The 144,179-nt window shown below is 41.1% G+C and overlaps 7 protein-coding genes across 14 annotated transcripts in view; 3 read left to right on the top strand and 4 right to left on the bottom strand.

Annotated features, from left to right (window-relative positions):
* Nucleotides 1-15,635: 15,635 nt before the first annotated feature.
* On the top strand, nucleotides 15,636-33,609 carry LOC143030328 (uncharacterized). The gene is made up of 6 exons (XM_076193481.1): nucleotides 15,636-16,589; nucleotides 16,890-17,031; nucleotides 31,452-31,610; nucleotides 31,776-31,961; nucleotides 32,893-33,190; nucleotides 33,534-33,609. Exons 1-6 carry the CDS (start codon nucleotides 15,669-15,671, stop codon nucleotides 33,607-33,609), a joined length of 1,782 nt encoding a protein of 593 aa, XP_076049596.1. The 5' UTR covers nucleotides 15,636-15,668.
* Nucleotides 33,610-36,448: 2,839 nt separating this feature from the next.
* Nucleotides 36,449-102,493, top strand: LOC143031368 (uncharacterized). 4 transcript variants are annotated; one of them, XR_012966998.1, is made up of 3 exons: nucleotides 99,541-99,745; nucleotides 101,834-101,996; nucleotides 102,170-102,493. XR_012966998.1 is itself a non-coding variant. In XM_076195096.1 (2 exons), exon 2 carries the CDS (start codon nucleotides 39,413-39,415, stop codon nucleotides 40,865-40,867), a length of 1,455 nt encoding a protein of 484 aa, XP_076051211.1. In that variant the 5' UTR covers nucleotides 36,449-36,567; nucleotides 39,351-39,412; the 3' UTR covers nucleotides 40,868-42,186. The 4 variants fall into 4 exon arrangements, 1 of the variants encoding a protein (XP_076051211.1); XM_076195096.1 differs by lacking the exons at nucleotides 99,541-99,745; nucleotides 101,834-101,996; nucleotides 102,170-102,493 and adding exons at nucleotides 36,449-36,567; nucleotides 39,351-42,186; XR_012966997.1 differs by lacking the exon at nucleotides 99,541-99,745 and adding an exon at nucleotides 36,461-36,567 and having other exon boundaries at nucleotides 101,834-102,493.
* Nucleotides 60,953-74,887, bottom strand: LOC143030665 (uncharacterized). 4 transcript variants are annotated; one of them, XM_076193841.1, is made up of 2 exons: nucleotides 74,412-74,887; nucleotides 60,953-63,645 (listed from the first exon to the last, which is right to left on the bottom strand). In XM_076193841.1, the coding sequence occupies exon 2, from the start codon at nucleotides 63,499-63,501 to the stop codon at nucleotides 62,122-62,124; it is 1,380 nt and encodes a 459-aa protein (XP_076049956.1). In that variant the 5' UTR covers nucleotides 63,502-63,645; nucleotides 74,412-74,887; the 3' UTR covers nucleotides 60,953-62,121. The 4 variants fall into 4 exon arrangements, with proteins under 4 accessions (XP_076049956.1, XP_076049955.1, XP_076049958.1 ...); XM_076193840.1 differs by having other exon boundaries at nucleotides 74,422-74,887; XM_076193843.1 differs by having other exon boundaries at nucleotides 74,506-74,887.
* On the bottom strand, nucleotides 95,366-104,899 carry LOC143031370 (uncharacterized). The gene is made up of 2 exons (XM_076195097.1): nucleotides 104,154-104,899; nucleotides 95,366-98,262 (listed from the first exon to the last, which is right to left on the bottom strand). Exon 2 carries the CDS (start codon nucleotides 98,230-98,232, stop codon nucleotides 97,294-97,296), a length of 939 nt encoding a protein of 312 aa, XP_076051212.1. The 5' UTR covers nucleotides 98,233-98,262; nucleotides 104,154-104,899; the 3' UTR covers nucleotides 95,366-97,293.
* Nucleotides 104,900-105,946: 1,047 nt separating this feature from the next.
* On the bottom strand, nucleotides 105,947-113,649 carry LOC143031367 (uncharacterized). 2 transcript variants are annotated; one of them, XM_076195094.1, is made up of 2 exons: nucleotides 113,010-113,649; nucleotides 105,947-108,868 (listed from the first exon to the last, which is right to left on the bottom strand). In XM_076195094.1, exon 2 carries the CDS (start codon nucleotides 108,723-108,725, stop codon nucleotides 107,955-107,957), a length of 771 nt encoding a protein of 256 aa, XP_076051209.1. In that variant the 5' UTR covers nucleotides 108,726-108,868; nucleotides 113,010-113,649; the 3' UTR covers nucleotides 105,947-107,954. The 2 variants fall into 2 exon arrangements, with proteins under 2 accessions (XP_076051209.1, XP_076051210.1); XM_076195095.1 differs by lacking the exon at nucleotides 113,010-113,649 and adding an exon at nucleotides 110,521-110,958.
* A 6,382-nt stretch (nucleotides 113,650-120,031) lies between these two features.
* LOC143031366 (uncharacterized) lies at nucleotides 120,032-130,095 on the bottom strand. Its single transcript, XM_076195093.1, has 2 exons — nucleotides 130,050-130,095; nucleotides 120,032-122,921 (listed from the first exon to the last, which is right to left on the bottom strand). Exon 2 carries the CDS (start codon nucleotides 122,829-122,831, stop codon nucleotides 121,512-121,514), a length of 1,320 nt encoding a protein of 439 aa, XP_076051208.1. The 5' UTR covers nucleotides 122,832-122,921; nucleotides 130,050-130,095; the 3' UTR covers nucleotides 120,032-121,511.
* Nucleotides 130,096-138,031: 7,936 nt separating this feature from the next.
* Nucleotides 138,032-144,179, top strand: part of LOC143030664 (uncharacterized) — a 9,635-nt gene continuing 3,487 nt past the window's right edge. Inside the window, exon 1 of the mRNA XM_076193839.1 lies at nucleotides 138,032-138,088. The gene's annotated coding sequence lies outside the window, so the exon portion shown is untranslated. The remainder of the gene's footprint in view (nucleotides 138,089-144,179) is intronic.

Genomic DNA, 144,179 nt, shown 5'->3' with positions numbered 1-144,179 from the left:
TCCTAAGATAAAAAGTTTCACACGTCTACCTCGTGACAAGAAGAGTCCTCCCCTCCAATTTGGCCACGTAAAGATCCCTTCACAATATCACACGCTGTCCAACTTGCACAACACTCCACACCACGCACTCTGTCATCTACCCCTTCAAGCAGCACTGATTCCTGGGCAACAAAACACGAATACCTTAAAAATCTCGTTACTACATCCTAAATACATACATACATATACCAAGGCTTTTTCCCCCTTACAAGGGGGGCAGCCAAAAAGGGAAAGGCATAAAAACACTCCCACCCATTTCATCCCTACATACACTCCACACCCCTCCCACCCTCCCTCTCATCTGAGCACCTCCTGGATGACGGGTCATCCCTGCCCACCGCCCTGGGTCAGAAGCAGTGTCGCAAGACACAGCACATCCACAGCAAGGCCGCTTCATTTAATCGGCGACCCCCCTCTCCGTCCCCCCTTGCATATAAGGAGAGGACGGGGAGAAATCCCTTCGGGCTGCGTCAAAATTTACTCACACATACTACCCCACCCCCCTGCCCATTCCTCCTCATGCAATCACAACATCCATATACAACCATTCTCCACTCACCTCTGTCTTCCGTCCTCTCCCTTCCTTCCTCAACAGACATTCCCCTCTTCCCCAAAGCCCCCTTCACCCCATCCATCCACCTCATCCTAGGACGTCCCCTCATGTTCACTCCCTCCACATCTGCCTTCCACACCTCTTTTACTAGTCTTTCTTCACTCATTCTTTCCATGTGTCCAAACCATCCTAATATTCTTTCATCAACCCTATCTCCCAGCTCCTTTTCCACCCCTGTTCTCCTCCTCACCTCCTCATTTCTCACTCTATCCAGCCTAGTAACCCCCACCATACTTCTCAGACACCTCATCTCAAACACATTCAAACTCCTTCTCTCTTCTTCTCTTATGTTCCACGTTTCTGCCCCATACAGTGCTGTTGGCACAATCACTCCTTCATACAGTCTCCTCTTCGCATCCATTCCCAAATGTCTATTCCTCATTACACTCTTTAATCCACCAAGGCATTTACTCGCTTCTCTCAATCTACATTCTACCTCCACCTTCACTCCACCTTTTCCTGCTACACTTGCACCCAAGTATCTAAAACTATCCACTTCCTCCAGTCACTCTCCCATAATGCTCACTTCCAGCCTGCTGTCATTCTCTCCCCTTGTACATATCATCACCTTACTTTTACCCACATTTACCTTTAGCTTTCTTCTATCACATACTCTCCCAAACTCTGCCACCAGCTTCCTCAATCCCTCCTCTGACCCTGCCACAAGCGCAGTGTCGTCCGCAAACAACAGCTGGCTCACCTCCCACTTTTCTCCATTTTCTTTAACCATCTCCAATCCCTGACTCACTACCCTAGCAGTCACCTCTCGCACCACCCCATCCATGTATAAGTTGAACAGCCAGGGCGACATAACGCATCCTTGACGAAGTCCCACCTTTACTTCAAACCACTCACTCTCTCCATTTCTAATCCTGACACAAGCTCTACTACTCTCGTAAAAACTCTTGACAGCTCCCAGAAGCTTTCCTTCTATCCCATATATCTGCATAACCTCCCACAGTGCCTTTCTGTCTACCCTATCATAAGCCTTTTCGAGATCCATAAAAGCCCAAAAAACATCCTTCCCCTTTCCTATAGCTTTCTCACATATCTGTCTTACCACAAAGATCTGATCTACACAACCTCTACCTGTCCTAAATCCACACTGTTCCTCACCAATTACTTCTTCTGTTCCTCTCCTAAATACAGCTTGAATATATATATGTATATATATATATATACATATACACACACACACACACACACACACACACACACACACATACACACACACACACACACACACACACACATACACACACACATACACACACACATACACACATACACGCACACACACACATACACATACACACGCATACATATACACACGCACACACACACATACACACGCATACATATACACACGCACACACACACATACCACACACACATACACACACACACATACACACACACACACATACACACACACATACACACACACACACACACATACACACACACACACACACACACGACTCGGTGGCGTAGTTGGTAGAACGCTGATCTGCCACCATAGTGGCCCGCAGTTCTTGGTTCGAATCCTGCCCCGGGGCGACATTATTTCGGTACCGCTGCGCTTCGGGTCGTTACTCTGACTCTCGTTGGCGGGGAGTTAGGTGTGTGTGTGTGTGTGTGCAAGGTCATAGCATTACCCATAGATCGGACATACGAGCTCTGAGCTCTCTTCCAGGAGGGAAATAGCTGTCGATCGCGAGTCCAACACATTATCCAAAGACCAAGTGAATACACACACACACACACACACACACACACACACACACACACACACACACACACACACACACACACACACACACACACACACATACACATATTTTCGGACTAGGAAATAAGAACAGATTAGAAGGTATCCTTAATAAACCATATGGTTCAAGTTTTCTTTGTTTTGTAAACAATATTTTCTTTGGGGTAGGAGTAAATAATGTGGAGCGAGATGTGAAAGTGGCCTTGTAGAGTTGCAACGATATTTCAAATTCATTGGGCATTTGTGAGGCGCTGAAGAGTGACGAAGATTGTGAACAAAGAAGGTAGCCACACAGGTAATAGAAAAACAATTTCAAGGCGTTCGCCGGTCAGCTACATCTTACATGGTTAGTTTGATGCCTGGAAGTTGCAGGTAATTATGTTTGTAGGTAATTACGTGTTGGATACTTTAGATCAGTAATGAGAACGCAAGGGCGTTGGAAAAAGCCCAGTGTCAAAACTTGTTCAGTTGTATTAGGACACTCAAAATACAATGGAAGCATTTCAAGGAACATTAGCCCTTAAAGAACTGGAAAGTAGCTTACATTATATGCTTGCGTTTCAGAACACTTTCAAATTACAATTAAAGAGAAAGTGAAGTCGAGTAACTAAAACTGGGTAGATATAGAGATGTTTGCCAGTCTATTTTTTTTTTATCGCAACCGATGTTACTGTTAATTTACGGCAGTTACATATGCGGTTTCAAATAATTGAAATTATAAGTAGTAACTGATTATATAAATAAGTATTTTTACCTGTGAGACAGATTTACAATAAACATATATTCGGCTGTCATAATTTTTTTTTAAATCGCTACAGACGTTGTTATTAATTTGCAATACTTATCATTGGGGCTAGAAATGGTCAGAATGATGAAAGCCCAATGATATTGGTAATAATTGCAGCGGTGATATCTAACGTAACATAGCCTAACCTAACTCATGGTAAATATAAAGATGTTCGTCACAATTGTTAAAAAAAATCACTGTTGACGTTACTATTAACTTGCTGTAGTTTTGCATGGTTTGAAACGACTCGGAATGATAAGAGCTAGCCAGTGATATAGGTAAGAAATGCAGTTGTGAGACTGGCAAACATATCTATGAATACCTAAAATGATGTAGATAATATGCATGACTTATTATGACTACACGTTATTTAATGAAAAATTGAAGTGGAGATTGGAATTTATCTTAGGGTAACGACCTAAGGATATTTAAGCATTATATTTGCTTCCCAGGGGAAGCAAATGGGATGCTGGGGTTTGTGGCTAAATTTATTTACTTCCAAAGTTCAGCTCGTCCACCTAGACTGGTACATTCGTTTTGGTATGGACTACAAACCTTGTTAAAGACTGTTAGATGGGAGAAAGAAAAATAACAAGCCATAAAATTTGTACCAAATACAAGAAAGAAAACATACATATAATACCTATTTCCGTGAGAGAGAAAGAGAGAGAGAGAGAGACTGTGTAGGTTAGGTATGGTACGAGTAGGGGGAAGAATGTGCTTGTTATTATAGCTTATTCTAACAAATTTCTTGTGGTTTTTCTCTTAAATCACTGGGTTTGCACTCTTTTCTTACTCAAAAATTGTATTTCTGAGACATTAGTGGTAGGGACTGGGGGAGGGCGGGTCAGTACAAACAAGTTATTTCCAATAGAAACACAACATCCGATCCGATCAACAGGAAGACGGCTGTAAAAATGTGTTTTCCAAATTAATTAGCCTGTTGGATATTTCGCAAATATTAGAATGTATATTCCTAAGTGGAATGTAATTTTAGATAATACGACATGTTGATATTTCACCCAATTTCCTTCCAGCCCATTGTGTGAAGCTCTTGTAGACCAGTAAGGTGATATTTTCTGAAGTTAGGTATAGTTCCTCGTTACAAGGGAAAAGGGGACAAGTGTGAATGTAGTAGTTTCAGAGGGATTAGCTTGTTAAGTGTAGTTGGGAAGGCTTATGGGAGGATCTTGATTGAGAGGATTAGGAGAGGAACAGAAGGAGTAATTGGTGAGGAACAGTGTGGATTTAGGACAGGTAGAGGTTGTGTAGATCAGATATTTGTGGTAAGACAGATATGTGAGAAAGCTATAGGAAAGGGGAAGGATGTTTTTTGGGCTTTTATGGATCTGGAAAAGGCTTATGATAGGGTAGACAGGAAGGCACTGTGGGAGGTTATGCAGATATATGGGATAGGAGGAAAGCTTCTGGGAGCTGTCAAGAGTTTTTACGAGAGTAGTAGAGCTTGTGTCTGGATTGGAAATGGAGAGAGTGAGTGGTTCGAGGAAAAGGTGGGACTTCGTCAAGGATGCGTTATGTCGCCCTGGCTGTTCAATTTATACATGGATGGGGTGGTGCGAGAGGTGAATGCAAGGGTAGTTGGCAAGGGATTGGAGATGGTTAAAGAAAATGGAGAAAAGTGGGAGGTGAGCCAGCTGTTGTTTGCGGACGACACTGCGCTTGTGGCAGGATCGGAGGAGGGATTGAGGAAGCTGGTGGCAGAGTTTGGGAGAGTATGTGATAGAAGAAAGCTAAAGATTAATGTGGGTAAAAGTAAGGTGATGAGATGTACAAGGGGTGAAAGTGGCAGTAGACTGGAAGTGAGCATTAAGGGAGAGCGACTGGAGGAAGTGGATAGTTTTAGATACTTGGGTGCAAATGTGGCAGGAAAAGGTGGAGGTAGAATGTAGATTGAGAGAAGCGAGTAAATGCCTTGGTGGATTAAAGAGTGTAATGAGGAATAGACATTTGGGAATGGATGCTAAGAGGAGACTGTATGAAGGAGTGATTGTGCCAACAGCACTGTATGGAGCAGAAACATGGAACATAAGAGAAGAAGAGAGAAGGAGTTTGAATGTGTTTGAGATGAGGTGTCTGAGAAGTATGGTGGGGGTTACTAGGCTAGATAGAGTGAGAAATGAGGAGGTGAGGAGGAGAACAGGGGTGGAAAAGGAGCTGGGAGATAGGGTTGATGAAAGAATATTAGGATGGTTTGGACACATGGAAAGAATGAGTGAAGAAAGACTAGTAAAAGAGGTGTGGAAGGCAGATGTGGAGGGAGTGAACATGAAGGGACGTCCTAGGATGAGGTGGATGGATGGGGTAAAGGGGGCTTTGGGGAAGAGGGGAATGTCTGTTGAGGAAGGACGGGAGAGGACAGAAGACAGGAGTGAATGGAGAATGGTTGTATATGGATGATGTTGTGATTGCATGAGGTGGAATGGGCTGGGGGATGGGGGGTGAGGTAGTATGTGTGAGCTTAATTTGACGCAGCCCGAAGGGATTTCTCCCTGTCTTCTCATTTTATGCATGGAGGGACGGACAGGGGGGTCGCCGATTTAATGAAGCGGCCTTGCTGTGGATGTGCTGTGTCTTGCGACACTGCTTCTGACCCAGGGTAGTGGACAAGGTGCAGGGATGACCCGTCATCCAGGAGGTGCTAAGATGAGAGGGAGGGTGGAGGGGTGTGGAGTGTATTTAGGGATGGAATGGGTGGGAGTGATTTTATGCCTTTTTCTTTTTGGCTGCCCCCCTTGTAAGGGGGAGGAAGCCTTGGTATATGTATGTAGGTATCACATATGTACAAATGTTTTTTTGTGGTTCTTATTTTGGTTAGAGCCTGATTGTAGATCCTACAGGCATTGTTTTCATCACCACCTCTACCAGTTAACATATTTTTGCCACTAGTGACGACCAGGGTTGCCAGATGTAAACTGCCGAAAGTCGCGAGCTGCAGGACTAAAAGTCGCAAATTTCTGGCTAAAGTAGCCCAATATATAAATATCCATTCACACACACACACACACACACACACACACACACACACACACACACACACACACACACATATATATATATATATATATATATATATATATATATATGTATGTATATAATACGTATATATATATATATATATATATATATACATATGTATATATGTATATATATATATATATATATATATATATATATATATATATATAAATTGCAGGAGCCCGCACTTGCTGTTGATGGCATTTCTACTTTCAAGAGCTCACTCAGATGATCAATTGACTGAATAGAAGAATGACATGCTACATATACAGAGAGACGAATTTCAAAATTACTAAGTTTATCTTCCTTCTTTGATAGAACAGGCTTGATGCTCATCTGCTTGTCACTTTCGATACATTTTGTTTGTGTTTTAACGACTCACTTTGTTTTTTTAAATCCGTTCTGTGAGCTCTCATGTCCGCTCTACAAACTTTACAACGTGACTTATGTCCATCCTCTTTCACTTCCGCTAAACATTTTTCAAACAGGGGATCCTTTAACCAGGCAGACTGAAACGTTTTCGAGTTGTTTGACCACCTCTTCATTTCTAGATCTGTGGAGCTCATAACACTATGATCCTCACATATAAGATGACTAATCGAATACGTACATTTCGTACTTAGCCTCTGCGGGCCGAGATGCGAGCGGGACGATCTAGCACGTTGAATACGTTCCTGTTAATTTTCATATTCGAATACGTACATTTCGAACTGCCCGTCTGCGGGCCGAGAAGCGAGCGGGACGATCTAGCACGTTGAATACGTCCCTGTTAATTTTCATCCTACGTAGCAGTCTCAAATCGGACTAGGGTTGCCTGGTTGGTTTTACCAAGAAAAAAAAAAGCCAACTATCGTCAAAAATATGCCAAATTATGCCAAAATTATTTCCTGAATGCAGAAATAATCACTACTCTATTAGTCTTCATGATGCAGAAATAATAACTACCAGTCTTCTCATTAGTAGCCCAAAATGTCGCAAGTCGCAAAACTCAAAATTAAGTCGCGCCGAGCTTTCAAAAGAAGCCCAATTTGCGACTTGTAGCCCAATCTGGCAACCGTGGTGACGGCCAGAAGGCTGAGTACATTTCCATGTCAGCTATGTTTTTTTTTCTATGCCGCCAAGTAGTTGTCTTAGCTGAATGTCAGCAAAATTGATAGCTATCATCAGGACATCACAATCGGAAGGGGCACCTCGCGCACCTAAGTCACCCAAAACTACCACCGAGCAATTGTATGATGGGGAGCATCACTGAAAAGCTGGTACCCCCGGGAATCGAACCCCGGGACCTCCCACTGCCCGGACAGGCGTGCTTACCGGTAACACCACGGTCGCCTCTAGTGAGTACTGGCACAGTAGTTCATTCCAACGCTTCCCACACAAACCGATAAACCCCACAATTCTTTCACACCCTTATGTTAGGTTTGTTATTGAAACTTGGGTCAATGCAGATGTAGCACACGCCTGTAGTAGAGGGATTTGAGAAGTTCAACTTGTCTGTCGGTCTGCCATTGTTTGTCTGTCAGAAAACTCCTCCGACACTGTGGGACCAATTGTTGCCAAAAATTGGAACCTAGATTGGTCGTTTTACTTATAGATTGGTTATCACGAATGTCTAATGACAGCAAACAGACTTTGCTCTCTCTGTTTGCTAGGAGCGTTGGAGAGCATTTGGTAAGGTGTAGGTAGTGTCAAAAGGCAGCAAACATATTCTTCAGTTTACTTTTCAGTATTTCATGCGACATATGGATTTATCAGGGTGTGTTTAACTTTTCATTTTTAATTCCAACACATTTCTTATTATTTACAAAGTATTGCAGACGTATAAAAGCTTTATTTTTTTATTTTCAGGACCAGGACTTAGCAATCAACTTTTCGGTAGGGGAGTTGACCGCAAATTCTATTTCATTTGCTATTGACGGCGGAGAAAAAGCATCCCATTGAGGCTCACGTGATGCAGATTTCTCCAACAAGAGCAGCAAGAGCAGTCTCAAAAGGTATATAATCAACCACACAGGAAAGAAACTTTTCCATTTTAACCTTTGCGACGCAATCTTCACAACAAAAGCAAGTCTTGGACGTCACGTGATGAACCACACAGGAGAGAAGCCTTTCCAGTGTGACCTTTGCGACGCAGCTTTCACAACAAAGACAAGTATTCGATGTCACGCGATGAAACACACAGGAGAGAAGCCATTCAAATGTGACCTTTGCGACGCAGCCTTCAAATTAAAATCACATCTTAAGCGTCACGTGATAACCCACACAGGAGAAAAGCCTTTCAAGTGTGAACTTTGTGATACAGTTTTCAGTATGAAGCATAATATCAAAAAGCATATGGCGACCCACACAGGAGAGAAGCCTTTCCAGTGTGATCTTTGCAACGCAGCTTTCATTGCGAAACGTGACTTCGAATATCACCAGAGGACCCACACAGGAGAGAAGCCTTTCAAGTGTGAGCTTTGCGACGCAGTTTTTAGAAGAAAGTATCATTTCAAAAGCCACATGATGACTCACACAGGAGAGAAGCCTTTCCAATGTGACCTCTGCGACGCAGCTTTTACAAGAAAGTCAAATCTTCGGTGTCACGTGATGATCCACACAGGAGAGAAACCTTTCCTTTGTGACCTTTGCGATTCATCTTTCACAGGGAAGCCCGGTCTTCGATATCACATGATGACCCACACAGGAGAGAAGCCTTTCCAGTGTGATCATTGCGACGCAGCTTTCAGAGCAAAGTATTCCCTTAGAAGTCACATGAGAATCCACACAGGAGAGAATCCTTTCAAGTGTGACCATTGCGACGCAGCTTTCAAAGGAACGAGTGCTCTCAAATATCATATGATGACTCACACAGGAGAGAAGCCTTTCAAGTGTGACCTTTGCGACGACGCAGCTTTCAAGACGAAACATCATCTTAGAAATCATATGAAGACTCACACAGCAGAGAAACCTATCCAGTGTGACCATTGCGACGCATCTTTCAAGGGATCGAGTGGTCTCGATTATCACATGATGGCCCATACAGGAGAGAAGCCTTTCCAATGTGACCTTTGCGAAGCTGCTTTCATAACAAAATCAGGTCTTCGACGTCACATGATAACCCACACAGGAGAGAAGCCTTTCCAATGTGACTTTTGCCACGCTAATTTCAAGACAACGAATGGCCTCAAAGGCCTCATGATGACGCATAAGAGAAAAACTCTTCAAGTGTGAGCCTTACGACGCATCTTTTACATCAAAGGTAAGTGTTCGACGCCACGCGATGACTGACCCACACTGGGTAGAACCCTTGCCAGTGTAAACTTTGCGACCCAACTTGCACAACAAAGGGTTCGACATCACATGACCCACACAGGAGAGAAGCATTCCAAGTGTGATCTTTGCAACTCATCCTTCACGGCAACGTTAAATCTTTGACGTCATGTGATGACCCATACAGGAGAGAGGCTTCTCAACTGTGATCTTTGTGAATCTGTTTTCAGAATGAGGCGTCATCCCGAAAGGCACACGGAGACCCACACAGGAGAGACTTTTTAGTGTGTCCATTGCGACACCATGTGATGACCTTTCAAAGGTGACCTTTGTGACGCAGCTTTGGCAATGTAGTCAAATATTCGAAATCGTACCCTGACCCACACAGGAGAGAAGTGTGAGCCTTGTGACGCAGCTTTCATGATTAAGTTAGATATCCGATATGATGCCATGGCCCACACAGAAGAGAAGGCTTTCAATTGTGATTTTTGATACGCATCTTTCTTAAACTAGAATCTCCGATATTATGTCACAACCCACACCTGAGAGAAGTGTGAGCTTTGGAATGCACCTTTCAGAGGAAGGCATCATCTCAAAAACCATATGGTGACCCAGCTCTCATACCGAAATATGACCTCAAATATCACACGATGACCCACGCAGGAGAGAATCCTTTTAACTGTGAGATTTGCGACGCAGCTTTCAGAGGAAAGCATATTCTCAAAGGGCACTTGGTGACCCACACAGGAGAGAAACCTTTCTAATGTGACCATTGCGAAGCAACTTTCAGGGGAATGGGTCCTCTCAAGTATCATATTATGACTCGCACGGGAGAGAAGCCTTTCAAGCGTGACTTCTACTGCACAGCTGTCATGACAAAGCCTCATCTAAAAGCTCGCACGTGGACCCACACAAGGGAGAGGCCTTGTGTGACCATTGTGATAAATCATTCTTACACACACTAATTTGAAGATTCACCCAGGAACAAAAAAAAACTTCAATGTGACATTTCCATTGCAGCTTTCAATAAAGAATCTTGACAGACATGTGAAGATCTGCACACGATAAAAAAGTATTTTAAATGACCTTTGCAGGTTTTTTTTTCACAAAACATCAATATTAATGTTATACAGTGACCTATACAGGAGAGAAACCTTTCCTAAGTGTATTCTCAATAAAGGTGTGTTAACCTGTAAGTCTAAATAAAAAAATTCTTCTAAAAAACGCTGTGGAAGTCGGGGACAGGTGGTATTACTGTGACACTTTGTCCTAAAAATATTCTTGAAAAAGCGCTTGGGTAAGTCGGGGTCAGGTGGTATTCTTCGCGTTCCTCTTCGCGTTCTTCTTCTTTGCGTTCTTCTTCGCATTCTACTTCGTGTTCTTCGCGTTCTTCTTCGTGCTGGGGATCCCGTGTTGGGGTTCCGCCCCGAGGCCGAAGGGTAAAACGAGGGATTAGAGCGCGGAAAGCTGGGGCCGTAGGCCGCTGTTTGCGCAGCCAAGCTCCCGGCGAAGCCCGCGGCTTGTATAAAAAAATGTGCATGTTTTCTTTAAAATGTTATGAAGCATCAACTCAAAAGGCACATGGCAACTCACACAGGAGAAAAACATTTCTAGTGTGTCGTTTGCGACACAGCTTTCTAATGTGACATGTTATCTATATGGGAGGAGTATATGGTTACTTAAAAACACAATGCATACGTGGAGTTGAAACTTTTCCATTAAATACTAGAATATTACCTATTGTTAGTTCTTGAATAAATGTATTTTTCTTCTAAAAATAACAAAGACGTTGTGACTCTAGTACGTTTAGGAATGTATTATTCAACCTATCCATCAATATTTTATTTCGGCCGAGAGGAACCCACTACACATCGAAAAAATTAACAGAGCATGTGTGCTGTAGTTTCCTTTCAATTACGTTTCATTAGCCCAGGACATAAAACGCCACCTATCTAAGAAATGGGTTTATGTCCTGAGCCCAAACGTTCGCACAAGTGGTGGTTGGCGAGTGTTGGATTAAGAGACCTAGTTGTACCGTCTTAGTGGCGTGTGGTCAGTGTGTTTCTCACAGTGCTAATGTAGATGTAAGTTTTGTTTTGATGTACAAATGAAGGCTTAGGATGGTTGGCCTCTGTAGGTCCCGGGACCTCGTGCAGCGTCCCTCTGCTACTTCCAATCCCCTTTGTAGGGTTGAGATGGGCCAGTCAAGGCCAAGTCCATTACTATTCGCTTCCGTTGGTGACTCGTCTTATAATGATATATAATACTTTAGTTTGGTTCATAATTATTTTCACAGTAGATGTTTGAGAAAATGGAACGTATTGTCGAGGAGATAACAAAAAAGTCTGTTGCTGTAATTTGTTGAATTTTAGAGAGATGGCATGAGAATCATGGGGTAGGTATAAAAAGAGCGGAAAATCGATGAGTAAAAGAGAGTCAAAATCCGAGTTGGAGTTCCTACCTGGAGTGGATTCTGCTGCACCAGTACCCGGTGGGAGTGCATGGTTGGTTTGGCGCTTGGTCGATTGTACAGGTAAGTTGTTCTTTAGGCTATGTGTGTGTTATAGAATTATAGAATTCATATTTTAAAGTATGTTAAAGGTAAAACAGTGAAAGCAACATTTTCCTTTAGTTCCCCTCTCCATTGTTGGTTGTATTCGTTGTGTCAGCTCCTGTGCATAACAAAAAAAAAAATCCATAATCCTCGTGGACACGGGTATGGGTGTGAAGTACAATGTCAGGTGTATTTAGGTGTCAAACTAACTGAGATTAGTAGCTAAACACGCTTAACATAAAAAATCCCGTTTCACACGTCTACCTCATGACAATAAAAGACCTCCCCTCCAGTTTGGCCACGTAAAGATCCTTTCACAATGTCACACATAATGTCACGCTGTCCAATTTGCACAACTACTGCAATAACTACTCTGTCATCTATCCCCTCAAGCAGCACTGACTCCTGGGTAACAAAACGCGAATACCTCAATGATATTTCTATTTCCTCCTAAATACACCTTGTTAAAGGAGAGAAAGAGAAAAATATTTTCGTTCAGGAAATAAAAAACAGATTAGGTACCCTTAATAAATCATGTGGTTCAAGTTTTCTTTGTTTCGTTGTAAAAAAAATATATATATATTTTGGTAAAAGTGAAAATGCCCTTGTAGATGCAAGAACATTTCAAATTGTTTGAACATTCGTGGGACGATGCTCAGGAGTCACAAGATTGCGAGCAACGAGGGTAGCCCCACGGGTAAGGAAAAGGATATTTGTAGGCGTTCGCCAGTCAGCTACAGCTTGCATGGTTAGACTGATGCCTGGAAGTTGCAGGCCATTATGTTTGTAGCTGTTTTGGTGTTGGATACTTTTGAAAGAATGCTGTAGGTCAGTAATGCAAGGGCGTTGAAGGAAGCACAGTGTTTCAAAACTTGTGCAGGTGAGTTGGGATACTCGAAATACAAAGGAAGTATTTCAAGTAATATTAGCTCTTAAAGAACTAGAAAGTAGTTTACAATATATGCTGGTGTTTTAGAACAGCTTCAAATTACACTTGGAGAGACATTTATGTGTAAAATTAGGTACATACGTGTTTGCCAGTCTTTTTTTTTAATCGCTACCAATGTTTCTATTAATTGGCGATAATTACATCTGGAATATAAAATACTTGGAATGATAAGAACTAAGCAATGACAGATAAGAATTTTGCAGCTTTGAGACCGGGTTTTTAGTGTATAATGGACAAATGTATCTATGAATACCTAAAATGATGTAGATGATATGACTTATTACGACTATAAGTTATGAAAAAAATAATGTAAGGCCAGAAACCTTATATGAATATTCGTTTAATTTTTTTTTTTCTAGCGAGTGTACTTAGGCTCCGCCCATCCGTGACGTCACTAGGACGCGTTCGGACGAGGACCATTAGATGTAAGAGAATGAGAAAAATTCCCAATCTCCAGTTCAGAACTTCACTAGAGGAATAGTTTAGGGGGGGGGGGCTGTGATGGCTAGGGATTGACTTGATAAGCGAGATGGAGTCCCATGTTATAGCACGAACGGGGAGTCAGGAGTTTGACAAACAGATACGAACGCGTTCGCCAATCTTTCTGTTTCTGCACATCCCAACTATTCCCATCAATAAGTATGTAAGTGCGTTGAAAATATAATAGGTAGGTATTAGTATTAAATATTTAGAGGAGTCTCAAGCCCCAACTATTCCCAGTAACAGGGAAGAAATGGGTTGAGGGAGTGTAAACAAATGTTACATAGTGTAGGTGATCGAAGGAATCTCGTATCTCTCGGGTGAAGAAGTTGTGAAATTTTGTCCGGAATCGTTCTATACTAAGGACACAAGAAATCTGAGGCTAGGTATGATAGAAATTATTGAACATTGAATTCCATAGCCTTCATAACTGCGTCGTAAGCTACCTCGAACATCAGGTTATTGTCCCAAGTCAGTTGAATTACAAACTTGTTCAATAACTTAATAAGACCTACATTTATTTTTGTCGAGTACAGTAATTAGTTAATAAGATCAATATACATTTTATTACTATTTTTATTACAATGTAATGACTCTTGAATAAGATCCACACATATCTTTTTTTACTGTCTTTGTTACAATTTAGTGACTGTTGAATAGTATCCATATATAGTTGCTTACTATTTTTGCTACGATTTAATAATTACTGGAGAGAAAAATCGGATCTTTTCCATTTTAAGGCAAGCAGTTGATTTCAACAACTTAAGAGAGGTATGAAATGAATATGAACCTGAAACCTAACCTGACCTAATCTAACGTAACCTAACAATTCTGCATGCTATAAAATGGAAAATATCCGAAAACTCGAAATGTTCTTTCGTTACCCAACCTGGATACTGCTAGTATAACATCACCAACAGCCTTAAAAGAGGGGAATGGAATAAAATATGGTTTAATTAAGAGCAGCTTCAATTCCAAATCATATTCGCACATATGATCGACTCCTACTAAATAATTAAGCTTGATATAATATTTCCCACGTCACCATTATACATTTATTTTTCACATAGGAGATGCTCTTGGTTAAATACTATTCTACAAAGGCATTATAAACATCTTGCCATTTCCATTCATCAATTGAATGATAATGATACTTATAGTATTGGAAAGTGTTAAGAAGGTGTTGGTTGTGTCAAATGACAGCTAATATATTCTTCTCTCTGTTTATTTCCCACTATTTCACACGACATGTGTTTTCATCATGATGTGTTCCCATGGATTTCAATAAGTTTGGGCGTTTTGATGTTTGATAACAGCTTTATATTCAATATTGTTCCGTTGACACCCAGCTCTGGTGTCAGCTCTCCACATCCCTGTCTTGTTTGGTCTGAAAGATTTCGATTGCGACAGCAAAGTGGTTTCATGTGAACATGACCCTTTCTTGTTACCTACCACACCGAGTGAACTGTGGAGACGTCCGATCAGGTTGTCAGAAATAAACCGCAGAACTGCATTTACATATATTTGCATGTAAGGTTTATATGTACATGCGTCATCAAATATCAATGGAACATAAACATATCTCACCACTCAGACCTTAATTCTCAGAGATCTAGCCGGCTGCTTAAATTGGACAGCTCACAAATAGATGAACAGCTAACAATCCTCTACTGCGTCTTTTATACTTCATATGTCCATCCAGCTGTCTTGCTCACCACAATTGTCTGGTAGCCTTCCCTTCAGGACTCGGCTAACAACCTCGACCATCAGAAGAGAACTGAACTGGTCACCGAGTCGTGCGTACCAACTTCCCAAGTCGTAACAATGGTTTTCTTGAGGAATTTCACATTTCCTTTGCACATCAAACAATCCTACATACTTTAATTTATCATTTGTAACAATAGGGCACATAAAGTAACCATAGAAAAATTCCTATAACAATAATAATATAGAACTCTTCACTATTTCCAAGTGGTGTCAAAACAACCTTTACCACTCGAGAAAGGAAAAATGCGCAGGGACGATTATAAAACAGTATAAAATATGCTAACACCCTAACAATAGTTACTACATTATGATTTACAAATGCTTGCAAACGTTTAAAAGGTTACGTATATGTTTTCAGATCCAGGATTTAACCATCTATATTTCATTTGGAGAATTGCTCTTCAATTCTATACATTCGCTATGGACGCAGGAGAAAAATCGTCCCAGTGTGGCTCATGCGATGAAGATGTCTCCCACAAGAGTCGTCTCGGCAACCATATAACGAACCACACAGGAGATAAACCTTTCCAGTGTGATCTTTGCGACGCAACTTTCAAAAGAAAATCACATGTTCAACATCACATGATGACCCACACAGATGAGAAACCTTTCCAGTGTGACCTTGGCGAATCGACTTTCAAGACAAAGTCAAAGCTTCGATGTCACATGATGACCCACGAGGGTCATCAGTGTGACATTTGCGACGCAGCTTTCCAAACAAAGTCAACTCTTCGAGGTCACATGAAGACCCACACAGGAGAGAAGCCTTTCCAGTGTGACATTTGCGACAAAGCTTTCACAATAAAGTCACTGCTTCGACGTCACATGATGACACACACAGGAGAGAAGCCTTTCCAGTGTGGCATTTGCGGCACAACTTTCCCAACAAAGTCATATCTTCGATGTCACACGATGACCCACACAGGAGAGGAGCCTTTCCAGTGTGACATTTGCGACGCAGTTTTCATAACAAAGTCAGGTCTTCGATGTCACACGATGACCCACACGGGAGAGAAGCCTTTCCAGTGTGATATTTGCGACTCAGCTTTCACAACAAAGTCAATTCTTCGACGTCACATGATGACCCACACTGGAGAGAAGCCTTTCCAGTGTGGCGTTTGCGACGGAGCTTTCCCAACAAAGACACAGCTTCGAAGTCACGTGATGACCCACACGGGAGAGAAGCCTTTCCAATGTGACATTTGCGACTCGGCTTTTACAACAAAGTCAATGCTTCGACGTCACATGATGACCCACACAGGAGAGAAGCCTTTCCAGTGTGACATTTGCGACTCAACTTTCACAAGAAAGTCAATTCTTCGATGTCACATGATGACCCACACAGAAGAGAAGCCTTTCCAGTGTGACCTTTGCGACGCAGCTTTCAATGTGAAATCAGCTCTTCGACGTCACGTGATGACCCACACAGGAGAGAAACCTTTCCAGTGTGACCTTTGCGACTCAACTTTCACAAGAAAAGAAAATCTTCGATGTCACATGATGACCCACACAGAAGAGAAGCCTTTCCAGTGTGACCTTTGCGACGCAGCTTTCAAGAGAAAGGAAGTTCTCAAAAAGCACGTGATGATCCACACAGATGGGAAACCTTTCCAGTGTGACCTATGCAGCGCAGCTTTCACAACAAAGTCAAATCTTCGATGTCACGTGATGACCCACACAGGAGAGAAGCCTTTCCAGTGTGACATTTGCGACAAAGCTTTCACAACCAAGTCACTGTTTCGACGTCACGTGATGACACACACAGGAGAGAAGCCTTTCCAGTGTGACCTTTGCGACGCAGCTTTCATGAGAAAGGAATTTCTCAAAAATCACGTGATGACCCACACAGATGAGAGACCTTTCCAGTGTGACATTTGTGACGCAGCTTTTCGAACAAAGTTAAAGCTTCGAAGTCACGTGATGACCCACACAGGAGAGAAGCCTTTCCAGTGCGACATTTGCGACTGCTTTTAAGAGAAAGGAAGTTCTCAAAAATCACGTGATGACCCACACCGAAGAGAAGCATTTCCAGTGTGACCTTTGAGGCGCAGCTTTCACAACAAAGTCAAATGTTCGATGTCACGTGAGGACACACACAGGAAAGAAGACTTTCCTGTGTGACATTTGCGACAAAGCTTTCACAACAAAGTCACTGTTTCGACGTCACGTGATGACCCACACAGGAGAGAAGCCTTTCCATTGTGACCTCTGCGACGCAGCTTTCAAGAGAAAGGAAGTTCTCAAAAAGCACGTGATGATCCACACAGATGGGAAACCTTTCCAGTGTGACCTTTGCGGCGCAGCTTTCACAACAAAGTCAAATCTTCGATGTCACGTGATGACCCACACAGGAGAGCAACCTCTCTAGTGTGACCTTTGCCGCGCAACCTTTAATTAAGGGAACAAGTGGTCTCAAATATCACGTGATGGTCCCACATGTTACGGTCTCAACAATCACCTCAAATACCTAAAATAGAGGATTGATAAGAGATCAAGGAGGACAATACTTATCCTTATTAGTGCTGCCTCATCTCTTAAAGGTGGTCGAACAAGTTTAATATATCTAGACTTTGCAAAAGCTTTTGATACCGTCCCACATGAAAGACTACTTACTAAATTAGCTTTATACGGAATAAGTGGTAGCCTATTAGGTTGGACTAGTAATTGGTTGAATGGTCGAAAACAGAGTTTTAAATGGGATTTTTTTTTTTTATACAAGTGGAGTTCCTCAGGGTTCCGTTCTGGGGCCACTTCTAATTATAGTATATATATAAATGATATAGACCATGGACTAAAATCTACTGTTTCCAAATTTGCTGATACAAAACTGTGCGGAGTGGCAAATGATCACTCAAACTAATTAGATAATCAAGAAGATTTAGATAAATTACAGCAATGGTCTGAAAAGGGGCTAATGAAATTTAACAAGTAAATGCAAGGTAATGCACATAGGTAAGAATAACAGTAAGTACGATTACAAGTTATTTGGAAATTCGTTAACAAAAGTGGATAGTGAAAAAAATCTCGGCGTAATTATCAGTAACAACAACAAATCATCCAAGCAGTGTATTTCAGCCTCTGAGAAAGCAAATAAGATTCTAGGACTGATTGCACGATCTATTGACTTCAAAAGTCCACCACTCATTAACAAGCTATATAAATCGTTAGTTCGTCCACATTTGGAATATGCTGTTTCCCTATGGTCACCGAATCTCATTAAAGACATTGACAGACTGGAAAAAGTACAATGGCGAGCCACAAAACTGATTCCAAATATAAAAAATAAATCATACGAAAATCGACTAAAACATATGAATCTGTTTTCCCCAAAAAAGCGTAGACTCAGAGGGGACTTGATACATGTCTTTAAGATTTTAAAGGGAATTGGCAACATCAAAAGTGACAAAATTTTCACATTGAATGAGAATCAGACAAGAAACAATGGTCTCAAACTGTCCGGAAATAGACTCAATTTGGAAGTAGGTAGAAACAATTTTGCCAACCGTGTAGTTAATGAATGGAATAAACTTCCTGCACAGGTAGTGCAATGTAGTTCAGTTCGAAGCTTTAAGAATCATTTAGATAAACACCTAAGCAAGATGCTGTAATGATTATAATTTATTTTATTGTTTTTGTTTTGTTATCATTTGTCTGTCTGATTTTCATTTATTATTAGTTATATGTCAATTAATGATTATTTACTATTTACCTGTTTATTATTTAACTATACCTATGCATCTATTTGTGTAATTTATTTGTCATTTACATCCGACCTAGATATGGACCAAAAGGTCTCCTGTCGGCATGCTCCGCCTTTGTTGTCATCAACTACTGAGGTTAGACAAAGATGTTGATATAAAAATACATATATTGAACCCTAATAATAGTATACGGTCACATTTCCTCATTAAATGCAAAAAAGATTACCCAACATAGGCACTCATTCAAGTTTGGAAGATCAGAAATAATCATTTCTATTAGCTCAAAGTATGTAACTTGCACATATAGGACATAGAATGACATTACCACTGCAGTCCTTCAGTAGATCTGTACTCTGATCTCCACATTCCTATTTCTTTGGACTTGAATTGACATTGTAAATAGCACCAACATAAACAAATTGACATAATCGGCACACATATGATATGAAATAGATGGGTGCACGACAATTGGCCGAAAGACAATTGGTCGAATGGGACAATTCGTCGACACGACGTTTCGTTGAACGTGATATTTCGTCGACACGTAAAAATTGTACTTTTGGTGTTATCTTTCTAAAATATTTGGTCATATTTGTGTTCTGTGTGAAATTTCCGATCATTTGATGTATTATTCAACATAATTGGATTACCAGGCTCATAGTTATAAATGTTTGAAGTTTTAGACAATTGTACTTTTCGCCGACACCTTACTTTGTCGCCATTTGAGCCATCTTGATTACCTAGATCAGCAGTAGATCATCACCAGAGCCAGCCTATTCTCCAAGCAGATCAGCAGATTTTCTTGGAAGGATCAGCAATGGAGCGTAAAATTTGATTGGATATTTGCAATTTATTTCTCAACTTCAAACAATATTGTGACATAAAAGTCAAAATAATAAATTGCATACAACATATTTCAGAATAGTACACAATTTCAACAATAATTTCAACCAATGTAAGACAGTGAATTGCAGTACAATAAAAACAATAACAATTTGAATTGCAAACACTAAAAACAATTGCAAAGTACAAAAACAATGATCGCACATAGCCAATGTTGTACGCCAGGCCCCGATGGTAATCGTGGGTAGACCTCTCAGCGTACTGGTTCACACACAATGTTAGCAATACGGTTCTTGTACAGGCGTATTTTCTTGCGTGGTGGCTCCGGATCGTCGCCAGCAAGTAAAATGATCCTCGCCAAAACTTAAATTGATGTATTTAACATGTAATGTGTAATTATTTGATCTTATTGCAATGTCTCAGTGTAACCAATCAATGAACAAATGGTGGCATAACAAGTCCTAAATACTCCTTTTAATTCATTTGATATTGTAACTTTTTCTCATGAAATGTCATCTAAACTACTCTAGCATTCCTCCAAAATGAAAATATATAAATATATTTATTAGATTAGTACTTTAAATGTATTTTTAATGTCTGTCGACGAAATGTCACGTTCGACGAATTGTCCTGTCGCCCAATTGTCGCTGTCGACTAACTGTCACTTAATATCAGTCACTGTATTAAAGTGTTCACCATTAATGTGACTAAATAGAGATAATGCATACACATGATATGGGATAGATATCACTGAATATCAATTACATCCTCAATAACGCCTGGATAATTATTAATCCTTGACGCAATACCTTGATTATATGCTCTCTCTGGCACAACGAATCCCGGAAAAAAGCCCCACGAAGCAGGCCAGAAAGAAGACATTGAAGCGTTTCTTAAGGCTGTGCCCACTGCATCTACTTTTAATCCGATTTAGATTTATTTAAAGTAGTGCTAACTTTCAAATGTACTAATTCATAACTTAGTGCTGACTTTGTATTTTTCTATACTAAAAATCTGCTATTCATAATATTTAGTATATTGTAGTATTTTCATTTAATATCATGTAAACTGGTGTTGACTTTGTATTATTTTATACTTAATACTTTTATGATTTATACTGCATAGCTAGCCTCAATTATATCATTTATTTTCTATTGTCATGTATTATTTGTGTTGAATTGAAGTAATTTTCGATTGTTTTATTAATATTTAGTATATTGTATTATTTTCATATAGTGTCAAGTGAACTTATCTTTTAAGCAATAAACACACAGTTTTATTTTTAGATTGTTATCGTGTTTTCCTAAATTGGGGCTTTTCTAGATTTTTTTTTTTTTTCGCCTGGGTATTTTCAAGGTGGGGCTTTTTTCCGTCAGGGAATTTCCTAAGTGGGTTTTTTTTCCTAGGCATTTATGGGGCTTTTTTCCCGGTGGGGCTTTCTTCCGAACTATCAAATATGCCACAACAAAGCACATGTTTTGAGTTTCTGTTAGAGTTACATGTTACTAGATCGGCTAACAGGGAGAGTATTAGCGTACAGGAGGGAACTTATACAAACGTGACCATCACGATGCAGGTTTCAGCGCGAACTACCACATTTGAGGTTACATGTCGACCTACACACGAGAGATTCCTTTATAGTGTGACCATTGCGACGTAGCTTGCACAATAAAGTTAAATGTTCGATATCGTGTTATAACCCACACAGTAGTTTGGAGTGCCATCTTTGCGACGCAGTTTGCAGGAGAAAGGATGATCTCAAAACCCACACGGCGATCCATAAATGATAAAAAAAAAAATGTCAGGTGACCTTTGAAACAAATGGTTACGATTAACGTCACACTGTTATTAAATGCGGCTTGCACAGCAGCCCACGATTCCGTGCCTCTTGAGTTTCACTGTTACCACTTTTGTGTTTGCTCTATTATTGACAATATTGTTAGTGATGGTGGATATTATATTACACGTCATTTGTATCATTAAATATAACTATGCATTTATTATTATTTATATTTTTATTTTTTATAATATTTTTCAGCATCCGACCCAGTTATGGACCAAAAGGTCTCCTGTCGGCATGCTCCGCCTTTGTAATCCTTTGTAAAGAAGTTTTGTAGGATAACTCGAATAAAGGTCTTGCTTGAGTGGGTGACTCCTTTATCTGTAGACCTTTACATGTGGGTGGGCAAACTGGAACTGGCTTGTGATTGAAGAAACATTGTGTGCTTTAATTAATCCCACACTGGGCTTGGAGGGACGCAAACGAAGGAAAAAGTAAACGAACAGAGACGTCAAAAGGAATTGCGTTGTAAAATTCGTCAGCCATCTCGGCTATGAGATGTACCTTGTTGAGCGTTGCTACTGCGTTGCTGGTCCCGCCCCAAGTGTTAGTGACCTGATGCTAAACCCAGACGGTGGCTCTTGTATCTCTTTATATCTCAATATTAGATAAGTTTTGTATAGTAATTTGAATAAAGGTCTTGCTTAAATGGATGACTCCTTTAATTGTAGACTTTTACCACTTGGTGGGCAAACTGGATCTTGCTGGTGATAGAATAGTGTTGGCCTGATAATCTGACAAACACGTAAAAGAAATGGAAGGGCTTAAGAATATGCGCTTTAATCTCATACTGGGCTTGGAGGGAGGCTAACGAAAGAAACTGTAAAACAGAGACACCAAAAGGAATTGCATTATATAATTCGTCAGCCATCTCGGCTTTGATATGTACCTTGGACAAAATATAATTTTAGGAAGGGATGCCGGACATAATATCAATGAACGACGGGAGGCCGGCGTGAATAAAAAATGATAATGTAAGACATGATATTGAAACTCAAAATGTGTCAAAAAGAAATAATCACGAGTTTCTTAAAACCATGTACTTTAATACTCGTAGTGTTAGGAACAAATTTCAAGGAATACAGGCGTTTGTCAAAAGCGAAAATCTCGATATGATAGGAATAACTGAGACATGGTCAAATGGTACAGAGTTCGAAGCTAAATTTAATATTGCCGGATTTAAACACTTTCATCAGGATAGAAATCACAAGAAAGGTGGGGATGTTCTGTTGTACGTTAAAAACAATGTTCACGCTTGTGTTTTAGAGAAAGTGAAACATGATGCATGTGATAGTTTGTGGGTTGAGTTAACCCAAATAAATGGACAAAAAATTAATATAGGTGTAATATATAGGTCAAAGACATTATCATCAGCAGACGACAAACTGTTATTTCAAGAACTGTCTATTTTCTGCAACCGGGATTTATTGATAATGGGTGATTTCAATTTTATTGATTGGATGACCCTTGAACATGACCATATAGGTAGTCGCTTGATTGATTTTCTTGGTGACAATTACTTAATTCAGCATGTAAAAGAGCCCACAAGATATGGAAACTTACTCGATCTATTGATCACTAGCCGCGAAAACATGGTAACTGATGTAGAAGTCGGTGAATCTGTTGCAAATAGCGATCACAATTTAGATTCAAAATCCTAAACAATTTTAGAATAGATAATTGTGTTTCTAGAATACCCGATTTCAGTAAAGCTCAGTTCATAGGACTACATCAGGAGCTTCAGCTTACAGATTGGGAGGCAAAATTAAACGAAAGACCTGTAGATCAGATGTGGGAAATATTTCAAAATACGCTCACTAAGGACAGACGTCCCCCAAATCAGGCTCGCCCAAAGTGGCTCGACAAAGAAACTGAAAAAGTATTGCTTATAAGAAATACAAGTGCTCGGGTGCATCTAATGACTATGAAAGCTATGTATCAATACAGAGAGATTTAAAAAAAACAATAAGAAAAAGAAAACGACAATACGAAATAAACATCGCTGATAAATCCAAAGAGAATCCCAAAGAATTCTATAGTTACATTAGAGATAAAAAAGGTTGTTAGGAATCACATTGGTCCACTATTATCTACTGACGGTCAACTTCAATATTCAAATGAAGGAATGTGTAATATCTTAAACAATTATTTTAGCTCGGTATTCGTAAACGAAACACCTCAAAGTGAATTTCAAACTGAAACCTGTGAAAAGTCAAGGGTAAACTTACTACGGTAAATATAACAAAAGAAAAAATTAAAAGGTGTATAGATAAACTCAAAGTTAATAAAATACCAGGGCCTGACGGTTGTCATCCAAGAATCTTAAAGGAAATGAAAAATGAGATTGTTGTTCCATTAGAAATTATTTTCAAGAAATCCATCATATCCGGAGATGTCCCAAGAGAATGGAAGCTAGCTAACGTTACTCCCATATTCAAAAAAGGTAACAAAAAGAAACCAAATAACTATAGGCCTATAAGTTTGACTTCAATCGTAGGAAAAATAATGGAAACTATCATCAGAGATGCTATCGAACATCATTTAGAAAGTAACCGTTTGATCAATGATAGCCAGCATGGTTTCAGACGGAAACGTTCTTGCGTGACTAACTTTCTCGAATTCTACAACACAGTTATCTCGAATTATGACAAAAGAAACAATATAGATTTAGTATATCTAGACTTTGCAAAAGCTTTTGATACCGTCCCACACGAAAGACTACTTACTAAATTAGCTTTATACGGAATAAGTGGTAGCCTATTAAGTTGGACCAGTAATTGGTTGAATGATCGAAAACAGAGTTGTGTTTTTTTTTATGGAAAAACTTCTGGATGGAGAAATGTTATGAGTGGAGTCCCTCAGGGTTCCATTCTTGGGCCACTTCTATTCATAGTATATATAAATGATAGACCACGGACTAAAATCTAATGTTTCCAAATTTGCTAATGATAAACTGTGCGGAGTGGCAAATGATCACTTAAACCAATTAGATATTCAAGAAGATTTAGATAAATTACAGCAATGGTCTGAAAAGTGGCTATTGAAATTTAACACAAGTAAATGCAAGGTAATGCACATAGGTAAAAACAACAGTAAGTACGATTACAAGTTATTTGGAAATTCGTTAACAAAAGTGGATAGTGGAAAGGATCTCGGCGTAATTATCAGTAACGATCTCAAGTAATCTAAATAGTGTATTTCAGCCTCTGAGAAAGCAAATAAGATTCTAGGACTGATTGCGCGATTTTTTTTTTTTACTTCAAAAGTCCATCACTCATTAACAAGCTATATAGATCGTTAGTTCGTCCACATTTGGAATATGCTCTTTCCGAATGGTCACCGAATCCCATTAAATACATTGACAGATTGGAAAAAGTATAACGGCGAGCCACAAAACTGATTCCATATATAAAAAACAAACAATACGAAAATCGACTGAAACATATGAATCTGTTTTCCTTAAAAAAAAAAAAATGACTCAGAGGTTACTTGATACAGGTCTTCAAGATTCTAAAGGGAATTGACAACATCAAAAGTGAAAATTTTTCACACTGAATGAGAATAAGACGAGAAACAGTGGTCTCAAACTGTCTGGAAATATATTTAATTTGGAAGTGGGTAGAAATAACATTGGCAACCGTGTAGTTAATGAATGGAATAAACTTCCTCCAGAGGCAATGCAATTTAGTTCAGTTCGAAGCTTTAAGAATCATTTAGGTAAACACCTAAGCAAGATGCTGTAATGACAATAATTTATTTCATATTATTTTTATTTGTTTTGTTATTATTTGTCTGTTTGTTATTATAATTTGCTTTATTCTAATTTATTATTAGTTATATGTCAATTTATTATTTACTATTTACCTGTTTATCATTTAACTACACCTATGCATTTATTTATGTAATTTACATATCAATTACGTTATTATAGTTTTATTTATTTACTTATCATTATTATGATTTTTTCGCATCCAACTTAGTTATGAACCAAAAGGTCTCTTGTCGGCATGCTCCGCCTTTGTAATCCTTTGATTCGTTACGTGGTACAAGGCAAAAGGCAACTGCCTGAAACTGCGACAGAGAACGAAAATCCAGGAAAAATGAGAAGTGCAAACTGCTAAGAATGAGGCACCTGCAAAAATATTTGTTCCCTTTTTGTGCTTCCTGCAACAAACTACTATGGTTATACAAAAAAGCAACAGTTTATCCTCGAAGCACCCGTTCCTTACGCAAGAGTTGCACCATTACCCAAGGGACATCTCACCGAGTTCTTGGAACGTAGTTTGCGGAATATCTTGGCATTTGCGATGGTACCACTTTGAAAGCTACAATGGGATTTGAATATAATTGGTGCGTTATCCCAGTCCATTCTGTGGTCTTCTTGGTTGGCATGATGGAACACGGCGAAGTTGACGTCAATATTTAATAGAGTTTTTGTATTCCTTTTTTATGCATATATAAAATATGTATTTCTATTCAACTATGTCGTCTTTGCATTGAATATGTAATATACGAAAGCGCTCTGCTTCGTTAGTTTCTTTTTTCAAGTGGTCTACTTTGCGTAATACAATGTACGCAATATCATATTTCATAGCTTATAAATTTTGTATAGCGTATCTTAAATAAAATTTAATGAAAATTATGTATTTAATTGTATGCAATATTTATGTAATCTTTGTATTGTAAAGAAATAAACAACAACAGTTTTTAAAATAAAAATGTTCACTCTACCACATGTTCGAACCTCACAAGAAATTCTAAAATTATTATGTTTTTGGCCAACTTCATCAACCACGCTTAGCAGGGTTGCCAGGTTTTCTACCAGGAAAAATGCCAACTTCTGACAAAATGCTGCAAAAATGTTTTTAAAACATGCCCCAAAAATGCCAACCATTACATTTTCTAAGATTTTTTTTTGTATTTTGGTTTTACATGTGTAGTTAAAAATAATGTATATAAATACAATTACAATATGAAAAATAGTTTTTTACGGTTGACTAGCCAATATAATACAATACCACATGATATAACCAAGATCAACTAGTTAAAGATAATGTGTATAACTACAATTACAATATAAAATATTTTTCTACTGTTGACTAGCCAATGTAAAACAATGTCACATGATATGACCAAGATCAATTTATATAATTCATGTACATCATTTAATTCTAGCGGTACTGTAATAAACCACCATCCTCTGAAATAAATCTACTTCAAGACTGTGTGAAAAGGAAAGAAAGATATGAACTTCCAAAATAAAATATATTATGTGAGAAATTATGTGAGAAAGAAAAAATACCAATAACTAAAATAAAATGTATTACTCCATACATTACGTTTAAGTTCCTAAGTAAACTTTTTGGTATCCTCTACAATAAATTAAACCAGTTTATTAAACAACCTCCTAGAGACTCAGATGTACATAAATAGAAAATACATTTGTGACTTTTCTATTGTGTCTAAATATAATCAAAAGCATCATCAGATTTAGAAATGTTTGATGCACTACTGCGTTATTACATATTTTCACTAAAGAAGAGCTGAAACATCCTTTGGCTAGGCACAAAATCTTTACATTTCCCACATAACCAAGATAAATTTATATCATTCATATACATCATCATTTAATTCTTGATACAAGTAAAAGAGTGATCTCTAATCACGACCGGGTATTTAAAAACGCCCCCCAAAAATGCCAAATTCCCAAAAATGCCACCCAACAAAATTTCCTGCCAAACACAGTAAAAACATTCCAAAGATACAAAATTTGGCATTAAAAACGCCAATCTGGCAACTCTGACGCTCAGTGATGATCTGCATTCGCGGAACATAGATGGCAGGCTAGCGGTAACCATGAATCGTAACCACGAATCGTAGCTGGAGTCGGTAATTTTGCAGAGGATAAAAACGTTACTTCTCTTTGATCAAATTACATGAAAATCACACCTTTTAAAGAAAATAGTTCAAATAATGCAACCATATGCTAATTTGTTACGGTATATGTAGCTGTGGTCGGTCATACTGCAGAGACTAAAACATAACTTCTCTTTGGTGAAATTACATAAAAATCCACACATTTTAAAGAAAAGAGTTTAAATAATTCAACTATATGTAGTCTATTACACTAATAATACAACAATAAGAAACTTAAAAGTGTAGTTTGATCCATACCACCAGTAATCATAGACGGCGGGCTGGACGAGTCGTAGCCGGGGTCGGTAAAATTGCAGATGATAAAAACGTAAGTTCTCTTTGATCATATTACATGGAAATCACACACTTTAAAGAAAATAGTTCAAATAATGCAACCATACATATATAGAAGTGTGCATTTGAGCAAAACCCGTCCTTTTTTGTATTTTCTCTGTTTTCTCCGTTTTCTCTGTTTCTCTGCAATTAGTGAGACCCGTTTGTAGGTATTTAGGTGTTGGACAATTTGGAAATAATGCTGTAGGTTAGTAATGAGAATGGAAGGGCGTTGAAAGATGCCCGTGTTTCAAAACTTGGGCAAGTGGGTTGGGGTACTCAAAATACAATTAAAATATTTTTGGTAACATTACCCCTTTAAGAACTAGAAAGTAGCGTACATTTTATGCTGGTGCTTCAGAACACTTTCAAATTACAATTGAAGAGAAATTATTTAAGTCGGGTAAGTGTACATACATACATACATACATATACCAAGGCTTTTTTTTCCCTTGCCAGGGGGGTAGCCAAAAAGGACAATTGAAGAGAAATTATTTAAGTCGGGTAAGTGTAAAATTAGATATAGATATGTTTATGCTGGTGCTTCAGAACACTTTCAAATTACAATTGAAGAGAAATTATTTAAGTCGGGTAAGTGTAAAATTAGATATAGATATGTTTGCCAGTCTTGTTTTTATAATCACTACCGATGTTATTATTAATTCGTGGTAGTTACATCTGGGGTTAAGAAATTATAAGCACAAACCTATGATATAAAAAAGAATTTTGCAGCTTTAAAACGTGTTTTATAGTGTATAATAAACCAATATATTCGGCTGTCTCAATTTTTCAAAAATCACTTCCGACGTTGTTATTAATTGGTGAAACCTATATTTGGGAGAAATGGTCAGAATGATAAGAGGGCCAATGGTATTGATAAGAATTGCAGCCGTGAGATCTAACGTAACGTAACCTAACCTATCTCATGGTAAATATAATTATGTCAGGCTTATTTGTTAAAAAATATCACTGCCGACGTTAATATTAATTTGCTGTACTGTTGCATGGTTTTTAAATTACTCAAAATGATAAGAGCTAGCCAGTGATATAGGTAAGAAATGTGGTTGTGAGACTGGTAAGCGTATCTATGAGTACTTAAAAGTATGTAGATTATGAAACCCGTTATGAAAGAAAAATAATTATAAATAGAAGTAGAAATTGAAAATTATTTTGGGTTAACGACCTAAGAATATTTAATCATTGTATGTGCTTCTCAGAGGAAGCAAATGTGATGCTAGGTTTGTGGCTAAATTTACTTCCAATGTTCAGGTTGTCTACCTAGACGGGTATATTCTTTTTTTGTGTGGCCAACAAACCTGTTATATGTGAGAAAGAGCAGTGATGATCCACAAAACTCGTATCATGTACAAGAAGCAAAACATACAAATAACACTAAAAAGATTAAAAAAAGATTCCGTGAAAAGACGAGAGAGGGAGACAGCGTAGGTTAGGTATGGTACAAATAGGGGGATGAATGTGCTTGTTTTTATAGCTTATTCTAACAATTATGTCGTCGTTTCCCTCGTAAACCATTGGGTTTGCAGGATTGTCTTAATAAAAATGTTGTTTTCCCAGACGTTACTGGTAGGGACTAGAGGGGGGGGGGTTAGTACACACAAGTTATTTCCTATAGAAACCTCCTATCCGATATAAATCAACAGGATTTTTTTTAATATGTTTTCAAAACGAGTTAGCCTGTTGTGTCTTTTACAAATGTTAGGATTTATATCCCTAAACAGAATGTAACTGTAGACAATACGACATGTTGTTTTTTCACCCAATTTCCTTCCAGTCCATTGTGTGAAGCTTCTGTAACAAGATGATATTTTCTGAAGTCAGGTATTACATACTCTATGTGCAAATGTATATTGTGATTCTTATGTTGTGGTTAGAGCCTGATTGTGGATCCTATAGGCATTGTTTTCACCATCTCCGTCGGTTAACATATTTTTTCAACTAGTGACCAGTAGGCTGAGTACATTCCCATGTCGTGACTGGCATCCAATAAATGTCAGTAAAAGTGATAGCTATCATCAGGACATCAAGATTGGAAGAGGCATCTTCCAATGTGTTTGGATAGCATGAGCCAATAAATGGGCAGAATTTACAGTGAAAGAAAATAGATCTTGTCCATAACGAGGACCGGTGGTCTCTCGCAGGATAAAGTCCATAGAGTCGCCAACCAGCAATAACTCAAGATATTCAGGCCTTTTACACGTCAATAGAGAAAGAATATTGACAGAGGTCGCGTGATACATGTTCGTTGAGCACTGGCTAGACTAGGGGTCTCCAAAGTGGTCTATGCGAGTATCCAAGGGGTCAAAAAATGCTCAACCTATCATTGCTTGCAACCACCATCTGCCGTTCCACACACTTCTCCAACCATTTCTCTCCATTTCCGTTTCTTCCCGGCATACCATATCTTCCAGCTACATAATAAATTTGTTCATCAACTCGCGCTTTCAAGTCACCCAACACTACTACCGAGCAATTGTGTGATAGGGAGCGTCACTAAAAAGCTGGTACCTCCCGGTAATCGAACCGGAGACCTCCCACTACCCGGATAGGGGTGCTTACCGATTACACCACTGTCGTCTCTAGAGACCACTCGTACATCTCCCTTCCCTGCTCCCCGCCAATCCAGGAATGTGCACCGCTGCAGGGATCCTACTCACTGCGCCATGTGTGATAGGGTGATAGGTAGCGTCACAGAAAAGCTGATACCGCCCGGTAATCGAACCCGGGAACGCCAAGTGTCCTGGTAGGTGTGCTTACCGTTTACACCACGGTCGCCTGAAGTGACCATTGGCAAAGCAATTCATTCCAATTCTTCCCCACGCAAATCGACAAACCATCACAGAATTCTTTTACACCCTGATATTAGGTTTGGCATCGAAACTAGTGGCTTGTCTGTCTGCCTGCCATCGTTTGTCGAAACTGTTCCGACACTATGGGACCAGATGTTTTCAAAATTGGAACCTAGATGGTTATTATATTTAGAGATTGATTTTTATACTTATACCAGTGACAGAAAACAGACTTGGATCCCTGTTTCCTAGGAGTGTTGGAAAACATTTGTTAAGGTGTTGGTTGTGCCAAATGACAGCAAACATAATATTCTGTTTATTTACCACATGTGTTTTTATACAAAAATCACTAAGCACACGTGATAACAATACTTGCATAAACCACTCGGAAAATAAAATGATTAAATACCGAACGTTTTCGTCTATTCAAAATATCATTAGGGTACAAAGAATACAGAAAATGACCAAAGCTCGTAATATATAGTGGGAGAGGAACTGGGAAAAGTCCATTGTTACTCAACTCCAGAAGAATTATTTACATTTTTTTTTTTTTTTTTTCTGGAGTCGGGTAACATGGGACCTTTCCCAATCGTTCGGTATTCAATTCTTTCATTTTCCAAGTGGTTTCTGAAAGTATATATTTTTATCATGTGTTCCCACGCATTTCGATAAGTTTGGGCGTTTTGATGTTTGATTACAACTTTATATTCAATATTTACATTATTGTTTACAAACGTTTAAAAGCTTACGTTTATGTTTTCAGGTCCAGGATTTAACCATCCATATTTAATTTGGAGAGTTGCCCTTCAATTCTGTACATTCGCTATGGACGCCGGAGAAAAATCATTCCAGTGTAGCTCATGCGATGCCAAATTCTCCCACAAGAGTAGTCTCAACAGGCATATAACGAGCCACACAGGAGGTAAACCTTTCCAGTGTAACTTTTGCGACGCAACTTTCAAAACGAAGGCGAATCTTCGACGTCACATGATGATCCATACAGAAGAGAAACCTTTCAAGTGTGACCTTTGCGACGCAGCTTTCAAGGGAACGAGTGGTCTCAAATATCACGTGTTGACCCATACAGGAGAGAAGCCTTTCAAGTGTAACCTTTGCGAAGCAGCTTTCACAACAAAACCAAGTCTTCGGTATCACGTGATGACCCACACAGGAGAGAAGCCTTTTAAGTGTGACCTCTGCGAAGCAGCTTTCACAACAAAATCATACCTTCGATGTCACGTGATGATCCACACAGGAGAAAAACCTTTCCAGTGTGCTTTTTGCCACGCAATTTTCAAAAGAACGAGTGATCTAAAATATCACATGATGATTCACACAAGAGAGAAGCCTTTCAACTGTGACCTATGCAATTCAACTTTCTCAACAAAGAGAAGTATTCGACGTCATATGTTGACCCACACAAAAGAGAAACCTTTCAAATGTGACCTTTGCGACGCAGCTTTCAAGAGAAAGAGTTCTCTCAAATATCACATGATGACCCATACAGGAGAGAAGCCTTTTCAGTGTAACCTTTGCGGCGCAACTTTCAAAACGAAGGCGAATCTTCGACATCACATGATGACCCACACAGAAGAGAAACCTTTCAAATGTGACCTTTGCCACTCATCTTTCAAGGGAATGAATGGGCTTAAATATCACATGATGACCCACACAGGAGAGAGGCCTTTCCAGTGTGACATTTGCGACGCACCTTTCAAGAAAACGAATGATCTCAAATATCACATGATGACCCACACAGGAGAGAAGCCTTTTCAATGTGACCTTTGTGACTCGGCTTTCACAACAAACTCAAACCTTCGACGTCACGTGATGATCCACACAGGTGAGAAACCTTTCCATTGTGACCTTTGCGATGCAGCTTTTACCAGAAACTCAAATCTTCGATCTCACGTGATGACCCACACAGGAGAGAAACCTTTCCAGTGTGACCTTTGCGGCGCAGCTTTCACAAAAAAGTCGAAGCTTCGGTGTCATGTGATGACCCACACAGGAGACGAACCTCTCTAGTGTGACCTTTGCCACGCAACCTTTAAGGGAACAAGTATCACGTGATGATCCCACAGGAGAGAAGCTATACAATTGTGACCTTTATGATGCAGCTTTCAGGTCGAAATATTAAATTGGAGATGACATATGGACATACTTATGAAAGATTCCTTTGAAGTGTGACCATTGCAACACAGCTTACACAATGTTAAATCTTCGATATCATGGTATGACCAAAACGCTTTTCAAATGTGAGCTTTTTGATGCAGTTTTCAGAAGAAAGCATCATCTCAAAATCCAAATGGTAACCAGCACAGTAGACGAGCCTTTGCGACGCATTTTGCAGGAAAAACGCATCATCTCAAAAACCACATGGCGACCCATACCAGATAAAAGGTCGAGTGACCTTTGCGATGCAAGATGCTCACAAATTATTAAGATTAACGGCACACTGTTATATGCGGCTGGCCATATTGCACACCAGCTCGCGATTCCGTGCCCCTTTTGTTTTAACTTAGATAATGTATTTTATGTATTATATATTGACAGTATTATCAGTGATGACGCATAGTTAAGTGAAGTGCAAGTACGTAGGAAACGGAGGATGCAGTTCTTATGAAATATTTGCGTGTTGGCAATGGTGACGATCTGGGGGCTAGAGTAGGGGACAGAGACAAGTGAAGTGGAATGATGTTTGTTGCCGCCATGATTGTTTCCATCTTTAATAATATTGTCATCAGTGCAGTGTACATTATTAAAATGTTCTTGTACCTCTTTATGTCTCAATATTAGATAAGAATTTTTGTCTAGTAACTTGAATAAAGGTCTTCCTTAAAAGGGTGACTCCTATTGTAGACCTTTACAACCTGGTGGGTAAACGGGAACTGGCTGGTGATAGAACACTGTTAGCCTGATAATCTGACAAACACATAATAGAAATAAATGGGCGAAAGGATGTATGCTTTAATCTCAAACTGGGCTTAAAGGGACGCTGTAATAATATGGTGCCATTGTGTACATATTATAATTACGCACAGCATTATACAAATATTATGTTGTTGCTAAGTGTTCAATTGTTTTTTCGTTGCATAATTATAATAGATTTTATTGGAAATTTATTATGTTGTCATTGTGTTAGTTACATTTACGTGTGCGTTTTTGCAAGGAGTTTTGTAATTTACATCTTTATTCTCACCCACCGTGTTTCATTTGAGCCATGCTAACGAAAGAAAAGGTAAAACGGACATAGAATGGAATTACATTACATAATTTGTCGTCCATCTCGGCTATGATATGTTCCTTGCTGAGCGATGCTTCTGCGTTGCTGGTGGTGTTGGGTGTCTGTCCTCTGAGTTCTTGGATCCTGGCACAGCCTCTATGGTGCAGCTTCATGCAGGTGTTCGCGGTGCGGAGTGATATCATGCCACTCCAGTCAATGTACGCAGCATATTTCTGGCGTGAGCGCCAAACGATGTGCCTCTCTTGCTCCGAGTGTTGGTGGCCTGATCCTAAACCCAGACGCTGGTTCTTGGTTGTCATTTGTGTCGCCAGCGGCGTCGATCACCCCTCCGTTCCAATACCCCCATGTGTTATTGGACTATTTACTTCTCCCTTGCCCTCAAAGTCTGCCGCCATTGAGGATCGATTTTGCAGTACTGCCTGACCATGTGTACGTTGCCCCACATTTGCCCGTAAGTAGCTGGGCCACAGACCTATTGGTACCACGGGGAGGAGTATACTGGTACAAGAGGGCGAAGGATACCTTATCATCATCCAAGCTGCCGCCAGGTCCCGTCTGGTTCCACAGCACCCTTTTGGAGGTATTCGCCGTTGCCTTGGCTCTGGTATTGGACTGACTGTGGAAGAGAGACGGGTCATGACACCCCTTTGTTTGAGGAGCAGGTCTCTGAAGTGCGCTGTAAGTGGGGTGGTGGCCAGGAAGTGTACCAGTTGGACATCTTAAAGTTCGGAATGAAAGCCAGTTAGTTCGTTCCTCAGTGAGCTTGCAAGTGTCTCAGTCCAACCGTGTACCCAAAAAGTCCTATCTCCTCTAGAGGAACCGAAACTTCTCTAGCTTCAGCATCACCCTCTCCTTTAGTACACATCTCTGAGAATTGGTGGGCACGCTAGAGCGTCTTTTTTACACTCACATCGTAGAGCAGGGTGTCGTTTACAATCTTGTACTTCCAAGGCAGGTCATGGATGACGTCGTCGAACCTTTTGGTGTAAGTGTCGCCGGCTGAGCAGTGCTCCATAGGTTTCCGGCAGTAGTGGTACCGGCTCTAGTGCGTCATGAAGGTATTAAGGGGCCTGCTCACTTTGTCTAGCTACATATGGTTGAAGCCCGAGTGAGCGTCGGCCAGAGTCTTGTATAATTTGGCTGAGATACCTGAGGCCACGTCGAATGTTGCTAGCGTGTGGTGAGTCTCCCGGAGGCACCATGCATTCAGCTCCTGGAAAACCACTCTGCTCCAATGTTGACCGATTTTTTTTTTTTACCACCGCGACCGTCCTTTCGCACCGCTCTGTGGTCTCTCAGGCAGCTATGGCCGGGCTGGATGACTCCTTTTCTGACATCTTCGTCGAACTGCTGATTGACTTCGGCTTCCCAGTGCCGGTAGACCGTGGCTGGGCGTTCGCGGATATATTATTCTTTTCCTAGAGGCGGTGGAGCGTAGTGTTAATATCAAGTTGAGCAAACACTGTAATGTCAGCCAACTGGTTATTTCATTTTGTTTGTGTTTCTCCCTCCCCCTGTCTCTCTCTCTCTCTCTCTCTCTCGTTCTCTCTCTCTCTCTCTCAGTGATCTGATGATAATGATTCAGCGTAACAACTACAAAATAACACCTGAAATTTTTGTTTCAATTGGAGAAATTTAGGTTTAAGAAGGAAATAGACAAGAATTGGTTTGAAAATCCATGTGAACAAATTGCATAAACATGGCAAAGGAAACATGGACTGGAAGTGAAACGTTTATTCCTGACGTTTTGTCTATTGACTTTCTCAAAGGAATGAGCATACTGGATACGTGCAGAGTTTATATACATGCTTTGCAGCTCAAGGGGGTATGCGAGCGTAGAACGCTGTGTTCTGATTGGCCCGCTGAGACAGCCAATCGTGAAGCGAGTATAGCGCTTCACAAAAACCGATCCCGCGCAAGCGGGTGGTCTTACCTAACAAATAGCAAATCGCAATTCCTTTGAGAAAGCCAATAGACGAAACGTCAAAAATAAACGCTTCATTTCCAATCCATGTTTCCTTTGCCGTGTTTATGCAAAGAATTGGTTTACCAACAGAGTGGTTAATGAATGGAAGACATGCAGTGACCGTCAAAACAATTGATTGTTTTAAAAGAAGATATATTTATGGATAGGAATGACAAGTGGCAAGGGATAGCGAATTGTCTGGTGTAGGCTTAATGGTCTTCTGTAGTCTCCCCCATTATTATGTTCTTATGACCAAACCCACACAGAATTTTGCAAGAAAAACACCAAGAGCCCATCGTTACTCCATCTTCCTTTTTTAATAATTTACCATCCACTAATATAGCAACAGTGTCAAAGCCCCAGATACATTCCAGGCATTCTAATAACTATGGTTTCTCAAACTCATGAGTAGTAAGGAAAAAAGCGTTCCAGCTTGCAAAATAGTAGATTCCCGAATAAGGAAGTAAAAAGTGTAGCTACCCCCTCATAGAGCATATGATTTAAGTTTTCTTTTTCTCTGATAAGAACATTTTCCTTGGGAAAGTGTAAATAACGTCAAGTCATTTCTAAAGGAGATAACATTAGAATTGCAAGAATAATTGAAACTCCTTGGAGATCTTCGTTGAAGTGTCACAAAGATTGCAAGCAAAGAAGGAAGCCACACAGGTAATGAAAAATATTATTTGTGTTTACCAGTCAGGTACATGGTTGGATATACCTGTAATTTGCAGACCATTATGATTGTAGCTATTTAGGTGCTGGATACTCCAGTAAGAGTGCTGTAGGTTAGCAGGAGACTAAGTCAAGTAGTGAAAGAAGCCAAATATTTCAAACTTGTGGAGGGGAATGGCTGCAGGAGCATTAGCCTACAAAATACAATGCAAACTAATAATCATACCCCCATAAAAAAACAACAACTAGATTATATTCCAGTATTACGCAAACACATTCACTTGTTTATTTTTTATTTTTTATTTTTCTCTTGAATTTTGTCCCCTATGGAATTGTGTTAGGTTAGATTATATTAGTTTAGAAGCTATTGGACAACATAAGTTTCATGATAGATATTCGTGCTTGCGTGTTTCTGGAATTTTACTTGAAATTGAACCCAAATAAATGTAAAATTATGCGCAAAATAAGACAAAGTATGACTACCCGTTATCAGGAAAGAACGAGGTCCGGTATTCTGTCGTGAGATGAAGTTCGTGGTGTTCCCATTCAACCGTTTTAAACGCCAATAGAATAAAACTTGGCAGAGGCCGTGTGATACATATTCGCCGAGCACTGGATAGATAGGGGGGGGGGGGTTCCAAGGTGGTTGATGTGGGTATCCAAGGGATTGATAAATGGAGGTTGAGAGGGGGTCGATAATACCTAACCTAACATTTTGTAGGGGGTTGTATCCAATCACTATCTCCTGTTTCATACACATCTCCAACAGTTTCTTTCCACATTCATTTCTTCCTGGTGGTATACCATATCTCCCAACTACACCATCAATTTCTACATCACCAACTCACGCTCCCAAGTCTCCCAACACTACCACCGAGAGGAGAGAATACTGGACTTACTATTAACTAAATATGAGTATCTAATGAGAAGCGTAAAAATGGGAGATAGTCTAGGGCTAGCTCTGGAGATCATCAAAATTATTTGATATATTGAATAGTACAACTAACGTCCTAATACCTGACTTGAGGAGAGCCAATTCTGATTTTTTTTTTTTTTTTTTTTTTTTTTTTTTAGGACAATTGGTCATAAGACCAACCCAGAGGACTATAACAGAATAAGATACGCGGTCAATACGAACGTCATTAGCTCAGTCAGGTGTCGGGTCACGGAGGGTAGTATGCGTACCTTGGGTCAGGTCACTCTCAAGCGTGAGGTCAACAGCAGGGTCAGCGATCTGAATGAAATGTACAATATCCTAACAGCTTTGATTTTGAATGCATAAAATATATTTATTATTCCCCTCAAAACAATAAGATCCAATACTAATACTGTCAGATGGATGACGGATAGGCTGAAAATCGAAGTTGGAATAATAAGGAGGCTTCACGGCAGAAAAAACGGGGAAACACACATTAGATCTAAATATAACGATGTGGTTAGACTAGTTAAAAAGAACACGCGCGCAGCGAAACGTAACTTCGGAATTAAGGTTGCCAGACAAGCGAGATCCAACCCAAAAGGTTTCTCTCATCTCTTTCAGTACAAAAAATAATGAAAGGATAGGCTCAAATAAAAACGTCGAAGATGTTATGATAGAAACGGAGGGAAATGAGCGAGACGTGTTTACAAATGAGAAGTTAGATGTGGTACCTGACTGCGATCCGATTGTCATTGGAGGTGAAGTAGACTAACATCAGCATTAATAAGATAGTGAAACAGATTGATAGATTTAAAGCCACAAAATCCCCGGGTCCAGATTTTTTTTTTTTTTTTTTTTTTTTTTTTTCAGAGTGCTTAAAGAATGTAAAGATGAAATCTGGGACCGGTAGACACTAGTTTTGTGCTTACCTATTTGTGTAGGAGGCAGACGTCCTGGAACTCGTCGAGGAGATGTGCGACGTGGTGTCCTTTGGCGTTGGTTGCTGAAGGAGAGTATGGAGTGGTGAGCGTTTATATCTCCCTCAAATACGATGCAGTAGTTATCGTAGTTCCCAAAAATCAGCCTGTAAAACCCTGCTGCCCGAATTGCAAACAAACGCACCACGCCTGGAACCCAAGATGCCCAGCAAAGTTAGTGAAGATGAGTAAAAGCAGCAATGACTGCAACAGCTCTGTAGGGAAGAGGCCAAACGCAGAGTATGGGAGTCCTTATACTACACGCATACACTGGGCGAAACGTAAAATATATTGGACTGCCATACTCTGCGTTTGGCCTCTTCCCTTAGTGAAGATGCAATGCCCTGCCACACGCAAAACAACCGGAAAGGTCGGCTATCACGAAAATATCTCCCCCATCAACGCCAGCCTCAAGGAGAAACTAGGGGCAATGCAAACATAGTGTATGCGTGTAGTATAAGGATCTGAGAAGTTCAGATTGTTTGTCTGCCTGCCATAGTTTGTCACGAAATTCTTTCGACACTATGGGACCAATTGTTGACGAAATTGAAACCTAGATTGGTCATTATACTTATAGTTTCATTATTGTACCTATCCCAAATGACAGCAAACAAATTTTTGGCTATCTCTTCTTCTGTTTGCTAGGAGTGTTGGGAAACATTTTGTAAGAGGGTGTTAGCTGTGCCAAATGACAACGAACATATTCTTCTCGCTATTTTCCAGTATTTCATATGACGTATGGATTTATCGTGTATTTCTACGTATATCGATAAGTTTGGACGTATTGGTGTTGAATTATAACTTTATATTCAATATCCAATACATTTCTTATGATTAAAACATGTTTACAAACGTTTAAAAGCTTATGTATATGTTTTCAGGTCCAGGATTTAACAATCTATATTTCATTTGGAGAATTGCCCTTCAATTCTGTACATTCGCTATGGAAGCCGGAGAAAAATCATTCCAGTGTGGCTCATGCGATGCCAAATTCTCCCACAAGAGTAGTCTCAAAAGGCATATAACGAGCCACACAGGAGGTAAACCTTTCCAGTGTAACCTTTGCGACGCAACTTTCAAAACGAAGGCTAATCTTCGACGTCACATGATGACCCACACAGAAGAGAAACCTTTCAAATGTGACCTTTGCGACGCAACTTTCAAGGGGACGAGTGGTCTCAATTATCACGTGCTGACCCATACAGGAGATAAGCCTTTCAAGTGTAACCTTTGTGAAGCAGCTTTCACAACAAAATCAAATCTTCAATATCACGTGATGACCCATACAGGAGAGAAGCCTTTTAAGTGTGACCTTTGCGAAGCAGCTTTCACAACAAAATCAAATCTTCGATGTCACGTGATGGCCCACACAGGGGAGAAACCGTTCCAGTGTACCTTTTGCCACACAACTTTCAAAAGAACGAGTGCTCTCAAATATCACATGATGACTCACACAAAAGAGAAGCCTTTCAACTGTGACCTTTGCCATGCAACTTTCTCAAGAAAGGGGAATATTCGACGTCACATGATGACCCACACAGAAGAGAAACCTTTCAAGTGTGACCTATGTGACGCAACTTTCAAGGGAACGAGCGCTCTCAAAAATCACGTGATGACCCACACAGGAGAGAAGCCTTTCAAGTGTGACCTTTGCGAAGCAACTTTCAAGGGAGCGAATAGTCTCAATTATCACGTGATGACCCATACAGGAGAGAAACCTTTCAAGTGTGACCTTTGCGACGCGGCTTTTACAACAAGGTCAAGTCTTCGACGTCATGTGATGACCCACACAGGAGAGAAACCTTTCATGTGTGATATTTGCGACGCGGGCTTCACAACAAAGTCAAGTCTTCAACGTCACCTGATGACCCACACAGGAGAGAAACCTTTCAAATGTGACCTTTGCGACGCAGTTTTTAGAGGAAAGCATCATCTAAAAGACCACATGATGACCCACACAGGAGAAAAACCTTTCCAATGTGACCTTTGCGACGCAGCTTTCATAACGAACACAAATCTTCGATATCACGTGATGACCCACACAGAAGAGAAGCCTTTCCAGTGTGACTTTTGCGACGCGGCTTTCATAACAGAGTCAAATCTTCGACGTCACGTGATGATCCACACAGACGAGAAATCTTTCCAGTGTGACCTTTGCGACGCAGTTTTCAGAGAAAAGCATAATCTCAAAGACCACATGATGACCCACACAGGAGAGAAACCTTACCAGTGTGACCTTTGCGACGTGGGTTTCAAATTAAAATCAGCTCTTCGACGTCACGTAATGAACCACACAGAAGAGAAACCTTTCCAGTGTGACCTTTGCGACGCAACCTTTACAAGAAAGTCAAATCTTCAATGTCATGTGGTGACCCACACAGGAGACCAACCTCTCTAGTGTGACATTTGTCACGCAACCATTAAGGGAACAAGTGGTCTCAAATATCACGTGATGATCCCACCGGGTCCCTTGTTGTTCATTATGTACATAAACGACTTAGACGGTGGGATGAATAGTGATGTTAGTAAGTTTGCGGTCGACACTAAAAATAACGCAGAATTAGGTCAGGATACGACGCAGAGATTCTGCAGGATAATCTTAACAAATTGTTCACATGGTCGGTGAAATGGCAAATGAACTCCAATATATCTAAGTGTAGCGTGTTAACCGTAGGGCTACACAACCCCGAAAATAGATACAGCTTAGATAACACGCTTTTAGAGAAAACTGAGTGCGAGAGAGACTTGGGAGTTCTAGTGAGTCTGGACCTTAAAACCATAAAGCTAATAGAGCGTTAAGTTTCATTGCAAGGACGGTAACGAATAGAAGTGCAGAGGTAATTATTAAACTCTATCCTTGACTATGCGGTACAGTTTTGGTCTCCGTCCTACAGAATGGACATCAATTCATTAGAATCAGTACAGAGAAGAATGACCAAAATGATACATGGACTCAGAAATTTGTCTTATGAAGAGAGGCTTAGGCACCTTAACTTACACTCTCTGGAAAGACGCAGAGTGCGGGGTGATCTAATAGAGGTGTTCAAGTGGATCAAAGGCTTTAACAAGGGTGATGCAAACAAGGTCATCATATTAAAACAACGGCAGGACTCGTAGTGATGGTTATATGCTGGACAAATTTAGATTTAAGAAGGAAATAGGCAAGAATTGGTTTGGGCCTACTAATAGGGTGGTCGACAAATGGAATAAACTTAGTAACCATGTAGTAAGCGCTGAAACTACCAGTTGCTTTAAGAAACGATTAGACAACTTTATGGATGGGGATGACAAGTGGTGATGGATACGGAGCTGCCTAGTGTAGGCCTTATGGTCTCTTGCAGTTTCCTTCATTTTTATGTTCTTATGAGAGACTATACAAATGTGACCTTTACGATACACCTTTCAGTGCGAAATATCACATATCGACCTACACATGAGAAATTTCTTTCAAATATGACCATTGCGACGCAGCTTATACAAAATTAAATCCTCGATATCATGTTATGACCTACACAGAAGACACGCTTTTCAAGTGTGAGCTTTTTGACGCAAAAAATCCAAATAGCGACCTACACAGTAGAGGAACCTTTGGGGCGTGACCTTTGCGACGCATTTTGCAGGAGAAAGCATCATCTCAAAAACTACATGCCGACCCATACAAGATAAAAAGTCAAGTGACCTTTACGGCGCAGGATGCTCACAAATGATTAAGATTAACGTCACACGGTTAGATGCGGCTGGCCATATTGCACACCGCACAGCAGCCCACGATTCCGTGCCTCTTGTGTTTCACTGTCACCACTTTTGTGTTAACTTAGATAATGTGTTTGATGTATTATTGACAGTATTGTTAGTGATGGTACATAGTATATTATAAAGTGCAGTGCAAGTTCGTAGGAAGTGGAGAATGGAGTTCTTATGAAATATTTATTGGCAGTGGTGATGATCTGGAGGCTGGAGTAAGGAACAGGTGAAATGAAATTATGTTTGTTGCCATGATTGTTTCCACCTTGAATAATATTGTTATTAGTGTAGTATACATTATTAGAACGTTCTTGTAACTCTTTATGTCTCAATATTAGATAAGAAGTTTTGTAGGGTAACTTGAATAAAGGTCTTGCTTAAATGGGTGACTCCTTTAATTGTAGAGCTTTACAAGTTGGTGGGCAAATTGGAACTTGCTGGTGATAGAATAGTGTCGGCCTGATAATCTGACAAACCCATAAGAGAAATGAAAGGGCTTAGGAATATGTGCTTTAATCTCATACTGGGCTTGGAGGGAGGCTAACGAGAGAAATTGTAAAACAGAGACATCAAAAGGAATTGCATTAAATAATTCGTCAGCCATCTCAGCTGATATGATATTGAGCGATGCTTCTGCGTTGCTGATCTTCCTCCAATGTTCCGACATCAAGGTTTATTATTTGGTCCCTTATTTCTCTCTGTGTCACAATTATTTCTTCCATTGGGGGATCTTTCTCTCCTTCATCCCAATTTTGTGTATTTTCAACTGTGAATACAGATTTAAAATATGCGTGTGCATGTGTGTGTGTGTGTGTGTAAGATACAAAGATAGCATTAAATTTTGATAAATGTGCCGTATTAAGTTTTCAACGCGGATTGTGACTGGTTCTTGATGCATTATCAATAGCATGATTCCCAGATTAATACTCTAATCGTACCGTGATTTAGGTGTAACCAATGACCAATAAAACTGCACGATCATGCCAGATGTATATAAGGCAACACGAATTGTATTCTACCAAATACACTTAAAGATGTACACTCCCTTTTACTGAACGCTATTTCAAATTATGAAACTCGTATCTGATGGCTATTAGAATTATTTTCGTGTTTTGGACACATTTAAAATTACTTGTGATTTAAAACATACTTGTACGTGTGGTTTAAATTACTTGGATTTAAAAAAGATGTACAAAGAAGATATATATATATATATATATATATATATATATATATATATATATTATATATATATATATATATATATATATATTATATATATATTTGTTCCGAGGAATACAAAATCTTCGGTACTCATTACAATGGGATACACTTCGCGTAGCGCAAATATTTCTACAGCTAAATTAAAATCTTCACTCTGTGGGTCTGGGCAACGCTTATCCTCAGTAAGGGGCCCTATTGGGGCAAGGGGGCCCTTCCCCTCCACCACAAGTCTCGCACACTACACTCCATTCTTTCGCGGTAGTCAGCAAGTGAACATCTCTCAACTATACCTATTTAGTTTTTATCGGTTTCCCCCTTATTGGGCCGATTTTCAGTCAAAATCCCTTATAGCACGGCACGGCAACGAACCGTTAATTAATCAACGGTTCAATATTTACGTTGTGTGCCGAAAATCAAGCAACCCGCTTCGATTGTCGCCAGCTCACTCCCAGGACACTAAGGAGTTCGTCGTCCTTCAATTTCATCGGGGTTTACCTACGCCATCCTGTGTCCTGGAATTTCTTGAGTGCCCTCTCCATTTCCTGTATTATTCCCCTAACCGCCACCGGGTATCCTACCCTTCACTGTAAGTATGGAATCTGGTTCCAGTATTGTTGTTGTTCAAGATAGGTTGTGTGCCTTCGCCGAAGGGAGATACCTTTGTCTCACCCCCTTACCGCCAGCCCAAGCGGATTCTCACATTTGGTGTATCAAGTGTAGAGCTCTTAAGTGTTCACCTTCATCCCCGTGTGAGACGTGCATTCAGTGGGATAATAGTCAGTGGTCCGTGTACTTTCATGTTCACAGGAAAGAGCATGCTGGGAAATAGGTGCGCAAGCATAGGAAAGGGCTTCCACCTTCACCCCCCAAAAACTAGAGAAGGCAGACTACGGCTTCAGAGGCGACGAGCAATTCTCTCCCTCCTCCAAAGCGCAGTAGAAAGGAAAGTGGTACAACGTCCACCTCGAGTCATTCTCAGGCCAAGTTGTCCTCTATTCCTTCAACCAGGACGGTTAGCGTAGACGGACATGCGCCTCCGGCCACCTCTAGCTACCGCTCCTGTACGAGCTTTTTCCCGGAGGAGGTCGCTTGCGGCTTGCCATCGATCCATCTCGGATGGCTTCCACCTTCACCCCCCAAAAACAAGAGAAGACAGACTACGGCTTCAGAGGCGACGAGCAATTCTCTCCCTCCTCCAAAGCGTAGTAGACAGGAAAGTGGTACAACGTCCACCTCGAGTCATTCTCAGGCCAAGTTGTCCTCTATTCCTTCAACCAGGACGGTTAGCGTAGACGGACATGCGCCTCCGGCCACCTCTAGCTACCGCTCCTGTACGAGATTTTTCCCGGATGAGGTCGCTTGCGGCTTGCCCTCGACCCATCCCGGAAACTGGACGCCGACACGGACAAAGAACCCGGGTTCGAAGACAAAGAGCCCCTCAGCCTCTTCTACTCAGGAATCCCGCATTACGCGTAAAACCCATCCTAGGAAGAGCCGGGTGATCAACGGAGGCCTTTCCATGCCCTTTGATCACGAGGACAGAGGTGGGCCTACGCGCGCGTTGCTTGCGGGTAAACCCACCCACCTCTACCAGGAGAGAGAGCCTCTCCTTAGGGTCCCCCGGACCATCTGAACCTAATCGCGACTCTGCAAGCGGGCATTTACAGGAACTTCTCCCCACTATCTATTCCCTCTTTCACACAATGAAAGAACAGATGATGGATGAACGACGCGAATTCATCCGGGTAACTCAGGAAAAGTTCCTATTGGACTCCGAAGTTCGCAAGGATTCAACGCCCACAAGAGCCCCCCTAGAACATGTTTCAGCTGATCGGAACGCCCCCCCCCCGAACCGATCAGGGACGAGGATGAAGACGCGGTGTTTCTCGCTGACCGGACAGACGCCAGCTACGACGACGACGACGACGTCCACAGCACCGGGGATGAGAGGGCAAGTTACAAAACTTCGCAGGATTCCCAATCGGAATCCCCGATGGTGGTTAAACCCTCCTTCTCAGAGATCCTCTCTAAAGTTAAGAGAGCTAATCAACTGAGCCCTCCACAAGAAGAGGAAGCCACGTTCGAGTCGGAAATCTTCAGGACGGGCAATTCTCAAACAACAAAACCACCTCCAATCCAACTCCCATGGAGTACACAGACGGTAAGAGCCATGAACCAGGCCTCCGACGCACTCACAAACCGGACAACCGAAAGACCGCGCTGGCGCTCTGTTCCAGTGAAACAGGAAATCGCTTCTACATCCCATCAGGGACAAACCTTAAAGAAGCCTTGATCCCGGCTCGGTTACCAGAGCTTGTCAAAGCGGACGTGGATTCCCTGCTCAGAGGAAACGTCATCCTTTCCGGCAGAGAATCCAGCGACCTCGTTCAGGGCCTGGCTCTATCTCTCGCGGTGAACTCCTGGCTGGAACGCGTCTTGGCTTCAGTATGGGAGTTTTTACCCGAGCTGCAACCCCAGGAGAAATGCAACCTCCAGGCTCTATTGGAAAGCTCGAGCAGAGCCCTGAAGCATCAAGCGGCCTGCCTCTCAACGTCTTGGGCCAACATCGAGTCACGCAGGAGAGACACCATACTAGGAGACCCCAGTGATCCCCTCCTCAGAGAAATTTATGCTCCATTGAAGAGGGCCTCCCTTCTAACCCGCATGCTGATTCCCCCGAACATGGTGGAGACCAGTCATCGGTTTGTCTCCACTCAACAAGTTCCTTTCCCTGACGAAGTTCCGAATGGACACCCCAGAGTCCGTAAGGGAGTCTATCAGGGAAGGGGACTTCATGGTGTCGCTGGACCTCCAAGATGCCTATTTCCAAATACCAGTGCATCCCTCCTCCAGGAAATTCCTCAGAATCGTCCACAGGGGCAACACCTTCCAGTTCATCTGCCTATGCTTCGGACTTTCCACAGCACCCCAAGTCTTCACCAGAGTGTTCAAACTCGTTTCAGCGTGGTCCCACTCCAGATTCGCCTACTCCGTTACCTGGACGACTGGCTGATCCTTGCACATTCCGCCCAGCTATGCCAAGAACACCTGAGAATGGTCCTAACCTTCGTCCGGAAATTGGGCACCGTAGTCAACCCGGAAAAGTCAGATTTCTTACCAAGACAGAGAGCCACGTACCTGGGTATGGTCCTGGACTCCTCCCTAATGAAGTCCTTCCCAGTAGAAAAGAGGATCCAGAATCTCACTTCTCTAGTTGCACAGGCACTATCGACCGGGTTCCTGACGGCGAAACAATGCCAAATCCTCCTGGGCCATATGGCCTCCGTAGAGAGATTCATCCCCAGGAGCAGGCAAAGAATGCGACCGCTACAGTGGCTCCTCGAGTCTCAGTGGGCCCCGCAAGAGGGAGAACCCCTACAACACATCTCCCTCACCGAAGAAGTCAAGGATTCTCTTCTCTGGTGGAAGGACCCGTGCAACCTGCTCGTGGGGATGCCCCTCGGCCCATCTCCCCCCGAAGTCCTCCTGTTCTCCGATGCCTCCATGGAGGGCTGGGGAGCCCACCTCAACGACGATCACATCAGCGGTTCCTGGTCCACAGTCGAGCGGACAGCCCATATCAACTGGCTAGAGTTGAAAGCAGTACTCCTGGCTCTCCGTCACTTCAAGGATCAAGTCTCGGGGAAAGTAGTGGGCATAATGTCGGACAATTCCTCGGTAGTAGCCTACCTGAACAAGCAAGGGGGCACAGTCTCCCAGGAACTATGCCTTCTGACGATGGACATCCTCAACCTAGCCGAGAATCTCCAAGTGTCACTCAAAGCCCGCTACATCCCAGGGAAGAGGAATGTCTGGGCGGACCACCTCAGCAGGAAGAATCAGATAATCAGCACAGAATGGTCCCTCCATCAAGAAGTAGCGAACTTCATCCTCAGCAAATGGGGCTCCCCTCTAGTGGACCTTTTCGCCACGAGATGGAATCACCAACTCCCAATATATTTCAGCCCTCTCCCGGATCCTCTGGCAGCAGGAGAAGATGCTCTTCTGCAAAGTTGGGACAACCTGGACACCTACGCTTTCCCACCGTTTCCCTTGCTCCACAAGGTACTCCAGAGAGCAAGAAACGCATCCAACCTTCGGATGACTTTGATCGCTCCTTGGTGGCCCGAAGCCCCATGGTTTCCAGACGCCCTCGATCTAGCAGTAGAAGAGCCTCTGGCCCTTCAGGGAAGACCAGATCTTCTACATCAACCCATCAACGGGGCTTGGCACAAGAACCCTTCAGCACTCAATCTCCTCCGTGGGATGTGGCATTAGTCCTGAACTCTCTGAGGGGTCCCCCTTACGAACCCCTCCGAGAGGCACATCTGAAGGACCTCACCTTGAAGACAGTTTTTCTGCTAGCCCTGGCATCTTCCAAGAGAGTAGGGGAGTTACACGCCATCTCTTATAGAGTCGCCCATTCCAAAGGATGGAAAGAGGTCTCCTTCACTTTCATGCCCCAATTCATTGCCAAAAACCAAGATCCTGACAAATCCGTCCCTACATTCTGGTCCTTTAGTGTTCCGTCCTTAGACGAATTTGTAGGGGGAGAACAGACTGAAACAGCACTACGCCCAGTACGAGCCATCTGGACCTACCTCAAGAGAACCAAACATCTTAGACCAGAATTACAGAGGTTGTTCGTCTCTACTAAAGGTAGACCAAAGCCCATCACTAAGAATTCCATTTCTTACTGGATCAAGGAAGTCATCCGCAGAGCCTACAACATGAACCACACAGATTGTCCTAAGGCGAAAGCCCATGACCTGAGGGCAGTGGGGACCTCCCTAGTCTTCAGAAAGAATCTGTCAGTCAACCAGGTTCTTCAAGCAGGTATATGGAAGAGGCAGAATACGTTCACTTCCTTTTACCTCAAAGAAGTTATGTGGGAATCTTTAGGGAACTTCTTTTTGGGCCCCATAGTGGCCACCCAAGAAGTCCTGAAATGACATACCCCTCCCCAAGAGCACACAGCCAACCCTGACAAATCATCCAGGTTCTGGCTCGGCAACCGCAGGGATAACTTTCCAACGTCCTTCTCATACTCCTACATTCCCTTACCTCACTTGAGGGCTCTCCTGCATTCCAAGGGAATCAATTCAAGCCCTTCAGTGGTACAAAAGTGAGTATAACCTGTCTGTCTCCACTCCAGGGAACAGAAAAGGGTGCACTTCAAAGTGAGGGGAATGTATAGGGGTCTGGTCAACGTAGTCTTGGCACACTAAATTTTCCTTACGGGGGTTTTCCAGGCTAGATAACAACCTCCTTCCCTCCTAAGTCCGAGTCTCCTATTGTAAGGAGTACCGAAGAGTTTGTATTCTTCGGAACAAATGTAATTTTCGCAGGAAAATTAATTTTTTCCTGATACAAACCTGAGGTACTCCTTACCTCTAATGGCCCTCCTCAACCACCCCTCTAAACAGTTCCTTCTCCTTGCCTGACACACCTTGTGCTTAATTTCATACCTGGCTCAGAGAATGGAGTATAGTGTGCGAGACTTGTGATGGAGGGGAAGGGCCCCCCCTTGCCCCAATAGGGCCCCTTACTGAGGATAAGCGTTGCCTAGACCCACAGAGTGAAGATTTTAATTTAGCGGTAGAAATATTTGCGCTACGCGAAGTGTATCCTATTGTAAGGAGTACCTTAGGTTTGTATCAGGCAAAAATTAATTTTCCTGCGAAAATTACATTTTTTCAAGATAAAAAAATCGCCAACCCTGGTGTCCACTAACCTCATACAATAATACATGTTAAGTCCGGCTAAAATTGGCATTTCAAAGCATAATAGTGCCTTAGAAATAGTTTCTTATTTCACTATAAAAGTTTATGTTAACTAATACTGCATTGAATAAGTCAATAGTTGATATATTTGTGCTATATAGAATGTTAGGTTTCTAGTTTTAATATATTTGTCCAATATAAAATGTTAGGCTACAAAGAAAGCAATGGCCTCCACTAGCGGATCCAGGGATCTGGGTGCGCACGTCCTGTGTAATAGTAGTCCTTATTATATATATATATATGTATATAAGTATGTATATATCACTATAAAGTAATGTCGTAGCACATTGATAAAATAAACATTTTATCCCACAGTCGGAAAAAGAAGACACTAATGTCGAACGTTCTGTATATTTCGATCACTAACTGTGACCCTCTTCAGCAGAATGAATACATAGTGTAGGGCATATGCTTATATACAAAAATGTGAGGTGGGAAAAGGAACAAGCTCAGGTAACGTGACCGATGCTCCGCAGGTCGCGTGGGGTTTTGTGACCTTGGAGTATATGAGGTAGCACTTGGCTGACTGCTGAGGTGGTAATGCAGTCAGGTGACCACTGACCATTTGATATGTTGAAATTAGGGAGATATTTAATCAGGGAAGACTATTATTTCCCTTTTGAAGCTACATGTTGATTTATAAATTATTTCAGCATCATCCCAATGCATGCGATCTTTATTGGCAATGTGCTGAAATACCGCGGAACTTTGTTGACCATATTTTACAGAATTTTTATGCTCTTTAATTTGAGATTTGGCAACCAGAATTAAAGAGCATAAAAATTCTGTAAAATATGGTCTACGTCGTGGGACCACCCCCCAACCCCAAGAGTTGGGGGCCAAACGGCAGCAATCACCCCTGGCCACCGGTGGCACCGATCCCCAAGTGGTGTTTGTAAGTCGTAGTGGTACGTCAAGATTGTAATATGTGGTTGTAGGTCGTTTTAAGTCGTGGTTGTAAGTGGTGGTTGTACTAGTTCTAGAGTAATGCCCTAGTACTAGTGTACCAGTACTAATGTAATAGTGTGCTAATACTATCATACTAGTGTACTAATTTACTAGTGTACCAGTAATAATGTACTGGTACAAGTGTCCTAGTTCTAGTTTACTAGCGTAGTAGTACTGGTGCATTTGTAGGGTCCCGGTAATAGTATACCAGTACTAGTGTATCAATACTAATGTACTTGTACTGGTGCACTAGTGCTGCATTAATACTAGTAGTGTACTTGTACTAGTTCTAGTATATTTATATTAATGCACTAGTTTACTACACCTTTAAGTAGAAGTGTAACAGTAGTGGTGTGGGGTCCTAGTCGATTAACACTAGTGACGAGCTTACTAGTGCTAGTGTCCGAGTGTATTAGTAATAGTACTCATTATGTACAAGTGTACTAGTGAATTAATCCTAGTGTATTACTATACTAGTAATAATGTACTACTAGTAGGAAGTCACTAGTATTAGTACACTAGTGCACTAGTATACTATTACTGGTATTCTAGTACCCTAGTATTGGTACACTAGTAAAAGTGCAATTATACAGTAGTATTAGTACACTGGTATATTAGTATAAGTACACTAGAATACTAGTACTATTACAGGTACACTTGTATTAGTGCAGTAGTACTAGTGTATTATTATACAATTACTAGTGTATTTGTGCATAGTATTAGTGGAATAGTAACAGTGGCCTAGAAGTGTATTAGTACTAGTATTAGTTTACTAGTGGACTAGTACCAGTGTACTAATGGACTAGTACTAGAAGACTAGTAATAGTGTACTAGAGGACTTGTATAATACTGTAGTATCAGTGACACTACTTCTATACTAGTGCAGTACTAGTGGACTAGTAATAATGTGCTAGCTGTTAGTGCTAGTGCACTAATGGACTAGTAGTGTAATAGTGGACAAATACTAGTGCAGTACTAGTGGACTAGTAATAATGTGCTAGCTGTTAGTGCTAGTGCACTAATGGACTAGTAGTGTAATAGTGGACAATTACTAGTGTACTAGTATTAGTGTACGACTGTAGGTGTACTAGTACTAGTTTACTAAATGTAGTGTATTAGTGTACTATTATTTCTGTACTAGTGTATAATCACTAATGTACTAGTGTAAGATTTACACTATTTGAGTACTAGTACTAATGTAATAGTATACTAATACTACTGTACTAGTGTACTATTTCTTGTGTATTAGCACCATTATGTTAGTACTAGTGTATTGATAGTGTACTGGTACTAGTGTACTAGTATATTGTAGTAGTACCAGTGTACCATTGTACTAATACTAGCATACTGTTGCACTAACATTACTGTACTATTATACTAGTACTAGTGATTTTTTTATTAGTACTAGTGTATTAATGTACTAGCACTAGTGTACTACTAATGTACTAGTAGTGTACTATTATTAGTGTACAAATACTAGTAATAGTGAATTAATACTAGTGTACTAGTACTACTCTATTAGCAGATGTACAAGTTCTAATATACTAGTGTACTAGTACTATTGTACAAATATACTAATGTAGTAGTACACTAATACTAGTGCACTAGCACTGGTGTATCAGTGTACTTGTACTAGTGCACTATTGTACTTGTACAAAGTGTAGTAGTAGTTCTGTACTAGTTCTAGTGTACTTGTGTACCACAACTAGTGTACTAGAGTACCTGCACTAGTGTACAAGTTCTAGTGTACTAATGTACTAGATCTAGTAGTATCACTAGTGTACTAGTACTAGTGATGAGTACCAGTTTTGTACTAAATTACAAATGTATTTGTACTAGTATACTAGTGTAGTAGTATTTTATTATTGCACTAGTATTAGAGTATCAATGTGTACTACTGTACTATTACTAGTGTATTAGATTGATACTAGTGTACTAGTACTAGTGTTTTAGTGCTAGTGTAATAATATAACAGTATTAATGTACTGGTGTACCTGTACTAGTATACTAGTCTGAGTGTTCTATTGTACTTACACTAATGTTGTACTAGCTCACTACTACAGCACATAAGTACACTAGCACACAAGTGCACTATTGTATAAGTACACCAGAACGTAAGTACACTAGCACATTAGCGTATAAGTACACTACCACAAAAGTAAACTAGCGCATTATTACACTAGAACGTAAGTACACTAGCACATAAGAAACTACCACTAGTGCAATAGCACTAGTACGCAACTGCACTAACACACTAGTACACAAGTACACTAGGACACTTTGACACTGCCACACAAGTACATTGGCACACTTGTACACAAGGACGCTAACACACTTGTACTTGTGTACTACTGTGCTAGTGGACTAGTGTATTGTGTACTAGTGCATTTATGTACTACTGTGATAGCGTATTGTGTACTAGTTTACTAGTGTACTTATGTACTAGTGTGCTATTGTACTGAGAGTGTGTGCATAAGTGTGCTTCTATACTAGTGTCTGTGTTCTTGTCGACTAGTGTGCAGTATATTTCTGTGCTAGTGTATTTGTTCACTAGTGTACTAGTGTACTGGTGTACTTGTGTGCTAGTATATACAGTAGCGGCCAAAATATAAGGGTAAGTGAAAGCATATGTATTCAAATGCATATATTGAAATTAATACCCTACACAAGAACTTCATATTTTGTATACATACATACATATACCAAGGCTTTTTCCCCCTTCCAAGGGAGGTAGCCAAAAAGGGAAAGGCATAAAAACACTCCCACCCATTTCATCCCTAGATACACTCCACACCCCTCCCACCCTCCCTCTCATCTGAGCACCTCCTGGATGACGGGTCATCCCTGAACCCTGCCCACCGCCCTGGGTCAGAAGCAGTGTCGCAAGACACAGTACATCCACAGCAAGGCCGCTTCATTTAATCGGCGACCCCCCCTCTCCGTCCCCCTCTGCATATAAGGCGAGGACGGGGAGAAATCCCTTCGGGCTGCGTCAAAATTTACTCACACATACTACCCCCCCTCCCGCCTATTCCTCCTCATGCAGTCACAACATCATCCATATACAACCATTCTCCACTCACCTCTGTCTTCCGTCCTCTCCCTTCCTTCCTCAACAGACATTCCCCTCTTCCCCAAAGCCCCCTTCACCCCATCCATCCACCTCATCCTAGGACGTCCCCTCATGTTCACTCCCTCCACATCTGCCTTCCATACCTCTTTTACTAGTCTTTCTTCACTCATTCTTTCCATGTGTCCAAACCATCCTAATACTCTTTCATCAACCCTATCTCCCAAATCCTTTTTCACCCCTGTTCTCCTCCTCACCTCCTCATTTCTCACTCTATCCAGCCTAGTAACCCCCACCATACTTCTCAGACACCTCATCTCAAACACATTCAAACTCCTTCTCTCTTCTTCTCTTATATTCCACGTTTCTGCCCCATACAGTGCTGTTGGCACAATCACTCCTTCATACAGTCTCCTCTTCGCATCCATTCCCAAATGTCTATTCCTCATTACACTCTTTAAACCACCAAGGCATTTACTCGCTTCTCTCAATCTACATTCTACCTCCACCTTCACTCCACCTTTTCCTGCTACACTTGCACCCAAGTATCTAAAACTATCCACTTCCTCCAGTCGCTCTCCCTTAATGTTCACTTCCAGTCTACTGCCACTTTCACCCCTTGTACATCTCATCACCTTACTTTTACCCACATTTATCTTTAGCTTTCTTCTATCACATACTCTCCCAAACTCTGCCACCAGCTTCCTCAATCCCTCCTCTGACCCTGCCACAAGCGCAGTGTCGTCCGCAAACAACAGCTGGCTCACCCACTTTTCTCCATTTTCTTTAACCATCTCCAATCCCTGACCCACTACCCTAGCATTCACCTCTCGCACCACCCCATCCATGTATAAGTTGAACAGCCAGGGCGACATAACGCATCCTTGACGAAGTCCCACCTTTACTTCAAACCACTCACTCTCTCCATTTCTAATCCTGACACATGCTCTACTACTCTCATAAAAACTCTTGACAGCTCCCAAAAGCTTTCCTCCTATCCCATAAATCTGCATAACCTCCCACAGTGCCTTTCTGTCTACCCTATCATAAGCCTTTTCCAGTTCCATAAAAGCCCAAAAAACATCCTTCCCCTTTCCTATAGCTTTCTCACATATCTGTCTTACCACAAAGATCTGATCTACACAACCTCTACCTGTCCTAAATCCACACTGTTCCTCACCAATTACTCCTTCTGTTCCTCTCCTAATCCTCTCAATTAAGATCCTCCCATAAGCCTTCCCTACTACACTTAACAGGCTAATCCCTCTGAAACTACTACATTCACACTTGTCCCCTTTTCCCTTGTAAAGAGGAACTATACAGGCACTTCTCCAGTCCTCCGGTACTCTACCCTCTCTCCAGCAAACATTAAATAACCTCACCAACCAGTCCACCATCACTGAACCTCCCTTTTTCAGACATTCTGCATGGCATCCATCCAGACCAGGTGCCTTACCTACTTTCATCATCTTTACAACTGCCTTCACCTCATCCTTCCCTATTTCTCCTCCATTCTCCTCACTCATCGCTCTCATTTTCTTCGCATTTCCCACTGCAACTATCTTTCCTTCCCTATCCTCCTTCACATTTAGCAACTCCCTAAAATATTCTGCCCATCTTCCCCTTACTGCCATCTCTTCCATTATCATCTCTCCATCTGTACCTTTTACCTTTTCTTCCCTACTTGATTCGCCTCCTCTTCCTCTCTTAATTTCTTTCCAAAACATCTTTTTATTACTTTCAAAATTTTCTGTCATACTCCTACCCCATTTCACATCTGCTCTCCTCTTTGCCTCCTTTACCTTTTGCTTTACTTCTCTTTTCTTTTCTTTGTACGTCTCATACGACTCCCCCGTCCTCTTTTGTAACCAATCTGTGAATGCTCGCTTCTTCTCTTCTACAACCTTCTTCGTTTCCTCATCCCACCATTCACTACCCTTTCTTCTATTTCCCCCTGCCCTTCTTGTTCCACACACCATCCTTGCACACTTTAAGACTCCCTCCTTGAACCATCCCCATTCCTCCTCCACACCCATCTCTGCTCTATCCTTTACTCCCTTCCACTCCTCCTTCAGCTTCTTTTCGTACTCCTTCTCCTTTTCCTTTTCATTCAAGGAGTTCACTCTAAGAACCTCCCTACCTTTTGTCCCTTTCCTCTTTCTCCATCTATCCTCCACTCTCAGCTTACCTTCCACCAAAAAATGATCTGATATTCCCCCACCCTCTCCCCTTAGCACATGTACATCCTTAACTCTTCCTATCATAATCCTATTTACCACTACATAATCCATTAGCGCTCTATCTACCACCCTTCCCTCCACCACCCTCTCCCATGTATACTTATGCTTGACTTTCTTCCGAAACACTGTATTTGCTATTATCAACTCTCTTTCTAGACACATTTCCACCATCAACTCTCCACTACGATTCTTTCCTGGAACTCCACACTTCCCAACCACTCCATCGATTGGATCATTTCCCACCCTAGCATTAAGGTCTCCCAGTACTATTACATTGACATTTCTTCCTAAACCCTCTATGCACTCATTTAAATCTATCCAAAAGGCCTCCCTTTCTTCCACGCTCTTCTCACTGCCAGGCCCATATGCACTTACAAAGACCCACATCTCCTTTCCCAGTTTCACCTTCATCCACATTATCCTTGAGGAAACCTCCTTCCACTCCACTACCTCTTTACCTATCTCCTCACTCAATAGAATAGCCACCCCTTCCCTCCCTCGCCCTCTCTTCACTCCTGATAACCTCCCACTTACATTCCCAAACTTACACTCACCCTTCCCTTTCAACTTAGTTTCACTCAAAGCCAACACATCCATCTTTCTTCTCACAAACATACTACCTATCTCTTCCCTTTTACTCTCATCTGTACCACATCCACGCACATTAAAAGACCCAAACCTTAGGGTGCTGGCCCGAGGCCCTCCAGCACCCCTTATGCCTTCACTTTCCAATTTAGGAATTTGCCCCGTGGGGCTACAGGGAGAAGGATGCCTAGTCCCTCTCCCCGTCCCTTTCTTCTCGCCTCTTACGATCCAAGTGGGAAACTTGGTGGCAGTATTCTTTTCCCCGACCACAGGGAATTCCCCCATTACAGAAAGAGAATACTCAGAGAAATGGTACAGGACAGCAACAAGGGGTTGGGGGACAGCATAACGGAGGAACAGTCGTAGTATAAAAGTGTCATCATTTCTCTATGAACAGAATTTCTTCTATCATAGACAAAACGATGTGTGGCTCTGGTCCGTAGGGGCGCCCCATATAGACCCTAAAGTATCGACTGCATGCTACTTTGCCACAATAACAAGCAGCCAATACCCCAGATATACGTACATTATATCTATATTTCTTGGAAATTTGAAGCTTATGCAACTGATACAAAGAAAGTTAGTAATTAATAAAGAAAAGAGTGTGTAATTTCTTGCGGTCAAAAGTTAAGGGTATCTTAGAAAAAAGGACTTCCCATGCTTTACAAGACTGTCAAATCAGAACCACAACATAAAATTAGCGTTTAAAATATTGGAACCTCAAACTTGTAAACATGGCTGCTGATAAACGACGTCCGGTGTCTTCTCAAGATAAACAGAGAATTGTTGATCTTCGCAAAGATGGACATTCCAATGGAGTCATAGCAGAGAGGATAGGAAGGTCTGTGAGTGTGGTGCAACGTATTGAAGCTCAATATAAATCAACAGGATTAATAATTTCACCACCTAAAACTGGTAGACCACGCAAAACCTCAGTTAAGCAGGACCGTCTTATGGTAAGGTTGTCACGGAAGGATAGATTCAAGAGCGCTGCAGAGATATCCCGTGAGTTAAATGCATCTTATGACTGCGATGTGTCACGTAAAACAGTGTCTCGGAGATTAGTAAGTGCTGGTTTGAATGCCCGAGTCCCTGCATCCAAACCATTGATATCCAAGAAGAAACAAAAAGCCCGCCTGAAGTTTTGTATTGAACATGTTGTCTGGACGGAAGATCAGTGGTCAAGCGTTTATTTCAGTGATGAATCTAAGTTTAATTTACTTGGTTCAGATGGCAGGAATTATGTCCGACGAACGACTGGCGAAAGATTGTCCGTTAAATGTGTGAAGAAAACTGTGAAACACGGCGGAGGAAGTGTGATGGTGTGGGGGATCATCTCTGCTGCTGGTACTGGCCCTCTTGTTCGCTTGCATGGGAAGATCAACGGAGAGGTGTATAAACAGATTCTTCGACAGCATGCCCTTCCATATTTGAGATCTTCAAGGGTTCAATGTCCCATATTCATGCAAGATAATGCTCCTTGCCACACTTACAAGAAGGTCAAATCATTCTTTACTGAAGAAGAACTTTATGTGATGGACTGGCCTGCTCAAAGCCCGGATTTAAATCCAATAGAGAATGTTTGGAAAATAATTGGTGAACGGGCACAGCGAAAAAAATCTAAAAAATCAAGATGAACTCTGGAAGTTCTTGGAATTTGAATGGAGCACTGTTACTCCATCATTTTGTAGGAAATTGATCAATTCATGTAGCAACAGGTGTCAGGAGGTGATTGACATTAAAGGATTGTTCACCAAATATTAATGTTATTGCTATTTATCTTTTAAAATAAGTTGAATTTCATTATTTTTTAAGCTACCCTTAACTTTTGACCGCAAGAAGTTACACACTCTTTTCTTTATTAATTACTAGCTTTCTTTGTAAGAGCTTCAAATTTTTAAGTAATATAGATATAATGTATATCTAATTGTATACAAAATATGAAGTTCTTGTGTAGGGTATTAATTTCAATATATGCATTTGAATACATATGCTTTCACTTACCCTTATATTTTGGCCGCTACTGTATGTGCTAGTAAACTTGTGTACTTCTCTACTAGTGTGCTAGTGCATTATGCTAGTTTGCTAGTGTATTTCTGTCCTAGTGTTATAGTGTATTTATGTGCTAGTGTACTTCTATAGTAGTGTGCTAGTGCTTTATGCTAGTTTGCTGGTATGTTTCTGTCCTAGTGTTAGTGTATTTATGTGCTGGTGTACTTGTGTACTAGTGTTCTATTCTGCTAGTATACTCGTGTGCTAGTGTACTAGTGTACTAGTGTACTTGTATGCTAGTGTACTTGTACCATTGGTGGTTTACTTACGTGCTGGTGTACTCGTGTTTACTAGTATACTAGTGCTTATGTACTTACGTGCTAGTATACTTGTATTGATATAATACTAGTGTCCTTATGTGCTAGTGTATTATCATGACAGAACATTTTGAAGGTAATAAGAATATGTTTTGGAAAGAAATTAAGAGAGGAAGAGGAGGCGAATCAAGTAGAGAAGAAAAGGTAAAAGGTGCAGATGGAGAGATGATGATGGAAGAGAAGGCAGTGAGACGAGCGTGGGCAGAGTGTTTTAGGGGGTTGCTAAATGCGAAGGAGGATAGGTAGGGAAAGATAGTTGCAGTGGGAAGTGCTAAGAAAATGACCGTGATGAACGAGGAAAATGGAGGAGAATTAGAGAAGGATGAAGTGAAGGCAGTTGTTAAGATGATGAAAGCAGGTACGGCACCTGGTCTGGATGGATGCCATGCAGAATGTCTAAAAAAGGGAGGTGCAGTGATGGTGGACTGGCTAGTGAGGTTATTTAATGTTTGCTGCAGAGAGGGTGGAGTGCCGGAGGACTGGAGGAGTGCCTGTATAGTTTCATTTTACAAGGGGAAAGGGGGCAAGTGTGAATGTAGTAGTTTCAGAGGGATTAGCTTGTTAAGTGTAGTTGGGAAGGCTTATGGGAGGATCTTGATTGAGAGGATTAGGAGAGGAACAGAGGGAGTAATTGGTGAGGAACAGTGTGGGTTTAGGACAGGTAGGGGTTGTGTAGATCAGATCTTTGTGGTAAGACAAATATGTGAGAAAGCTATAGGAAGAAGGTAATGATGTTTTTTGGGGCTTTTATGGATCTGGAAAAGGCTTATGACAGGGTAGACAGGAAGGCACTGTGGGAGGTACTGCAGATATATGGGATAAGAGGAAAGCTGTTAAGAGCAGTCAAGAGTTTTTACGAGAGTAGTAGAGCTTGTGTTAGGATTAGAAATGGAGAGAGTGAATGGTTTGAGGTAAAGGTGGGACTTCGTTAGGGATGTGTTATGTCGCCCTGGCTGTTCAATCTTTACATGGATGGGGTGGTGCGAGAGGTGAATGCAAGGGTAGTGGGTCAGGGGTTGGAGATGGTTAAAGAAAATAGAGAAAAGTGGGAAATAAGCCAGTTGTTGTTTGCTGACGACACTGCGGTTGTAGCGGGATCAGAGGAGGGATTGAGGAGGTGGAAGGAGTGAATATGGGGGGGCGTCCTTGGATGAGATGGATGAATGGGGTGAAAGGGGCATTACAAAAGAGAGGAATGTCTGTGGAGGAAGGACGGGAGAGGACAGAAGATAGGGATGAATGGAGAAGGGCTGTGTATAGATGATGCCGTAATGCATGAGGGGGAGTGGGTGGGGGATGAGGAAGTATGAGAAAAAAATTGACACAACCCGAAGGGATTTCTCACCGTCTTCTCCTTTTCTGCATGAGGGGACGGAGAGGGGAGGTTGCCGAATTTATGAAGCGGCCTTGCTGTGGATGTGCTGTGTCTTGCGACACTGCTTCTGACCCAAGGCGGTGGACGGGATGCAGGGATGACTCGTCATCCAGAAGGTACCAAGATAAGAGGGAGGGAGGAGGTGAGTGGAATATATGGGAAATGGAATGGGTGGGAGTGGTTTCTGTGCCTTTTTCTTTTTGGCTACCCCTGTATACGTCTCATATACACGACGAGTAATATAACCCCAGTCATATAACCCACTTCTTAACTCACTGTCCACCACGGGCATTCAAAGCGCTGAGTCAAACATCACGAGGCCCAGTGGAACCCACAAATCGCTGACACATTGATCCTTTGGCTTCGCGACAACACTGTCGACCACCAAACACACATACACACAAACGAACACACGCGATCAACCTAGTAGCCACCCAGTACTGACATACGATATTACGTATACTGACGGTCCTCCCCTGGATATATAATTAACATGTATGATAGTAGACAGCAATATGTAATCAATGCAGTTGCACCACCCATGTGAGACAACGGACCTTCTCGAAATTATTGTTAATCTCACGACTAAAGACAACACGAGAAAGTGTTGAGGTTAGCACTTCCGGCCAATGACCACGAGATGCGCCGGCCGAGAGCAGCAGTTGGGACGATGACGGGTGTTGTGCAAGAAGTGTGATAAACAGTTATCTATGTAACCAGGATTGTATCGTTCTGTTTAACAGTTGACAGTGTATATACCATAAGTGTGAAACCAGGAAGCTTTGAATAAAGGGGTATAAACTTAATACGAGTTTACACAAACCACTACCCCGTACCTAGTGAACGATACAACCCCCCGTGTAAGGGGAAAAAGCCTTTGGTATATGTATTTATCATTACTATACATTTTTTTTTTTTTTTTTTTGCATCCGACCTAGTTATGGACCAAAAGGTCTCATGCCGGCATGCTCCGCCTTTCTAATATTTTGTTAGAAACCCTTGGGGTTCGATGTCACTTCTCTGCCAACGAGTAATACTGCTGTATAACGCGAGTATGGCGATACATCATCGTGCATCAGGCAGCTGATGCTTCCCGCGATTATTTGACTCGTGCCGAAGAGGTTAATGGAAAAATACCATAACAGTTCACATTTTTAAAATGTTTTAATATAACTCTTTTTATATCACACATACAACATAAGAACATAAGAATAAAGGAGACTGCAAGAGACCATAAGGCCTACACTAGGCAGCTCCGTACAAACCATCACATTTTTTTTATTTTATATAGTACATACAAGAAATACAGGCGGATATGTCAAAAGCGCAAATCTCGATATAATAGGAATAACCGAGACATGGTGGAGACTTTGAAGCCGATTTTAAAATTGTGGGATTGCAACACTTTCATCAAGATATAAGTCACAAGAAAGGTAGGGGTGTTCTGTTGTACGTTAGGAGCAATGTCCATGCTTCTGTTCTAAAGTGAAACAGGATGCCCTATGATAGTTTGAGGGTCCAAACAAATGGACAAAAATGAATGTAGGTGCAATATATAGGCCAAAGTCATTATCATCAGCAGACGACAAGCTGTTGTTTCAAGAACTGTCTAGTTTCTGCAACCGGGACTTTATTCATAATGGGTGATATCAATTGTATTAGCATTGATTGGATGACCCTACACGGCCATATAGGTAGTAGCTTGATGGATTTTCTCGGTGAAAAATACTTAATTCAACATGTAAAAGAGCCCACAAGACATGGAAACTTACTCGATCTATTGATCACTAGCCGCGAAAGCACGATAACCGATGTACAAGTCTGTGAAGCTATTGCAAATAGCGCTCACAGAGAACAGTTTTTCGTGAAAAATATCTATTGCACTGGTCACACTGCAATGGGTTCTCTCATGTATGGGTCATCATGTGACGTGACGTTTGAGAAGATCCTTACGTGAAAAAAAGCTTTATAGCACAGGCCACATTGGAATGTCTTCTCTTCAGCGTGGGTAGTCATGTGATGTATGAGAACACCCTTTTGTGAGAAAGCGGAATCACACATGTCACACTACAGCGGATTCTCTCCTGTGTGGCTCATCATGTGACGTTTGAGGTAACCCTTTTGTGAGAAAACTGAATCACAGGTATCACACTGGAATGGCTTCTTTCCTGGGTGGGTCATCATGTGACTTTCGAGATTATCCTTTTGCGAGAAAGCGGAATCACACATGTTACACTGGAATGCCTTCTCTCCTGTGTGGGTCATCATGTGATCTTTGAGATTACGCTTTCGTGAGAAAGCGGAATCACACATGTCACACTGGAATGGCTTCTCCTGTGTGAGTCATCATGTGACGTTTGAGATTACCCTTTTGTGAGAAAGCGGAATCACACATGTCACACTGGAATGGCTTCTCTCCTGTGTGGGTCATCATGTGACGTTTGAGACTACACTTTTGTGAGAAAGCGGAATCACACATGTCACACTGGAATGGCTTCTCTCCTGTGTGGGTCATCATGTGATGTTTGATATTACCCTTTAGTGAGAAAGCGGAATCACACATGCCACACTGGAATGGCTTCTCTCCTTTGTGGGTTATCATGTGACGTTTGAGAACACCCTTTTTTGAGAAAGCGGAATCACACATGTCACACCGGAATGGCTTCTCTCCTGTGTGGGTCATCATGTGACTTTCGAGATTACCCTTTTGTGAAAAAGCGGAATCACACAGGTCACACTGGAATGGTTTCTTCCCTGTGTGGGTCATCATGTGACTTTCGAGATTCCGCTTTCGTGAGAAAGCGGAATCACACCTGCCACACTGGAATGGTTTCTCTCCTGTGTGGGTCATCATGTGACGTTTGAGGTGACCCTTATGTGAGAAAGACGAATCACACAGGTCACACTGGAATGGCTTTTCTCCTGTGTGGGTCATCATGTGACGTTTGAGATCACCCTTTTGTGAGAAAGCGGAATCACACATGACGCACTGGAAAGGCTTCTCTCCTGTGTGGCTCATCATGTGACGTTTGAGATCACCCTTTTGTGAGAAAGTGGAATCACACATGTCACACTGGAATGGCTTCTCTCCTGTGTGGGTCATCATGTGATGTTTGAGATTACCCTTTCGTGAGAAAGCGGAATCACACATGCCACACTGGAATGGCTTCTCTCCTGTGTGGGTCATTATATGATGTTTGAGATTATCCTTTAGTGAGAAAGCGGAATCACACATGTCACACTGGAATGGCTTCTCTCCTGTGTGGGTCATCATGTGACGTCTGAGATCACGCTTTTGTGAGAAAGCGGAATCACACATATCACATTGGAATGGCTTCTCTCCTGTGTGGCTCATCATGTGACGTTTGAGATCACGCTTTTGTGAGAAAGCGGAATCACACATGTCACACTGGAATGGTTTCTCTCCTGTGTGGGTCATCATGTGACTTTTGAGGAGACCCTTACATGAGAAAGCGGAATCACACATGTCACACTGGAATGGCTTCTCTCCTGTGTGGGTCATCATATGATGTTTGAGATTATGTTTTTGTGAGAAAGCATAATCACACATGTCACACTGAAATGGCTTTTCTCCTGTGTGGCTCATCATGTGACGTTTGAGATCACCCTTTTGTGAGAAAGCAGAATCACACAAGTCACACTGGAAAGGCTTCTCTACTATGTGGGTCATCATGTGATATATGTGACAATCTTTGGCAAAATATAGGTTACACTAGAAAGGCTTCTCTCTTGTGTGGGCCATCACATGATGTTTAAGATGAGTTGTGAGATAGCCGAGCTATCGATGCTACATCGGGTTTTCTTTGTTGATACCTTTCTGAAAACAATGAGATTAACTTTTAGAGATATGTAATAGTAGGACTGTTGGTGTTTTGTACACAAACCATTTCATACATGCCATCCTCTATTATAAGAGTAATTTGCCTAAAAACACAGTGAAATCGATTATCAAAATGGTCAACTGGTCATTATAGCGGTGTTTGCTTTGTTAGCCTAGTTGTGGGTTGAAATTCCATACTTCTCTCTTACTTAAAGGAGTAATGATTAACTACGATGCACCTCGTAGAGGGAACGTCACCTGCATGGAGGGGGGGGGGGTGTTAGAGTAGACTCAACAACCCTGCCCTTCAATCAACCAGTACTAAAACAAACTTTTAAGATTATCTTATCGACTAACGGTTTATGTCTATAGTAATTGCATGTCTGACATGAGAGAATGTAAACACTGAACACGTTTGATACGTCACCTTATCTATATCTACCAATTTGGCAGCGGCGATCAGAACCAATGAAAAACTACACCAATTGAAGCAACCTTTAACGCAGAGGCACACTACTTGCTTTGCTGTCAAAATCTTGCGCACGTCACATAGGGAGTGTTTTGCAGATGACTTTTTGGGCTAACGGCAAACAAAAAGGAAGACAAAGCGTCCCGCCGAGCTTTCTCCTATGTTAACAAAAGAATAAATACAATAAAATGCAACTTGTACAAGTGAAATACACACTTGCACGAAAAAAGGAAATAAATTAAATCACGTTCATACACACTGTGACCTTCGTTCACCCTGTACTCTCTCACTTTATCTTTTTCTGTCATTGTGTTCCTAGTGCCCAGGTACATTGGATTTAAGTCTATGCACCTATTCTTTTGTCGTCCACACTTCTATGAATAATCTCCTTTTCTTCGAGTTGCCTCTGTGTACCACTGTCGCTTCTTACCAATCAATGTTGTGGTGTAGTTCGTTCATATGCTTATAAAGTGCTGAGGCTGCATCTTTCCGATTAACTGCCCGTTTATGTTCTTCAATTCTAGTGGCGAGTTTCTTATGCGTTTCTCCTGTGTAATCTGCATCACAATCCAAACATCTAATACGGAACACTACGTCCGCCTGCTGAGTGGGTGCTTCCATATCCCACCCCTACACCAAACCACTTCAAGTTTAAAGGACTACAAAGGAGAAGCATGCCGACAGGAGACCTTTTGGTCCATAATTCAGTCGGATGCGAAAAAAAAACTATAAATAGATAAATAGGTAAGGTTAAGTTATAACCTATCAGGTAAATACATACATACATATACCAAGGCTTTTTCCCCCTTACAAGGGAGGTAGCCAAAAAAGGAAAAGGCATAAAATCATTCGCACCCATTCCATCCCTGAATACACTCCATACCCCTCCACCCTCCCTCTTATCTGAGCACCTCATGGATGACGGGTCATCCCTGCACCTTGCCCACTGCCCTTGGTCAGAAGCAGTGTCGCAAGACACAGCACATCCACAGCAAGGCCGCTTCATTAAATCGGCGACCCCCCCCCTTGCATAAAAGGAGAGGACGGGGAGAAATCCCTTCGGGCTGCGTCAACTTTTGCTCACACATACTACCTCACCCATTCCACCTGCAATCACAACATCATCCATATACAACCATTCTCCATTTACTCCTGTCTTCTGTCCTCTCCCGTCCTTCCTCAACAGACATTCCCCTCTTCCCCAAAGCCCCCTTCACCCCATCCATCCACCTCATCCTAGGACATCCCCTCATGTTCACTCCCTCCACATCTGTCTTCCATACCTCTTTTACTAGTCTTTCTTCACTCATTCTTTCCATGTGTCCAAACCATCCTAATATTCTTTCATCAACCCTATCTCCCAACTCCTTTTTCACCCCTGTTCTCCTCCTCACCTCCTCATTTCTCACCCTATCTAGCCTAGTAACCCCCACCATACTTCTCAGACACCTCATCTCAAACACATTCAAACTCCTCTCTTCTCTTATGTTCCATGTTTCTGCCCCATACAGTGCTGTTGGCACAATCACTCCTTCATACAGTCTCCTCCTAGCATCCATTCCCAAATGTCTATTCCTCATTACACTCTTCAATCCACCAAGGCATTTACTCGCTTCTCTCAATCTACAGTCTACCTCCACCTTCACTCTACCTTTTCCTGCCACATTTGCACCCAAGTATCTAAAACTATCCACGTCCTCCAGTCGCTCTCCCTTAATGCTCACTTCCAGTCTACTGCCACTTTCACCCTTGTACATTTCATCACCTTACTTTAACCCACATTTATCTTCAGCTTTCTTCTATCACATACTTTCCCAAAATCTGTCACCAACTTCCTCAATCCCTCCTCCAATCCTGCCACAAGCGCAGTGTCGTCCGCAAACAACAGCTGGCTCACCTCCCACTTTTCTCCATTTTCTTTAACCATCTCCAATCCCTGACCCACTACCCTTCCATTTACCTCACACACTACCCCATCCATGTATAAGTTGAACAGCCAGGGTGACAAAACGCATCCTTGACGAAGTCCCACCTTTACTTCGAACCATTCACTCTCTCCATTTCTAATCCTGACACAAGCTCTACTACTCTCATAAAAACTCTTGACAGCTCCAAGAAGCTTTCCTTCTATCCCATATAACTTCATAACCTCCCACAGTGCCTTTCTGTCTACCCTGTCATAAGCCTTTTCCAGATCCATAAAAGCCAAAAAAACATCCTTAACTTTTCCTATAGCTTTCTCACATATCTGTCTTACCACAAAGATCTGATCTACACAACCTCTACCCGTCCTAAATCCACACTGTTCCTCACCAATTACTACCTCTGTTCCTCTCCTAATCCTCTCAATCAAGATCCTCCCATAAGCCTTCCCAACTACACTTAACATGCTAATCCCTCTGAAACTACTACATTCACACTTGTCCCCTTTTCCCTTGTAAAGTGGAACTATACAGACACTCCTCCAGTTCCCTGGCACTCTACCCTCTCTCCAGCAAATATTAAAGAACCTCACCAGCCAGTCCACCATCACTATACCTCCTTTTTTTTAGACATTCTGCATGGCATCCATCCAGACCATGTGCCTTACCTGCTTTCATCCTTCCTTATTTCTCCTCCATTCTCCTCACTCATCACGGTCATTTTCTTAGCATTTCCCACTGCAACTATCTTTCCCTCCCTATCCTCCTTCACATTTAGCAACTCCCTAAAATATTCTGCCCATTTTCCCCTTTCTGCCTTCTCTTCCATTATCATCTCTCCATCTGCACCTTCTACATTTTCTTCTCTACTTGTTTTGCCTCCTCTTCCTCTCTTAATTTCTTTTCAAAACATCTTTTTATTACTTTCAAATTATCTGTCATACTCTTACCCCACTTCACATCTGCTCTCCTCTTTACCTCCTTTACCATTTGCTTTACTTCTCTTTTCTTTGTACCTCTCATATGACTCCCTCGTCCTATTTTGTAACCAATCTGTGAAAGCTCGCTTCTTCTCTTCTACAACCTTCTTTGTTTCCCATCCCTATTCCTTCTATTTCCTCCTGTCCTTCTTGTTCCACACACCATCCTTGCACACTTTGTGACTCCCTCCTTGAACCATCCCCATTCCTCCTCCACACCTAGCTCTACTCTATCCTTCACTCCCTCCCACTCCTTCAGCTTCTTCTTGTACTCCTTCTCCTTTTCATTTAAAGAGTTCACTCTAAGCACCTCCCTACCTTTTGTCCCTCTCCTCTTTCTCCATCTATCCTCCACTCTCAACTTACCTTCTACCAAAAAATGATCTGATATTCCCCCACCCTCTCCCCTTAGCACATGTACTAAGGGGAGAGGGTGGTTATAACCAGGTTACAACCAGTAAAATTCTTAAAAGGTTGAAACTAGGAATGAAAATCTTGGAACCAATCTATTAATCATCGCAAGGACTAATAGAAAGTCAGTTAAAACATTAGATAAGGCTGACTTTTATGTTATTTTGTATAAAAAAAAGAGCACTTGTACATTCTGGCGATAGTTGAAGAAGAATCAGTCTTCTCAGATCTATTGATAGGATTTGCAACATTGAAAAAAGGAGGGCATGACAATATGTCAGGCTGAGTAAGGGATCTTAGTGAAATCACAGTTAAATACTTTAGGCTAGGCATGAAGAGAGATATTCACTTACATATTGACAATTCCTTGAGATGTACGGAGGTAAAAGGAAATACACATAAGTGTGCTCCTGTGCTATCATATCCTATACCACATAAACCTCGGAAAAATTTCACTTAGATACACTTGAGTTGTCGGAAAAGGGATATATGTGTTTCTTGCCATTGATTATCTGTCAAGATTGCTTCTGAATTTAGATTCAACCTGTACAAACTGGTGCCCTTCCCAATGTAAGTAAATAATTCAATTTTTGAACTTGACACACAAGTAATAGATCCACTAAATTACATCCTTTCTTTAGATAACTTAACAGAGAGTACAATCTTTAATGATAACCTTAAAAATTGTAAGATCCCTAACAATATTCTCTACTTGTGCCATGCTTTTATTCTATTTTTGTTTTAATGAAGCGGCCTTGCTGTGGATGTGCTGTGACTTGCAATGCTGCCTCTGACCCAGGGCAGTGGACAGGATGTAGGGATGACCCGTCATCCAGGAGGTGCTAAGATAAGAAGAAAGATTGAGGGGAGTGGAGTGTATTTAGGGATGGAATGGGTGGGAATGATTTTATGCCTTTTTCTTTTTGACTACCTCCCTTGAAAGGGGGAAAAAACCTTGGTATGTGCATGTATGTGTATGTATTTTTATTTTATCTATTTATTTATTCATTTATTTCTTTTTGTGCTCCATGAGGCATTGAAATAATTTTGTGAAGTTCTACTGGCTAAGAGTAGTAGTAGTAGTATTGTATGGCTCTCTTACACCTCCAACTTTGTATTTGCTAGCCAGTCTATGAATGTTTGATTTGCTTCATAGATAGTCTGGTAACCTCCAGGCACTGCTGGATCACCATGCTGTCATCGTGTGGTGGCTTAAGTACCCCAATGCCTAAAGATTGGGGGAAAACTAAGAGTGATCCCAACGTGGCATCCGGACATACACTCGATCTATCACCTGGATACACACCTCCACTATCATGAACTAGCTAAGAAAATATCTGTAATACAGAATTGTCACTACAAAATAGATATTTGTAAACCAGGTTACTCACAGAATATCATGACAAAATAAAATCGGTACAAAGGAAGTAAAGAAAGTAGTGAGTTCTGAAAAAGACCTTGGAGTGATTATCACAAAGGACATGGCACCTGATAAACAGATAGAAAAAACTGTTATGACCAACAAAGGGGGCCTTTACCTACTTGGACGAAGGAATGGTAAAGAAACTAGTAATCACACTGATAAGGCCAAAACTGGAGTACAGTATGCAGCAACATTATGGACACCCAGTACTAAAAAGAATATAAAGAAAATTGAAAGAATCTAAACAGCATAATTACAAATATGGGCCCAACACTTTCAAAACTGCCATATGAAAAGACTGTTAAAGTTGGAAACGCCAACTCTGGAACAAAGAAGAAAAATAGGTGACCTACTGACCATCTATAGAATCATGAGAAAAATGGTCATTAATACAGAAACTGACAAGCTGGAAAGGATATGCAACAAAATACCACATGACAATGTCCACAGTCCTACATTTTCTTGCTTATTATCATAAAACAATTTCTATATATGTAGAATAAATAATTCATATTATGCATCAAGCATAAAATCGCCATTATATTTTGCACTTCTATTCTATTTATCAAAATTGCACAAAAAGCATATTTTTGCACCTCTATTTCATATATACATTAAAACCATACAAAAATTAAGTGGATATAGTATGATAACAAGAATAAATAAAACAAATTTAGACCATTAGAATTGTCCAATAAGAAATGAAGTCTTAAATCAGAGTATGACCAAAGTAATATAAAGCCATCATGCACAGTATAAAAAGTACATCATACATATACCAAGGCTCCTTTCCCCCTTATCAGGGAGGTAGCCAAAAAGGACAGGGCACAAAATCACCCCCACCCATTCCATCCCCGAAAACACTCCACACCCCTCACACCCTCCCTCCCATCTTAGCACCTCCCAGATGACGGGTCATCCCTGCACCCTGTCCACTGCCCTGGGTCAGAAGCAGTGTCGCAGGACACAGCACATCCACAGCAAAGCCGCTTCATTAAATCGGCGACCCCCCCATATAAAGGAAAGGATGGGGAGAAATCCCTTCGGACTGCATCAAAATTTTTGCTCACACACACTACCTGCCCCCCATTCCCCCGTCCATTCCACCTCATGCATCACAACATTTTCCATATACAACCATTCTCCATTCACCCGTCTTCTGTCCTCTCCCGTCCTTCCTCAACAGACATTCCCCTCTTCCCCAAAGCCCCCTTCACCCCATCCATCCATCTCATCCTAGGACGTCCCCTCATGTTTACTCCCTCCACATCTGCCTTCCATACCTCGTTTACTAGTCTTTCTTCACTCATTCTTTCCATGTGTCCAAACCATCCTAATACTCTTACATCAACCCTATCTCCCAGTTCCCTTTCCACCCCTGTTCTCCTCCTCACCTCCTCATTTCTCACTCTATCTAGCCTAGTAACTCCCATCATACTTCTCAGACACTTCAACTCAAAGACATTCAAGTTCCTTCTCTCTTCCTCTCTTATGTTCCATGTTTCTGCTCCATACAGTGCTGTTGGCACAATCACTCCTTCATACAGTCTCCTCTTAGCATCCATTCCCAAATGTCTATTCCTCATTACACTTTTAATCCACCAAGGCATTTACTCGCTTCTCTCAATCTACATTCTACCTCCACCTTTTCCTGCCACATTTGCACCCAAATATCTAAAACTATCCACTTCTTCCAGTTGCTCTCCCTTAATGCTCACTTCCAGTATGAAAACTGGAACAACTATTATTCAACTTTTTATTTTATCATTATTATTCTATTATTATTACTATTATTATTTTGGTTGGAAAATAATACCTCCTCTGTATGGACACCTTAATTAATTCCTTAAAAAGGGAAGACAATAATGTGACCAATAATTGCACAGGATGCAACCTGCCAACCTACATAGAAACATCAGAGATGGGAGTAAAAGAACTTTCAAAAAAGCCTCCCAAGATCAAATGAAGAATTCTTTGCAGGTATCAGTTTCAACATCTGATCAATTTGGAACATCAACAATTTGACGTCATCAGCTTAATTTATTTTAATTTCATATGTACATTTTTATATTTCTGTGTTGGGAAATAAAATAAGAAGTGCAAAATATGCAATTGTTTGTGTTTTCATACAGGGATTACCTTTGTCTTGTGGCATTTTGTACATAATACCTGACTAGAAAATATCACCTTACTGCTTTACAAGAGCTTCACGCAATGAACTTGAGGTAAATTAGGTGAAAAAATAATGTATTACATTATCCAAAGTCATACTACACTTAAGGATGTAAATCCCAATATCCACAAAACACCCAACAGGCTATTAGATTTGATTTTTTTTTTTTACAACAGTTTTCCTGTTGACTTCATTAAATAGGGTGTTCTGTTTCAATCGAGAAACACTTGTTTGTACCAATCCCAACCCCCATACCAGCCATGTCTGGGGACTACATTGGGAAATAAGTATTTAGAATTAAAGAGGAGTCCAAAGACAGATTAATGAGAGAAACAAGGACAACATTGTTCAAATAAACAATAAAACAAGCAGTTTTCTCCAATTCTGACCATACCTAAGATTAGAGAACACAATCACAGCAGGGTTCGCTATTCTTTAAAAGATTATTGGATTCGTTATTCTTTACATTAGTACAATCAGGTTTGCTGTTTTTGATTTAGATATGTTAGGTTCGCTAATCTTGACATTATCTGAATTAGGGAATACTGTGGGCTGGGCTAGGTTATGTTGGGATAGCCATTCTTTGGGTGAGGATCATTGGGGGTCACTGTTCTTGACATGATCCATATATTTTTTCCCCAACAGTTTTCCTGTTGATTTGACCAAATTGGGTGTTCCATTTCAATTAGATATCACTTGTTTGTACTAAACCCCCCACCCCCATCTGGAGAGTGCATTGGGAAATAAGTATTGCGATTCTGAGAAGCATGCAAAGCCGGTGATTAATGAAAGAAATGACAACACTGTTCAAATAAACAATAAATCAAGCAAAGTATTCTCCTATTCTGACCATATATAACCTACCCCGTCCCTCTCTCCCTCATGGCAAATAGATTTTTCAATGGAGAGAGTGAGTGGTTCAAGGTAAAGGTGGGACTGCGTCAAGGATGCGTTATGTCGCCCTGGCTGTTCAACTTATACATGGATGGGGTGGTGTGAGAGGTGAATGCAGGGGTAGTGGGAAAGAGATTGGAGATGGTTAAAGAAAATGGAGAAAAGTGGGAGGTGAGCCAGCTGTTGTTTGCGGACGACACTGCGCTTGTGGCAGGATCAGAGGAGGGATTGAGGATGTTGGTGGCAGAGTTTGGGAGAGTATGTGATAAAAGAGAGCTAAAGATAATTATGGGTAAAAGTAAGGTGATGAGATGTACAAGGGGTGAAAGTGGCAGAAGAGTGGAAGTGAGCATTAAAGGAGAACGACTGGAGGACGTGGATAGTTTTAGATACTTGGGTGCAAATGTGGCAGGAAAAGGTGGAGTGAAGGTGGAGGTAGAATGTAGATTGAGAGAAGCGAGTAAATGCCTTGGTGGATTATAAAAGTGTAATGAGGAATAGACATTTGGGAATGGATGCTAGGAGGAGACTGTATGAAGGAGTGATTGTGCCAACAGCACTGTATGGGGCAGAAACATGGAACATAAGAGAAGAAGAGAGAAGGAGTTTGAATGTGTTTGAGATGAGGTGTCTGAGAAGTATGGTGGGGGTTACTAGGCTAGATAGGGTGAGAAATGAGGAGGTGAGGAGAACAGGGGTGGAAAAGGAGTTGGGAGATAGGGTTGATGAAAGAATATTAGGATGGTTTGGACACATGGACAGAATGAGTGAAGAAAGACTAGTAAAAGAGGTATGGAAGGCAGATGTGGAAGGAGTGAACATGAGGGGATGTCCTAGGATGAGGTGGATGGATGGGGTGAAGGGGGCTTTGGGGAAGAGGGGAATGTCTGTTGAGGAAGGATGGGAGAGGACAGAAGACAGGGGTGAATGGTGAATGGTTGTATATGGATGATGATGTGATTGCATGAGGAGGAATGGGCTGGGGGTGAGGTAATATGTGTGAGCAAAATTTGACGCAGCCTGAAGGGATTTCTCCCCATCCTCTCCTTTTATGGAGAGGGGGTGTCGCCGATTTAATGAAGCGGCCTTGCTGTGGATGTGCTGTGTCTTGCGACACTGCTTCTGACCCAGGGCAGTGGACAAGGTGCAGGGATGACCCGTCATCCAGGAGGTGCTTAGATAAGAGGGAGGGTGGAGGGGTGTGGAGTGTATTTGGGGATGAAATGGGTGGGAGTGATTTTATGCCTTTTCCTTTTTGGCTACCTCCCTTGTAAGGGGGAAAAAGCCTTGGTATATGTATGTATGTATTTGTTCATTCTATTTCTTGTATTAGATACAAGTTAGGTCAATACAAGATCATTTTCATTCTCTTCCATACATATATATCTTTTACAATAATGCAGTTATGATTCTACATAATTTTAAGTATTCATATATATGTTTGCCAGTCTGCAGCCCTTCCCTATATCATCTGCCAGCCCACGTTTAGATACAGTAAATTCATAGGAACATCAGCAATGATTTTCAAAACACTAAGACAAGCATCTTTACAGTTACCAACAATTAGGTTAGGTTACATTATGTTAAATCTCAAGTCTGCAATTCTTACCTGTATCATGACTAGCTTTATCATTCTGAGTATTTTCAACCCTAGATATGAGTACCACAAATCAACAGTAACATCAGCAGTGATTAGAAAAGACTAGCATGCATCTTTACATATACCTAATTCTACACCCAATTCAAAATTCTTATTCAGTATTTGGAATTGTTCTAAAACATCAGCATATACTGTTAACTACTTCCTAGATCTTAAGGGGCTATTGTTATTTGACAGCTCCCTCTGCGATTTTTTAAACGCTGACTTTTTTTCAACAGAACAAGACCTAGACAGCTACAGCCATAATGGCCTGCAACTTCCAGGCATCAATCTAATCATGAAGGCTCTGTCTGGCAGACGCTTACAATAATCTTTTCTTTACCTGTGTGGTTTCCTTCTTTGCTTACAATTTTTGTGACACAAATGTCTAAACTATTTCAAACATTCTTGCAAATGTACAAAGGCACTTTTAGATATGTTTTGACATGGTTTATCCCTACTTAACGAAAATATTTGAAATCGTAAGCTCTATCAAGGGGTAATTAATCTGCTTTGGTTTCATAATCCTGAAATCCACCTCCTTACGATCTGACCGATCACAAGCTGTGGCATACTTAAAAGTCCTGCTCAATGTAGGAAGTAATGGTGAGATGATAGTGGTACTGTTTTTTTTTTTTTTATTATTATTCAGGATTGGGCATGTGTGAAATAGAAGTCTTGCTCACAGGCATACTAAAGCTGTCTAAGAACATGGGTTATGATGTGGAGATATGTGAGGTTTGATTGCTAATGTAGGATTTGTTGGATATTGTTCCTAGCCTATATCAATATACTTAACACTGCTGATTGAAGCACTGGAAAACAACCTGTTACGTAGAGATGTGTATGCACCTTGACTTACACTGGAAAAACGAAGAGGGCGACGTGATCTAATATGTTTTCAAACGGGCCAAGATTATCATTTAGACAGCAGGGCAGTACTCACAGTAATGGCCTCTTGTAGTCTCTTCCGGTCTTCGGGGGGCCGTGTCGTCGATTGGTTTTCCTCCTCTCAGGGCGATAGTGTTATTGCACTCTAGGAGGTAGTGAAGGAGGGAGGGGTTGGTCATACCGCAGTACTCGCAGTCTCTTTCCTGCCGTCCGTCCTACTACTTCCCCACAGCACTTGTACCCCAACCCGAGTCTTGTGAATCTGACGATTGCATTGGATGCAAGCGAGGGAACGGGGACTGACCGCTCTACCATGTGATTTACAAAGTTCTACCTTAGCTACAACAGTGAAGCCAATAAAGGCTTTCGTCTAACTCGACTATTCTTCGCGGGTGGGGTCGGGAGCTGCGTGAAAAGATATGGCAGTCGCCTTCACTACTGAGTAACTGTTATCAAACTGCAACCCCTTTTTGTATATAATCATAAGTAACGTAGGTGTCGTAACACATGAATAAAATAAAAATTGAACCCACTCTCGGAGAAAGATGAGCCGAGATACAGAGTAAACCGTATATTTCGACCACTAACTGTGATCCTCTTCAGCAGTTACAATTATAGGGTACATAGACAAGGTATTATATACAGAGGAGGAAGTAACATTGGGGAACTCAGTGAGCCTCAGGTCACTTGCCCTTAGTGAGGTCGGACGTTACGTCCTGTGGAGATGAATTTGTCAACTACCATACTAGTTATGGCATCAGGTGACCATTGACCTTTGGAAGTATTATAATTTGGATACTTTTTTATTAAAGAGGATTCAATAATTTTTCTTTTGAAACTACAATGTGAATTGTATACTATAGCTGTATTCTTCCAATCTATTCTGTGATCTAAAAGGTTAGAATGGAGGAATACAGCTGAGCTTTCTTGGCCGTATTTTAAAGAATTTCTATGTTCTTTGATCCTAGTGGGTAGATCACGTCCCGTTTGTCCCTAGTACACTTTTCCACAATATAAGATACCATGTCTCGATTGTGAAAAAGTGTACTGAGTTCCCCAATGTTACTTCCCCCTCTGTATATAATACCTTGTCTATGTACCCTATAATTGTAACTGCTGATGAGGACCACAGTTAGTGGTCGAAATATACGGTTTACTCTGTATCTCAGCTTATCTTTCTCCAAGAGTGGGTTTAAGTTTTATATAATCATAAATCACCGAAATATTTATTTTTATTTTATTGATGTAAGACTTAATAATAATGGGTATTTCATTTTCATTAATATTCTTTTCAATACATTGATTTCTGATTTTGAATTGTGATACCCATAAGTCACAATATCCTTAGCGCACATTGATAATTATCATGAAATTAACAAAATGTTGGAAGCTGTCCTCTTGTATGTGATGAATTGACAATGGCGGAAAATGTGGGGAACTGTCTCTACACTTGTATGAGGATGCCGGCATCTGCGACATGATTATATCTATTTTGTAGTTGTGGCCGAGTGACTCCAAAACTCTGTGAATTGGCCTGATCATTATATTTCCTGTGGTTATAACAGTCATAGTGGAAGAGAACGAGCAATACGGCTGTATAACGAGAGTATGGTGATGCATCACCGTGCATCAGGCAGATGATGCTTCCCACGATCATTTGACTCGTACAAGAGGTTTATAGAAAAATATCACAACAGTTCACATTTATTTAAATATAACTTTTTACATCATGCATACAACATAAGAATAAAGGAGACTGCAAGAGACCATAAGGCCTACACTAGACAGCTCCGTACAAACCATCACATTTTTTATTCCATATAGTACATACAAGAAATACAGGCGAACATCGAAAATACAGGCGAAAAGCGAAAATCTCGATATAATAGGAATTACCGAGACATGGTTAGATGGTGGAGAGTTTGAAGCTAACTTGATATTGCGGGATTTGAACACTTTCATCAAGATATAAATCACAAGAAAGGTGGGGGTGTTCGGTTGTACGTTAAGAGCAATGTCCATGCTTCTGTTTTAAAGTGAAAGAGGATGCATGTGATAGTTTGTGGGTAGAACTCATCCAAACAAATGGACAAAAAATGAATGTAGGTGTAATAAATAGGCCAAAAACATAATAATTAGCAGACGACAAGCTGTTGTTTCAAGAACTGTCTAGTTTCTGCAACCGGTACTTATTCATAATGGGTGATTTCAATTTTATTGAAATTGATTGGATGACCCTACACGGCCATATAGGTAGTCGCTTGATGGATTTTCTCGCAGACAAATACTTAGTTCAACATGTAAAAGAAGCCACAAGACATGGAAACTTACTCCATCTATTGATCGCTAGGCCTTTATACTCGCTGTAGTTGGCAAGCACAGTTCGCAAAGACCTTGTACATGTCCTCTCGGGGGATTTCTACATTTTCATTCTTCTGGACAAAAGATTATAACTAACAGAAGTGAGTCGCCATATCCACAAAGTGAGGATTACAAGGGCGGCGACGGTGGTAGCACTTACATCTATATTTTCATGCATACTACTCTAGCTGTATACCGCTTCCTCCAAGCTATAACTGATCGCCATCCCATTCCTCAACCTTGACAACGGCTTCGTCCGTCCCTCGTATGTCGTCACACATCCTAATTGTCCCAATCCCCGTCTCTCACGATCCAAGTGGGAATACAGGTACTTGGCGTCAACATTCTGTCCCCCACCACAGGGTAGGCGAAAAAAGGAAATGAACATTCAGAGAAGTGGATCAGGACAGTAACAAGGGGTTGGGGGAGAGCATAACGGAGGGACAGTCGCAGTAAAATAAAAGTGTCATCATATCTCTGGGAAAAGAGTCCTCCTCTATAACAGACAAAATGATGTGTGGCTCTGGTCCATAGGATAGGCCTTTTTTCGGAATGGGTCATCATGTGCTATTTCAAATCATCCTTATATCAGAAAGCTTCATCCCACAGGACACAATGTAAAGCCTTAACCATGTATGGATCATCTTATGACATTTGAGAACAGGTTTTTGTGAAAAATATTTATTGCACTGGTCACACTGCAATGGGTTCTCTCCTGTATGGGTAATCATGTGACGTGACGTTTCAGAAGATCCTTACGTGAAGAAAAGCTTTATTGCACAGGCCACATTGAAATGTCTTCTCTTCAGCGTGGGTAGTCATGTGATGTTTGAGAACACCCTTTTGTGAGAAAGCGGAATCACACATGTCACACTACAGCGGATTCTCTCCTGTGTGGCTCATCATGTGACGTTTGAGGTAACCCTTTTGTGAGAAAACTGAATCACAGGTATCACACTGGAATGGCTTCTTTCCTGGGTGGGTCATCATGTGACTTTTGAGAGTACTCTTTTGGGAGAAAGCAGAATCACACATGCTACACTGAAATGGCTTCTCTCCTGTGTGGGTCATCATATGATGTTTGAGATTACGCTTTTGTGAGAAATCAGAATCACACATGCCACACTGGAATGGTTTCTCTCTTGTGTGGACCATCATATGATGTTTGAGATTATGCTTTTGTGAGAAAGCGGAATCACACATGCCACACTGGAATGGTTTCTCTCCTGTGTGGGCCATCATATGACGTTTGAGATAACGCTTTTGTGAGAAAGCAGAATCACACAAGTCACACTGGTAAGGCTTCTCTCTTGTGTGGGTCAACATGTGACGATTGAGAATACGCTTTTGTGAGAAAGCAGATTCACACAGGTCACACTGGAACGGCCTCTCTCCTGTGTGGGTCATCATGTGACGTTTGAGGTGACCCTTATGTGAAAAAGAGGAATCACACATGTCACACCGGAATGGCTTCTCTCCTGTGTGGGTCATCATGTGACTTTTGAGATCACCCTTTTGTAAGAAAGCAGAATCACACTGGAACGGCCTCTCTCCTGTGTGGGTCATCATGTGACGTTTGAAGTGACCCGTATGTGAGAAAGAGGAATCACACATGCCACACCGGAATGGCTTCTCTCCTGTGTGGGTCATCATGTGACGTTTGAGATCACACTTTTGTGAGAAAGCAGAATCACACATGCCACACTGGAATGGCTTCTCTCTTGTGTGGGTCATCATGTGGCGTTTGAAATCACGCTTTTGTGAGAAAGCAGAATCACACATGCCACACTGGAATTGCTTCTCTCCTGTGTGGGTCATCATGTGGCGTTTGAGATCACGCTTTTGTGAGAAAACTGAGTCACACGTGTCACACTGGAATGGCTTCTCTCCTGTGTGGGTCATCATGTGACGTTTGAGATCACGCTTTTGTGTGAAAGCGGAATCACATGTGTCACACTGGAATGGTTCCTCTCCTGTGTGGGTCATCATGTGACACTTGAGACTATCCTTTTGCAAGAAAGCGGAATCACACATGTCACACCAGAATAGCTTCTCTCGTGTGTGGGTCATCATGTGTCATTTGAGATGACTCTTTCGTGAGAAAGCAGACTTACACATGTCACACTGAAATGGCTTCTCTCCCGTGTGGGTCATCATGTGACATTTGAGATCATATTTTTGTGAGAAAGCGTATTCACACATGTCACACAGGAATGGCTTCTCTCCTGTGTCGGTCATCATGTGACGTTTGAGATCACGCTTTTGTGAGAAAGCAGAATCACACATGGCACACTGGAATAGCTTCTCTCCTGTGTGGATCATCATGTGATATGTGAGATTACCCTTTTTTGAGAAAGCGGAATCACACATGTCACACCGGAATGGCTTCTCTCCTGTGTGGGTCATCATGTGACGTTTGAGATCACGCTTTTGTGAGAAAGCGGAATCACACGTGTCACACTGGAATGGCTTCTCTCCTGTGTGGGTCATCATGTGACTTTTGAGACTATGCTTTTGTGAGAAAGCGGAATCACACATGTCACACTGGAATGGCTTCTCTCCTGTGTGGGTCATCATGTGACATTTGAGGTGACTCTTTCGTGAGAAAGCAGACTCACACATGTCACACTGGAAAGGCTTCTCTCCTGTGTGGGTCATCATGTGACTTTTGAGATCACGCTTTTGTGAGAAAGCGGAATCACACGTGTCACACTGGAATGGCTTCTCTCCTGTGTGGGTCATCAAATGATGTTTAAGATTACGTTTTTGTGAGAAAGCAGAATCACACAAGTCACACTGGAATGGCTTCTCTACTATATGGATCATGTGATATATGTGGCAATGACTTGATGTTTAAAATTTGTGAGATAGCCGAGCTATAGATGCCACATCGGATTTTCTTTGTTGATACCTTTCTGAAAAAAATTTAGATTAACTTTTTGAGATAGGTAATAGTAGGATTGTTGGTGTTTTGCACACAAACCATTTCATACATGCCATCCTCTATTATAAGAATAATTTGCCTAAAAACACATACTAAAATCGACTATCAAAATGGCCAACTTGTCATTATAGCGGTGTTTGCTTTGTTAGCCTAGTTGTGGGTTGAAATTCCATACTTCTCTCCTACTCAATGGAGTAAATATTAATTGCCTACGATGCACTTTGTAGTGGGTCTCTCACCTACATGGAGGGGGGGGGGTTAGGGTGGATTCAACCCTGCCCCTCAATCAACCAGTACTAAAACTTTTAAGATTATCATATTGAGTAACGGTTTATGTCTATAGTAATTGCATATCTGGCATGAGAGGATGCAAACACTGAACACGTTTGATACGTCACCTTATTAATATCTACCAATTTGGCAGCGGCGTTCCGAACTTATGAAGAACTAGGCCAATTAAAGGAACCTTTAACGCAGAGGCATACTACTTGCTTTGCTGTCAAAGTCTTGCATACGTCACATAGGGAGTGTTTTGCAGATGACTTTTTGGGCTAACTGCAAACAAAAAGGAAGACAAAGCGTCCCTCCAAGCTTACTCCTATGTTAACAAAGAATAAATACAATAAAATGTAACTTGTATAAGTGAAATAAATAAAATCACGTTCATACACACTATGACCTTTGTTCACCATGTACTCTCTCACGTTATGTTGAGTGTCCTTGTGTTCCTAGTGCCCAGGTAATTGGATTTAAGTCTATGGACCTATTTACGCTAACTTCTTTTGTCGTCCACACTTCTAAGAATAATCTCCTTTTCTTCGAGCTGTCTCTGTGTAACGCAGTCGCTCCTTCCCAGTCAACGTTGTGCTGTAGTTCGTTCATGTGTTTATAAAGTGCTGAGGCTGCATCTTTCCGTTTAACTGCCCGTTTATGTTCTTCAATTCTTGTGGCGAGTTTCTTATACGTTTCTCATATGTAATCTGTATCACAATCCAAACATCCAATGCGGTACACTACGCACGCCTGCTGAGTGGGTGCTTCCATGTCCCACCCCTTCATGAAACCATCCAAAACAAAGGTCTAAGAATAGCGCTTGGAGCATTACGCTGCACAAGAATCGAAAGGCTGGAGGTTGAAGCAAATGTAACCCCCCTCCACTACAGGCGCGAGCACCTCACACTACGATACGCCGCCAAAGTGCTTCGCAACCAACAACATCCCTGCAAGCAAACGGTAAACCAGCACGAACACTTCACCAACTCCAGCCTAAATCCCCTTATCATCAGGATCCGATTCTTGTGCGAGCAGTATTCAGTGCCACTGTGGTCAATAGAAAAGATGGAACATACGTACCCACCGCCGTGGAAAAACATCGCCCTGAACGTCAACACCAACCAGGACCTCAGGAAGAAATCATCTTCAATAGAAGAAGTACGACAGAAGACCCTACAAATGATTAACAAGTACAATGACCACAGGGCACTGTACACTGATGGCTCCAAGTGCGGCCACAAAACTGGGACAGGGTTGTACAGCAACAAAACCCGGATGATGTTCAGATTTCCGAACCATACGAGCATATATATCGCAGAACTATTCGGTATATACGAAGCCATAGAAAATGCTCAATCTGACACACATAGTAACTTCGTCATATTCAGACTCTTTGAGCGCACTTCAAACAATTAAGATAGATAACCATATGGAGAATTTCATCCTGGGCAAAATCATTAGCACATTGTCGACGACCAACAAGTCCATTATTCTCTCTTGGGTTCCCAGCCACATTGGGATCTTCGGGAATGAGAAAGCGGACACCTTAGCCAAATCCGCCTTAGAAAAAGACTATTACAGACATACCCCTGGACATAGGAACATTCAATTGTATACTAAGAAAACAATTACACACCCACTAGCAACTTAAGTGGGACAACCTTGACATCTCTCGCAAACAAAAGGAACACATAACAGATTGGTCGACATCATACAGAAACAACAGACAGGAGGAAATCGCCATAGCAAGACTGAGGACGAACTCGATCCGCCTCACCCACTTAAACCCATACATAAACGGCGTATTTCCTCCCCAATGCAACACCTGCAACACTATACTATCCATAAGACACATACTCCTACACTGCTCAAGATGCAACACGCAGCGCCAAGCGCTTATACAACACTGCAAACTTAAAAAAAAATTCAGCTAAGCACCACAAATTTTTTGACCGACGACCGTTTACTTATTGACAAAGTAGTATTTTATTTGCGCACTACAGGACTATTGTGGAAATTATAATGGTAGAATAAAAAGGATCGCAGGTTCACACCAGGCTTAATGACCTCATTATAGGTCGATAGCCTTAAAGATAAAAAAAAAAACGGCAAGACACAGACGTCCGCAGCCCTTGGCAGCAGACAGACGTTACTCACACGAGCACAGTCAATCTCGCTAGAGCTACTCTCTAGAGTTGACTAGTATTCGTAACCCAACTTTACGTTGGATAGCTTTTTCTTGGCAGTTACACTGCCACCCACTTCTGGGCATTTCCCAGCACTTTCTCCTATACGCCATTTCCATATCTTCGTAGCTCTCCGGGATCCGCACGAGCCCTTGTTGGCTCGTGAGACTTCTTCGTCGTCCGGCCCGGCGAAATCTAGAAAAATTCTATCGTAGTTTAGAGTGGTGTAGAAACCGTAACTACTGGGCACACAGTGTGTCCTACCACGCGGCTGTCACCAGTCGCCAAAGGAAGCTGTGTGACCCCTTTATATTATTATTTTCTTTGGCTCTGCTGAGCACATTTTATCTTTGTGTAACAGGGGGCTCGTCCCCCCACCCCAACGCGCAGGATGGAGTCTTCAACTCCATCCCTGCAAACTAGGAAGACCTCCCCTGACGACCCCAATATCGACCCGGACAAGGCTAGACACGTGTTTCTTCATTCTGACCAGACCCGATTAGCTGACCTCAACCCATTTATGCTTAAGAAATGTTTATCTCAATTCACCGATGATATTAGCCAAGTTAAAAAACTTAGAAGCGGAGACCTCCAAGTTACCACCAACTCTGGGAAAGCTACACGCGATCTTCTCAAGGCCAGGAAGTTTCATTCCTTCGATGTTGTTGCATCCCTCCCTAGGTCACTCAACTCCTGCAGAGGAGTAATCCACTGCAGAGATTTGATGACCATGGAAGAATGTGACATCCTCAATGAAATGAAATCTGAAGGAATATTAGATGTTAAATTTATAACGCGACTGGACCGAGAAAGGAACATGCGAGTGAACACGCCCCTCATAATTTTGACCTTCAATTCAACAACCCTCCCTGACCACGTCAAAATTGGATACATTCATGTCCCAACACGACCATATGTCCCTAACCCTTTACGCTGCAACAAATGCTTCAAATATGGTCACCTTGCCAAATTCTGCAGCAAACAATCAGTCGTATGCGGTAAGTGTGCAGGCGAGCATCCTACGGATGCTTGCTCTGCTAACGTGTTTCAATGTGTTAACTGTCCCTCCAATAACAACCATGCATCCACCTCCCGAGACTGTCCCACTTTCAAGATAAAAAAACAAATTTGTACCTTCCCCGGCCATCCCAGAGCCTTCTAAACGTGTGCCTCGGAGGAGGAGGAGGAGGAGCAGGGGTCGCCGCCCCCTCTGTCTGGCTGCCGAAGATGGGTCGCCGCCCCCTCTGTTGGGCTACCGAAGATGGGTCGCCGCCCCCTCTGTCTGGCTGCCGAGAATGGGTCGCCACCCCCTCTGTCTGGCTGCAGAAGATGGGTCGCCGCCCCCTCTGTCTGGCTGCCGAGGATGAGTCGCCGCCCCCTCTGTCGGGCTACCGAAGATGGGTCGCCGCCCCCTCTGTCTGGATGCCGAAGATGGGTCGCCGCCCCCTCTGTCTGGCTGCCGAAGATGGGTCGCCGCCCCCTGTGTCTGGTTACCGAAGATGGATCGCCTCCCCCTCTGTCGGCCTGCCGAGGATGGGTCGCCGCCCCCTCTGTCGGGCTGCCGAAGATGGGTCGCCGCCCCCTCTATCGGGCTGCCGAAGATGGGTCGCCACCCCCTCTGTCTGGCTGCCGAAGATGGGTCGCCGCCCTCTCCGTCGGGTTGCCGAAATGGGTCACCGCCCCCTCTGTCAGGCTGCCGAAGATTGGTCGCCGCCCCTTCTGTCCGGCTGCCGAAGATGGGTCGCCACCCCCTCTGTCTGGCTGCCGAAGATGGGTCGCTGCCCCCTCTGTCGGGCTGCCGAAGATGGGTCGCCGCCCCCTCTGTCTGGCTGCCGAAGATGGGTCGCCGCCCCCTCTGTCAGGCTGCCGAAGATGGGTCGCCGCCCCCTCTGTCGGGCTGCCGAAGATGGGTCACCGCCCCCTCTGTCGGGCTGCCGAAGATGGGTCGCTGCCCCCTCTGTCTGGCTGCCGAAGATGGGTCGCCGCCCCCTCTGTCTGGCTGCCGAAGATGGGTCGCCGCCCCCTCTGTCTCGCTGCCGAAGATGGGTCGCTGCCCCCTCTGTCGGGCTGCCGAAGATGGGTCTCCGACCCCTCTGTCGGGCTGCCGAAGATGGGTCGCCTCCCCCCTCTGTCGGGCTGCCGAAGATGGGTCGCCGCCCCCTATGTCGGGCTGCCGAAGATCGGTCGCCGCCCCCTCTGTCTGGCTGCCGAAGATGGGTCGCCGCCCCCTCTGTCGGGCTGCCGAAGATGGGTCGCCTCCCCCTCTGTCGGGCTGCCGAAGATGGGTCGCCGCCCTCTCTGTCTGGCTGCCGAAGATGGGTCGCCGCCCCCTCTGTCGGGCTGCCGAAGATGGGTCGCCTCCCCCTCTGTCGGGCTGCCGAAGATGGGTCGCCGCCCCCTCTGTCTGGCTGCCGAAGATGGGTCGCCGCCCTCTCTGTCTGGCTGCCGAAGTTGGGTCGCCGCCCCCTCTATCGGGCTACCGAAGATGGGTCGCCGCCCCCTCTGTCGGGCTGCCGAAGATGGGTCACCGCCCCCTCTGTCGGGCCGCCGAAGATGGGTCGCCGCCCCCTCTGTCGGGCTGCCGAAGATGGGTCGCCGCCCCCTCTGTCGGGCTGCCGAAGATGAGTCGCCGCCCCCTCCGTCTGGCTGCTGAAGATGGGTTGCCGCCCCCTCTGTCTGGCTGCCGAAGATGGGTCGCCGCCCCCTCTGTCTGGCTGCCGAAGATGGGTCGCCGCCCCCTCTGTCTGGCTGCCGAAGATGGGTCGCCACCCCCTCTGTCTGGCTGCCGAAGATGGGTCGCCGCCCCCTCTGTCTGGCTGCCGAAGATGGGTCGCCGCCCCCTCTGTCTGGCTACCGAGGATGGGTCGCCGCCCCCTCTGTCTGGCTGCCGAAGATAGGTCACCGCCCCCTCTGTCGGGCTGCCGAAGATGGGTCGCCGCCCCCTCTGTCGGGCTGCCGAAGATGGGTCGCCGCCCCCTCTGTCTGGATGCCGAAGATAGGTCGCCGCCCCCTCTGTCGGGCTGCCGAGGATGGGTCGCAGCCCCCTCTGTCGGGCTGCCGCAGATGAGTCGCTGCCCCCTCTGTCGGGCTGCCGAAGATGGGTCGCCGCCCCCTCTGTCTGGCTGCCGAAGATGGGTCGCCGTCCCCTCTGTCGGGCTGCCGAAGATGGGTCACCGCCCCCTCTGTCTGGCTGCCGAAGATGGGTCGCCACCCCCTCTGTCTAGCCGCCGAAGATGGGTCGCAGCCCCCTCTCTCTGGTTGCCGAAGATGGGTCGCCGTCCCCTCTGTTGGGCTGCCGAAGATGGGTCGCCGCCCCCTCTGTCTGGCTGCCAAGGATGGGTCGCCGCCCCCTCTGTCTGGCTGACGAAGATGGGTCACCGCCCTCTCTGTCTGGCTGCCGAAAATGGGTCGCCGCCCCCTCTGTCTGGCTGCCGAAGATGGGTCGCCGCCCCCTCTGTCGGGCTGCCGAAGATGGGTCACCGCCCCCTCTGTCTGGCTGCCGAAGATAGGTCGCCACCCCCTCTGTCTGGCTGCCGAAGATGGGTCGCCGCCCCCTCTGTCGGGCTGCCGAAGATGGGTCGCCGCCCCCTCTGTCTGGCTGCCGAAGATGGGTCGCCGCCCCCTCTGTCTGGCTGCCGAAGATGGGTCGCCGCCCCCTCTGTAGGGGTGCCGAAGTTGGGTCGCCGCCCCCTCTATCGAGCTGCCGAAGATGGGTCGCCGCCTTCTCTGTCGGGCTGCCGAAGATGGGTCACCACCCCCTCTGTCGGGCCGCCGAAGATGGGTCGCCGCCTCCTATGTCGGGCTGCCGAAGATGGGTCGCCGCCCCCTCTGTCGGGCTGCCGAAGATGGGTCGCCGCCCCCTCCGTCTGGCTGCCGAAGATGGGTCGCCGCCCCCTCTGTCTGGCTGCCGAAGATGGGTCGCCGCCCCCTCTGTCTGGCTGCCGAAGATGGGTCGCCGCCCCCTCTGTCTGGCTGCCGAAGATGGGTCGCCGCCCCCTCTGTCTGGCTGCCGGAGATGGGTCGCCGCCCCCTCTGTCTGGCTGCCGAAGATGGGTCGCCGCCCTCTCTGTCTGGCTGCCGAAGATGGGTCGCCTCCCTTTCTGTCGGGCTGCCGAAGATGGGTCGCCGCCCCCTCTGTCTGGCTTCCGAAGATAGGTCGCCGCCCCCTCTGTCTGGCTCCCGAAGATGGGTCACCGCCCCCTGTGTCTAGTTGCCGAAGATGGATCGCCTCCCCCTCTGTCGGGCTGCCGAAGATGGGTCGCCGCCCCCTCTGTCGGGCTGCCGAAGATGGGTCGCCGCCCCCTCTATCGGGCCGCCGAAGATGGGTCGCCACACCCCTCTGTCTGGCTGCCGAAGATGGGTCGCCGCCCTTTCCGTCGGGTTGCCGAAGATGGGTCGCCGCCCCCTCTGTCAGGCTGCCGAAGATTGGTCGCCGCCCCTTCTGTCCGGCTGCCGAAGATGGGTCGCCGCCCCCTCTGTCTGGCTGCCGAAGATGGGTCGCCGCCCCCTCTGTCGGGTTGCCGAAGAAGGGTCGCCGCCCCCTCTGTCGGGCTTCCGAAGATGGGTCGCCGCCCCCTCTGTCAGGCTGCCGAAGATGGGTCGCCGCCCCTTCTGTCCGGGTGCCGAAGATGGGTCACCGCCCCCTCTGTCGGGCTGCCGAAGATGGGTCGCCGCCCCCTCTATCTGGCTGCCGAAGATGGGTCGCCTCCCCCTCTGTCGGGCTGCCGAAGATGGGTCGCTGCCCTCTCTGTCTGGCAACCGAAGATGGGTCGCCACCCCCTCTGTCTGGCTGCCGAAGATGGGTCGCCGCCCCCTCTGTCTCGCTGCCGAAGATGGGTCGCCGCCCCCTCTGTCGGGCTGCCGAAGATGGGTCGCCGCCCCCTCTGTCGGGCTGCCGAAGATGGGTCGCCTCCCCCTCTGTCAGGCTGCCGAAGATGGGTCGCCGCCCCCTACGTCGGGCTGCCGAAGATCGGTCGCCGCCCCCACTGTCTGGCTGCCGAAGATGGGTCGCCGCCCTCTCTGTCTGGCTGCCGAAGATGGGTCGCCTCCCCCTCTGTCGGGCTGCCGAAGATAGGTCGCCACCCCCTCTGTCTGGCTGCCGAAGATGGGTCGCCGCCCCCTCTGTCGGGCTGCCGAAGATGGGTCGCCTCCCCCTCTGTCGGGCTGCCGAAGATGGGTCGCCGCCCCCTCTGTCTGGCTGCCGAAGATAGGTCGCCTCCCCCTCTGTCGGGCTGCCGAAGATGGGTCGCCGCCCCCTCTGTCTGGCTGCCGAACATGGGTCGCCGCCCTCTCTGTCTGGCTGCCGAAGTTGGGTCGCCGCCCCCTCTGTCGGGCTGCCGAAGATGGGTCACCGCCCCCTCTGTCGGGCTGCCGAAGATGGGTCGCCGCCCCCTCTGTCGGGCTGCCGAAGATGGGTCGCCGCCCCCTCTGTCGGGCTGCCGAAGATGAGTCGCCGCCCCCTACGTCTGGCTGCCGAAGATGGGTCACCGCCCCCTCTGGCTGCCGAAGATGGGTCGCCGCCCCCTCTGTCTGGCTGCCGAAGATGGGTCGCCGCCCCCTCTGTCTGGCTGCCGAAGATGGGTCGCCGCCTCCTCTGTCGGGCTGCCGAAGATGGGTCGCCGCCCCCTCTGTCTGGCTGCCGAAGATGGGTCGCCGCCCCCTCTGTCTGGCTGCCGAAGATGGGTCGCCGCCCCCTCTGTCGGGCTGCCGAAGATGGGTCGCCGCCCCCTCTGTCGGGCTGCCGAAGATGGGTCGCCTCCCCCTCTGTCGGGCTGCCGAAGATGGGTCGCCGCCCCCTCTGTCGGGCTGCCGAAGATGGGTCGCCGCCCCCTCTGTCTGGCTGCCGAAGATGGGTCGCCGCCCCCTCTGTCGGGCTGCCGAAGATGGGTCGCCGCCCCCTCTGTCTGGCTGCCGAAGATGGGTCGCCGCCCCCTCTGTCTGGCTGCCGAAGATGGGTCGCCGCCCCCTCTGTCGGGCTGCCGAAGATGGGTCGCCTCCCCCTCTGTCTGGCTGCCGAAGATGGGTCGCCGCCCCCTCTGTCGGGCTGCCGAAGATGGGTCTCCGCCCCCGCTGCCGGACTGCCGAAGATGGGTCGCCGCCCCCTCTGTCTGGCTGCCGAAGATGGGTCGCCGCCCCCTCTATCGGGCTGCCGAAGATGGGTCGCCACCCCCTCTGTCTGGATGCCGAAGATGGGTCGCCGCCCCCTCTGTCTGGCTGCCGAAGATGGGTCGCCGTCCCCTTTGTAGGGGTGCCGAAGTTGGGTCGCCGCCCCCTCTATCGGGCTGCCGAAGATGGGTCGCCCCCCCCTCTGTCTGGCTGCCGAAGATGGGTCGCCGCCCCCTCTGTCAGGCTGCCGAAGATGGGTCGCCGCCCCCTATGTCGGGATGCCGAAGATCGGTCGCCGCCCCTTCTGTCTGTCTGCCGAAGATGGGTCGCCGCCCCCTCTGTCTGGCTGCCGAAGATGGGTCGCCGCCCCCTCTGTCTGGCTGCCGAAGATGGGTCGCCGCCCCCTCTGTCTGGCTGCCGAAGATGGGTCGCCGCCCCCTCTGTCTGGCTGCCGAAGATGGGTCGCTGCCCCCTCTGTCTGGCTGCCGAAGATGGGTCGCCGCCCCCTCTGTCTGGCTGCCGAAGATGGGTCGCCGCCCCCTGTGTCTGGCTGCCGAAGATGGGTCGCCGCCCCCTCTGTCGGGCTGCCGAAGATGGGTCGCCGCCCCCTCTGTCGGGCTGCCGAAGATGGGTCGCCGCCCCCTCTGTCTGGCTGCCGAAGATGGGTCGCATTCACGCGGTCAAACAAGGTTTGAAAAACGGGTTGTCAAACGCGGTTGAAAATGCATTCACACGGTCAAACCAGGTTAGAAAAACGGTTTGTCAAACGCGGTTGAAAATGCATACACACGTTCAAACCAGGTTTGAAAAACGGTTTGTCAAACGCGGTTGAAAATGCATACACACGGTCAAACCAGGTTTGAAAAACGGTTTGTCAAACGCGGTTGAAAACGCATTCACACGGGCAAACCAGGTTTGAAAAACGGTTTGTCAAACGTGTATGAAAAACCGATCTCACAGTCAAACCAGGTTTGATAAACGGCTGGTCAAACGTTTTTGAAAATACATTCACACGATCAAACCAGGTTTGACAAATGGTTTGTCAAACGTGTTTGAAAACACATTCACACGGGAAAACTAGGTTTGGCAAGCGGTTTGTCAAACGTGTTTGAAAACACATTCATAGGGGCAAACCAGGTTTGATAAACGGTTTGTCCAGCGTGTTTGAAAATACATTCACACGGTCAAACCAAACATTTTTGCCTTATGTGAAGATGAAAATCGGCGGCATTTTTGCCCTATTTGAAGGAGAAAATCGATGGCATTTTTGCTTAGTGTGAAGATGGAAATCGACGGCAGTTTTGCCTAGTGTGAAGGAGGAAATCGACGGTATATCTGCCGAGTGTGAAGATGAAAATCGACGGCATTTTTGTCCTGTGTGAAGGAGAAAATCGACGGTATTTTTGCTTAGTGTGGAGATGTAAATCGACGGCAGTTTTGCCTAGTGTGAAGATGGAATTCGACGGTAGTTTTGCCTAGTTTGAAGGAGGAAATCGACGGTATTTTTGCCTAGTGTGAAGATGAAAATCGACGGCATTATTGTCCTGTGTGAAGGAGAAAATCGACGGTATTTTTCCTTAGTGTGAAGATGAAAATCGACGGTAGTTTTGCCTAGTGTGAAGATGGAAATCGATGGCAGTTTTGTCTGGTGTGAAGGAGGAAATCGACGGTATTTCTGCCGAGTGTGAAGATGAAAATCGACGGGTTTTTTCTCCTGTGTGAATGAGAAAATCGACGGTATTTTTGTTTAGTGTAAAGATGAAAATCGACGGCAGTTTGGCCCTGTGTTTAGAAAATTTGAGGGCATATATACGGTATTTTTGCCTTGTGTGAAGATGAAAATCGACGGCATTTGTGCCCTGTGTGAAGGAGAAATCGACGGCATTTTTGCTTAGTGTGAATATGGAAATCGACGGCAGTTTTGCCTAGTGTAAAGATGGAAATCGACTGTATTTTTGCCTACTTGTGTATATAGAAATCGACGGCATTTTTGCTCTGTGTGAAGGAGGAAATCGACGGCATATGTACCTTGTGTGAAGATGTAAACCGACGGTATTTTTGCCTAGTGTGAAGATGGAAATCGACGGTGTTTTTGCCTAGTTTAAGACGACGTGAAAGGGAAATCCAGATGTCAAGGGGCGAAATTTTCAGGTCAGCACGTGGCCTTACGTAACACTGAACGAAACAGTCTGAGAAAGCCGTGTAGAGAAAAATGTTTTAAGAATATAGAAAAGACGATCAATTTTGACAATTGTGTTCTTATTAAAACTGAGCGAAACATTCTGAGAAAATCCTTAAATACATGTAGAGAGAAACGTTAAAAGACGATGAATTTTGACAATTGTGTTGAACGAAACATTCTGAGAAATTTTCTAAACACGTGGAGAGAAAGATGTTTTAAAAATATAGAAAATATGATGGATTTTGATGCGACGTGACGTCATAACGTCGGCATCAGAGTGCGGGAAGATTTTTCGGTCCTTGTGTTATGGTCATCGCGCGTAGGCAACTTTTTCCTTGACTTTTGGCGATGAAAACATATTTCTGTATTTTGAGGACCAAAAACTCGATGGAGATAATCAGGAAACTTAAAATGTATATATACAAAAATAGCGTTTTCTATCGACGTCATGAAAATAATGACGGCAATGGAGCGCGGTGCATTGTGGGATTAATGACGTCTTTCCCAATGTGAGAATCTAAAAATTAGTCTTTTTGTCAACTATGCATGAGCACAGTTGTATGATTAAGCAGTTGTTGCACATAGATTATATTTCTGACAACACCATATTTCCACCCAAATGTAAATATTTCTTTTCCAAACTCACCCTTTTTGGCGCATTTCATTTACTGCAAAGTATCTACATCAAATACAATGTCTTCATTTCATTCCTTCTTCCTTAAATAACAAAGAAAAGGGAGAAAGGAGAAAGAATGAATTTTGAATTTTAGGTTAATCGTTGGTCGTCGTCGGGTTTGTTGTCTTTAGTGCACGCGCCGTGACGTCATGAGCAGAGACTGGTAGATAAAAAAATAAACGAAGAAATACATTAATAGATCAAAAAGATAAAACAGAAAATTAAATAACAAAGGAAAGAGAGAAAGGAGAAAGAATTAATTCGAAAGAATTAATTTTGAAAGAATTAATTGTTGGTCGTCTTCGGGTTTGTTGTCTTTTGTGCATGCGCCGTGACGTCATGGGCAGAGACTGGTAGATAAAAAAATAAATAATAAAGAAATACATGAATAGATCAAAAAGATAAAACAGAAAATTAAATAATAAAGTAAATAAAAAAAGGAGAAAGAATCAATTTTGAAAGAATGAATTGTTGGTCGTCTTCGAGTTTGTTGTCTTTTGCGCATGCGTCGTGACGTCATGGGGAGAGACTGGTAGATAAAAAAAAAAACAAGAAATACATTAATAGATCAAAAAGATAAAACATAGAATTAGATAATAAAGAAAAGAGAGCCAGAAAAAAGAACTAATTTTGAAATTTAGGTTAATTGTTAGTCGTCGTCGGGTTTGTTGTCTTTTGCGCATGCGTCGTGACGTCATGGGCAGAGACTGGTAGATAAAAAAATAAATAATAAAGAAATATATGAATAGATCAAAAAGATAAAACAGAAAATTAAATAATAAAGAAAATAAAAAAGGAGAAAGAGTCAATTTTGAAAGAATGAATTGTTGGTCGTCTTTGAGTTTGTTGTCTTTTGCGCATGCGTCGTGACGTCATGGGGAGACTGGTAGATAAAAAAAAAACAAGAAATACATTAATAGATCAAAAAGATAAAACATAGAATTAGATAATAAAGAAAAGAGAGCCAGAAGAAAGAACTAATTTTGAAATCTAGGTTAATTGTTGGTCGTCGTCGGGTTTGTTGTCTTTTGTGCATGCGTCGTAACGTCATGGGCAGAGACTGGTAGATAAAAAATAAACAATGAAGAAATACATTAATAGAAAAAATAAGATGAAACATTAGAATTAAATAACAAAGAAAAGGGAGACAGAAAAAAGAATTAATTTTGAATTTTAGGTTAATCGTTGGTCGTCGTCGGATTTGTTGTCTTTTGCGCATGCGCTGTAACGTCATGGGCAGAGACTGCTAGATAAAAAAAATGAATGACGAAGAAATACGTTAATTGATCAAAAAGATAAAACAGAAAATTAAATAACAAAGGAAAGAGAGAAATGAGAAAGAATTAATTTTGAAATAATTAATCATTGGTCGTCTTCGGGTTTGTTGTCTTTTGCGCATGCGCCGTGACGTCAGGGGCAGAGACTGGTAGATAAAAAAATATATATAACGAAGAAATACCTTAATAGATAACAAAGATAAAACAGAAAATTAAATAATAAAGAAAAGAGAGAAAGGAGAAAGAATTAATTTTGAAAGAATTGTTGGTCGTCTTCGGGTTTGTTCTTTTGCGCATGCGTCGTGACGTCATGGGCAGAGACTAGTAGACAAAAGAATAAATAATGAAGATAAAATAATAAATAAAAAATAAATAACGAAGAAATACATTAATAGAACAAAAATATAAAACATAAAATTAAATAACAAAGGAAAGAAAGGAGAAAGAATCAATATATACATATGTAAGTGGAGTAGGGAACACAGGAATCCTAGTCTGAGTTTATTCCTGAGTAGTCAGGAATAAACTCAGAGTAAGTCTCCTGTGTTTCCTACTCCACTTATATCAACCTGTCAGTCTCTCTCTCTCTCTCTCTCTCTCTATATATATATATATATATATATATATATATATATATATATATATATATATATATATATATACCACTTATTCCATGCAAAACTAAATTAGCTTTGCATGGAATAAGTGGTAGCCTATTAGGTTGGACTAGTAATTGGTTGAAAGGTCGAAAACAGAGTTCCTCAGGGTTCCGTTCTTGGGCCACTTCTATTCATAGTATATATAAATGATATAGACCATGGACTAAAATCTACTGTTTCCAAATTTGCTGATGATACAAAACTGTGCGGAGTGGCAAATGATCACTCAAACCAATTAGATATTCAAGAAGATTTAGATCAATCACAGCAATGGTCTGAAAAGTGGCTAATGAAATTTAACAAGTAAATACAAGGTAATGCACATAGATAAAAATAACAGTAAGTACGATTACAAGTTATTTGGAAATTCGTTAACAAAAGTGGATAGTAAAAAAGATCTCGGCGTAATTATCAGTAACGACCTCAAATCATCCAAGCAGTGTATTTCAGCCTCTGAGAAAGCAAATAAGATTCTAGAACTCATTGCGCGATCTTTTGATTTCAAAAGTCCATCACTCATTAACAAGCTATATAAATCGTTAGTTCGTCCACATTTGGAATATGCTGTTTCCGTATGGTCACCGAATCTCATTAAAGACATTGACAGACTGGAAAAAGTACAACGGCGAGCCACAAAACTGATTCCAAATATCAAAAATAAATCATACGAAAATCGACTAAAACATATGAATCTGTTTTCCCAAAAAAAGCGTAGACTAAGAGGTAACTTGATACAGGTCTTTAAAATTCTAAAGGGAATTGACTACATCAAAAGTGACAAAATTTTTACATTGAATGAGAATCAGACAAGAAACAATGGTCTCAAACTGTCCGGAAATAGATTCAATTTGGAAGTAGGTAGAAACAACTTTGCCAACCGTGTAGTTAATGAATGGAATAAACTTCCTGCTCAGGTAGTGCAATGTAGTTCAGTTCGAAGCTTTAAGAATCATTTAGATACCTAAGTAGGATGCTGTAATGATTATAATTTATCTTATATTATTTGTTTCTGTTTTGTTATCATTTGTCTGTCTGATTTTCATTTATTATTAGTTATATGTCAATTTATAATTATTTACTATTTACCTGTTTGTTCATTATTTAACTATACCTATGCATTTATATATTTTATTTGTTATTTACATTATCATAGTTTTTATCTATTATTTTATTATTAATATGATTTTTTCGCATCCGACCTAGATATGGATCAAAAGGTCTCCTGTCGGCATGCTCCGCCTTTGTAATCCTTTGTAAATATGTATATATATATATATATATATATGTATGTATATATATACATATATATATATATATATATATATATAACTATAAATGTACAAAGAAGACCACTTGGAAAAAGAAACTAACAAAGCAGAGCACTTTCGTATATTACATCTTCAGTGCACTTTAGATATAATATACGAAAGCGCTCTACTTCGTTATTTTCTTTTTCCAAGTGGTCTACTTTGCATTAGTGAACACACGTACCCGTGTTCTTATAAGCACACACACACACACACACATATATATATATATATATACATACATATAACATACATACATATATATATATATATATATATATATATATATATATATATATATAATATATATATATATTCATAGTATGTTAAGAGGTTTTCCCTCAAGCATACTTCATTGAAGTGAATGGCAACTTTATTATAACCAAGCTTCTTGTCATACTTTTCTCTTTCTTAAAGGACCCTTGCCTTGTAGCCAAACTGTGTATTCACACCTGGTGTTTCTTTAGTGGAAAGAAAATATCTAGAAGCTTTTCTATTACAAAGGGTGGGGGTTTTAGTGGGTTATGATTGGCGAGTGCCATAGGAGAGGGGCAGGGTGAGCTCACTTATCATAAAATATTAAGTCATTTCAGTCCGTTTGGCCCATCTTGTCATAACTCACCCCAAGATACAGACCATCTCGTACTGCACTACCCAATCACAGCAGTGCCTGGGGGTTACCAGACTATCTATGAAGCAAATCAAACATTCATAGACTGGCTAGCAAATACAAAGTTGGAGGTGTAAGAAAGCCATACGATACTACTACTAGTCCGTTTGGCATTTAAACATACCTGACATAGCACTTAATACCCATATCCGTGTCCACAAGGATTATGGAATTCTTCCTAATGTCATGTTATGACCTGTCTCCCAGTGTTAACACATTAATGATACAACAACCAGTGGAGAAGGGAACTAAAGGAAAATGTTGGTTTCATTGTCTTACCTTTATTAAACTTAAAAAAGAATATTGATACTATAGTATAGGCCATGCATAATCAAGATACTTCAACAGTGCACACACAAATAAGCCAAAGAAACATTTGTACACTTGTCCAAGTGCTGAGCCAACCACACACACCAACCCGGGTGGGAACTCTTCTCTGTCGTTTTATTAAATTTCAACAAAGTGCAGTAACAGACTTTTCTCATTGACACTTTCCAATCCATTCCATTTTCACTCGTCAAACATCTGCTTTGAGATTTATTAACCCATTAGTAATATACCTCATTACAAAAGGAGTCACCAATGAAGGCGAATGGTAATCAACTTGGACCCAAATAAACTCTTTCAACCTTAAAAAAGGGGAGTGGAGGGGGCAGAGGGACTCTGCATAATGTTATTGGTGCATGGGGTCTCTTGGCTGCAGAAAAAAAGGCAGGATAAATTACTAGGTTATTTACAGGCCTAGTATATTTATTTGGAGCGTAACAGACTAACCAAAGGTAATATTCTATGAAGCATTTCTTTGTATAGTTTCTACTTCAAGTACGTATCTCGTTTTTATTAAACATATACTGCAACCAGAAACAATGAACATAAGAGAGGAGGAGTATGAATGTGTTTGAGATGAGGTGCATGAGAAGTATGATAGGGGTTACTAGGTTGGATAGAGTGAGAAATGAGGAGGTGAGGAGGAGAACGGGGGTGGAAAGGAAGTCGGGAGATAGGGTTGACGAAAGGGTATTGGGATGATTTGGACACATGGAAAGAGTGAAAAAAGATTAGTAAAAGAAGTGTGGAAGGTGGAAGGTGTGAACATGAAGGGCTAACCAAGGACGAGGTGGATAGATGGGGTAAAAGGGGCATTGGGAAAGAGGTGAATGTCAGTTGAGGAAGAATGGGAAAAGACAACAGATAGGGGTGAATGGAGAATGGTTGTGTATGGATGATGCTGTAATGCATGAAAGGGAGTGGGTGGGGGATAGGGGGGTGACGGAGTATGTGTGAAAAATAATCTGATGCAGCCTGAAGGGATTTCTCTCTGTCTTCTCTTTTTCTTCATGAGAGAACAGAGAGGGGTGATCACTGATTAAATAAAGTGGCCTTGCTGTGGATGTGCTATATCTTGCAACACTGCTTCTCACCCAGTACAGTGGGCGAGATGCAGGGATGACCCATCATTCAGGAGGAGCCAAGATAAGAGGGAGGGGGTGAATATAGTATGTGGAGATGGAATTGGTGGGAGTGGATTTTATGCCTTTTGGGGGGGGGGACTACCTCTCTTATAAAGGGAAAAAGCCTTTGGCATATGTAAGTGAAAGCTGCATCTACATGGGAACACTTTATAGGATTCTCTCCTGCATGGGTTGCATGCCATCTCTAAGGTGATATTTCACACTGAAAGCTGCATTACAAATGTCCATTTTTATAGCTTCTCTCCTGTGTGGGTCATCACATGGCATTTGAGAACACCTGTTCCCTTGAAGGTTGCACCGCAAAACTCACACTTGAAAGGTTTCTCTCCTGTGTGGGTCATCTGGATATATTTCAGGTCACATTTTGCAATGAAAGATGCAATGCAAATGTCACATTGAAAAGGCTTCTCTCCTGTGTGGGTCAACACACGATCTTTGAGAACACTCGTTTTCAAGAAAGTTGTGTTGCAAATGTCACACTGGATAGATTTCTTTTATGTGTGGGTCATCATGTGATGTCAAATACTATTTCTCAACAAAGTTGTATCACAGAGGTCACACTGGAAAGGTTACTCTCCTGTGTGGATCATCACATGACGTCGAAGACTTGCCTTTCTTGTGAAAGCTGTGTCGCAATGGTCACACTGGTTAGTCTTTTCTCCTGTTCATCATGTGAGACTAAATGTTCCCTTGAATGATGCATCACAAAGGACACACACAATAGGCTTATCTTATGTGTGGGTTTTCATGTGACGTTGAAGATTTTGTTTTCTTACAAAAGCTGACTCACAAAGGTCACACTGGAAAGGCTTCTCTCCTGTATGATTCATCATGTGATATTTGAGATTATCTTTTCCCTTGAAAGTTGCATCACAAATGATACACACGATAGGTTTATCTTCACTGTGGGTTACCACGTGACGTCGAAGATGTGATTTTGTTATGAAAGCTGCCTCGCAAAGGTCACATTGGAAAGGTTTCTCATTTGTATGGGTCCTCACATGATATCTGAGACCACTTGTTCCCTTGAAAGATGCATCACAGAGGTCACACTTGAAAGGTTTCTCTTTTGCATGGGTTATCACATGACGTCGAAGATTTGAATTTGTTTTGAAAGCTGCATCACAAAGGTCACACTTGAAAGGTTTCTCTCCTGTGTGGGTCATCATGTGACATCTCAGACTTTTCTTTGTTGTAAAAGCTGTGCTGCAAATGTCACACTCGAAAGGTTTCTCTCCTCCATGGATCACCATGTGCATTTTGAGATTATGCTTTCCTCTGAAAGATAAGTCACAAAGCTTACACTTGAAAGGCTTCTCTCCTGTGTGGATCATCACGTGATAATTGAGACCACTCACCCATTTGAAAGATGCATCGCAAAGGCCACACTGGAAAGGTTTTTTTCCTGTGTGGTCCATTATGTGACATCGAAGACCTGAGTTTGTTGTGAAAGCTGCATCGCAACGATCACACTTGAAAGGCTTCTCCCCTGTGTGGGTCATCATGTGACATTTGAGACCACTCCTTTTTGAGAAAGTTGCATTGCAAATGTGACACTGGAGAGGTTTCTTTTCTGCGTGGGTCATCATATGACGTTGACGACTTGCTTTTGTTTTGAAAGCCGCATCACAAAGGTGACACTGGAAAAGTTCATCTCCTGCATGACTCATTATAGAAATTTGGATTGTTAAATCCTGGACCTGGAAATATAAATGTATACCTTTAAACATTTATAAAGCTTTGCACATCATAAATGTGTTAAATATTAAATATAAAGTTGGATTTCAACATAAATTCAATCTTACTAAAATAAGTGGAAACACATCATGTCATATGAAATACTGGGAAATAAACAGAAGAATGTGTTTCCTCTCCTTTGGCACACCCAACACCCTCTTACCAAATGCTTTTCAACACTTCTAGCAAACAGAGAGAGCTAAGTTTGTTTGCTGTCATTTAGCATAAGTATAACTATCAATCTATATGTATAACAACCAATCTAGGCTTCTATTTTGGCAACTAAAGGTCCCACAGTGTCAGAAGAATTTTGTGACAGAAAAACAATGGTAGGCAAACAGACAAACAAGCTGAACACTCTGATCCCTATGCTACATGTGTGCGCTATATTTGCATTGCTCAAATTTTGATACCAAACTTAACATTAAGGTGTGAAAGGAGCAATCAAGAAAGAAGAATTCTAGGATGATTTGTTGGATTGTAGAGCTTCGGAGTTAATTGCTTGGTGGTGTTGGGTGACTCGAGAATGTGAGTTGGTGATGAAGAAATTAATGGTATAGTTGGAAGATATAGTATTCCAGGAAAGAATGAGAAAGTGTAGAGAAACTGATGGAGATGTGTGTGCAACAGACGGTTATTGGAAACAATCCCTTCTGAAATGATAGGTTAGGTATTTATCAACCCCATTTCCACCTCCAAGTGTTTATCGACCCCCTTTTGACAAAGTGTGTATCAACCCCTTGGATACTAACACTGACCACTTGGGAGACCTTTGATCTAGCCAGTGTTTGACAAGCATGTATCACACAGTCTTTACCAATAGTTTTACTCTACTGTTGTTTAAGATGGCTGAATATTTGAGTTCTTTGTAGCTGGGTACTCCATGAATTTCATCCTATGACAGAATACTGGACCTCATTCTTTCCTGACAATGGGTTGACATACTTGTTCTTATTTTGCACATAATTTTACACTTATTTGGGTTCAACTTCAGGTAAGATTCCAGCATCACACAAGCACAGGCAAAACACTGATCAGTTTGGGTGTAAATTCATCCTCTAGTACAATCAGTTGGTAAGTTAATCAATTGACCCCTGTGTTTCCATTCTAGTGAACTTGATAATTCGTTTGGAGAAAAAGAATGATAGATCTACAGATAATTTTCAGCTCACCATTTTACTTGAAGCTGAACACCAGTTTTAGCTACATTATTTTCAGGTATTCAAACTGACCTTGCACAGTGCTCATACAAAACAGATTGACTGACCCAAAGCCAGAGACTTTGGCAAGCAGGGGTATGGAAACTTGTAAGTCATCATGCAAATCTATGATTGATAATTATGATGAGACACCTGCAGATGAATATCCTGAGTATGAACCTGAAACATAATTTGAAAGTGAGGCTGGCACTGATGATGAAGAGGAAAGGATTCAAAGTGAGGTTAGGTGAGTTTAATTTCAAAATTAATGGCAACTGCCTGTACCTTGTATTGTACGGGAAGGGAGCTATGCTTGTAGTGACCCATGTTTGTATTTTTCAGCATCAAGCTTGTTCTTAAATTCTTGTATATTTTTTGCACACACTGTTGTCTCATCCAATTTGTTAGACATCTACCACTCTTTGTATTTACCTAGTTGTATTATACAGGAAGGGAGCTATGCTTGTAGTAAGCCATCTTTGTATCTTTCAGCATCAAGTTTGTTCTTAAATTCTTGAAAAGTGTTTGCACACATTGTTGTCTTATCTAATTTATTCCAGATATCCACCACTCTGTGTGGGAAGCTATTCTTTTTCAGATCTCTTCTATAACTATCATTTTTGAATTTCTTTTTATGTCCTCTTGTTTTTCTCTTGTCCCACTTTATTAATCATCTGTATTTAGGACTTTCATACCTTTCATGATTCTATAGTCAGCAGATCTTCTCTTTCTCTTCTTTGTTCCAGAGTTGGTAGTTCCAATTTGGACAATCTTTGTTCGTATGTCAATTTGAAGAGTGTTGGTGCCATCTTTGTCATTGCTCTTTGTATTCTTTCTAATTTCTTTATATTCTTTTTAGTACTGGGTGTCCATAGTGTCGCAGCATACTCCAATCTTGGTGTTATCAGGGTAACTGATATTTTCTTTACCACTTCCTCATCCAAATAGTCAAAAGCCACTTTCATTGATCTCAGTAAGTTGAAGGTTCACCGACTATTGTATTAATGTTTGTCTGGTGACATGTCTTTGCTGATAATTACTACTAGGTCCCTTTCCAAGCTCACTTTTTTTGACTTCACCAATTTTTTATTTTCTCAATATTCTATTTTTACTTTTCCAAACTCCATTATACTACATTTCTTAGTGTTAAAGTTCACTTCCCACTTTTGCCTCCATTTCCAGATTTTATGTAGGTCTTTCTGTAGTGATTCACAATCTTCCTCTTTACTTACTTCCTCTGTACTTACTTTCATTTGTATTTGTCTTTAATTACTACCCTCATTTTCCTCACAGTCAAGAAGTCTTCCATCCATTCCAATAATTTTCCTTTAATACCACCTACTGATTCCATTTTCCTTATTTGTTTTTTTGTCCACCCATCCATCCCTTTCTTGTATTATTTCTATTAATCTTGAGAAGCAAATCAAGTTTATGTTACACGATCTTCCTTGTCTAAATCCAAATTGTGTTGGATTCAGTATATTTTTTTCTTCCAGATGTTTGACCCATCTACTTTTGATAACATTTTCACATATTTTTGCTATGGTGCTTGTAAGGGAGACCAGTCTGTAGTTATTTGGATTTTCCTTGTCCCCTCCTTTATGTATTGGTACTATATTTGTATTTTTCCAGCTCTGTGATACCAATCCTTTTTTGAGTATTTCATTATCTTGTATATTTTGTCCATCAACTCAGCTATGCATTCTTTTAATATCCAGTTTGCAATTCCATCCAGACCGTGTGATATTCTACCATCAAGGATTTTTACTTGGTCTCTGATTTCCTTCTGTGACATAGTTATTTCTTTCATTGGGGGGTATTTTTCTCTCTATTTCCTCCCAGTTTTGCGAGCTTTCTATTGTGAATACCGATTTGAAATATTTGTTCATACTTTCAGCCATTTCTACATCTTTATATTCATAATTCCCTTGGCACAGTCTTACTATTTCTTGTTTGTCTTTTAGTTTACCATTTAGATACATGTAAAACAGTTTAGGTTGTTTCTTACATTTTTCTATTATGTCCTTTTTATAGTTTCTTTTTTCATCTCTGCATATTTTTACATAATCATTTCTTAGTTTGATATATGTTTGCCTTTTACTATTATTTTGATTTTTCCCCCCATCTTTTCCAAGCTTTGTCTCTTTTATCTTTAGCCTCACTACATATTTTGTTGTACCAGCACTTAATGTATACCCTTTCTGGCTTCTGTTTTGGTACATACTTGTTTATTCCCTCATTGTAGATTTCTTCCATCTTTGTTCTCTTCCATTTTGTAACCAATCATCCATGCTACCCAGTCACAACAAAATTATTTTCATTTATGTATTTTCAGGGACACAAGTGATGACCTAGTGTCAGAGAAGTACATCATCTTCCACCCACGTTTGATACAGCTTCACTTGCTCTGCAGTTCAGAATCCAACAGGCTAATTAAGAAGGTCACATTAATCACTGTAAACCAAATGTGTCAACAAAGAATGTGGATTTGCATACCAGTAATAATATTATGTATTGTGCAAGTGTTATTATGCATTGTGCAAATGTATGAAATTTTTGTATTCACATTGTAGACATGAAATATTTCAGTTTGTACCAGTAACTGACACTAAATATGAAATTATTATTATTATTTTTTCTTTAGAATCCAGATTCTTTTTATCACTTTCAGATCATGATGGGATAGTCAACCCTATTACCAGAGTCTATACTGTTTGGGTTTAACTGTAAACTGAGACAGTGTGGCTTAAAGGTCAATTGTGGTGATAATGAAATGGAGACTAAACAACAAGTTACCTACTTATGGGTGACCTTAAACCAAATTTGGTTTGGTGAGGTCATAGCTGATAAAGTACTGGCCAAATGCTCTAACAATATTATTATTGTATCATATCATTATCATTTTATTATATACTGACCTCGGGTGCCATTAGTTTTTACTTTCTTTACATAATGAATTATGTAAAAATTATTATTGGTATTTTTTCATCCAGGAGCCAAGAGGAAAGGAGGGTGAATGGGAGTGGAGTATGTGGGGATGGAATGGGTGGGAGAAGATTTTATATTTTATACATATATATATATGTATATATAATATGCTAATAAGAACATGAGTATGTGTGTTTACTTATGCAAAGTAGACCACTTGGAATAAGAAACTAAAGATGTAATATACGAAAGCACTCTGCTTCATGAGTTTCTTTTTCCAAGTGGTCTATTTGCATATATAGATATATATATATATATATATATATATATATATATATATATATATATATATATATTTGTACTTTCCTTGTAAGGGGGGAAAAGCCTTAGGTATATGTATGTAAGCATGTATTTTTTCAGAAGTGCAACCTACATTATATACTTGCTAAATATTCTAACAACAATATTATTGTATCATACCATAATTTTATTTAATAGTGACCTCAGGTGCCATCAGTTTTTACTTTCTTTACATAATGAGTTATGTATATTATTGGTATTTTTTCGGAAGTGCACATGTATGTGATGTAGCATTATAAACTAAATATTAATTTTGTAAATTATGATATATCAACATATATTTTTCTAGGTGGAAAAACAAGTTTCTAAAAGCATATACAATATTGAATGAAGCTGTGATGATAGGATTGAGATGCCATGTTTTCTGTCTAGTCCTGCTAAAAGCAAATACACTACTGAACAAAGCTGTGACCATAGGATCTGGAATACACCCTCAGTACTTCTATTTGTACCACAGTACTTATTTTTAAAGCAGTGATATGGAGCGGAGATTTGTGCATTTCTTATAGCTATGCAACTCCTGTACAACCTGCAGTCTGAATGAATACCAAAATCAGCCATCAACATCCCTGACAATGACAATGAAGATGACCCTGATGACCTATAGAATTACAGGTATTACATTACTAAAAGCAGGTTAGGGTAGGTTAGAATACACAAATAAATCATACTTTAATTCAATTTCTTCAACCACCTCATCTATCAAAACAAAGAGTGTCTGAAACAGCCCCATTCATAAATGTATTGCTTTTAGCAACCTTTTCTGTTGCTGATTTCTGCCAAGAAAAACATATATTATGTGAATATATTATGATTTATAAAATTAATTAGATTTCTGCTATATCATGTAGGTGTGCACTTCCGAAAAATTACCTTATTTTTGGAAGTACTTGTCATGAATAACATGTTCTCTTCTCAGCTATATATATATATATATATATATATATATATATATATATATATATATATATATATATATATATATATATATATATATAGATATATATTAGCCTTTTCTTTCTTTACATATTTGTCAATGATGATTGTTTTCAGTACTTATGATTTAACATGTTCTATTCTTAGTTATATTATTAGTTGTTTAAATGTATCTGTAATCTCGGCTGTTATTTTCATTATTTCATTCATCACAGTTATAAACTCCACTTTCTTCTTTTTTATTTCCTATTTTTCTCCTTTTTCAAACAACTTCATTGCCTCCTCATCTGTTGTTATGTACTTTTTATTTTCCCTTTTCCTTTCTATGTAAGGATTCTTCTGATTTTTCCATGCAAAAATTGTTGTAATTAAGTTATGGTCTGAGCAGTCATATTCCTCTTTTTTCCTCATCAATCTTCTGTGGTACTTACTTGGTTGGGTGTGGATGATTCAGCTCCTTTCCTTGCTTCTGGGTCGGTCCTTACTCCTCCTTTGGAACACTCACACCACGCGCCCCTTATCTAATTTCTCTACTCCCTAATTGCTAATACTAGCCCCTCCTTTCCTCGGTGGGTCTCCTTCACAACGACGCACGGGCACTCCCCCCCCCCCCCGGGGTTACCAACGCTCGCGCTCTTTGCCCCCCCCCCCCCCATCGGGGATGCCAATCGCCCGTCCCCCGACTGCGCCACATACACTCACATTCACACCATATCTTCATTTCTCTAAACCTTTCAAACATTAGTTTATGTACTATAACAAAGTCTATTGTACTTTTGAGCTCCTGTTCTACAAATCCTGTGCCCATTGAAATCTAATATTATCTGTCCCCATCCTGTTTTAACTTCCATTTTCTTCTCTAGTGCTCTCCATATCCTATGCTCTCTTGTTTTGACTTTTGATTTCCTGTTAACATATATACTAATATTATTTTGATCATTATTCTACTTCTTTTCTCCTTTAATCCCATTATGTTTTTGTTTTCTGCCATGGATTTTTCCATATCTATATTTAAACCCCTTTATATGCTATTAGTAATCTTCCATCTTTTTTTTTGTTTGTTTGTTTGTGTATCTCATGAATTATTGTCAGTGAGCTATTCCAATTTATCTTGTCTAAAGTAATATGTGTTTCTGTTAGGCACAAGATACCTATCCCCTTGCGCTCTATTAGGCCTTCGATCATGTTTTTTATGCCCTGTACGTTTGTTTTATTCTTATATCTGTGTTTTCTGTCTTGCCTTCTGTAGCCTTTCCACTTTTCTCTGTTCCTTCTGTGTGGTTTGGTCTGCTTTGAGCAGTTTTCTGTTTTATATATATATATATATATATATATATATATATATATATATATATATATATATATATATACCAGCCTGTTTCTCCTTCCCTTCTTTTTTCTTTTAGTTCCTCCACCAATGTTCTTTGTTCTTATTGTTCTTGTTTGGTCATATCTTTATGAATACTTTTGTCCTTTTTTCATTAATTACTGCTTTCATTTTTTTTTTGCCTTTTTTTTTTTTTGCCTTTTTTTTTGTAGGATTTCCTATTTCACCTTTTCTTCTTTTAGCTTGACTACCAGTGGTCTTTGTAAACATCCTTTCTTGGTCATATTCCCTTTTGTATCTCATTCTTCTCTACTAATGATTCTTCTATTATCTCCATACTGACTCTCATATCCTCTCCTTACAACCTTTTCTTGTATTCTTTTCCTACACTTTCTCCATTATTTCATCAACCAGTCCTTTTTTATCTATATCCACTTTTCTGGATTTTTTCCCCTCTAATTCTTTGTTTTTCTCTTTCAGCATTCTTGTGCCTGCATTTCTTGTTTGCATCTATTGCAAAATCACACTTGTTTATATTTTGTGTTTGTCAGATTATCAGGCTGACAGTATTCTATCATCCCTCCCAGTATATGCGAGCCAGTTCCTACTTGCCCACCAAGTTGTAAAGGTCTACAAATAAAGGGATCACCCATTGAAGCAAGATCTTTATTCAAATTACCCCACAAAACTGAGACATAAAGAGCTACAGGAACATTTTAATAATGTACAGGACATTAATGACTATATTATACAAGGTGAAAACAATCATGGCAACAAACATTACAAAGGAAGAACATGCCAACTGGAGACTTTTTGGTTCATAACTAGATTGGGTGCAGAAAAATAAACAAAGTAGATAAATGAATAAAATATTGATAATAGAAAAAAAATTGTAATTAATAAATAACAAAATCGTTGCTACATAAAAACGAACGAGTAAAAAAAAAGGGCCAGGCATTACAGCATATTTCTTGGGTGCTTATGTCAATGAATCACTTTGAACTGTACCACATTGCACTGCCTCTGTAGGAAGCTTATTCCATTTATTTACTACATGGTAAAGTTTTTCCTACTTCACTTGTGCCTCTTCCCTACTCCAGCCTCCTGATCATCACCATTGCTAACAATTCATAAGAACTACATCTTCTGTTTCTTACATGCACTACACTTTATAATGTACTATGTACCATCACTTACTGTCAATAGTACAATAATGCAGCAAACACATTCTCTATGTTACCACACACACTGTAAGGACACAAGTGCTCATAACAACATTATTGGTGGTGTAAGGACTCTTACACCCTCACCTCCAACCTACAATAGTTAGTAAATAAGGGACATGGTAGGACAATGCTTACTCTTATAAATACTGCCTCATCCCTTAAAGGTGGGTGAACAATAGTATTTCTCATCAATTACTATCTTTAACATATATCAACAAATAATGAGGTTGGGTAAATATATAATTATTTTCATATATTAAACAAAAGCTATACCATTGATCATATCTTCATTACATTCAAAATAAGTCTCATACATATTCTTACACATGTGAGGTATGATGAAATCTGAATCATCATTTCTTGCATCCAGCAGATCTATACTGAGATTCTGATCACCACATTATTATTCATATGAATTAGATTCAACACAATGAATAACATCAGCAAATGAACTCAACTAATATAATAGGCACACTTAATAGAGAATTAGACCTTGTATTAATCTCAACATAAGAGTTCGCCACAATGTGACTGCAATGATATGATATGCATATACATGATATATCAGATAATTGAAAATCTACTTAATCTTCAAATTTATCAAGATAATAATGAACTTTCAATACAATACAATTTCCAAGCTTACATACCTTATATGATTGCTCTCTCTATTCACAGCAACCCTCCCTGTTTCACTTTATATAAAAACATGCTATATTCAAGCATGTAGATATGAATCCCCATTTGACTAACAAGAGATACATGTTACTTGTTCAACTGTGAGAGAGAGAACGTGAATCTACAATCGAACTTGCCATTTAACATAAACAAGTTCCAACAATGGATCTGTTGATATACATACATTGTAAACATAAATCATACATTATTCATACATCACAAGAAAATAAAGCAACTTGAATTTTCATACACTAATTAGAATGTAACAATCTTAAATATGTAATATATATGCAGATAGGTTCACTTTCGAAATACTTTGGTTTTCTCTTGCTATGTTATGCGCATATGTAATGGAAGAAAATAGAAAACACAATACAACAGAAAACAAGACATAACACAGGGGTGACTATGGTGCATGGTACAGTAACAGGATGCAATTGGTCAAAACAATGTCATTCGTGGTGGAAATAAGGAATTTGTGGAAATGAACCAATTTGTAGGATATGACATGTTGAGCTCTGTGCATGAGGGGCCACATTGGGAATAGTTGGGTATAAATATCCACCACCCCCTTGCCACCAAAACTTGCAAAGTTTATTGGAAATATTTTCTATTTTATGTGGATCTTCAAATGTCTGTTGAGATAACTCTTGTTTGAGAAAATTGCAATTCAAAGGTCACCCCAAAAAGGTTTCTCCCTTGTGTAGGTCCTTATGCAAGTTTTGAGGTGAGATATTGTCATGACAGCTGCCAGGCAAAGGTTACACTTGAAAGGGCTCTCTCCTGTGTGGGTCACCAAATGATGAATGAGACCACTCATTTCTCTGAAAGTTGTGCTGCACCCGAAATTTGATTCTATATGGGTCTTCATATGTTTTTTAAGATGTCACTTTCCTCTGAAACTTGCATTGTAAAGGTCACATTTGTAAGGCTTCTCTCCTGCTTGAGTAATCACGTGATGTTTAAGATCCATCTATTTGATAAAAGTTGCGTCGCAAAAGTCACACTGAAGGTTGTTCTCCTGTGTGGGTCCTCATGTGACATCTAAGATCACACTTCCTTATGAAAGCTTTGTCGCAAATGTCACACTGGAAAGGTCCCTCTCCTGTGTGGGTTGCTATGTGTTTTTTGAGAAAAACCTCTGCTCTGAAAGCTGCATCACAAGAGTCACACTTGAAAGGCTTCTCTCCTGTGTGGGTCATCATGTGGTATTTGAGACCATTCGTTCTTGTGAAAGCTTTATCGCAAAGGTCACACTGGAAAGGTTTATCTCCTGTATGGGTCATCATGTGGTCTTTGAGATGATGCTTTCTTCTAAAAACTTCATCACAAAGCTCACACTTGAATGGCTTCTCTCCTGTGTGGGTCATCATGTGACATCGAAGATTTGACTTTGTTTTGAAAGCTGCGGTGCAAAGGTCACACTGTAAAGGTTTCTCTCCTGTGTGGGTCATCTGGTGATATTTGAGGCCACTTTTCTCAGTGAAAGCTGCATCACAAAGGTTACACTGGAAAGGCTTCTCTCCTGTGTGGGTCATCATGTGTCTTTTGAAATAATTCTTTGTTCTAATAACTGCATCGCAAACCTCACACTTGTGGGTCATCATGTGGTCTTTGAAATGATGCTTTCCTCTATAAACTTCATTGCAAAGCTCACATTTGAAAGGCTTCTCTCCTGTGTGGGTCATCTGGTGATATTTGAGGTCACATTTCACAATGAAAGCTGCATTGCAAAGGTCACACTTAAAAGGCTTCTCTCCTGTGTGGTTCATTATATACCTTTTGGGACTACTCTTGTGGGAGAAATCTGCATCATGTGAGCCACACTGGGATGCTTTTTCTTCAAAGTCAATAGCAAATATATAGAATTTAAGATTGGCGCTTCTACTGAAATCTGGATTGTTAACTCCTGCTCCTGAAAATAGAAATTAAAGCTTTTAAATGTTTGTAATCCTTTCTAAATAGTGTGAAATGTACTGAAAATTGAATATAAAGTTGGAATTAAATATCAAAATGTTTAAACTTGTCAAAATACGTATAAATACACCATGATAAATCCATATGTCACATGAAATACTAAGAAATAAACATGTTTGTCATTTGACACTACCAACACCCTCTTATCAAATGCTCTCCAACACTCCTGGCAAACAGAGAGAGCAAGTATGTTTGCTGTCATTTGGCATAAGTGTAATAATCTATAAGTAAAACAACCAATCTAGGTTCCAATTTTGGAAACAATTGGTCCCACAGTGTCGGAGTTTCATGACAAATGATGGCTGGCAGGCAGACAGACAAGCTGAACTTCTCAGACCTCTATACTACAGGTGTGTGCTACATCTGCATTGACCCAAGTTTCAATAACAAACCTAACATTATGGTGTGAAAGAATTGTGGGATGATTTTTCAGTTTGTGTGGGAAGCATTGGAATGAAATGCTGTGCCAGTGGTCACTGGAGGCAACAGTGGTGTAATCGTTAAGCATGGCTGTCCAGACAGTGGGAAGTCCCGGGGTTCAATTACTGGGCAGTGCCAACTTTTCAGTGACACTCCCATCACACAATTGTTCAGTGGTAGTGTTAGGTGACTTGAGAGCACAAGTTGATGAAGAAATTGATGGTGTAGTTGGAAGATATGTTCCAGGAAGAAATGAAAGTGGAAATTGTTGGAGATGTGTGTGGAGCAGCAGATGGTGGTTGCAAGCAATCTCTTCCAAAATGGTAGATTGGGTATTCATTGACCCCTTGGATACTCGCATCAACCACTTTGGAGACCCCTGGTCTAGCCAGTACTCAATGAACATATACCACACGGCCTCTGCCAATAATTTTACTCTATTGGTGTCTAAAATGGCTGAATAGATTGAGTTCTTGGTGGCTGGCCACTCCACGGACTTCATCCTACAACAGAATACTAGAATGTGTTATGGACAGAAAGGTCTCCTGGCAGATTTTTTGCTTTGTCATTGTAACTGCTGGCCATTTCATGGCAATGCCTCTTCCGATCATGATGTCCTGATGATATTTACAAAATTCACTGACATTTATTGGATGTCAGTCAAGACAATCACTGATCAATTTAAAGTGAACACCTAAACAATATAACAGTAAAAATTAAATATAAATTTTGTATATCAATGTAATATACATCAAAGTAAAATACAAAAATGTAAAATACATTTTTCTTGATGGAAATCAATATAATAAAACTTGCTAAAAGTGATACACTACCAAATGAAGCTGCGACAAGAGCTTTGAAACACCATGTTTATTTTGATAGGTACCCATCACCATGGTCAAAATGACGTTGATGGGACTGGACAGACAACACAAACATGGCACTTCAAAGCTCTCATTGCAGCTTGGTTTGATAGTGTATTTGCTTTTAGCAAGTTTTTTTTTTTTTATATTTATTTCTGCCATGAAAAACATAGATTGATGTACTATAATTTGCCAAATTATTATTTAATTTTGTATTTATATATTGCATAGGTGTGCATTTCTTTAGTATAAACAATTACTTAGTGCAGCATGGAAATTAAATCAAATAGCATGGGAATGTACTCACCCTACTGGTGACTAGTTGCCAAGATATGTCACCTGGTGGAAGTAGTGAAAACAATGCCTGTAGGATTCACACACACACACACAAAAGTGATACCCGACACCAGAAAAGATAATTTTACTGGTCTATGAGAGCTTCATACTGGAAGGAAACTGGATCAAAAACCAATATATCAAATCATCCAGTTACATTCTATTTAGGGATATAAATCCTAATATTCACAAACCACCCAACAGGCTAATTCATTCTGAAATGCATTTTACAACATTCTTACTGTGGTTTTGATTGAATTGTATGTTCTGTTTCAACTGGGAATCACTTGTTTGTATTAATACTAACTCCCACTAATGTCTGGGAAAGCACTGGGAAATAAACATTTTGAGTAAGAGAAGTGTGCAAAGCCAGTGATTGTGAAAGAAACTACAAAATTGTTAGAATAAGCTACAAAACAAGCACATTCTTTCCCTATTCTGGCCATACCTAACCTACGCATTCTCTCTCTGACTATTTTTTCCAGTGGCATTTGTATGTTTTGTTTATTATATCTGATACAAGTTCTGCGGCTTGTCACTGTTCTTTCTCCCACCTGAAAGTCTTGAACAAGGTTTGTGGATCATACCAAAAATAATGTACCTGTTTAGGTGGACCAGCGTTATACTACTTGTTGATAACAGCTGGACTTTGGAAAAAAATAATTTGAGCTACTATCACCAGCATCCTATTTGCTTTCTATGGGGCAGATATATAATGCTTAGATATTCTTAAGCCACGTCCACACGGTCGAGCACTGCCCGCCGGGCACGAGGGCTTTGCTCGACAACGGGCAATTTCATCGGGCAAACCATCAAACTGTCCGTTCCCGGCACCATTTGCGGGCAGTGGATGGATGGAGGGCTGACATCGCTGCCAAACGTACGAGGTGAGGTGCGAGCAAAGTTAGCAAACCCGCTCAGTACAGACCGCCAATTAATCGCTCGCTCAATCGCCCAATGGCAAAAGCCCTCTTTTATACACTACTATCTTTTTATTTCCTTAAGCCACGTCCACACGGTCGAGCAGTGTCCGTCGGGCACAAAGGCTTTGCCCTTGTACGAGCAGTTTCAGCGGGCAAACCATCAAACTGTCCGCTCCCGGCGCCAATAGAGGGCAGTGGATGGAGGTCTTCCGTCACTGCCAAACGCACGAGGTAAGGTGTAGGCAGATCCACTGACTACCACGTTATTAGTACACCATGTCCACACCGAGTGCTAGTGCATATTGGTCACGACATGACACTATAACTTCGATTGATATATATAAATCACATGAATGTCTGTGGAATGTAAGGTGTTTTGATTACAGAAATAGAGACAAACGTGCTGCTGGTGTAATGCTTTGCCTCATATTTGTCTCTTGCCTCTGAATATAGCTCTCCACTTTCGATACAAGAATATAAAAACTGTTTATGTCCATCCGCACGTAATTGCAGAACAAAGTTTCATTTTCCTCATGCAATTCACGTAGGATTGTCACAGAGCTACCCATTGTTTCACGTCTCTGCAACCACTCCTGGCACCAGACACGTCTCTGTGGTCTCGTTTTTCTTTTTAATACAGGCACCAATTATGATAGAATATAGTGCTGTCTTCTTTCGAAGTATGGAGCGCACCATGGTGATCTTACCGTAATGAACCACTCGCTCACAACAACTGCTGGCGTCCGACAGCCCTCCAACCACCACAGACAGCTGTGTGGACATCTTACGCGGGCATAGACTGCAGACTTTGCCCTGCCAGGCACAGCTCGACCGTGTGGACGTGGCTTTAGGTCATTACATCAAGATGATTTTCATTTTTCCCTGAATGGTCTCCATAGTCATATTATCCTAGTAATTTTAGGTATGTATTAAGATGGTTGCCAATCTCAAAGCTGAAGTTCTGAGTGTTTTGAATCCCATATATAAATACTACAAATAGTAATATCGGTGGCAATTTCTCAAAAAATTAAAATGAGCAAACCTCTTTAAATTTCCTAAGAGTTAGGTTAGGCTAGGGTTCACAACTACAATTCTTACCTATATCAATATCAAACACTTAGTATTCTAAGCATTTCAAACCCCATATATAAGTAGTACAAATTAATAGTTATTTTGGTGAAATAAAAAAAGACAGGCAAATATCTTTGTATATTATAAAGATATTTGAATATCACACCTTCAATTCTTATTTATATCATTAGCTAATTTTTATTATTCTGAGTATTTTAAACCCCAGATGTATATACTGTAAATCAATAATAGCACCAGAAACAATAAAAAATACTGGTAAATATCTCCATTTCACTTCATTTTACATTCACTCGAGTTACATGGCGCTTCAATCAGCTTTTTGAAAGTTATAAAACATCAGTATATAATATGATAATGGACTGCAACTTCCAGGCATCATTACAACCATGTAGGCTGTAGCTGACTGGCGAATGCCTTCAAATTATTATTTTTTTATCAATATTACCTGTGTAGCTTCCTTTTTTTGGTTACAATATTTGTGAACCTTCAGCGTTTCACAAATGTTCAAAGAATTTAAAGTATTCTTGCAACTGCAAGGCCACTCTCAGAAATTTTCACCGGGTCCAAGTTTTATGTACCATGTCCTATTTATTTCCATCTATAACGCGTTTCAATTTGGTGTAATTTACTTTGTTTACATCGCCTAAACTAGGTTTTCAGTTCACTTCGTTCATCAACTTTACTCATTTTTTCCAGATTGTGCAGATTTTCCTATCTAACTTTTGTGTTTACTTTTTCGAATAGGTATTTTCCTGCAACTTGCTCCCCGTTAATAACATTTCTTTTAATATTTTCTGTTTTATTTTTCTCTTTCAGTTCTTGGCAGTAAATCATGAAGTGCCTCATTATTACACAATTTGCATTTGTTTTCTTCCTGGATTTTCGTTCTCTGCCGTAGTTTCAGGGATCTGCCTCCTGTCCTCATACCGACATTGCTGGGTATGCTAGCTTGCGTTATCGATGTGTTGATTATTGTTCGCTATCTTGTTTCAATTTATATTCTCCTTTTATGCATGGGGGGACGGTGAGGAGGGGTCGCCGATTTAATGAAGCGGCCTTGCTGTGGATGTGCTGTGCCTTGCGACACTGCCTCTGACCCAGGGCAGTGGACAAGGTGCAGGGATGACCCGTCATCCAGGAGGTGCTAAGATGGGAGGGAGGGTGGAGGCGATTGGAGTGTATTCAGGGATGGAATGGGTGGGAATTATTTTGTGCCTTTTTCTTTTTGGCTACCTCCCTTGAAAGGGGGAAAAAGCCTTAGCATATGTATATGTATGTATGTACATTGTTCTGTTCCAGATCGTATAACCTTTAACATGGAAACACCTTTAGTCTTCCATAAAACTGTTCAGTTTCTGTAGTAATTTAAGTTGGGGCCATAGCCTTGAAATACAAATCTAAAATATTCTGCCTCCTACAATTTCATTGAACCAATGTTCATGCATTCGGCAATTATTTGTTGCATGTATTAACGAGTTAGTCAAGAATTAAGATGACTTTACTTAATCTTTCAGATACTAAGATTTTGTGGATGTTGGCAATTCATTAGTAGAAAGACATAAGTTATTCTCGCATGTACTGCCCACTATTGCCCGTTCCCTTTTATAAGTACAGCAACTTTGCTTTGTATTATGTACATCTGTCTTGTTAATGCATGATCTTGCGGTTGGTAATATTTAGTTACAGTAGTGTGTAACGCAATAATCATTCCTTCATTATTGTATTATTTTTCTCGTGAAAGACAGTTGATGATAGCAAATACAGTGTTTAGGAAGAAAGTCAAGCGTAAGTACGCACGGGTGAGGGTGGTGGAGGGAAGGGTGGGAAATGGTGCTTTAATGGACTACATAGCGATAGCCAGGATAAGAGTAGGAAGAGTTCATGTTCTAAGGGGAGAGAGTAGGGGGGAGGATATCAGGTCACTTTTTGGTGGAAGGTAAATTGAGAGTGGAGGATGGAGAAAGGAAAAGGACAGAAGGTAGGGAGGTGCTTAGAGCAAACTGCTTAAACGAGGAAGAATATGATAAGGCGTGCAAGAAGGACTTTAGAAAAGAGTGGGGTGGAGTGGGGATGTTTCAAGGAGGGAGTTACAAGGTGTGCTAAGTTAGTGTGTGGAACAAGGAAGACGAAAGGTACAAAGAGAAGTAAGGCATAAGATAAAGAAGGCAAAGAGTAAAGCTGATGCGAAATGGTGTAAGAGTTGCTAAATGTGAAGGAGGATAGGGAGGGAAAGGTAGTTGAAGTGGGAAGCACTAAGAAAATTACAGCGATGAATCAGGAAAATGGAGGAAAAATAAAGAAAGTGGAAGTGAAAGAGTTATTTAAATGATGGGATCAGGTAAGGCACCTGGGTTGGATGGGTGTCACGCGGAGTGCCTAAAAAGGGGAGGTACAGTGATGGTGTACTGGTTGGTGAGGTTGTTAAATGTTTGTCAAAAAGAGAGTAGAGTGCCGAAGAACTGGAGGAGTGCATGTAGAGTTCCATTTTACAAGGAAAAGGGGAACACGTGAGTGTAGTAGTTTATGAGGGATCAGTTTGTTGAGTGCAGTTGGAAAGCTTATGGGAGGGTTTCGATTGAGAGGATTTGGGGCGGAACAGAGGGATTGGTGAGGAACAGTGTGGATTTAGGATAGGCAGGGGTTGTGTGGATCAGATTTTTATTATAAGACTGATATGTGAGAAAGCTCTAGGAAAAGGTAAGTATTTTTTCTCTCTATGGATTTCGAAGAGGCTTATGACAGGGTAGACAGGAAGTCACTGAGGAAAGCTGTAAAGAGCAGTCAAGAGTTTTTGCGAGAGTAGTAGAGCCCGTGTTAGAATTAGTAATAGAGTGGGTGGTTTGAGTTAAAGCGACAGGGATGCGTTATGTTGCCTTGGCTGTTCAATTTATACATGGAAGGGGGGGGGGTGCGAGAGGTAAACTCAAAGCTAATGGCCAGATGATTAGAGATGGTTCAAGAAAATGGAGAAAAATGGGAGATTAGGCATCTATTGTTTGCCGACGACACTGCCATTGTAGCAGGATCAGAGGAGGGATTAAGGAAGTCAGTGATATAGTTTGGGGAGGTGTGCGAAAAGAGGAAGTTGAAGATAAAAGTGGGTAAAAGTAAGGTGATGAGATGTATGAAGGAGTGACTGTGCCAACAGCACTGTATGGGGGCAGAAACATGGAACATAAGAGAGGTGGGGTTTGAATGTATTTGAGATGAGGTGCCTGAGATGTATAATATGGGTTACTAGGCTGGATAGGGTGAGAAACGAGTAGGTGAAGAGGAGAACGAGGGTGGAAAGGGAGTTGGGAGATAGGGTTGATAAAAGAGTATTGGATGGTTTGGGTACAGGGAAAGAATGAGTGAAGAAAGATTAGTAAAAGAGGTGTGGAAGGCAGAAGTGGAAGAAATGAACGTGAGGGGACGACCAAGGATGAGAGTTGAGTAAGGACGGGAGAAGATAGAAGATAGGGGTGAATGGGGAATGGTTGTGTATGGATGATACTATGATGCATGAGGGGGAGTGGGTGGGGGATGGTTTTGAGGGAGTATGTATAAAAAATAAATTGACGCAGCCCAAGGGGATTTCTCCCCGTCTTCTCCATTTCTGCATGAGGGGACGAAGACGGTTTAATGAAGCGGCCTTGATGTGGATGTGCTGTGTCTCACGACGCTGCTACCCAGGGCAGTAGGCGAGATGCGGGGATGAACCACTCACCCAGGAGGAGCCAAGAAAAGAGGGAGGGAGTGGGTTCGAGTGTGTGGGGATGGAGTGGGTGGGAGTGGTTTTTATTATTTTAATTTTTGGCTACCTCCCTTGTAAGGGGGAAAGAGCCTTTGGTATGTATGTATCACCATCATCATTATCATTGTCATTCTTCTTCTTATTATTAATATCATTATTATTATCATCATATTACTATTATTATTATTATCATAATTATTGTTATTATTATTATCATTATTATTGTTGTTGTTGTTATTATTATTATTATTGTTATTATTATTATTATTATTATTATCATCATTATTATTATTATTATTATTATCATTATTATTGTTATTATTATTATTATTATCATTATTATTATTATTATCATTATTACTATAATTATTATTATTACATTATTATTATTACTATCATTATTACTATTATTGATTATCATTATTATTGTTATTATTATCATTATTATTATTATTATTATTATTATTATTATTATCATTACTATTGTTATTATTATTATTATTATTTACTATTATTATTACTTTTACTATTATCATTATTATTGTACTATTATTATTGTTATTATTATTATAATTATTATTATTAATATCATTATCATCATCATTATTATTATTAATATTATTATTATTATCATTGTTATTATTGATTATTATTATTATTATTATTGTTATTATTATTACTATCATTATTACTATTATTATTATTATTATCATTATTATTATTATTAATTATATATTATCATTATTATCAATTATTATTATCATTATTATTATTATTATTATTATTATTTTTATTATTATTATTATTATTATTATTATTATTATTGATTAATCAATTATCATTATTATTTCCCCTGTCTGGGGTATTGGCTGCTTGTTATTGTGGCAAGGTAGCATGCAGTTGATACTTTAGGGTCTATATGGGGCGCCCCTACGGACCAGAGCAACACATCATTTTGTCTATGATAGAGGAAAACTCTTCATAGAGAAATGATGACACTTTTATACTATGACTGTCCCTCCGTTATGCTGTCCCCCAACCCCTTGCTGCTGTCCTGTACCATTTCTCTGAGTATTCATTTTCTGCTGTGGGGGAAATTCCCTGTGTTGGGGGAAAAGAATACTGCCACCAAGTATTCCCACTTGGATCGTAAGAGGCGAGAAGAAAGGGACGGGGATTGGGACTAGTCATCCTTCTCCTTGTAGCCCCACAGGGGACATTCCTAAACGAAAAAGCAAAGGCATAAGAGGGTCTGGGAGTTTTCGGAACAGCACCCTAAGGTTTGGGTCTTTTAATGTGCGTGCATGTGGTACAGATGACAGTAAAAGGGAGGAGATAGGTAGTACGTTTGTGAGAAGAGAGATGGATGTGTTGCCTTTGAGTGAAACTAAGTTGAAAGGGAAGGGTGAGTGTAAGTTTGAGAGTGTAAGTGGGAGGCACTCAGGAGTGAAGAGAGGGCGAGGGAGGGAAGGGGTGGCTATACTAATAAGTGAAGAGATAGGTAAACGTGTAGTGGAGTGGAAGGAGGTTTCCTCAAGGATAATGTGGATGAAAGTGAAACTGGGAAAGGAGATATGGGTCTTTGTAAATGCATATGGGCCAGGCAGTGAGAAGATGGCAGAAGAAAGGGAGGCCTTTTGGATAGATTTAAATGGGTACATAGAGGATTTAGGGAGAAATGTCAATGTAATAGTACTGGGAGACCTGCTAGGGTAGGAAATGGTAAAATCGATGGAGTGGTTGGGAAATGTGGAGTTCCAGGAAAGAATCGTAGTGGAGAGTTGATGGTGGAAAGGTGTCTAGAAAGAGAAATTATGATAGCAAATACAGTGTTTCGGAAGAAAGTCAAGCATAAGTACACATGGGAGAGGGTGGTGGATGGAAGGGTGGTAGATAGAGCATTGATGGATTATGTAGTGGTAAATAGGACTATGATAGGAAGAGTTAAGGATGTACATGTGCTAAGGGGAGAGGGTGGGGGAATATCAGATCATTTTCTGGTGGAAGGTAAATTGAGAGTGGAGGATAGATGGAGAAAGAGGAAAGGGACAAAAGGTAGGGAGGTGCTTAGAGTGAACTCTATTAAAAGGAAAAGGAGTACTAGAAGAAGCTGGAAGAAGAGTGGGAGGGAGTGAAGGATAGAGTAGAGGTAGGTGTGGAGGAGGAATGGGGATGGGTCAAGGAGGGAGTCACAAAGTGTGCAAGAATGGTGTGTGGAACAAGAAGGACGGGAGGAAATAGAAGGAAGAGTAGTGAATAGTGGGATAAGGAAACAAAGAAGGTTGTAGAAGAGAAGAAGCGAGCATTCACAGATTGGTTACAAAATAGGACGAGGGAGTCATATGAGAGGTACAAAGAAAAGAAAAGAGAAGTAAAGCAAAAGGTAAAGGAGGCAAAGAGGAGAGCAGATGTGAAGAGGGGTAAGAGTATGACAGAAAATATTGAAAGTAATAAAAGGATGTTTTGGAAAGAAATTAAGAGAGGAAGAGGAGGCGAATCAAGTAGAGAAGAAAAGGTAAAAGGTGCAGATGGAGAGATGATAATGGAAGAGAAGGCAGTAAGGGGAAGATGGGCAGAGTATTTTAGGGATTTGCTAAATGCGAAGTAGGATAGGGAGGGAAAGATAGCTGCAGTGGGAAGTGCTAAGAAAATGACCGTGATGAACGAGGAAAATGGAGGAGAATTAGAGAAGGATGAAGTGAAGGCAGTTGTTAAGATGATGAAAGCAGGCAAGGCACCTGGTCTGGATGGATGCCATGCTGAATGTCTAAAAAAGGGAGGTGCAGTGATGGTGGACTGGCTAGTGAGGTTATTTAATGTTTGCTGGAGAGAGGGTGGAGTGCCGGAGGACTGGAGGAGTGCCTGTATAGTTTCATTTTACAAGGGGAAAGGGGGCAAGTGTGAATGTAGTAGTTTCAGAGGGATTAGCTTGTTAAGTGTAGTTGGGAAGGCTTATGGGAGGATCTTGATTAAGAGGATTAGGAGAGGAACAGAGGGAGTAATTGGTGAGGAACAGTGTGGGTGTAGGACAGGTAGGGGTTGTGTAGATCAGATTTTTGTGGTAAGACAGATATGTGAGAAAGCTATTGGAAAAAGGTAATGATGTTTTTTGGGGCTTTTATGGATCTGGAAAAGGCTTATGACAGGGTAGACAGGAAGGCACTGTACGAGGTACTGCAGATATATGGGATAAGAGGAAAGCTGTTAAGAGCAGTCAAGAGTTTTTACGAGAGTAGTAGAGCTTGTGTTAGGATTAGAAATGGAGAGAGTAAATGGTTTGAGGTAAAGGTGGGACTTCGTTAGGGATGTGTTATATCGCCCTGGCTGTTCAATCTTTACATGGATGGGGTGGTGCGAGAGGTGAATGCAAGGGTAGTGGGTCAGGGGTTGGAGATGGTTAAAGAAAATGGAGAAAAGTGGGAAATAAGCCAGTTGTTGTTTGCTGACGACACTGCGGTTGTAGCGGGATCAGAGGAGGGATTGAGGAGGTGGAAGGAGTGAATATGGGGGGGGGGCGTCCTAGGATGAGATGGATGAATGGGGTGAAAGGGGCATTACAAAAGAGAGGAATGTCTGTGGAGGAAGGACGGGAGAGGACAGAAGATAGGGGTGAATGGAGAAGGGCTGTGTATAGATGATGCCGTAATGCATGAAGAGGAGTGGGTGGGGGATGAGGAAGTATGAGAAAAAAATTGACACAACCCGAAGGGATTTCTCCCCGCCTTCTCCTTTTCTGCATGAGGGGACGGAGAGGGGAGGTTGCCGAATTTATGAAGCGGCCTTGCTGTGGATGTGCTGTGTCTTGCGACACTGCTTCTGACCCAAGGCGGTGGACGGGATGCAGGGATGACTCGTCATCCAGAAGGTACCAAGATAAGAGGGAGGGAGGAGGGGAGTGGAATATATGGGAAATGGAATGGGTGGGAGTGGTTTCTGTGCCTTTTTCTTTTTGGCTACCCCCCGTGTAAGGGGAAGCCTTTGGTATATGTATTTATCATTACTATACTTTTTTTTTTTTTTTTATTGCATCCGACCTAGTTATGGACCAAAAGGTCTCATGCCGGCATGCTCCGCCTTTCTAATCTTTTGTTAGAAACCCTTGGGGTTCGATGTCACTTCTCTGGCAACGAGTAATACTGCTGTATAACGCGAGTATGGCGATGCATCATCGTGCATCAGGCAGCTGATGCTTCCCGCGATCATTTGACTCGTACCAAAGAGGTTAATGGAAAAATACCACAACAGTTCACATTTTTTAAATGTTTTAATATAACTCTTTTTATATCACACATACAACATAAGAATAAAGGAGACTGCAAGAGACCATAAGGCCCACACTAGGCAGCTCCGTACAAACCATCACATTTTTTATTTTATATAGTACATACAAGAAATACAGGCGTATATGTCAAAAGCGAAAACCTCGATATAATAGGAATAACCGAGACATGGTGGAGAGTTTTAAGCTGAATTTAAAATTGTGGGATTGCAACACTTTCATCAAGATATGAGTCACAAGAAAGGTGGGGGTGTTCTGTTGTATGTTAGGAGCAATGTCCATGCTTCTTTTCTAAAGTGAAACAGGATGCATATGATAGTTTGAGGGTCCAAACAAATGGACAAAAAATTAATGTAGGTGCAATATATAGGCCAAAGTCATTATCATCAGCAGACGACAAGCTGTTGTTTCAAGAACTGTCTATTTTCTCCAACCGGGACTTTATTCATAATGGGTGATATCAATTGTATTAGCATTGATTGGATGACCCTACACGGCCATATAGGTAGTCGCTTGATGGAGTTTCTCGCTGACAAATACTTAATTCAACATGTAAAAGAGCCCACAAGACATGGAAGCTTACTCGATCTATTGATCACTAGCCGCGAAAGCATGATAACCGATGTACAAGTCTGTGAAGCTATTGCAAATAGCGCTCACAGAGAACAGTTTTTCGCGAAAAATGTCTATTGCACTGGTCACACTGCAATGGGTTCTCTCATGTATGGGTCATCATGTGACGTGACGTTTGAGAAGATCCTTACGTGAAAAAAAGCTTTATAGCACAGGCCACATTGGAATGTCTTCTCTTCAGCGTGGGTAGTCATGTGATGTTTGAGAACACCCTTTTGTGCGAAAGCGGAATCACACATGTCACACTACAATGGATTCTCTCCTGTGTGGCTCATCATGTGACGTTTGAGATCACCCTTTTATGAGAAAGCGGAATCACACGTATCACACTGGAATGCCTTCTCTCCTGTGTAGGTCATGTAATATTTGAGATTACGCTTTCGTGAGAAAGCGGAATCACACATGTCACACTGGAATGACTTCTCTCCTGTGTGGGTCATCATGTGATGTTTGAGATTACGCTTTAGTGAGAAAGCGGAATCACACATGTCACACTGGAATGGCTTCTCTCCTGTGTGGGTCATCATGTGATGTTTGAGATTACCCTTTAGTGAGAAAGCGGAATCACACATGTCACACTGGAATGGCTTCTCTCCTGTGTGGGTCATCATGTGATGTTTGAGACTACCCTTTAGTGAGAAAGCGGAATCACACATGCCACACTGGAATGGCTTCTCTCCTGTGTGGGTTATCATGTGACGTTTGAGAGAATCCTTTAGTGAGAAAGCGGAATCACACATGTCACACTGGAATGGTTTCTCTCCTGTGTGGGTCATCGTGTGACGTTTGAGGTGACCCTTATGTGAGAAAGAGGAATCACACAGGTCACACTGGAATGGCTTTTCTCCTGTGTGGCTCATCATGTGACGTTTGAAATCAGCCTTTTGTGAGAAAGCGGAATCACACATGACGCACTGGAAAGGCTTCTCTCCTGTGTGGCTCATCATGTGACGTTTGAGATCAACCTTTTGTGAGAAAGCGGAATCACACATGTCACACTGGAAAGGCTTCTCTCCTGTGTGGGTCATCATGTGACGTTTGAGATCACGCTTTTGTGAGAAAGCGGAATCACACATGTCACACTGGAATGGCTTCTCTCCTGTGTGGGTCATCATGTGATGTTTGAGATTAACCTTTAGTGGGAAAGCGGAATCACACATGTCACATTGGAATGGCTTCTCTCCTGTGTGGGTCATCATGTGACATCTGAGATCACGCTTTTGTGAGAAAGCGGAATCACACATATCACATTGGAATGGCTTCTCTCCTGTGTGGCTCATCATGTGACGTTTGAGATCACGCTTTTGTGAGAAAGCGGAATCACACATGTTACACTGGAATGGCTTTTCTCCTGTGTGGCTCATCATGTGACGTTTGAGATTACCCTTTCTTGAGAAAGCGGAATCACACATGCCACACTGGAATGGCTTCTCTCCTGTGTGGATCATCATATGATCTTTGAGATGATGCTTTTGTGAGAAAGCAGAATCACACATGTCACACTGAAATGGCTTCTCTCCTGTGTGGGTCATCATATGATGTTTGAGATAACGCTTTTGTGAGAAAGCAGAATCACACAAGTCACACTGGAAAGGCTTCTCTACTATGTGGGTCATCATGTGATATATGTGACAATCATTTGATGTTTAAGATTTGTGAGATAGCCGAGCTTATAGATGCCACATCGGGTTTTCTTTGTTGATACCTTTCTGAAAACAATGAGATTAACTTTTAGAGATGTAATAGTAGGGCTGTTGGTGTTTTGCACAGAAACCATTTCATACATGCCATCCTCTATTATAAGAATAATTTGTCTAAAAACACATAGTAAAATCGATTATCAAAATGGTCAACTGGTCATTATAGCGGTGTTTGCTTTGTTAGCCTAGTTGTGGGTCGAAATTCCATACTTCTCTCCTACTCAAAGGAGTAAATATTAATTGCCTACGATGCACTTCGTAGTGGGACTGTCACCTACATGGAGGAGGCGGGGGTTAGGGTGGATTCAACCCTGCCCCTCAATCAACCAGTACTAATACAAACTTTTAAGATTATCTTATTGAGTAACGGTTGTCTATAGTAACTGCATATCTGGCATGAGAGAATGCAAACACTGAACACGTTTGATAAGTCACCTTATTGATATCTACGAATTTGGCAGCGGCGTTCTGAACTAATGAAGAACTAGGCCAATTAAAGCAACCTTTAACGTAGAGGCACACTACTTGCTTTGCTGTCAAAGTCTTGCATACGTCACATAGGGAGTGTTTTGCAGATGACTTTTTGGGCTAACGGCAAACAAAAAGGAAGACAAAGCGTCATCCCGCCAAGCTTTCTCCCATCTTAATTAACAAGGGCCACAAGGGCGGCAACAGTGGTGAGAGTGGTGACAGTGGCAGCAGCAAAGGAAAGGACACACACTAATAAAACATCTCTGAAAAGAAACACTCAACGCACGCAAATAAAATGTTTTGGAAGAAACACTCAACGCACGCAAATAAAACGTTTCTGAAGAGAAACACTCAGTGCACATATTTAAAGACTACATATAAAGAATGTACTGCAGCATACGTGCTTCCACATATGTAGAGTATTGTTGCAGCCAAACTATCATCGCAAGCAACGTCTTTGAAGAAACAAAACACAATCATTTGTCTACAAAAGAAAACGCAAGCAACTACTCACAAACTCCAAGCAACAGACGGGGCAACGCAGTGCACGCAAATCCCCACGCTGGTACGAGAACGATCTAGTGAAGGATAGGGACGACTACAAGGAAAAGGATTAGTTGCTGACGTGTGCACACATATGTGTTGAGTTGAAGAGAAGGAGTCTATTCAAATCGACACCATCAACAGAGAAGGTAGAAACTCACATGTATTATACTTGTAATTATAATAGAATGATCACAGAATTTCTCCAACAAGAGGTTATTACCTCGCAGTCAGTACCAGGCCCTTCAAGAGGGGGTGCGTGCAGCCAGTGCACCACACCAGGGCCCATAAGAGTCTAGGGACCCAAGAATATCAAAATTGAAAATTAAAGTGGGCAATTATGCATGAATTTTTATTGTTGCTTTGAAGCTGATAGGGATTTCCATGTGCCAAATATTTTAGCGACAGCCAACGTACACGATTTATCTCAGAATGTATAATATGGTGCAACACAATCATCTCGCACCAGCACATTTTTTCCTCTCGGGAGCCCTGGTCAATACAATAGAGGTAAATTGATTCATTAATATAATTGATATACTAAGTGATAAAAAATATACTGGATGAAAGGAAAAAGATAGAAATGTTGAAAGAAAATGTAGATCCTGAGAAGGGTAGGGGAGACATAGGGGAGATTATCTTTTACAAGGTTATCAAGATAGTAAAGCAAATATTCCATATGTCATGACATTAATAATGCAACAATAAAGAAACTAGGAAAATTAGGAGCGATTACAGAAACAGAGGATTTTAACATATAGTTAGAAGCACCTCAAGGAACACTAGACTGAGTGCCATAATTGTAGGAAATTGGGACAGCATGGGTGTTATTATGAGATTATTTGCAGGAACTGAAAATATGAGTCATGATGAATATCATTGTAGAAACCCAACTTTCTGTTTGTATCACAATTGAGTAGGACTACAGAACACAGGATTGTAGAGGAATGCCAATTTTTTTTTGTATTCACCCAGAAACAGGAGTAAAACCCCCCAGAAGACACAAAATAAAACAACACTGCAGAGCTAACCTTAGAGGGACAGACATTATAGTGTACTGAAAAGGGATGACAAAGAGAACAACATCACAGGAGATTTTATCTCTCTCATTTACTGTAACAATTGGAAGGACTTCTGTAGGACCCATCGTTGTGAGTCAATTATTCAATAGACCTATTCAAATATTTATTGATACAGGATCTGTAGTAAATGTTATAACCAGTAAAATGCTTAAAAGGTTGAAACTAGGAATGAAAATCTTGGAATCAATCCATTACTCATTGCAAGGACTAATAGAAAGTCAGTTAAAACATTAGATAAAAATGACTTTTATGTTATTTTGTATAAAAAAATAAAATTAAAAAAAGAGCACTTGTACATTCTGGTGATAGTTGTAGAAGAATCTGTCTTCCCAAGTCAATTGATAGGATTTGCAACATTGAAAAAAGAGGGCATGACAATATGTCAGGCTGAGCTAGGGATCTTAGTGAAATCACAGTTAAATACTTTTGGCTAGGCATGAAGAGAGATATTCACTTACATATTGACAATTGCTTGAGATGTATGGAGGTAAAAGGAAATACATCCAAGTCTGCTCCTGTGCTATCATATCCTATACCACATAACCCTTGGGAAAAATTCACTTAGATACACTTGAGTTACCTATGTCTGAAAAGGGATATATGTATTTCTTGCCATTGATTATGTCAAGATTTTGTATTTCACAACACCCCCATTCCAAATAAGAGAGCCAAAACAATTGCTTCAGTAATATATGAACAAGTAATCTGTAACTTGTATGAATAATTAACTCACCTAAGAAAGATTGTAATTTCCAATCTTTCTTTGGTGAAGTAAAGCTATCATTCTATTATCCCTTGTAAACTGCATACTTAAGTGTTTCTTCAATAATAACAGATGTTCCTTTTGCTTCTGAATTTAGATTCAACCTGTACAAACTGGTGCCCTTCCCAATGCAAGTAAATAATTCAATTTTTGAACTTGACACACCAGTAATAGATCCACTAAATTACATCCTTTCTCTAGATAACTTAACAGAGAGTAATCTTTAATGATAACCTTAAAAATTGTAAGATCCCAAACAATATTCTCTACTTGTGCCATGCTTATATTTTATTTTTATTTAAATGAAGCGGCCCTGCTGTGGATGTGCTGTGACTTGCGATGCTGCCTCTGACCCAGGGCAGTGGACAGGGTGTAGGGATGACCCATCATCCGGGAGGTGCTAAGATAAGAGGGAGGGTGGAGGGGAATGGAGTGTATTTAGGGATGGAATGGGTGGGAATGATTTTATGTCTTTTTCTTTTTGGCTACCTCCCTTGAAAGGGGGAAAAAGCCTTGGTATATGCATGTATGTGTATTTTTTTTTTTTTTTGTGCTCCATGAAGCATTGAAATAATTTTGTGAAGTTTCACTAGCTAAGAAAATGTCTGTAATACAGAATTGTCACTACAAAAAGGATATTTGTAAACCAGGTTACTCACAGAATATCATGACAATATAAAATCGGTACAAAGGAAGTAAAGAAAGTAGAGTTCTGAAAAAGACCTTGGAGTGATTATCATAAAGGATATTGCACCTGATAAACAGATAGAAAAAACTGCTGTGACCAACAAAGGGGGCCTTTACCTACTTGGATGAAGGAATGGTAAAGAAACTAGTAATCACACTGATAAGGCCAAAACTGGAGTACAGTATGCAGCAACATTATGGACAATCGGTACTAAAAATATAAAGAAAATTGAAAGAATATGAACAGCAATTACGAATATGGCCCCAACAAATTCAAAACTGTCATATGAAGAGATTGTTAAAGTTGGAAATGCCAACTCTGGAACAAAGAAGACAAATAGGTGACCCACTGACCATCTATAGAATCATGAGAGAAATGGTCATTAATACAGAAACTGACAAGTTGGAAAGGATATGCAACAAAATGCCACATGATAATGTCTACTATCCTACATTTTCTTGCTTATCATCATAAAACAATTTTTATAGATGTAGAATAAACAATTCATATTATGCATCAAGGATAAAATCACCATTATATTTTGCACTTCTATTTCATTTATCAAAATTGCACAAAAAGTATATTTTTGCACTTCTATTTCATGTATTCATTAAAACCATACAAAAATTAAATGGATATATATAGTATGACAACAACAATAGATAAATTTCTTTTAAACCATTAGAATTGTCTGATTAGAAATGAAGTCTTAAATCAGAGTATGACCAAAGTAATATAAATGGATATATAGTATGATAACAAGAATAGATAAATTTCTTTTAAACCATTAGAATTGTCCGATTAGAAATGAAGTCTTAAATCAGAGTATGACCAAAGTAATATAAAGCCATCATGCACAGTATGAAAAGTGGAACAACTATTATTCTATTTTTCATTTTATCATTATTTTATTATTATCATTATTATTTTCTTGGTTGGAAAATAATACCTCCTCTGTATGGATACCCATTAATTCCCTAAAAAGGGAAGACAATAATGTGGCCAATAATTGCACAGGATGCAACCTGCCAACCTACATAGAAACGTCAGAGATGGGCGTAAAAGAATTTTCAAAAAAGACTCCCAAGATCAAATGAGGAATTCTTTGCAGGTATCAGTTTCAGCATCTGATCAATTTGGAACATCAACAATTTAACGTCATCAACTTGATTTATTTTAATTCTATATGTACAGTTTTCCATTTCTGTGTTAGGAAATAAAATAGAAGTGCAAAATATGCAATTGTGTTTTTATACAGGGATTACCTTTGTCTTGTGGCATTTTGTACATAATACCTGACACTAGAAAATATCACCTCACTGGTTTACAAGAGGTTCACGTAATGAACTTAAGGTAAATTAGGTGAAAAAATAATGTATTACATTATCCAAAGTCACACTACACTTAAGGATGTAAATCCCAATACCCACAAAACACCCAACAGGCTATTAGATTTGATTTCTTTTTACAACAGTTTTCCTGTTGACTTCATTAAATCGGGTCTTCTGTTTCAATCAGAAAACACTTGTTTGTACCAACCCCAACCCCCATACCAGTCATGTCTGGGGACTGCATTGGGAAATAAGTATTTAGAATTAAAGAGGAGTGCAAAGCCAGTAATTAATGAGAGAAACAAGGACAACATTGTTCAAATAAACAATAAAACAAGCAGTTTTCTCCAATTCTGACCATACCCAAGATTAGAGAACACAATCACAGTAGGGTTCACTGTTGTTTAAAAGATTATTGGGTTCGTTTTTCTTTACATTACTATAATCAGGTTTGCTGTTTTTTATATAGATATGTTGGGTTCGCTAATCTTGACATTATCTGAATTACGGAATACTGGGGGTTGGGTTAGGTTATGTTGGGATAGCCATTCTTTAGATGAGGATCATTGGGGTCACTGTTCTGGACATGATCCATATATTTTTTTCCCAACACTTTTCCTGTTGATTTGACCAAATTGGGTTTTCCATTTCAATTGGAAATCACTTGTTTGTACTAAACCCCCACCCCCATCTGGGGACTACATTGGGAAATAAGTATTGCGATTTAGAGAAGCATGCAAAGCCAGTGATTAATGAAAGAAATGACAACACTGTTCAAATAAACGATAAACCAAGCACAGTATTCTCCTATTCTGACCATATCTAACCTCCCCAGTCCCTCTCTCCCTCATGGCAAATAGATTTTTCAATGATATTTGTTCATTTTGTTTCTTGTATTCGATACGAGATAAGTTAATACAAGATCATTTTCATTCTCTTCCATACATATATATCTTTTACAATAATCCAGTTATGATTCAACATAATTTTAGGTATTCACATATATGCTTGCCAGTCTGCAACCCTTCCCTTTATCATCATAGTAACGTCAGCAACGCTTTTCAAAACACTAAGACGATTATCTTTACAGTTACCAACAATTAGGTTAGGTTACATTATTTAAATCCCAAGTCTGCAATTCTTACCTGTATCACAACTAGCTTTATCATTCTGAGTATTTTCAACCCCAGATATGAGTACCACAAATCAATAGCAACATCATTGGTGATTAGAAAAAAAGACTAGCAAACATCCTTACATATACATAATTCTAAACCTAAGTCAAAATTCTTATTCAGTGCTTGGAATTGTTCTAAAACATCAGCATATACTGTTAACTACTTCCTAGTTCTTAAGGGGCTATTGTTATTTGACAGCCCCTCTACAATTTTTGAAATGCTGGATTTCTGTCAACAGAACGAGACTTAATTTAATCTCATTACTAACCTACAGCATTCTAAAGTATCCAAAAAACCTAGACAGCTACAGCCATAATGGCCTGCAACTTCCAGGCATCAATCAAATCATGTAGGCTCTGTCTAGCAAACGCCTACAATAATCTTTCCCTTACCTGTGTGGTTTCCTTCTTTGCTTACAACTTTCGTGACACAAATGTCTAAACTATTTCAAATATTTTTCAAATGTACAAAGGCACTTTTAGAAATGTTTTGACATGGTTTACCCCTACTTAACCCATTCAACTCCGATGACAAGATGTCTTGTCATTTGGTCAAATAAAACAAAAAATCATAAAACACCAAAATGTTTGATCAAACACCAGAAAAATATGACGTCAGTCCTCGCTTCGCTCGCAGCGAAGCGAGGACTGACGTCATATTTTTCTGGTGTTTGATCAAACATTTTGGTGTTTTATGATTTTTTGTTTTATTTGACCAAATGACAAGACATCTTGTCATCGTAGTTGAATGGGTTAATGAAAATATTTGTTCTGAAGAGTTTATCCGGACAATTTATGGATTCACCCAACCATAGAACTTGATATCTAACTCATGTGTTCCTAGTGATAAATGTTGTGATATGAACGATGGTGTACTTCATTTCCTGCGCAATTGCGTAGTTTTTAAGATATTAATTGTTAAAGTAATGCACTTAGCCCTACCTCTCCTCCCGAATGATCTGGGGGGAAATGTGGGAAATCGGGGTTTTTGGGTGGGGAGAACTAACACATGGAGTAATGACTGTTGCAGAAGACTAAAAAAAGTAACGCATAATATCACATAACAAACACACAGATTCCACCTTCTATGTAGGGATTGCGGCGGTGAACTCAGAAGCAGCCGTATTTGTTATTGTTATTGACCTACGCTTCCAACGAATAGCTACATTAGCGACGAATAGCTACCTTTACCCATCTAACGTCTTCCTTGGGTTCCTCATGTCTTTTCTCCTAAACATTGGGTTCTTGGGGTGGACGATTATTACATCCAGTAACGTCCATTACCCCAATAACTAGGAATTGGTATAAGATATTAACATATATAAGCGCGAGCGTATGTTTTGCCCACGCGTCCCCACATATATATATTTTTTTCGCTACATTGGAGCGTTGTTCTGAGAGTAGCGTTGCCTCATCTCCAATTTATACGCTACTTGCTACATTGGAGCGCTGTTGTTAGAGTAGCGTTGCCTCATCTCCAATTTTTACGCTAGCTTCACCCAAGCCTGCTACATTTCCTGCGGAATTGCGTAGTATTTAAGATATTAATTGTTAAAGTCATGCACTTAGGCCTACCTCTCCTCCCGAAAGATCTGGGGGGAAATGTGGGAAATCGGGGATTTTTGGGTGGGGAAAACTTACACATAGAGTACTGACTGTTGCAAAACACGTCTACAATACAATTTAACACATCAAATCAATTTAAAAACACACAAATTCCACCTTCTATGTCGGGATTGCGGTAACTCGTAATTGGTACAATATATTAACCTACATAAGCGCGTTTACTTTTTTCCGCTACATTGGAGCCTTCTTCCGAGAGTAGCGTTGCCTCATCTCCACTTTTTACGCTAGCTTGACCCATGCCTGCTACATTGACCCAAGCCTACCACAAAGCCTACATTATCAGTTCCTAGAATGGCTACATTGTGTACTGTGTGTTCCAACAATTACTGGCACTTTATCAAGGACTTTTATCTGGATGAGACAGCCTCAATAACATAGATTGACCCAAGCCTGCTACATCGACCCAAGTAAGTCTGCTACAAGGACCCGAATAGCTACATTAGCAACTAATTGCTATATTCTTCTCTTACTTTCACCCAACCAACGCTTTCCTTAGGTTCCTCATGTCCTTCTCCTAAAAATTGGGTTCTTGGGGTGGGCCATTATGACACCCAGTAACGTCCGTTACCCCAATAACTCGGAATTGGTACAAGATATTAACATACATAAGCGCGAGCGTATGTTTTGCCCACACGGTACTCGCTACATTAGAGTACCGTTGCCTCATCTCCACTTTTTACGCTAGCTTGACCCTAGCTAGCGTACAATGACCTGACCCTACCACAAAGCCTACCTTATCAGTTCCTAGAATGGCTACTGGTGAGTTGGTCGGAATACATTACTACATGCACGCTTTACATACATAAATGTACACCACCAACCAGACACATTATTTCGTGGGTTTGTCATCAGGCATATGGATGAAGGTCTGAAGGAATGGAATGGTAGGCCTAATACCTAACAAATGTTGATGGATCTGGCCCTATCTGCCAGACCCCAGCATGTTCAGCAGGGCTGATTTTGATTTTATTCTGTTGGAAGAACATCCACACGACCACCAGGATGACAACGTCCACAGTGCATGGATAGTTGATCTATTCATGCAAGGAGGAATTAATGTGCTTTACTAACCATCCTTAGGGTACTGGGTTCTCATTAGGGGTGAAATTCACCTCCGAGGGGGAATTTTGGGTTTTCTGGGGGTGAATTGTGACCACAGTAAGTTTACGGGGTGAGGAAAGCAATTATAGGTTTTGGCCTGCCTGGCCTGTCACTGACCTGGGCTGGAATTATACCTGTGCTGACCCAAGTTGATATTAGGATTGGAGAAGTGTTACGCCGTGCGATGATATCGCACCCGTAAGAATATTATCGCCTATGGTGATGTTATATGTGTCCACAGAAACATGTCTTTCTTTTGCATTTTTCTTTGAATTAATGCCTTTTGTTGTTGGCTGCTGAAATCTATATTGTTGGGAGGAGCTAAAGATGTCAGAAGTAAAGGAAATGTATGTTACGTAAATTACGTTAAGTCGTAATACATTACAAGGATCTTTTTTTAAATAGCATTAGCTTCAGTTTGGCCTGTTAAGTAGTTAATTATATATATATATATATATATATATATATATATATATATATATATATATATACATATACATATATATATATATATATATATATATATATATACAAGCAGCGGCTTGGCCTGCAGCGCTTGCGATCAAGCTCCGCCCCATTGTTAACCCAGATGTTTAAATACAAGAAGTTTATGCAAAACATGCTTTTTATTTAGTCACACATGTAATATTACGTTTCTTAGCCGCAGGAGGGTTGCATTCTTCGTCGTCTGTCCCGTCAGCGTATATATCCACGCTTATTCATTTACGTTTTGGTGTCTTCTGCCCGCCATCCGTATCTTTATCACTCATACGTTGTTCGTTACGGGTTTGAATAACTCGTCCACGTCACTAATCATGCGTTCGTCCTCTTCTTTACACTCTGTTAGCAGATCCTCAGGGTGCATGCCTTCTCTTGAGGTTTTAGTGTGCCCACCTTGTGGTTCACCATACCCTTGATCTTGTAACACATACTCTTCTCTCCTGCATTCTTCAGCTTATCGGAGGTTGAGAACGACGTTAATGAGAACATCAAATTGAACCCGGCGATGTTGTCGAGGAACTTTTAGATAGTTCAGACGACCCGTCGAACAGTGTCTTTAGCTCACCGTTCTTTATAATTGACAGTTCTTTCACGTCAACTTGCCCGTCAGAGCAACAAATGTAAGGGTTCTCTCTCTTCCACGGAAGAGCCTGGCACATCTTGCATCTGTGTTCTCCTATTGTCTTTAGCCGATGAGCCATCACCTTGCCATCTGTTTCTATTCGACCCCCAACTAAGTCAGAAACGGAGGTGTTCTTCTCGCCTTTACTACGATGCTTAACGTCCCTAACCCCTCACATCTCAGCTAACGTTCTTGTGTCACCCTCGTCCAATTCTGACTCCTTTCCTAGCTTGATTGCGGCTGCTACCCTTCTCTCACTTTGCACACGACGCCTGTACTCTTTGTTTCAGTCTCTCCTTTTCTGCCCTTTTCTCTGTCTTCTGTTTCTTTTTCTTGTTCTTTTCCACTTCAGCCACCCGTTTCTTCTCCTCACGAAAAGCGCGTTTTATAAGCCTTTGCTCTTCCGCTGCCTGTTTCTTTGTCTTCACGGTGCTCCGGCCCTTCTCTGCTGGTCCGAGAGCGGCACGCGAAACGGCGCCTCCTTTTTTCATCTCACTCATACGCTTAGTGGCAGTCTTTACACTTCTAACAGCGTATTTGTTGCGAACAGCAGTTCTTTTTGACGCCCTGCATAGCCTGTCTAGGAAATGCACCTGAAAGTTCCTATGATCGGATTTTGCGCCATGTTTAACGAAACTCTTGTACCCATGAACGGCTCTGAGGCGCTGTCGGATATGGCTTCATCGGAACACCCCAACCCGTCAAAAATGGCGTCGTCATATTCGAATTCTTTATCGTTCTCTAGGGTTGCCTTGAAAGCAATGACCTTCCTTTGGAACTCCTGTATAGACGCTTTCACTTTAAACATTTTGACGTCTGTATACAAACGAGGGAATTTTTTTTACTGTGCTCGACTCTGAGTCTGACCGCGAACGCTTTTTCCTCTTTAAAATCCTTCTTGGACACACCTTTGGTGGTTGTTAACCACTTCCATATGTGCCTCTATCTTCGCTGCTTAGCAGTGTCCTTTCCTGCCATCGCAATAGCAGACAATTCACAATGTCCTACTTGCATCATCCTGGTACATCATAAAAATACCCTTACGGGGTGTTACCAAAACACCACCGTGACCGAGGCAATTTAGAGACATTTCTTTTTATATTTAGATTCAAGTTTTATATATCCACCAATATTTTCAATTTGCATTTAATTTGTAAAACCTCATTATAAACATAATCCATGCAAAATTGTAAATGTATATATACTATCAAATGATTCCGACTGCCGTCCCCGGATTCGAACCAAGACTCGTGAATTCTCAAGTTTAGGTTCGAATCCGGGGACGACAGTCGGAATTATTTGATCGACATCACCGTCACTGGTGATTCTATTCAGGTATATATACTAATTTGGAAAAAATAAAAGGATTTTTAGTCATATTTGCATATTATTTAGAATGCACCATTTGAAACAGACAGTCTTGGAAAGGAGGGGGGATGATATTCTGACTAATGGTGAAAGCTGATCCCCCCTCCCCCCCTTTTTTGTCCTTCAGAAGTTTAGTTTAGTATAACAATGTTTGATGTTACAAATTGGTTTCCACCTTTGTTTTGCTAGTCATAGTATGGTATATGTCTCAGGTAGGGTCCGAGAACAGTTATGATCTGACCATAATACAAGCCTGGTGAATCAGGGCACCAGGCAACAAGGTAATTGGACTTTTTCCTCGTTCTCCTTGTTGTTCTACTCATACGAGTACTGGTCCCCTGTACCCTATTCCTGGTGCTTCAGGTTATAATGTACTACTTCCTAGTGCTCATACTAATTGCCCACTCCGTCCTGAGGTGCAGGTAAAATTCTAGAATTAATTGATAGGTGACCCTAGCTGCAATGTAGCATTCACTACAGCTGTAGAATAATGTAGTATATCATTAATGGTACTACTCTGATATGGTACTCACTCATACTGTTTTGTTACTATTTAACATTATTTTGTTGTTCCTTTGCTTAATGCAATATTCCTTATTGTGATGGTGCTCAATTTTTGGTCTCAATATCCTATGTGTTGCGAACATTTTAGTAATATTACCAAAACTATAGCAATGTTTATGTGTCATATGTGTAATGACTGGTATTACTCATGATTGTCTCTGGTCCCCTTAACCCCCTAGGTATGTTGTCTGTGTAACTTAGTGTAGAATAACAATCTAATGAGGACCACAATGGAAATATGCGTACATGCTTTTTTTTTTGTGTTATCCTCGGCAACTTGCAATTACTAATTCGAACTATGTGTTCTTGTCATTATATGCACTTCATGTATATTCATTCTTTGCCAAATAAATTTATTATATATATATATATACATATACATATATATATACATACATATATATATATATATATATTATATATATATATGTGAATAAATTCGCTAGTGGACAGCGACATCAATCATACAATCTAAATAACCGTCGCGCAGAGGATTCGAACCACCGCCAGAGACTCAAGAGAGTCCGTAAGCACCCGCCTTAGACCACTCAACCATAGTGGTCTAAGGCGGGTGCTTACGGACTCTCTTGAGTGCTTACGGACTCTCTTGAGTCTCTGGCGGTGGTTCGAATCCTCTGCGCGACGGTTATTTAGATTGTATGATATATATATATATATATATATATATATATATATATATATATATATATTATATATCATATAAATGTCACAAAATCCCTGGACAGTGGAAGGAGAAGGTGGTGGTTGTAGGGGCGTGGGAAATACCTACCTTAAGTGAGGGATGAAGGGGGAGGGATAGCCGCAGTGGGAAGCCAAAGTCTAGGAGATTTGAGTCACCGACCGGGACCACGCGCGCTCCCTTCTCGTCACGCGTGTATATAACTCAAATGGGGGGTGAGGGGACAACTCATTAAGCAGACCGTCCTAGGCTAATCAAACAGATCATCCTATTGTGAATTTTAATTATCAAGATTATTTCTATAATCAAACGTTATTGGCATGCAACTGAAATCTATAAAGTGCCTAAAATATAATCACTTCTACCTACTGTATTCTAACTACCTGCGCGCCTATCTAGGGGTCCTATTTTGTAAACACCAATATCGTTACTGCTACCATCTCTAGGTGGCTTCTGCTGGATGCGGGGATGTCTTCAAATAGGCGCGGGTCCCTCGTTCAGGCAGGATGCGTCCGCTATTGAAGGATAACTTTGCTGTTGAGCGTGGCGGGAATCCTAACTGTCCTCGTTGTTTGGCGGGACGCGGGTTCGATTCCGTAGGGGGTTTCCTAATTTTCACTAACAAGTTCCTTTCTGGTCAGGATGTTCCGAAAAGGGGGAACTGTACTCTAGTTCGTCGAATAGGCACAAGGGTGGTGATTCATCCCACCCCCTAAGCGCGGTGTGTTCACTGGAGGCTGACCTCGTCGCAACACTGTTCAAACCCCTTCCCACGAGGGTCGGGCGTCACTCACATCACTGTCCACAATTCGATCATTCGCCGGGGGGGTTGGGGGTTGGCACATGAATCACTCGTGTAGGGTCTGACGGTGCGTAAACGGGTCACTATAAGGAGAAAATCCTTGATAGCCACCGTATGGGAGGGTAGGGCGCGTTTGAACTTGCGAGAATACGAGTGGCCCAACCTCCCTGTGGGGGCCCAGAGGGATGACTGCCCAGTGCCCGGCACCGCCGGGTCAACTGCCTATGCCCATACACTGTATGGTATACACCATTGCCGTTTTTCTAAATGTCAAACCAATAGTTACGTAGGGAGCGCCGTGCACGTTTATGTGGAAGTTGAATCAGTTCTAATTGTTCCCTGAGGGTAGTCACTACTCACGAGAGTGGAAGATATGATCCTAACTAGTCTAATTAAAACTAGCCTAAACAATAAATGGCAAGCGCGCAGGGGTGGTGGTGAAACCGTTAGAACTAATTCGAACGGTAACTCTTGGATGAAATACCAATTCTAATCATAAAGTAGCAACTTACAACTGCAAGAAGGAACAGTAAACTTGAGAGGTTGTGGCATCCCACACTTAATTTCAAACATTCGTGTCTTTGCTCGCAGGCATATGTAGACACCTGGAACTAAAGGGAGGGGGGAGGGTTTTCCTGAGCAATTAGAAGTCTCTCTCAAATTCGTTAAGGCACTGTAATTGACTGCCAAATTGGCGCAACAGTTAATGAGGATAAGGAGAAGGAAAAATATCAAGAAGTAGTTGCTAGAGGCCTTAAGAGTTCCGGCAATTCCAAAGAGTAGAGGGGATTGATAGCCGAAAAGGGCTGAAAGGAGACGAAAAAACGTGAAGCCTGCGTCGGCTAGGCCCTTGAGCGAAAGTATTTGGTAACTGTGTTTTGAGAGCAGATGTAAGAAAATGAGAAGAAATGGTAGGCCATGTGTCACAACCCAAAGTTGTGACATTATATATTATATAATATTCGGGGTGCATGGGCCAAGCAAGGCTGAGAACCCCTGTTCTAGACCCTCTTATGCCTTTTTTTTTTTCAAGTAATGTCCCCTCTTACGATTCAGTGGGAGGAACAACATCCAACAAACCATACATTAGCAAAAGAACCCTACATGTCTTCACATCGCCACAATCGACATTCTGAAACAGCTCTGGTATGCCTGTGAGCAAAACTTTCATTTACTGTTAGTACCCAGGATCAGTAATATTACGGACTCTTTCAAGTTCAGACTTGTATACGACACAACAGCTGTAGTTTTCTGAGTGATCAGAATCAGGCTTTTTATACCTCATGGAACTGATGCACTTTTCTCATTCCTTGTGTAATCTTTAGATTTGTGATTTCCTGCACATTGATGGCAGTGAGGTTTCTCTCCATTTCACTTGTCAGTACAGCTTGCTTCAAGGTGGCCATACATTTGGCAATGGAAACAGATGATGACATGATATCTGTCTCTCACATTATGAATACCCCATTCCAGTTTTATCTTATCTTGGTTTTTATGAACAATTTCTCTAGCAGGTGGTACTTCGGTTCATAATGTATGAAAAAAGAATAGATAGATAGATCTTGATAGATGCCATGGTTTAATTTTTCCTTGTTCTGTTGTGACTAATATTTTCGTTAGGTAAGAGTAAGCTATGTAAAACCATTTCTAAAAGTGCCCTTGCACATTTGCAAGAATATCTAAACTTGTTTGGAGATTTGTTAGACGCTGAAGTGTCGCGAAGATAGTAAACAAAGAAGGAAAACACACGACAGGTAACGATTGGTGCCTGAGAGTTGCAGGCCATTGTGGTTGTAGGCGCTGTCTAGTGATGGATACCTTAGTAAGAATGCTGTAGGTCAGTAATGAGATCTAATTAGGTGTTAGTCATTCCGTTGAAAGAAACCCAGCGTTTCAGATTTTTGTAGAGGAGCCTGCCCGTAGCCCGGAGGTTGAACTTTGTTTTGGGTTGGGATACTCGAAATGAAAAGAGCATTTCAAATCACAATAGCCCCTTAAGATCTAGGAAGTAGTTGACAGAAAATACTGATGTTTTAGAACACTTCCAAGTATTGAATGAAGAGTTAGTGTAGGATTAGGTATGTATAGATTTGCCTTTTTTCAAATCACTACTGATGTTACTATTGATTTGTGGTATAATACTCAGAATTATAAAAACTATTGGGTGATATAACAATTGCAACTTTGAGATGTAATGTAAACTGAGCTAATTCTTGGTAAACGTAAAGATGCTCATCCTAGAGATTTAAAAGTCACTGCAGACACGACATTGAATTTGCTGTATTTATATGTGGGGTTCAAAACACTTAGAAGGTTAAGGACTAGCCAGTGATATAGTGAAGGATTGCAGATGCATGTGTGTGTGAATATCTAAAATTATGCAGTCATTAATATACATTATTATAAATATATATTATATAAATATATATATATATATATATATATATATATATATATATATATATATATATATATATATATACGGTACCGGTATATATATATATATATATATATATATATATATATATATATATATATATATATATATATGTATATATATATATATATGTATATATATATATATATACATATATATATATATATACATATATATATATATATATATAAATATATATATTATAAATATCTATATATGGGTCATGTCAAGGACAGTGACCCCAATGATCCTCAACTAAAGAATGACTATTCCATCATAACCTAACCTAACTCAACCCTCCTTTTTCCTAATTCAGATAATGTCAAGATTAGCAAACCCAACATATCTATATAAAAAACAGCAAACCTGATTATAGTAATGTAAAGAATAACGAACCCAATAATCTATTAAAGAATAGTGAACCCTGCTGTGATTGTGTTCTCTAATCTTAGATATGGTCAGAATTGGAGAAAACTGCTTGTTTTATTGTTTATTTGAACAATGTTGTCCTTGTTTCTCTCATTAATCACTGGCTTTGCACTCCTATTTAATTCATAATACTTATTTTCCAATGCAGTCCCCAGACATGACTGGTATGGGGGTTGGGGTTGGTACAAACAAGTGTTTTCTGATTGAAACAGAACACCCAATTTAATGAAAACAGGAAAACTGTTGTAAAAAAAAAAAAAAAAAAAAATCTAGTAGCCTGTTGAGTGTCTTGTGGATATTAGGATTTACATCATCAAGTGTAGTGTGACTTTGGATAATATAATACATTGTTTTTTCACCTAATTTACCTCAAGTTCATTGCATATTTTGCACTTCTATTTTATTTCCTAACACAGAAATGGAAAACTGTGCATATAGAATTAAAATAAATCAAGTTGATGACATTAAATTGTTGATGTTCCAAATTGATCAGATGGTGAAACTGGTACCTGCAAAGAATTCCTCATTTGATCTTGGGAGACTTTTTTGAACATTCTTTTAGGCCCATCTCCGACGTTTCTATGTAGGTTGGCAGGTTGCATCCTGTGCAATTATTGGCCACATTATTGTCTTCCCTTTTTAGGGAATTAATGGGTATCCATACAGAGGAGGTATTATTTTCCAACGAAAATAATAATAATAACAATAATAAAATAATAATAAAATGAAGAATAGAATAGTAGCTGTTCCACTTTTCATACTGTGCATGATGGCTTTATATTACTTTGGTCATACTCTGATTTAAGACTTCAATTCTAATCAGACAATTCTAATGGTTTAAAAAATTTTTATATATTCTTGTTATCATACTATATATCCATTTAATTTTTGTATGGTTTTAATGTCCCCGTCTGAGGTATTGGCTGCTTGTTATTGTGGCAAAGTAGCATGCAGTTGATACTTTAGGGTCTATATGGGGCGCCCCTACGGACCAGAGTCACACATCATTTTGTCTATGATAGAGGAAAACTCTTCATAGAGAAATGATGACACTTTTATACTACGACTGTCCCTCTGTTATGCTGTCCCCCAACCCCTTGCTGCTGTCCTGTACCAATTCTCTGAGTATTTATTTTCTGCTGTGGGGGAATTTCCCTGTGTTGGGGGAAAAGAATACTGCCACCAAGTATTTCCACTTGGATCGTATGAGGCGAGAAGAAAGGGACGGGGAGTGGGACTAGGCATCCTTCTCTTTGTAGCCCCACAGGGGGCATTCCTAAACGAAAAAGCAAAGGCATAAGAGGGTCTGGGAGTTTTCCGACCAGCACCCTAAGGTTTGGGTCTTTTAATGTGCGTGGATGTGGTACAGATGACAGTAAAAGGGAAGAGATAGGTAGTATGTTTGTGAGAAGAAAGATGGATGTGTTGGCTTTGAGTGAAACTAAAGTGAAAGGGAAGGGTGAGTGTAAGTTTGGGAGTGTAATTGGGAGGTTATCAGGAGTGAAAGAGAGGGCGAGGGAGGGAAGGGGTGGCTATTCTAGTAAGTGAAGAGATAGGTAAATATGTAGTGGAGTGGAAGGAGGTTTCCTCAAGGATAATGTGGATGAAGGTGAAACTGGGAAAGGAGATGTGGGTCTTTGTAAGTGCATATGGGCCTGGCAGTGAAAAGAGTGTAGAAGAAAGGGAGGCCTTTTGGATAGATTTAAATGAGTGCATAGAGGACTTAGGGAGAAATGTCGATGTAATAGTACTGGGAGACCATAATGCTAGGGTAGGAAATGGTCCAATTGATGGAGTGGTTGGAAAATGTGGAGTTCCAGGAAAGAATTGTAGTGGAGAGTTGATGGTGGAAATGTGTCTAGAAAGAGAGTTGATGATAGCAAATACAGTGTTTCAGAAGAAATTCAAGCATAAGTACACATGGGAGAGGGTGGTGGATGGAAGGGTGGTAGATAGAGCGTTGATGGATTATGTGGTGGTAAATTGGACTATGATAGGAAGAGTTAAGGATGTACATGTGCTAAGGGGAGAGGGTGGGGGAATATCAGATCATTTTTTGGTGGAAGGTAAGTTGAGAGTGGAGGGTAGATGGAGAAAGAGGAAAGGGACAAAAGGTAGGGAGGTTCTTAGAGTGAACTCTTTAAATGAAAAGGAAAAGGAGAGGAAGTACAAGAAGAAGCTGAAGGAGGAGTGGGAGGGAGTGAAGGATAGAGTAGAGCTAGGTGTGGAGGAGGAATGGGGATGGTTCAAGGAAGGAGTCACAAAGTGTGCAAGGATGGTGTGTGGAACAAGAAGGACAGGAGGAAATAGAAGGAAGGGTAGTGAATGGTGGGATGAGGAAATAAAGAAGGTTGTAGAAGAGAAGAAGCGAGCTTTCACAGATTGGTTACAAAATAGGACGAGGGAGTCATATGAGAGGTACAAAGAAAAGAAAAGAGAAGTAAAGCAAAAGGTAAAGGAGGCAAAGAGGAGAGCAGTGGGGTAAAAGTATGACAGAAATTTTTGAAAGTAATAAAAAGATATTTTGGAAAGAAATTAAGAGAGGAAGAGGAGGCGAATCAAGTAGAGAAGAAAAGGTAAAAGGTGCAGATGGAGAGATGATAATGGAAGAGAGGGCAGTAAGGGGAAGATGTGCAGAATATTTTAGGGAGTTGCTAAATGTGAAGTAAGATAGGGAGGGAAAGATAGTTGCAGTGGGAAATGCTAAGAAAATGACCATGATGAGTGAGGAAAATGGAGGAGAAATAAGGAAGGATGAAGTGAAGGCAGTTAAGATGATGAAAGCAGGTAAGGCACCTGGTCTGGATGGATGCCATGCAGAATGTCTAAAAAAAGGAGATACAGTGGTAGTGGACTGGCTGATGAGGTTATTTAATTTTTGCTGGAGAGAGGGTAGAGTGCCGGAGGACTGGAGGAGTGCCTGTATAGTTCCACTTTACAAGGGAAAAGGGGACAAGTGTGAATGTAGTAGTTTCAGAGGGATTAGCTTGTTAAGTGTAGTTGGGAAGGCTTATGGGAGGATCTTGATTGAGAGGATTAGGAGAGGAACAGAGGGAGTACTTGGTGAGGAACAGTGTGGATTTAGGACGGGTAGAGGTTGTGTAGATCAGATTTTTGTGGTAAGACAGATATGTGAGGAAGCTTTAGCAAAGGGTTAAGATGATTTTGGACCTTTTAGTATTTGGAAAAGGGTTTTGACAGGGTAGACGGAAAGGCACTGTGGGAGGTTTTACAGATATATGGGATAGGAGGAAAGCTGTTAACAGCAGTCAAGATTTTTTTTACAAGAATAGTACAGCCTGTGTTAAAGCCATAAGGATCAACGAGAGGATATCACAGTTCAAGCAACTGGGATACCACTTGACACTTGGTTTCTCTTTTCTAGGCGTCATGACCTTTATGCTTCTGTTATAATCCACTGAACTCGCAGAGGCAAAGATGTTCTTACAGAGTGGAGTTCCTCAGGGTTCCGTTCTTTGGCCACTTCTATTCATAGTATATATCAATGATATAGACTATGTACTGAAATCTATCGTGTCCAAATTTGCTGGTGATACAAAACTGTGGAATGGCAAATGATCACTTAAACTAATGGTCTGAGAAGTGGCTAATGGAATTTTACACAAATGCAGGGTTATGTACAAAGGTAAAAATAACTAAGTACGATTAAATTTTTTTTTTATAAATTCGTTAACAAAAGTGAATAGTGAAAAGGATCTCGGATTAATTATATATCAGCAACATTCTCCAATCATCTAAACAGTATATTTCAGCCTCTGAGAAAGCAAACAAGATTGCAGAACTGATTGCGTGATCTTATGACTTCAACCACAATTGGAATATGCCGTTTTCTTATGGTCACCAACTTTCATTAAAGGCATTGACAGGTTGGAAAAAGTATAGCGGCGAGCCACAAAACGGATTTCAAATATAAAAAATGAAACATACGAAAATCAATTAAAGCATATGAATCTATTTCCCCTAAAAAGCGTAGGCTCAGGTGACTTGATACAGGTCTAAGATTCTGAAGGGAATTGACAACATTAAAATTGACATTTTTTCACGCTATTGGTTATTATTTCTCAATTTGTTTATTATTATTATTTATCTGTCCATTATTATTCACTATTTACCTGATAGGTTATAATGTAGCTTTACCTATTTATCTATTTCTTTATTTATTATTTTATTTATCATCATTATAGTGTTTTTTTTTCGCATCCGACCGAGTTATGGACCAAAAGATCTGTCGGCATGCTTGTCCTTTGTAATTCTTTCAAACTGAAATGGCTTGATGTAGGGGTGGGACATGGAAGCACCCACTCAGCAGGCGTGCGAAATGTACCGCATTGGATGTTTGATTGTGATACAGATTACATAGGAGAAACGTATAAGAAACTCACCACAAGAATTGAAGAACATAAACGGGCAGTTAAACGGAAATATGCAGCCTCAGCACTTTATAGACACATGATCGAACTACAGCACGACGTTGACTGGGAGGGAGCGACTGTGTTACACAGAGGCAGCTCAAAGAAAAGGAGATTATTCTTAGAAGCGTGGGCGACAAAAGAAGTTAGCGTAAATAGGTGCACAGACTTAAATCCAATATACCTGGGCACTAGGAACACAAGGACACTCAACATAACGTGAGAGAGTACATGGTGAACAAAGGTCACAGTGTGTATGACCGTGATTTGATTTATTTCACTTATACATCTTGCATTTTATTTTATTTGTTCTTTTGTTAGCATAGGAGAAAACTTGGAGGGACGCTTTGTCTTCCTTTTTGTTTGCCGTTAGCTCAAAAAGTCATCTGCAAAACACTCCCTATGTGACGTATGCAAGACTTTGACAGCAAAGCAAGTAGTGTGCCTCTACGTTAAAGGTTCCTTTAATTGGCCTAGTTCTTCATTAGTTCGGAACGCCGCTGCCAAATTGATATATATATATATATATATATATATATATATATAAATAAGGTAACGGTTATCAAACGTATTCAGTGTTTGCATTCTCTCATGCCAGATATGCAATTACTATAGACATAAACCGTTACTCG

This window comes from Oratosquilla oratoria, chromosome 12 (genome assembly GCF_046742065.1).
Source record: "Oratosquilla oratoria isolate Oo_2021 chromosome 12, ASM4674206v1, whole genome shotgun sequence".
NCBI lineage: Eukaryota > Metazoa > Arthropoda > Malacostraca > Stomatopoda > Squillidae > Oratosquilla > Oratosquilla oratoria.
Note: the sequence above shows the minus strand (reverse complement) of the source record. Positions and strands in the feature narration are given on the sequence as shown.

Coding starts and splice junctions, on each gene's coding strand:
- LOC143030665 (XM_076193841.1), bottom strand. CDS start 63,501: ATGATGACCCACATAGTAGAGAAGCCTTTCCAGTGTGACTTGTGTGAT.
- LOC143031370 (XM_076195097.1), bottom strand. CDS start 98,232: ATGAGTCATGCAGGAGATGAACTTTTCCAGTGTCACCTTTGTGATGCG.
- LOC143031368 (XM_076195096.1), top strand. CDS start 39,413: ATGGAAGCCGGAGAAAAATCATTCCAGTGTGGCTCATGCGATGCCAAA.
- LOC143031366 (XM_076195093.1), bottom strand. CDS start 122,831: ATGATGACCCACATAGTAGAGAAGCCTTTCCAGTGTGACTTGTGTGAT.
- LOC143031367 (XM_076195094.1), bottom strand. CDS start 108,725: ATGAACCACACAGGAGAGAAGCCTTTTAAGTGTGACCTTTGCAATGCA.
- LOC143030328 (XM_076193481.1), top strand. CDS start 15,669: ATGGACGCAGGAGAAAAATCGTCCCAGTGTGGCTCATGCGATGAAGAT. Junction 17,032..31,451: donor AGGAGAGAAGCCTTTCCAGT/GTGACCTTTGCG, acceptor TTATGTTTTCAG/GTCCAGGATTTAACCATCCA. Junction 31,962..32,892: donor AGGAGAAAAACCTTTCCAGT/GTGCTTTTTGCC, acceptor ATTGCAACACAG/CTTACACAATGTTAAATCTT.